The sequence below is a fragment of the Chamaea fasciata genome, unplaced genomic scaffold (assembly GCF_029207755.1).
Source record: "Chamaea fasciata isolate MVZ Bird 193981 ecotype frontalis unplaced genomic scaffold, bChaFas1.0.hap1 SCAF_6, whole genome shotgun sequence".
Classification (NCBI taxonomy): domain Eukaryota; kingdom Metazoa; phylum Chordata; class Aves; order Passeriformes; family Sylviidae; genus Chamaea; species Chamaea fasciata.
In genome coordinates, this window is record NW_027094091.1 from 43,571,944 (window position 1) to 43,690,072 (window position 118,129).

General features: G+C 39.1%; 1 protein-coding gene across 4 annotated transcripts; it reads right to left on the reverse strand.

The window, feature by feature from the left end:
- Positions 1–9,915: 9,915 nt before the first annotated feature.
- FHIP1A (FHF complex subunit HOOK interacting protein 1A) lies at positions 9,916–91,431 on the reverse strand. 4 transcript variants are annotated; one of them, XM_066186148.1, is made up of 13 exons: positions 91,093–91,431; positions 76,661–76,777; positions 44,342–44,572; positions 42,317–42,943; positions 37,472–37,630; positions 35,242–35,328; positions 24,808–24,975; positions 22,555–22,634; positions 20,925–21,112; positions 19,380–20,420; positions 15,698–15,876; positions 15,272–15,410; positions 9,916–11,170 (listed from the first exon to the last, which is right to left on the reverse strand). In XM_066186148.1, exons 3-13 carry the CDS (start codon positions 44,441–44,443, stop codon positions 10,920–10,922), a joined length of 3,021 nt encoding a protein of 1,006 aa, XP_066042245.1. In that variant the 5' UTR covers positions 44,444–44,572; positions 76,661–76,777; positions 91,093–91,431; the 3' UTR covers positions 9,916–10,919. The 4 variants fall into 4 exon arrangements, with proteins under 4 accessions (XP_066042245.1, XP_066042246.1, XP_066042248.1 ...); XM_066186149.1 differs by lacking the exon at positions 91,093–91,431 and adding an exon at positions 90,746–90,782; XM_066186151.1 differs by lacking the exon at positions 76,661–76,777.
- Between the last annotated feature and the right edge of the window lie 26,698 nt (positions 91,432–118,129).

Genomic DNA, 118,129 nt, shown 5'->3' on the forward strand with positions numbered 1-118,129 from the left:
GGGTGCTTTGTGCTGGTAGTTTTTATTCTGGGTTTTTTACATCTTTTGTTTTTCAGTTTCTGGCTTTCAGTACTCACTGAAATGCAGGGACCTGGAATAAACTTCCCCATCCCAACCAACTTTAGCTGATTGAGCCATTAACAGGAAATGCAACAAGGAGCCTGTCACATTTTCACGTAGTAGTGAGATAAATCCCATTTAGTACCAGATGCTTGAAGTATTTAAATCCCTCCTGGAGCCTAAGCCATACTTTTTAAAGATCACACCTACCTCAGGCCTCATAGCTATTTCTTCAGAATTGTTCTTTAGGATGTGCCTGCAGGGCAGACATTGTCACAGGAGTGCAGCAGGTGTGGCCTGGGACTTCGGTCACCTTCGGCAAATGTTCTTGCAGCACTAGTTCAAAGTAGGCTGATGGCAGCTCCTCCTCCTGAATGGCAGCACTGATGTTGTCTTGAGGAGGACATTACTGTACAAACTGGCTAAGGTTCAAGTGCAAACTCCTTCATTAGAACGAAAAAAACCCTTTTGTTTTCAATATATTTAATGAGTAAAATGTATACCCAGTATTCACAAAGAAGTACCTTTACAATTCAAACATTATACAACTTACAAAAAGCAGTTTCCTGATTGGAGTGAAAAACTATGACCCTTCAAAAACCAATCAACCAAATGAAAAGCCTAAACCTCCAAAAACTCCCCAGATCACACCATGCCCAGGATTTTCTTGTAATTTGACCTTCACACTAAGACTTCTACTATCACTTTTCACATCATGACCAAAAACTACCAATTTTACTTAAGAGTGGTATGAGTTTTCAGCTAAGTGTTCGGTCAATAAAGGTTTAGATTATACAACAAACTCCTGAAATTCTGTTTAACTCTTGCCATGGCAGCAAGAAACAAGAAGGCACAAGGGTTTATCCATGAAATCTTGAATTTTAGAGATCCTCCCTCAGTTTAGAAAAACACAGTTGTTTCCCAGAGGTGGTCCTCCAAGGTTAGTTAGTGCTTGTGGCACAGCTGAATGCTGCTGTGCTGAGTTCCCCACTGCTGTAGTTGGTGCCTTTTAAAAAGAGAAAACAACAATTTATTTGGAAGAGTAATAGTTAAGGTGATTTAAAGGAAGTACCTCAACTAAAGTAGCAAGGCTACTGCTGATAATTCTCTCTATGGGCTACTTTTAGACATGGATTTGATGGGTGGACCACTCAGGGGATAAGGAATTGGCTGGCTGGTTGCACTCAAAGAGCTGAAGTCAGTATCTTGATGTCCTGGTGGAGGCCAGTGATGAGTGGGGTTGTCCAGGGGTCATCACTGGGCCTGGCCCTGTTTCATGCCTTTGCTGGTGACACGGACAGTGGGACCGAGTGCTCCCTCATCCATCGACAAGTTCTCTGATGACAACAAGCTGTGTGGCATGGTTGACACACTGCAGGACAGGGATACCATCAAGAAGGGTCTGGACAGGCTTGAGAAGGGGCTGCGCGAACAAGTGGGGCTTGGGGGTGCTGGGGGATGACAAACTTGTCAAGACCTGGCAATGCACACTCACAGCCCAGAAGCCCAAATGTGTCCTGGGCTGTATCCAAAGCCCTGTGGGCAGCAGGGCCAAGGAGGGGATTCTGCCCCTCTGCTCTGCTCTGGTGAAACCCCACCTGCAGTGCTGCATCAGCTCTGGGGTCCCAGCACAGGAGGGACAGGGACCTGTTGGAGCAAGTCCAGAGGAGACCACGAAGATGATCAGAGGGCTGGAACATCTCACCTGTGAAGACAGGCTGGGACAGTTGTGGTTGTTCATCCTGGGGAAGAGAAGGCTCTCGAGAGACCTTATAGCACCTTCCAGTACCTCAAGGGGGCTAACAAGAGAGCTGGAGAACAACAAGGGCATGTAGTGGTAGGATGAGGGGGCATGGCTTTAAGATGAGAGGGGGCAGGTTTAGACTGGATATTAGGAAAAAAGTCTCAACTGTGAAGCACTGGAACAGGCTGCCCATAAAAGCTGTATATGTCTTACCACTAGAAGTGTTCAAGGCCAGGTTGGATGGGGCTTTGGGCAACCTGCCCTAGTGGAAGATGTCCCTGCCTATGGTGGGGGAGGTGGGTTAGAACTAGACAAAGGTCCCTTCCAACCCAAACCATTCCGTGATTTACGGTCTCAATCTGTTCTCACCTCCACCTGCCAGACATAATGGATAACAAAGTTTAAAACAGGATAACTGTAACATTCTTCCCTTCCAGGGAAGGGAAAGAACAGCCTATAGTCTAAAAACTTTGCTCTATAATATGAAAGTCACTCCTGAAATTTTTTAAGAATTCTTTTGCAGACACACGCAAAATGTAAATTTCTTCTTAATAGGATAAAAAAAAAAAAAAAAAAAAGTGGTCTGAGTCAACTGAGATCAAGATAATGAAGCTTTTTAACAGTTGTGGAGATATCAGCTACCAACTTCTAAGCAGTGGTAGGTGGTAGTGCTCAGACCTAGCGATGGGAAGGCTCAGTAGGGCTAGCTCACATTGCTCCCACTATCCCAGCCTACATTAAGGGGCTCATCAGTCACCTCACACCCTTTTGACTGAACCAATACAGCCAAAACATGGGATCCTTTTTGCCTGCCACGGGCCTGATACAGCAGCCTAAAGACAACCACCACCTTCCCATTCCCCTATATGGAGCTCAAGGCAAATTCTAAGTACTCAACAAGTGGAGTGCTGTACTGAGCAAAACAAACAGCTTTGGTTTATATCTGCTTAGCAGTAGTTGATGAGCACATAAAAAAAGCAGAAGCAACCTCAAGGAGTTTAGTGTCTGCTATTTTAAAGACAAATAAAATAACCCTACAGGACATGTGGGTCTGCAGGGTAGAAGGCAGAGCCTGACTCTGAAGTGCTGGATGTAGAACATCCTGCAGACAAGGAGGCTGTTCAAATTAGGTTGTATCGAGGCTGGAACTCCAGAATAAAGATTGAGGCTTTGACCCCAACTTGGAAGTCTCATTTAGCTACTCCAGTGCTCTTTGATCTAATGATTGCAGATGCCATCTGTGCAACAGCATCAGGCAGGGTGAATTAAGGACAGTTTCATGCAGATTTTCAGCAGTTACTATCCACGAACAGAGGACCAAGGAAAATGCTCACAAATTAAAAGCTGACACCAGACACTGTCACAACCATCTCATCTACTCATTGCTGGAAGTCTTTTAGGAGGTCAAGCCTGAGGGTGGAGAGCTGATACTTACCATCCCATATAGCTGAAGTATCCTGTATCTGAGGCTGCAGAAGAGGAGAAGAAAGTTGTTTAAAAAGATGCTGGCAATGCTCTGAATAGTGAAGAAAGAATTTCTAGCACTCAGCCTCGGCTGCAGAGTTTAATTTTAACTGTGTTAAAAATAGAAGCACACGATAGGAACCTTAACTAAAAAATTACAGCAGAGTACTCAGCTGTGATTTCAGTGCGGCCCCTTTCCACCCTGCTTTGCGGTGTGGTGTTGAGGTTCTGGGGTGCTCTTGTCTCTTCTGAGCACCCTTTACCTACACTTACACAACCACTGACCTCAGCAGCACCTTCCCAGGATTTATGGCCTTGTGTGCAGGCTTAACCTGGAGAGTGATTTATCACATATGAAGAAAAACAAATTGGGTTTCCAGTCAGCTCTGTTCTCAAACTGCATGAGGGAGAAGGAGGAATGGCATGCTCCTGGTTGGTTTGCCCTCACTGCCAGCATCTTCTTAAAATGCTATTTACACATACTCATACACACACATTGGATTCTGAATCAGGCAGTGGCCACTTAAAAACAAGTTACAGCAGATAGGAGGTCTACACTCATCAACCCAAATGCTCAGAAGCTTCCCTGCACTGGGTTGGCTTCAAGTGCATGTTGTCCCCTGTCCCCTCAGAAGCTGCAAACGTGCTGGTAATACACAGACAGAGAAGATTCTATTGCTAAACAGTGTGAGGAATGCAGTAAAATACAAAATCCCAAGTTGTCATGACCTGTAATGTGTTGCACATTGTGATGGCAAATTTAGACTTCACCTTCAAGACTCCCTGGGCCACTCCTCATCAGAAACTAGGGATGGCTGCAGAGGAAACACAGAACTGCTGGGAACCACTTCTCTCCCGACTGTACTCTAGCCCACATCCCACATTAGGCTAGACAGCCTGAATTTTACCTGCAATAAAGCAAACTGCAGAAATGTTCAGGTGCCACCATGAGGGAACAAAGCTGCAGAAAGAAGGTAGTCTAGTGAGCAACGCAGCTGTGCATGCTCCCAGTGGAAATGAGCCTTCCCTCTAGGACCATCCTAGTCCCAGATCCTTAAGACCTCCTGTAGGGTGTACAGCATTTCACAGCTGTCTGCAGCATTTGCTGACCAGCTGCAGAAATAAGTGATGAGGGATCCTGACTTTTTGTTTCATCCCTTTATCTGGGTGGGGGGTCCAATTCATGACCCTGTGAACAATTCCCATCTTGCCTGCTGGCTTTGCCTGAGAAAAAGACTGGTGACAGCTGTGCCAGATCCCACATTATCCCACCTCATACATAGACAGCAAAGTAACCCATGCAACATTCCCTGCCTTGCCATTGCAGACACTGGAAAAAGGCCTCCATGTGAGTCCAGGACCTGGAGCTGCAGAGCTGTACTGCCATGATCCTTACAACAGCCAACAGCTTCACTGTAGGGAATGCCCCCTCCACACACAGCCTTTTGTGTAAGCACAAGGCAAAAGTTCTCCCAATGTATGCTTGCATCAGCCACAGCTGTAATTGCCTAACCCACTAAGCAGACATAACCATCATTAAGTTGTATTTTAGCTGCTCAAGAGACCACACTTTCAGGCTGGTCTTAGAAGCTGCTAGATTTTTTCACACTGAAGCTCAGAAACCAATGTTACGACCCCGGAGATTTACAAAAGACACTGATCGGTGTTTCTAAACACCAGGCTGTGCTTGGACACCAAGAGACATGAGTTGTTGGCTCAAGCTGCAGCAAGGAATACTGAGACTCAGAGCCACTCCCTCTCCTTTGAGGATGAGCTGGCATTTTGTCTGAGCTTTGGCCAAACTGACACAGCAGCACTGAGCTGGACACAGTTTAGTTGTCTCAGATTTGACTCGTCCATGTTATTTTTTTTTGGTCTAAATCCAAGCTAGTTATTTTTAAAGTAGACTGCAATAAAACACAGCTGCTGTGGAATTGACTTCATCAGAGACATAGGTTTGCAGGTATTTAGTCCATGATACGTAATTGTATGCAGACAGTCTGCTGAAGTGCCAAAGTTGAGAAATGCAGCCTTTGCACAAAAGTTCCATCAGGGCTTTTAGCCCAGAGACTTCAGTCTTAATTTAATCCAGCTGCCACACAAGAACCATTATAATCAATGAACAAAAAGAAGATTTGTACAGTCAGCAACAAAATGCCACTTTAAGCACCTACATATATAAGAATGCAAGTAATGCTCCTTTTCATAAATAAGAGGCTTCCAACAGAGCATGTAACAAATGAGGTACATTGATGCTGGGCCACAACATGTTTAGAAAAGCTGGGGGCCACTAAAAAATAAAGTGCATTTAGTCAGAGCAGGGCTTTGACCACCAACAAAGTCACAGAAATAGTGCTGCATTCTGTGGCTGTCTGCGGTCAGACAGTTGGCACCACCATCATCTTACCCAAGCACCTATTTATGCAAGTCTGATGCCACCTTCACAAGGAGCAATTTTTACCCTCCTTTGCACATTTCTGTCCCAAAACATCACACAGCACTGCTATCTACTTGTACAGGTACTGTAGGACATGGTCATGTTCATTTTTCAAGTCTGAGCTTTTTCTTTCTTGTCCCTGATAAATCAGAGCAACACAAACGTAAATTCTGCATTTCAGACAGGGGGAAGTGCCCCCTGCTAATCTGTGGCATTTTACCTTTGGTTTGCTCATTAACGTAAGTAGGCCAAGTGCCATGTATCCTCCATTTCTGCTGATAATGCTCAGAGTGCAAGGAGGAACATACTCTAATTACCTAAATCAGATCTGGACACAGCAGTATTGCTACTGTACAATGCCAGAGCTATCTGAGTTAGAAGAAAAGAAAGAGGAAAATCCCACTATTCTACTCATAAACACAGATGCAATTTAAATGTTACAAACTTAATGGGAGCTGTCATAAGAACTGTAGGCATGACATAGGAATTTCAGTAAATACAGCAGAGTAAATTGCTTATTAAATCAAGCCATCCTCAAACAGGAGCTGTGGCTACAAATTCAAATGATACAATGACATAATTTAACTGCAACAAATCACACTGCTCTCATCTTTTTCTTTCCAACCCTGAGATTTTAGAGCATTTTAGGGGAGCTAAAAAACCTTCCTGAAGCACAAAACCTTTTGAGAGGCTTAAGTAGAGTGCACAAAAGGGTAGTGAGTGTGTACACGCTGTGCTGGATGGTGAACTTCTCTTGGTAAATAGAACTTAACCTCTTGAACTTAAACCCTTGGACTCTGCACGATGCTGCAAGTTTGTTTGCAAATGTTTTTCTCTGAAGGACTGAACAGACCACTTGGGCTTTTTGCATGGGCCAAAGAGCGGTGTTGCTGGAAGGAATGCTGCTCAGGCTTCCTGTCTATCCAGTCCAGCTCCCATTCCGAAGCATGGCCCCTTGCTGATATCCAAGGTCCACCTCAATCACGCTTTGTTTTCTCCCATCCTAGGAAATTTACCAATCTTATAAAAATACCAAATCACACCTGAAAGGCAAGTGCTCTGTACCACAGCATGACACCACTGAATTCAGACTTTTTGAAAAGTGACAAACCCCGAAGAAAGAGGAAACAAGTAATTTATGAACTGGATGCTTGGAACCATGTACCTGGGCCTGCTGGTGGGAGGGACAGTCCATGCTTGATACTGGAATTTTCTCATCTCATAACAGAACTGAAAACAGAAGTTCTCATTTCCGTTCTTCCAAACCAGGGTCAGAAGTTACCAGGACAAAAAGGATGATGCATTTTTCACACCCAGAACTGCAACACTAACAGCTTGATCTCATTCGAAATATCATAATATTCTTTAGGGCACACATGAAAAGGATCTAATTTAAGAAAAGTGCCTAGAATACAATAATAAAGGCAGTAAGCACAGGCAGCAACACCTGAACGGCACCTGACTGTACATGCCCAAAGATCAGCGCAAGCATGAATGAAACTGCTGTGTGCTTTAGTCCAATTAATAGAAACCATGTGTACGTTTACTTAGACTAACCCAGAAAGCATCCAAAAATGGCCAAAGGTAAAAGAGAATGACTACAAATTCTTGAAGACAGAGTGCTCACTTTATAGGTAGCTTGGAAAAACAAAATAAACAAAAATCAAACCAAAAACACACACATACAAAAGAAAGCAGGTTGAAAATGCTGGAAAGTTTCCTTGCTATAGCAGAACAGCTTAAAAACACACTCCAATGCTACATAATTGGAAATGTGGCATTCACAGTTTGAAACATCTAGTAGGAGACTGGAAATTCACTTTGGTATCACTGAACCACCACCTGCAGTCTTTGGAATAGATCTGCCAAGGCACTTCATTTGGGACTGATGCTGAGCCAATGTACCAAAGAGGGACTGCTCCAGTCACACACCCACCTGAGTGTGGGGAAAACCAGATCATTAAGTACTTCCTTGTTCTTGGAAAGAGCAGCATAAGGCTGTTGCCCTCCAGGGACCTACAGGCAGGACCACAGCTTGGACCAGAGGCACAGGGTTTTTTGGGGAAAGGATGTATCATTGGTGAGAGACAGGATAACACATTAGCTAACTGTAGGGGAGAAGCTTATTAGAGAAGCATTTGGCTGAAGAGCTTATGCACACAGATGTGATTCATCTGAAAAGATCAACATCTTCAAGCTAAATCACAGGTTCTGCATTTTGAAGGCAGGAAGAGGCAATTCCCACCAATAGTTTTTTGTGCTGGCTGCCAGACATTATACTCCTATTAAATCTGAGACACAGCTGCAAGTCTGATCCCACTCAGAAACCAAGCAATGCAAAGGCACATGTATGATCTGCATTTTTACATTCTAAGCCAGGGTCACTGCACTCATCCACCTCTTACTTTTGGGGAGCTGACAGACATTTCCCTTTTGTGAGGGGACACTGTGCACAAACACAGCTCTGACCTTTCAGCAAGAAGCCTTCCACGCAACTCCAGATTTCAAAGGTTGACTTTGTCCTACTGGATGTAGAACATAAGCTCTACTAAAACTTATGGGGAAAATTGTCTCCTTCCTCAAATTTACAGATGCTTTTATGAGCAGTCCACATTTTAAAATCCTCATGTAGGATTTTATATCCTACAGACCTGCTGGGATGAAACTGCAGTGATTTTGTACATTTATTGAAAACACCAGTTAGAATTAACCATCTCAAAATAAACCCCTTCTACCCAGCAAATAAGGACTCTTAGTTTAGAATACAAACAAAGGAAGGGAGTGTTCAGGTAGTAATTTACTGCCTTGAGTGCTGGTCTGCAGAGTTCTTTATTTTTAAAAAAGTGAAATAATCTTTCTAATTTCTTTTTTTTAAAGTCCTTGGAAAAAAAAAAAGGATTAGATTGTTTCTGCATTTTAGCACTTGTTTCTGAACCACTAAAAGTCAGCTGATCAAACTTTCCTTTTGTTCATACGCAGTTCAAGCACTGACCCTACAACCATAATATTAAAACATTTCCAACACACACAGGCCAGGCCTGTGAGTACAGCATGAAAGGCAGCAGAAATGGGGGGTGGGAAAAGGACCCATAGTGCCCTAGGACAAGTTTAAAAAGAAATTTAAAAATAAACCAATCAATCTCATTACCCATTTACAACAACAATGCAGGGGTGGAGGGAACTGAAAAAGAAAAAACTCTCTTCAACCTGGATAACTAATACTTAAGGGAAAACCCCACAGCTTTGGCTCCAGCTTCCAAAAAAGCTGGTGAGCTGAAAGAGGGTCAGTAGGTGATTTACAGAATGGTGATGCAGCAGCACCCGAAAAACTAAACAAGTCACAAATGAAAGCAAACCAGGGAGAGTCAGCTAGGAAGCAAAAGAACCCACAGCCATCATGGAAGTGAAGACTGTGCAGCAAACAACGAAAGATGGATCCAGAGACGTTCTGGAGGTGATTTTGTTGGAGGTAGACTTTAGGATTTTTTTTCTTGGACTAGCCTACAGCAGGCTGTCACAATGAATGCAAACACTTTAATCTATACCTTGTAGATTAAAGGCAGAATAGTTCAGAACTATCTAAAGGATTAAGGAGCTTAAACTGCACTGCACATTCCAGAGGAATTTGACTTGCAATTAATTAGATGGTTCTGGAGTGTCTTTGGGTTTTGTTTTTAAACTGTTTTTTTCCTTGAAATCTCTGAGAAAGTGTGTTTCAAAATCAGGATGTGATTAACTGAAATTCCACGTTATGGAATTATAATGAGTAGGAGAACTAATGTATGCAAGTGTTATTTCTGATTTCTGTTTCTTCACATTTTTTGGAATCACTGTTAGTTTGTATCCTGGACAAAAGGGTTTATGGCTTTTTTGAACTAAGCCCCTTTTTATGTAGCCAACTACAACACACTGGAAGCACAATTATGCAGCTAAGATAAGACAAAATGTAGTGGTGATGCACCAATTCATCATGTTTGGGTTCTTCTAATGAAGCCCATTACTCACAGAAGAGAATTTTCTCAAGCAGTTAGTCACCAGCAGACAGCTTTCCCCATTACTCCTTCCTTTTCTGCAGCTGGTGAATAGCCTGGTCCTCCCCTCACCATCCCAGAAGTGCAATATTAGGAAAAGTCAACACCTAAATTAAAAGTAAACAAACAGTACTTAACTTTCCCTTAAACAAAAGAAATTAACAATAAAACAATACACCTTTCATGAGCAAGCAAACCTTTTTCATTTAATAAAAAAGACAAAAAAAGACAAAAACAGCCTGCTGTCCATTTAACACTACAGAAAAATACTATCTCTCCTTAGCTTATTAAAACAAGCATACAAATAAACTAGACACTACTAACAGCTTGCATAGAAACATTTTGTTTTGTACGTTGTGCAAATCTTCCTAAATAAGGCATACTCGCGGACTTAGGTAGCAATGCAAGAGTTATCAAGGAATGCCGAAAACCACAAGGAAAATTCCAGGCAGTCTGCAATCCACATCCACTTACACACTTCACTGGACTTCAAAGCCCAACAGCTGAGAGCTGCAGATCTGTCTGCAACATAAGGCAATATGGTATGTGTAGGGCCCAGCACCTGCTTCCAGCTACTCATGGGTTTTCTACACATAAGATCACTTGAATTCAGAAAACCTGAGCCAGTAGTTAAAAAGGGGGTTTTGGATGTGGATTGGTAAGAACCTGGCTTCAGGGAGAAGCAAGGGAAGAGGCAAAGAGGAAAATGACATCAAGAAGCACAGCCCTACACATAAAGGGGTTTTGTGCAGATTTTGCATGTCTTTTTATACTGTGAACTTTTCCCACAGGGCAATGTTTTTTTCAAGCAAACTTGTCTCCTAACAAGTTATCCAGAAGAGTATTTCTGGAACAGAAAAAGCTAGCATGTCTCTTAGCCAGCCAACAAGTGTCCATTGCAGAAATTCAACAGGAATTAGTGACACTGAAGAAAGGTGGCTCTGTAAAGAGGAAGGGATGAAGAAGAAGCTGCAGCAAGAGCAGTATCAGAAATCTCAAATAACTTATGTAGCACAGAGGGAAATTATAAGGCCTAAGTGGAATAATATTTTGCCTCCTTCTTCCCCCTCCAAATCAAGTATTTTCAGGAAATATTGAAGTACAACCTTCTTTTGAAAGCAGCTTTGCATTAAAAATCTGTTTAAACTCCAAAAGCTTTTTTAAAATACATTTTAAAACCCCGCTAATAATAATCTTCAAAATCCCCCAGTATTTTGTAACATAAAATGGAATGTTCCTGGGCTAGAGCCGCCAGCTCCTTCAGGAACTCTGGGAAGAGGGCAGCTGCAAGTACGGCGTTCCTCACGTGCACAGGAAGGCTGGGATGAGCCAGGCCTTTCTTTGCTTTCTGTCCCAGGAAAGGCTGCAGGACAGCCGGGTAAGCTTCGGGAAGATTCCTTCCTTTCCCTGTGTTGCTGCTGTGCTGGACATTACCTAAAGACAGGAGGAGAGGGAGAGGAAACAAAAAGGAATCTCTATATTAGGCACACAGAGTATTTGTATAGTGTCCAAACCCAGTTTATAAGGATTGTGTTCAGAGCTGTAATTTGCAGTACCCAGATCGTGCAGGGAGATACCCAACTAATCCAGCATTTTTAAGTTCTACGTGGCCTGGTTCTATTGCATTTTTTATTACAGATCTTTCCCCAGGTTGTATATCATTCAGTTCCAGCTCTGATGAGAGAAATATGTGGGCAGAAGAGGAGTCAAGGGAAAGAGTAATATGGATTTACCTTCTGAAACAGCAGATAATATCTACCAGTCTAGAGCCAGCATGGTTGTCTCCATTTCAACAATACTGTGCTCTATCCCTCCCCCAGATCAAACTGTTGTTTTGATTTTACTTCTCTTTCTCTATCCTCTCCCTGTGAATCACTATGTCAATGGGTTCAAGGCCAAGCTATCACATCACCACATGAGTCTGAAGCAAGTTAGAAACTAAGGGGGAAAAAAAATTAAAATTAGATTTTTCTGCAGCTATAGGCCCCACTAACTACACTTACTTCCCTGTAAAGCAACTAACCATTATAAAGAGAGCAAGTGCAAGCCACTGTGTGTTCTGCTATATGATCTCTGCTGCCAGAGTTCAGAGGAGCAGAGCTCAAGTATCAGAATGCATGGAAATACAGTGGCACCAGCACTTAAATTTCAATCAACTGTTCCTTGTTTCAACCTGACGCAGAACTGCCCTTTAATTAGATGATAATTAATTTAGTGAAACTAAAATGGTGACAAAATCTAATGCTGATGGAAATACTCTACAAAGAAAAATTAACCTGTAGAACTCACTGCTACAAGATAGAAGTCACTGCTACAAGGCATCATTGAGGCCAACAGCAGAGACAGATAAAATCCTGTCTAACTTACAAGTGGGATGTTCTCCTGAGATGTATAAGTAAATCATTAAAAAGAAATAGAAAGGCTGTTATCTTAACTCACATACTACAGACAAGCCCAACACTGCATTGCTGCCTTCAGAAGGGGTTTCCCTTACAGTGAATACAATTAATGTTAAAGTAGCAGTCTCAAGGGATGCCAGCCTTGCTCTGAAACCTCTCCAAGTAGCGAACAGGGGGAGCTGTAGATGAAGGCCTCACTCGATGCTGCACAGCACTCCCTCTGTTCAACAGCTCTGCACTTTTGTTCCTCTCCTGTACTTCACCCAAGGCACTGTGGAATTATTCTACACTTCCAAACACTTGAAAAAAAAATTTCATCTCAATCATTTAACAGATTCGTACTTTTCCTGAGTTTAAAACACCTTTCCAACTCCAGACTTATCAATCATTCATGTTGTTATTCTACAAATTTCTACCTTCTAGAGAAAGAGTACAGGAATTTCTATTCTGTGGGAAAATCTGACTGTGGGAGGAAAAACAACTTAAATTATAGATTACAATGAAAAGATAAAGTTTTAAGCTTCCCCTGAAGATTTTCTTCAGATTTTGTAATGTCAAAATGTTTCATAATTAATATTTTGAGTTTTTTAAATAGTTTAGGCAATATAACCAGAATGCTAGTATACTGTCAAAGCTCTGCTTTTGTTTATACTCTTCCTTCTAAAAAGAATCAAAATTGATACATTTCTAAAAATAATTTCGGTTTAGATTCAACTGCTTGTTTGGAAGAAACCCCAAAAATACCAGAAAAGCACACAAAGCTGATCTAGGAACTAGGGATTTGGATTTTTTGTTCTTTGATCAGGATTGTTCACTTCTTTCTAGGATCAGGATGCAATCTAAGTCATACAATTGAAAACTGAGCAAATGAGTATTCTGAAGATTGTTACCAACAGACTGAAAGAGAGGCAGCTTGCACATGGAACTGCATCGTGACAGCTCTAGATGTGTAACCAGAGCCCAAGCTGCTGTGGAAGAAACCACACACTGCTGCAAGCAAAAAAGAACAACTTGTACCATTTCTGTTCAGACACCTTCAGAGACCAACCCTGCAAAGAGAGAGAAAATGCTCCATAATGTTTTGGTTCTACATTTGTCTTCCCCACTAACTCTGGCTTCAGGTTTTCATATGTGAATTCTGTAGGAGGCTGGCTATGTTCAGACCTGCAGAGAACACTGAGGTTTATCCACCACTTTTGTTCAGGGGAAAAATCCCTCAGAGAGCAACCAATATGTCTGACAGTCAGAGGTGGTGCTTAAGCTAATGCAAAGAAGTCCATGGGGAGTTCCTAATTTGTTGTTTGGTGAGATTTTGGTTGGGTTTTTTTGAGGGGGGGGCGGGGGACGGGGGAGTTTGGCTGGGGAATTTTTTTTTGTTGTTTTTTTTTTTAGTTTAGTGCTATTGCAGCAGTTCTTACCTTGCACTTCTTAACCAATATAAAGAAGTACTGGTTGGTGGGCTACTGAGCCAACTCTCCCCCAGGACTAGAGTTTGATGACTTGCATCACTAGTCCTGTAGGGAACCAAGTCTGCAGTTATCCAGACATTTACTTACTCTCCACTTGAAGAGAAGCCTTCTTCGCAGGAGTTGCCACTATACAGAAGAAAGTGCACTAACAGGGTGACTAAGCAGCCTTGTTTCAAATTCCTAAATAATGACCAGCATGAGTCAACCTGGCAAATTCTGAAGCCCACAGAAGAAAACTGATGTAAAGCAGGAAGTATAAATAAATGTAATTGGGAATGCATTATGTAAAATTTCTTATTGCCAGCACCTGAGGAAAAAAAGGACTCTGAATGTTGCTTCCTAATCTCATCTCCCATATGCTAGCTACAATGCCATCTAATTGTAAGGCTTTCTATTCTATGGCACCAAAATGCAGAGCCTAAAATGCTACTGACATGTACAGCACACAGCTTTTTTACAGCAGGCACCTTTCACAGGCCAAATCTTCAGGAAGCAGCCTTAGCAAGATCCTAATTTTACAGACTAGATGTACTGCAAACCTTAGAAACACATACTATGCTGACTAGAAACTAGGAATATTATCCTCCAGAACCTTGAAAAATGAAAACACAAATAAAATGGCACATAAGAAGTCCTGATTTCCACACCTCTGGAAATTCAAGAAAAGCATCAACATCTTCACAGAAGTGTGGGCAGAGTGGGTGATTATTAATGACTCCCAAAGAAGAGTAAGCACACATCTGTAAATGCAGCCTCACCTGAACCCTTTTGCAGAGTCAGCTCTTCATAATTCACCAATTTTGACACATTCCCATCATGCAGCAAGTTGGCTTTTAAGAGAAGCCTGCATCCAACATTGCCCACTCAGCAGCAAGCTGAGAACAAGCATGTCCTCAGGGCAGGGATTCAGCTCTACCCATTGCCTGCCTGTGTCTGGAAGGTTCTTATTTGGCAGCTAAGACTTCATTTTGTATATTTCTACTAGCTTGCCCCACAGTGGCACAAATAAGTACAGATAACTGTAAAGACAGGTGCAGCGTGCACTGTGCTTGAGAGGCAGCAGATGTTACAGAGTCCCCTGCAAAACTGACTTGGTGGGATGATGCCTGTCTAACTCCCCACTGCTTTCAGACACACACCTTTTGTTTTTTGTTTGTTTTGCTTTGTTTGTCACGCAAGAAAGGTACCAGCCAGAAAACTTTCAATATCTTATCTCCTTCAGTGGTAGCCCAAACCATGATACCAAGCCTTATTCAATTGTTGCAGAATCCAATTTATCCTGGACTTCTGTCCTCTCTAACATTTATCAAAAAAGAACCAATGACTAGCTGAAGGTCAGGCTAAAAATAAAATGAAATCATGCACATATGCCACCTCACCTCATGCTCTGAAAGTGAGTTTGTTTACTGACAGCAAGCCAAGAACTGATTTTGTTACTTCTTTAAACAGATGTTTTATATACTAAGTAAAAACTTCTTAACAGCAAAGAATGTCCAAATAGACCCATACACTGTGGTCTGCTGAGCATCATCACTTTAAAGTCGGAAGGATACAGCTGGCTAATGAAATTCAGAACACACCATACCTTTTAATAATGTGAAGAAAAGGACAGGGGTAACTGGCAACTCATTCCACCCAGCCCTCCTCTGAGCATGGTTATCATTTACCTTTGGTGAGCAATTCTTCTGCTGCATCAGACATGTCCACACGAAAAAGCAAGTACTGTTGGGCCTCCAGGAGAAGACCTGGGAAGTCTTTTTCAATGGAAGCAAAATGTTCAATCTTATTTTTCACAGATGCCAGCACCTGTCAAAACAACACTAACAATTACTTATTTCTCCTTTGCTGCCAGTGCAGCCACAGACTAAATATTCAGGCTTTCTCTACCTGCATTAAAATAGAGTTCTGACAAAAGCTATGGTCATACAGAGTTTCCAGTTCTTTGCACAAATGTAATTAAAACATGGAAATGAAATAAGAAGCTCCAGACAGGTAGGAAAGCTACATGTGAAACTGAAAGGAGCTAATGTAAGGTTTAAGGAGACACTAAAGACACTGCTCCAGTAGGCATGGCTAACACCTGTGGTAAATACCTGATAGAGGGAGCGCACACTAGGCTGAAACACCATGTTGGTGTTGAGCAGAAAGGAGCGAAGAAGCGGCTGTGGGTAACTTGCCAGCTGAGTAATAATCCCAATAAGCAGCAAATTTACATGCAAGGAATTCTCCAGCATGTTCTCCAGCTTTGACAACACTACGCTGATGAATGGTCCTGCAAGAAAGTAAGAAGGAATCAATACTTTGGTTTTCACAGAAGAAAAACCCTAAGATCCAGGAAAAAGGCGTTTAAAGGGAATTTTGACCATCATAACCAACCAAATTAGCCCTCCCACATACTAATTAAAGACATCAGGGAGAAAACCCAAACTGTAGTTGAACAGACAAAGCAGATTTAACAGAGGTATTGAAAGCTTTTGTGGTTAGCAGCACACTTGCTACCTAGCCAATCAGTTTACATTAATGGCATATTTAACATGTGTGACTATTCCACTTGCATGCGCCAATAAGGATTTAGCCTAGGACATTACAGTCTATCACTCTATTCCCCTTGCATATATTGGAAGGATACTACTAGTTTTAATGCAAATAGAATCTGCTGTTGTTACTCTTCCTGTGCCTTAATTTCTACATAAAGACTAGGAAAAATGAATTATTGCTAGCTTTCTTGTTCTATCAAAAAACTGGTGTTCTAAAGAAAATATGAAAATGCTATTCTAAACATAAAAATCAAGCTGTGATAGTTTCCATCACAAGAAAAGGCATCTTCACCAGTCAGTCACACAAAGCAGAGAAGACATTAAAAATCGATTTATAAGCATAATTGCTGGTATACATAGGTGTTATCATATAAATGTCACCAATAAGTAATAGCTTTAGTTTGTGTATTCATGCTGAAGGACAGCCACTGAAATACAGAAGCATTTACCATGAAGTACATAAACCCTTAGTGCTCAAGCTTAAGAAACCTTTGCAAGGCTGAAAATTACTTCATCCAAATACTACCCTCTTAGACCACACAGCAGGGAGATGCTTGAGGCAGCGGGTACAAGGGACCTACTCACAACTAAAGTCTTAGAAAAGTCCTTTGTCTCACCCACAGTTCCACCACACTATTCCAGTTGCATAAGAGCTACGAAAGCCATGCAGAAGAATCCATGGATGACGAGCACTGCTATCTTTGAATATCCCACCCTCAAACCTGGCAAAAGACGCATGCCATGGGCTTTTTTAGGGTCAAGCAGGTGGCCATATTGCAACACCATTCCAGCTCTCCTCAGCTTGCACATGGCTGCCATCCAAGCTGGCTGGGCACACTGCATCCTGGTTCAATCTGCAGAGGCTAAGGCACTTCTGGGCCAGTGCAACAGGAAGGATCAAATGAGGAGTGCCCCTGCTGACATTCCATTTAACAGAGCTCCACTAAAGGCTGGAATCTGTCATGCTTTACAGCAACAGTGAGCACAAAGCAAGTACTCCTTCCAGACCTCTCAGGGCTAATGCTGGCACAGCTCTGCTGGCAAGAGGAAAGGTGGGAGGGCCAGTGTTGACAAGGTTTACGTGGCTGTTGCCTTTCAACCTTTCAACCACCATGATAGCCACCAGAGCCTGCGGAGTATCCAGTGGAGCAGCCCCAAACACTTCTGCTGAGATACAGCTTCTTCTGTCCCAACATAACCTATCCTGTTCATGGTGACATTTTCACAGAGCTCCTGAGGGGAGCCCTACTGTATCAAAAGGGATGGCAGAAGGAGCTTAAGATGTGTCACTGTTTCTCTTCTCTAGGTAACACTTCAAAGCTGAGTAGGTAAAGCTGAAGCTAGGTACATGTAACAACTGCTGCTTGCCAATGCAAGAGAGGTTACCGAACACGCTTTTAAAAAAAAAAAAAAAAAAAAAAAAGTGATAGCATGACTTTTACCCCCACAAATTTATTGAAATGAGAATCAGAGGACGTAAGCCACGTTTAAAGCCTTGCAAGAAACAGGGCAACTAGATGAGAAGTCAAAAAATTATTCCTTTCATGGCCATGAAGTCAAGCACTGATATATGGAGAGGGAGGGAGCAAAGTATAAATTCCTGCTCCTGAACACCACAAGTGAAAATAGGGATGAGAGTGTTTAATGCTTTTACAGTGAATATACGACACTGAGAGGGCATTTTTTTCACAGATCCATAGGTCTGAAGGGAGCATCTTTGCATTGCTGACAGTTACTGGCTGTAGGAAACTTCTGTCAGAGAGAAAAGCAACCTAAAAACTTCATCAAACGCATCTACAAACATAATACAGCATTGCAAATTAGATACAGAATCACAGAAGAGTTTGGGTTGGAAGGGACCTCAAAGACCATCTAGCTCCAAGCTTCCTGCCCTGGGCAGGAACACCTTCCACTAGAGCAGGTTGCTATCTTTGAAAGGCCCTGCAATTTTAACATTCCCAAGGTGTTGTTGCAAGTACCTCCTTACATGCAATCACCAAGATCTCCATTACAGCAAGGTAAGGGGTCTAAGAGTAAAACACACTGTAGAAGGGTAGCAAACATCTAGGCTTATTGTGTTCAGCTTTTTATCTTAATTTTCCTCAGTTTTGAGGTTTTTGTGGGCTTGGGCGAGGAATGGGTTTTTGAAAATGAACAAATGGAGAGAAGTATGAAGAATGAGAGACAGAGAGAACATTTTTTAGCTACATGTGACAGCAGATAATGGGAAACAGGGATTTGGATACAAGGAAATTGCCACCACAGCAAAAATAGCATGTGAGTTGAAAAACAGACTGGATTTTTCAATTAAGAAATAGTGCCAAGCATTCTGGCCAGAGCTGACCAGAAAGGGCTGCTTTTCAATGAACACACATTTTCCTCCTCCAAATGAATGAGAAGCCATCTTATAGAGGTTTTGTGTTGGGTGAGGAAACCTAGTACATGATTATTTTTTATTATTTGCAATACTCTGGTATCTAGGAGACCTAATTAAAGACCAGGAGCCTGCAGTGCAAGGAGCTGCACAAATACAGATCAAAAGCCCACTCTGACCTCCAGTAGTAATGTCATTCCTGAATAGCTTGGACAGTCAGCAGAGAGCAATCTTAAATTGCTGCCTGGCACTAGAGAGAAAAGCATGCCAACAGTGAGGGCAGACCTGACACCAGAGAACAGGATGCCAGGGCAAAGCAGGGCGACACCTCACGTACAGACATGGCACTAGTGCTGACACCTTCTGCTACAATGTGGAATAGCAGAGAGAGGAAAAAATGGCACCGCGATGTTGCGTCCATCCCATCAGAGATGAAAGTTGCCAGAAAAACAAATTATTTACCTGGGGTCTGTATTTTAAAACAGCTACTCTGAACACCTTTCAACTGAAAAAGCTTCCTCTGGACTGGCAGAGCTCTCACATACAAACAACATAACCCCTGCTCAATGTTTTAAACAATTACCAAAAAAAAAAAAAAAAAAAAAAAAAAAAAAAAAAAAAAGCCCTGAAACACTGCTATTTGCTTTTACCACACTGATGACTCTGCTGTATTTTCACACTGAATTCACTCTCCTTTTCACTCTCCTTGGAGTGGTTTCAGCTATTTAGGCTATTACCCTGTTTAGCGCCAGGACTCTTCCTTGCTCTTTTGCTTGTATTGTGTGCCACACAGTGTGATCTCATTTGGCCACCTTTAATCACCATGCCTTCCTATGTTTGTTATGTATGTAATTAACAGGACACCTGTAAATGGAGCACTCTGGCTCCTTGGAGAGTGCTTGGGAGAGACATCCTCCTTTGGTCCAAAGGGAGATGGCATGCTCTCTGCAGAAGGGGTATCTGCTGAGAAATTCTCAAAGTCCTCCTCTTCCTCTGCTGGAGATACAGGATCAGGAGCATCCAACTTCTGCTCCTCCAAGCTTGCACTGTTTGGATCCAGTTCCTTAATAATTCTGTCATACTGTGCAATGAAATCCTCACCATCTGTGCTCAGCAGTTTTACACTTAAGTTACAATCTGCCTCCTGAGAAGAAATCTTTAACTCTAAGTCTGGCTGTGGATCAATCTCAGTCATTTTCTGGTTTATTTGTTCTCTCGTTACACCTTTAGTTGAGCTTGAATTTCTCTTACTGTGCTCATCCAAGTCCATTTCCAGCTGGGTCTTTGCAAGAGACCCATTGACTACGGTCTGGCTCTGCACCTTGTGCTCTCTGGCTACATTTAAAGGTTTCTCCTTGGAGCTGTCATCATCTTGAGTATCCTTCTGGGCACATAACCTGTAAACCATAACATCATCCTGAAAGTCTGACTCCTCTATGTAAGAGCCTTTGATGAGCATAATGGCATTTTTTTTCATTTCTTGAATGTGTTTTGGTGGCTCGGCAGGTGGCTGCATTTCTGCGCTTCCCAGATCATCAAATGGTTGTGGTGAGCTCACATTAGAACCAGGAGAAATCCCTGTGTCATAGCTGTCATCCCATTCTAGCTCCAGCTGCATCTTCTCACTGAATGGGGTTGCTTGAGCAGAGCTACATGAACTAGGTGTCCTTTGCTGGAGCCGAAACATGGGGTGTTCCACATCTGTACCATTGTCCTCTGCAAGCGTCTGGATAAAGGTGTCTGGATCAGGATTTACTCCATCATACAAGGCAGACCAAACCTTACAATCTTTCATGCACTGGATGATGGCTTCTTGAGCTTCCCCCAGGTACTGCAAGTAGCTGATGTCCACAGCTCTTCCATATTCCACAATGCAAGCAGATTCAGAAGAGTGTCTACCAGGATCTGGAAATAAAGAAGACAACTTGTATCAAGAGTAGTATATCAAATTTTCTCCAGCAAGGCATCCACTAAGACAATGCAGGGAGAGTCATTAACCCTAACCATCCAATAAGGCAGGAAGACCAATGCATAACAATTGAGATTTGCTCATAAATGCACAATTGCAATTTTTCCTATCGCAAAGACAGAGCTGTAACTCAAGATTTCTATGAGAGCAGCCTGCATTCAAACCTTAATGCAGCAACAACTCTGAAGCAGCCAGTGTAGCTGCCATTTATCAGCACACTATTGTCATGAATGCATATTCAAGCTGGATAGCTGTTAAAATAAAGTTTCAATAGACTTGGACATATGGAAGGAATTGAACAAACTTTCTAGTCCAGGCTTGCCCAGTTTATTGTTGCCCACCACATTTCCTTCCCATTCTATACTTTCCCAATTCCTCCCATAAGGTGCTACCAAATCAAACTCAATTAATGATTTCATCTTCCCCTGAGCACCAATTACCTTTAGTTTGTGCTGTTTTTGTCCAGAGAATATAGTCTTTTCCTTGGCTTTCAAGGGTCAAAGTGATGCCAGTGGAGCAGCAGAGAGGTGTCAGGGCCAGCAGTTTTGCAGCAGATACAGAGTAACAGTCTCTCTCTTTCACAGCTCTCCGCTGGCTCAGCATCATGTGGTTGCACGGGATCAGATACCTGAAACAGCAGTGCCCAGCATCACATCATCCTTCCATGTTAGAGAAAGCAACAACACACAGAATTCCCTTCCCACCTTCCTGCCTTCTCAAATTAAAAGAAACAACAACATTAGTATTTACAGTGATCCAGTTTCTGAACCTCTCAAGAGCATGAAACCATGACTCTTTATATTGTGATGCTTGGTTTGATGAGGAGCTGTCAAGATGAGTAGAGATAGGAGACAGTTGCATCAGAACAGGGAATCCTTTGCAGGTCAGATTTGTTGTAAGAAAGTATAGAGGGAGTGTAGGACAGGCAGATGTCAAAGGCCAGCAGAATGGTTTGGTCTGACTACGAATGCATTCTGTCTCAGAATCCTCAATTTATTTGTCCTCCTGGGAAATCCAGAGAGAGGTAGTTTGCCAGGCAAGCAGTCAGAAAAAAAAAAAAAAAAAAAAAAAGAGGAGAGAAGGGCCATCCAAGTGTTTTACCGCAGTAGATCAAGACTGAGCTCTTAGGCAGAGGAGAGAAGAAGCTAGAGGAAGCTAAGGAACAGAAAAAGCACAGTCTCAAGTAGAACTTCTTGAGGGCACTTTTGTCTTACTTTTTAAAAGCACTTTTGTAAGAGCCTCAGTGTTAACTGCACCAATGATCTGCTATTTAAAATGCAAATAAATTCTAAAGGATTCCCTAAATAAACAAAAAGATCAGCCACAGCAGTCTAATGCCTGAGTGGTGATGTACTTGTGTTCATAGAGGCCCTAGCAGTATTTCCAGGCACCGCTGCCAGATCTATAGGGAATTTCACCTTAATGCCTGTGTGTGGAGGGACAGACAATATCTGTAATATTCATGTGAACTGCAATGCTAAAACCCCAAGTCAGTTACACCAATGTTTCCAAATAAATAACCAGTTCTCATCTAATAAACACACCCTAACTGTAAGTACTTTGAAGCAATGTATAGAATCACAAATTAAAAAGCAAAAATTATCACTGCATTTAGTACATCACTTAATCCACCTACAATAGTGCAGGAACCTGAAGTAATCTCACTGAGTGAGGAATCAAAGAGGTGGAAAACAACAAGGGTGGAAGCTGCAAAGAGTATATAGGTCTGTATCACAGTGCATAATACACTAGAGAAAACAGGCAGGAGGGAAGAATTATGCATTTAGAAGCAGGGAATAAGGACTATGGAGGTGATAAATATATTCTTAGCTTCTCTCACTTTTACAGAAATAAATCACAAGAAAAATCTCTTGCTCTGAAGATCTCAGGATGTAAATCAAACTTTGTCAGGTCTGGTAGACTTTTGTTGGGACCATAAATATTCTTATCTCTGTAGTTACTTGGATTTCTGCTCTTCTGGAGAACTCCCACCCAGCTCTGCATCCACAGAGAGAGACCATATGTCCCAGAGTTAGGATGAAGAATGGGAAAAAAGAGTTTGGGCTTTACCTTAAAACTAGCTGTAACATCACATCTTCACAATGCAACCCAATGAGTGTTCTGAACAATGCCAAGGAGACCACACAGAGCTGGAAAATGATAAACATTGTCAGCTTTTGATCTGGAAATTGTATCTTTCCAGTCTTCCCTGCATACTACATCACAAAACAGCTCTGCCAGAACATAATGATTTATAAGACACTCTTAGAATGCTATTTCATTTAGTCAGCACCCCATGAGATGATTTTTTTCAATTTGTCGAGAGATATACATGTAATATGCTACATTTTAACAAAATACAATCCTGAACAGAATTTCCCTTCAAATAAGCTACTTAAAAAGCAGTCTTCAATATCATTCAAATTTATTAATTTAAGTTGACATAGCATGAACTGAACCCTGTAACTTCCAATACAGTGTTTTAGTTTTTACCTCTGACACAGAATTTGAATCAACTAAAAGTCCTTTCTGAAAGTTATAAATCACTTCAGGTTTCTGTTGCTTTAGTTATAAGAAACTATTAGTGTTCTGCACATAAGAAGCTGAATGGTTGAAAAGCTTCACTCACAACAAGCCTTTGGAAGATGTCAGATTCTTGCTTGAAAGGTGTGTTTTAACGGGGGGAGGGACATAGGAGAAAACCAGGAAATCTCCTTTCCTCTGTGAAACTTACAGGGAGTCAAGTATAAACTTTCTTCATTACATGAAACTTCAAAAACACCTGCTGCTGCCTCAAATTATCCTGTATTTAAGAAATTCCAGTTTACAGGGAAATAGTAATCACTAGTCTTTGCAACCATTTGCAAATCTAGAATCTTCTGAATAACTAAATTCAAGTCTATTTTTGTACTGTGTAAAAAGATAAGATTTAAAATACACTCAAGAAACAAAGAGGATAGTACTTCTACAAGTCCTTTCAGGCACCTGTCTCTAAATAAGTTTATCTCTGTGAATTAATAATCAGTATTTTCATCAATAGTAATGTACACAGCTTTTGTGCTATGTTTGCACTTGGCTGAGCTATACTGCAGAAAACTCCTTTAGCATCACAGAACCACTTTGGCTGAGATCCTGAGTTGCTCAGGACTGCAGAATTCTCTACAATTTCCATCTCGTTTGCCTATGGAAGAGTAATTAATGATTAGCAGAGACAACAGCATTTGCATTTTTGTTGACAGAACTGTTTCAGTTTCCAGAGTTAATCCATCTTAGATATGCAACAACAGCAGCATATATCGATATTTGCATGCACTTACATTTCAAAACAATTTTTAGATTAAGCTACTGTCCCTAATACACAAATTTAATGCACATGCTGGTGTTCAGGCTTCTCTGAAACATTACTGCACATTCTGAGCATTCACTTGCACTAAAACAGTATTCTTGATTTCATCCATGAAGCTCTGCATCACTCAAGAGTCAGCCAAGGCTGCCAGTCAAGCAAGGCTCACTCAAGCAGTCCAGTGCAACAAGTAGTCATTTTCTCATCTAGAATATCCAACTGCTGGCAAAGGTAACCCACCCTCTCTGGCAGGCAGTTCTCCAGTCACCACGCTGCCCTGTGCCTAGGCTGAGAAGGGACTCAGCACAAACCTGAGATAAACCCTACTGCACAAGGGAGTGAATGCAAAGAGAAGGAAGCAGCAGCCTCACCACTTGTACAAGAAAGCTTTTAAGTTCAAGTTCTTTTAGTCAAATAAAGCAGGCAACATCATAGTTAAGTAAACATGCTACAGTAATACAGACTACAGATTCCTGAGAAATACATCAGCAAGATCGCAGTTAACAACTGGGATCCATTCGGAGACATCCTTAGAGGGCTCCTGTTGTTTCCCCATTCCAAAATGCTTGCTGCTTGGCAAAACTCCAAAGATCAAAAATGGTCCTAACCACAATTATATTTATAAGTCCCAGGGCGAGTTATCTATGATAGCACTAATCCAGCACTGTTCAGAATAAAAATGCTTCCAAGTTTACCTTTAATCTTCCAACAGGATTCAGACTTCCAGAAGCTCTCACTACCTCTATCCCATCTCCTACATATGTGAAACCAACTCACAGGTTTATTAGCTTTGTATAGTGGTTGCTAAATGACAAAACACACACACACGAAATTGAGAGGGTGGAGAGATCACATCATTGGGTGGAGGGGAGAAAATTCCTAGTTAAACAAGCACCCAACCATAATATATGAAATCTCCCACTTCAATGTTGAACCTACATCCATGCTGAGTACCTGAACTTCCTTTCTGCGGCTCTTACCCGGAATGGTGTGTTGATTCTGCTGGTAAGTGTATCCAGGATATGAACATTCTCATGTCGGTGCAGCAAAATAAAGCGGAGGAAGATCTTGAGGAGGGCTGGCTCTGAAACGCTGCGCAAGAAGAGATCCAGGTATGCAGTCGTAGTCATCACTTCCTCCACAGTCACCTGTAAGCAGAACTAATGTAAATACTGCAAATACAAACATACTGCACACACAAAATATCCACCCATCCATCCCCTGCAACAGTATATCTAGCATCCATAACTATGCCACAAAAACACTGAGTCTTCACTCTTAAACTTGCCTCACAAGCATTTTGAACACATGTTCTACCTGTCTTGCATCCCCAGGAAAAAGCATCCTCCCTCAAACTGACACCCCAGATCTCACTCATAGTGAAAACCAAAGGACCAACTCATGCTAGAAGATCCCCTTTCTGCCCATGTCATCTCCCCTGCATCACATTTCTGTTGTCCCTCAGAAGCAATTTCAGATGTTGTGAATGCCTGCATCTTACCACTTCATTAAAAGTAAATGTCGAAGCAGAATCAAAGCACGGTACAAAGTCATGGTTGTGAAGCTTTAAAGACAAAATTCCCATAGATGTCCAGAATTTTGTCATGATTTTCCTTCTTTTCTTTCTGCCACAGCACAATTTCTCATTTTACTCAATGTCTAAAAGAAGTATATATTCACAAATATTCACACATAAAGCCCAACCCAAAATCTTCACTGCTGACTATTAGTAGATCAAAATAGAATTCATGATCCATGTGACATTTGCATACCATAACCCACACTGCTCTGCTCACTGCAATCCCTTGGAGATTATCTATTCACAGAACACACTGGCAAAGCACAGAAAATTCCAAAGCCCACCTCTGCACCATGTACTGCTCTTGCAAAGTCATCATTTTTTAAATAGTTACCCAGGAATCTAATAAGCTTAAGTGCACAAGGATAAACCCTTAAATACGAGAATCTGTCTATATGAAAGAAAGTATTAAACATCTATTGTTTACCAAACTTGGCTGGATAAATGAAAATACTGATTTTATTAAAAAAAAAATCAAAGCTGTCACTTAAGACCTAAGAGGATTTAGAAAATACTCAGAAGGGCAACATTTACGTAACATGCTGTAAATATTAAAATCCCTGTTCCATTATGCTGCATGTTAGCCATGTACACAGTAATGTCATGATGCAAACATTCTCTTTAAAGCATTCAAGATCACAAGCTGCTTCTGGGTGGTTACACAGAACATAGGAATGGGGTACACAGCCTGCAGACCTTACAGAGAGAGAAGCTCTATAGCTAAGGTCATTGAATCACTCTCAGTCTAAATCTTTATTCTAATACTCAGCTACACCATCATTAATACAGTGCGATACTAACTCGTTTTGGCATTAGAAACAAAGCACCAGGGAAGTAGCAACAGTCAAAATTTTCAGCAGGAAATACAAGCAGCCCAGCTCCAATCAGAAACTTTTTTCTTGGAACAGGTTTGGGGACTTGTGATGTAAAAAGGAATAGCTTTCTGGTGAAAGTTGGTGTCTGTTGTCCTAAGAACTGTCTTTTCTTGCCCTTCTTTTTTTTTCTTTTTTTTTATAGCAGTGAGTGGTAAAAAGCAAAGCCCAAGAAATCCATCATGTGACATCATTATGACACCATACAGTTCATGGACAAGTTTAAACTCTCTGCCAAGGAAAGGTCAGACAGAAGTAATACATTGTTACACTTCCACATCACTTCTTCATCCTTTATAGGGAAAAGGAAGCAGGTTCTTGGCTGCCATTTTCACCAATGTTTGTTGACAGATGATACATGTATCAAATACTGCAGCCATACAAGAAAGCAAGAAAAGTCAGCAGATTCACAAGGGCACTGACCTTTTTCTAAAACCCACACTCTTTGGACAACTCATCCTACAATTTCTATCAGTGAGAGAAACCCACATGCTTCTCAAAGTGCGTATCATGAACGAAACAAAGAGCAGCAGCAGCAGAAAGAGCAGAAAGCCAGCTGGAGAGCAGCTTAGAAATGTTATATTCTGAGAGTGTGTACTGTGCTCCTGACAGCTTGGGCACTAGACAAAACATGAAATAATGTTTAATAGCCAACATTTCACTGATACCAGTAAGCAGAGCTAGAAGAACCAACCAACGATTAATGAAGCTCTAATAGTTCACAAAGGAGGTACCTGTAATCTTGTTAAGTCCTAATTTTTTGAAAGAGGGGATCTTGTGAAGGGTATCACATTACACTTAACTTTTATTTCTTCTTGGGGAAAAAAAGTTAGTGAATCTGATTAACCATTTTCCAAGAAAGAGACAAGATGACTAAGTTTTGTCAATATTTAAATGGATTTGTCAGAATCTTCTTCAATTTTCAGTGAAAACACACTGCCTTATCCACAACACTCCTTCAAATTTCTTCAATAAATGAAGCTAGGGTCTATTTTGCAGGATCACTGTGTAACACTCAAAGCAGGCACGTTAAAGTTGCACAAGTAATTTTTATGCTATCATGTTCTAGAAGTTCTAGTGCACTCTCAGTGTGCCTTTGTGTGCATTTTGTCCCTACAAACCAGCAGGGAGACCAACCTTCTGCTTCCTTGCCAGGGCAAATCAAACGAAAATATTGCTGTTGAGCACTTAAATGCAAGCTGGGTGTGCAGCTTAGGAAGAAGATGGATAACCTGGCAAGCAGATGTCTGTGCTTTTACAATTACTGCATCTTATTTTGCCACCTTGCATTCTGTGTTTGCTTCTCCCTTTTAGCATATGTGACGGTGAGTGTAACTTCTGAAGATTCAAGGCACCTAGAGAAGTATTCAAGAAAGCCAATTTTAACTCCACAAGGCTAATTTTCCTTTTACTCTATGGGATACATTAGTCTGCTCTGACTGAGCCTCTGGAGAACTGACTTTTTGCAATTAACTAGAGAAGGACTCTGGAGAAATCAGTTAGATGAGGCTAAACCCAGCCCTGGCAAAAATCCTTTAAACTCTGCACACCTTTTCTACAGACTGCATCATACATAAAAGATGCAGTGTTGAAAGTGAGACTAGTTCAATTTGTGCAGTTATTATTGAAGATCTCTGTTTTCTACGTTACCAAAGCCATGCTATTAAGCTCCATTCAGACTACCTGCTGGCTGTCTCTTCTTAAACAAATGTCTCGTGTGACAGATTTGGGGAAAGAGGGAAATAATTTCTAACAAATTCAAATCAGTACTCAGATAAACAACAAAAGAACAAACCTTCCCAGAGAATTAAAATGGTGCTGCCCATGTCAAGTATGTCTACTACAATCAAATCCTGAGGCAGTTCTACAAACACTGTTATTGTAAACATTGATTACAGTATCATTTCTCCAAGTAAGCTTTTAGCTACTAGCCCTCAGAATTGATCATCTTTGAAAAGATGATGAACAGCAAGCCAAAACGTACAAAAATCTGATATTTAATTTGAAAATTCTTCACCTTTGATAATTCAAATGTCAAGACAAATACCATAACAAACGGAGACATAAAATTGAGACCTGATAGTTTTCTAGAAAAACCGTTTAAGTAATCAAATCTCAAGTTTGTTTTTGATAAAATTTTTGATTAAATTTTGATTAAATTTCAAGCTATGTTCTGATAATACCTTTTTGATAAAGGTATTTCAGCAATACTAAAATCTACCAGTTCCTCAACAGCAAAAATAGAAACCCACCAGTAGCATCCCTTGCATTAGATCCTTTCTGTTAATGGCAGAGACCAAGGATATCTCTGCTCTTAAAATAAAACTACAGGATTAAAAATAAAAACAACAAAAAAATTCATGTCCATTCCATTAACCAGACCACTACTCTACCATTTTTATTCTGATTTCCCACAAACATAACAATTAAAAGTTGTTGGACTTTTTTTTTTTTTCCAATATACATATAAAGTGTTCAACTAAAAATACCATTAAAAAGCCTCATCCACATGTTTTTCTATATAAAATCAGCTGTTACAGAGCTTTTTTTGAGATGTAAACTGCAACTAAAAAGACCAGCTTTAAGTCTTCATGGCCAGACAGATATTTGACTGGAGATTATTGAAAAGAGAAGGCCACTTTTAGCCATGTAATACCCCTCTATAATTATGTAATAATTTTCAGCAAATCTTTTCTCACCTCCTCTGATGACTGATTAGATGGTGAGGCAGAACACTGTAAAGAGATCCAGCTTTTACAAGTTATTCTGCCAAGTAATAGCAAAGAGCTAGAAATTACTGTCATTGCAAGTTCAGTTTAATTTATTGCACTCACTGTGTTAGACCAATCACATGGATTCTTTACTACTGGCCATTTTCCCTTGGGAATCACCCAATATATTTTCTAATTTACAGCTTCATGCCCACTTACAGGAATATACCTACATGATTCCTCCTTTCCATCACATATCCCTTCTTACAAGGACCTCATATTGCCCATGAAAAGACAAATGTTCTTATTTGAACTTATCCTCCAGATCCATCCACAAGCAGTTTTAACCTGAAGTAGTTCACCTCACTGATAAAAAACATCCAACCATTTCCAGTCTATTCTATTAATTTTCAACTTCTTGCTCCCTCCTTGTACAGGCAGAAGGGTTCATGCTGCAGAGTGAACTGGATCAGGAAATTGATTCAGATTAGGACTATCCAGAAGTAGAGTTTTAACCTCCATCAGTTTCAAGTATGAACAGCTGTCCTGGCAAAAGAGAGGGACAAGCAGGATCAGGAACAGGGGACGTCTGCCCACTGGGGGAACCAGAAAACCCAAACTGTTTCAGCTTCCTTCAGCTTACGGTTATAAACTGCTTCAGTTTCTGCCATGTTAAAATTCAACTGAACTGCATGTCTGAAGCAAGAAGTGAGAGACACCTTTACATATATATCCACACCATAGCTGGTAAAATTAAGTTTTGTAGCTGTTAATGGGCTTCTGCAAAGCACAAGGCTATTCAAAGTTTCCCAGTGACACTTGCTTTACACGTTTTTACAGCAGCTGTCCGAATGCTTTTCAGTAAGGTGAAGGATGGTATTATTCCTAAATGGGAACTGACAGTCTTGTAGGATATTTATAAAGACGCTCCTTCTAATCTGTGGAGTATAATTTACAGGTCATTTCCCCCTAGCTGAGCTGTGTAATCAGCAAGCAAGTATTATTGAATTATCACAGTAGCACACCGTGTCAGAGGCTTTTTTGGATGGGTTAGTGTGCGGCAGACTTGAGGTCCATTTGACAGAGCTTATTTGACAGGACCGTGCCAGCACCTCTGCAGAGCAATTCTGTTCACTTGGCCAACAGCAATGCTTTACACTAAAAAGCTGGTACAATTTTCCATTATTCAGACTAAACCAAGCCTATTCAGATTAAAACAAGCCTTTCAAGTATAAAAATAATTAGATCATAGTTAGCAATTAAATGCCATGTAGTAGAGGAGTAAATGCTGACATTATAAATTTGCTTTTATCGTATAATTTGTCAGATTTTAGTGCTTTCTTCAATAAATTGAAGTATCACAAATTACGTAAACATTCAAAATGGTCTGAATAGCTGCCTTTGTCAACCAAATTCTCTGAATGGCAAACTAAAATGAAATCACATGCGTTTACAGTAAAAGGGTGTACATAACCAATCTGAATTGTATCAAAGGAAACAAAATATAAATGCCAAAGTGTGGCTCCTAATTATCTAGTACATGGTTTAGACTGCAAAATATATGCATATTCAAGACCTTCTGAAAAGGATTTCACTTATATTTCTACAGAAGTGCTGTAACTACCAAAAAGAATAAAGAAAATAAGCACAGCCTACTAACAAATATATAGAGACCAAAACTAAGGCGGTAAGAGCCTCTAACAGAATCAGTAAAAATTATTTCAATAGGGTTATTCTGGATTCACCCTGGGATTTCAATGAGTTTCAACTGAGGAGAAAACTAGTTTTATTTGATTACTTAGACCCTGGTATAATCTGGCCCCAGAAGACCTCGTATTTTATTGATAGAGCTCGATGTTAGTTTTGAAAGTGCAGCAGGAAATAGCCAGTGAAATATCTCACAGAATCCAATGGTATGGCTCTGTACCATTCTCTGTACAGAATAATACCTTCTCAAGAGGTTTGGGGTTTTTTTCCTACGTATCAAAATATAGGGAAGAACATACATGATTTCAAGTTGTAACTGACATGCCATCAAAAGTTACCAGTCTTAAATTAAGAAGAGTTTCTGTCAGATAGTACTAATTTTTCTAAATCACAGACAATTATACCAGAAAGAATAAAAGACAGTTTGGACAAAAATTAAAATAATGGAAAAAAACTACCAAATTAACATTTTCTTTAGCTTTGTGTCTTTACAGACAAACCATTTTACTCCTCTGTTTTCAAATGAATTTGTGACCTTGCACAAAAACATGCCCTCTCCCCTGTTCCACAAACAGTTTCATTGAATCCCTTTCTTTGATGTCTGACACAGCAACTCCTGTGTCAGAAGTAAGGGAGGTAACACTTCAGTAAAAAGAACAATAACATCCAGATAACAAAAGGTCAAGGCAGGGCTCTCCAGCACAGCCAGTTAATGCACATCTCCAGCTACATAATACAAATCTGGGCTCTGACTACCCATTCAGCAATGTGCAGCTTTGGAGATAGGAACATGCTTGTCAATCGCTCATTACACGTGTAGGTGGGATAACCCACACAAACTGACAAGACTAGGACAGACAAGGTATAAATTAGGCTACAAGAACATGCTATATTTAGGATACTTATCTTTGAGAAATGAAGTTAGGGAGTCATAAGCTTGAGAATGTTTGGGTTATTTAGGCACATCACAGTTAATCTGCTCCAAAAATAACCTTCACAGAGCTCACTGTGAAAAACAGGTTATTTCAAGCTAGTAAGCTAGCTTGCCCAATCAATTTGAAACTTCCTTAACTGGAAAAAAACCATAACTAGAGAACTCTGTTTTTGAACTCCATACCAGCTTCCTGAGATAAAACCAGAAAAATCACACCAAGAAAAATAAATTGGTCTCCCCACCCCCTGACTTTTCATAGAAATACATCTCCATCCTCAACAGTCTTGTATGGTTTCATTCACACAGTGAACTGTGTACATAGTAAGTATTTGTAGGGAGACAATCTGCAAAAATTTTGAAAAGACAGATCTTACTACATGGTAAAATAAATGTTACAAACATTTCACAATCACACATAAGCATATCTTAAAGTTTTGAACCACATATTGAAACTCTTAACAATTTTAAATGAAATTCTATTTACTGAAATTTTTATGCTCCTTTTACCAAAAGTCTCATTTGATAGTCAGATGTCTGAAGTTGGAAGAAATTAAGGAAATCAAGGAAAGGAGGTAAGAGGTCTTTGTGGATGAATTAAGAGCTCCTAAAAAGTCTGAAACATGAAGAGACAGAAGCACGGAAAGGTGACCCAAGAGGAATATGGAAAGAGTGCCTTAGGAGGCAGAGAAAGGATTAGGAAAGCCAAAGCCCAGCTGGAGTTGAAGAAGAGCTTCAACAGCAAAAGAAAGATCATGAAAAATGCATGCTCACTGCTGAATGGGGATGGGGACCTGGTGACATGAGACATTAAAGACATCACAGTACTCAGTCACAGAATCACAGCAGAGCTAGGGTTGAAAGGATCCTCTGGAGATACCTAGTCCAATCCCATTCTTGACTGGAATTGTCTTTGCCAAAACAATTAATGCTAGTCTGTGTCTTGATGCAGAGCAGTTTTTTTCCTCAGAACATACTTCTTGTAGAAAAACTAGAAAATAGCACAGAAAGATCAGGTTTATAGTAGTCTGCCTGCCCAAGCCATTCAAAAGCAGAGCCAGAAGCTCATCTCCCTTCCAATTTTTACATTAAGATTGAACCATGAGTGCCAGATTGGATGTGGGTTGTTAAGACCAGTATGCCACATGACTTCCATCCTTCCTATCACCAAGAATTATCAGAAGCAGCTGTTCCACACCAGATAAATTCTAGAAATAGGACTTACAGAAACACCTCTGGAAGATGTACCAGTAAATATCATCATCTCTTCTTACTACCCTTTAACCTTGCTCTGATCTGTCTTCCTAATCAGGTATTTATACCATGCTCCATTTCATGCTGTATTTGAACTTAAGCCAGAATGAATCAGAAAAATCCAAACTGAATGACTGAATTAAAACTAAAATCTTCAGCCACAAGTAGACCTTATGACACCAAACCAACTTCAGTGAGTAGAAAAGAAAAAATCAAGATCCATTTGGTAGAACTTCTGTTTTAAAAACTGTCACAATACATCTGGCCTCTCATTTTGGCCCCTTCCAATTTTTTATTAACCTCAAGGTTAATTACAACATCAAACCCCCAAACGGGAGATATAGTTTTCAAAGCCCACTCTTCCCCTTAGCATTAATGTTCTCAATGGTAACTAGAAATTATTTTAATGTATGAAAGAGCTGCTGCAGCATAATTATCATAGTGCATAGAGATATGTCCCAAAAGCAAAAAGGCAAAATATTTATTTTCTGTTATTAACATGGAACACAAAACAGAAAGACTGAAGAGGGCACATGTTCCTCAACATACTTAATTGCTTTTGCTATAGAGTTTTGGTCTCACAGATGTGAGAACCTTGTATCAGATCCACTAGATGGTGCAATCCATCTTCTCCATTAAAATCATTTGAAGTTTATACACGAGAAGTTAAAAATTAACAAGGAAGAAGTCAATTTTAATACTAATCAAGGAAAGGTTCATTATTGGAAGAAGAAGGCACCAAGCAGAATATCAGGATTCCAGAAAGATCTAGGCTTTGAAAGTTACCTGTGTTAGCAGCCAACATCCCCATTTTCAAGAGAAATATGAGTTAACCCATTTTCAGAGTATATAAACATAATTTTCATCAAAGGAAAAAAGGAATCACAACAGCCATCTTTAAATTATTTAACATTAACAGGGAAGTAATCAACCCAATAGGAGGTCAGGATATTTACTGACTAATAAGAATGATATTCAAAACAATCTAAGATTAGTCTCAAATACTTCAGAGATAAAATAGCACTCACTAAGACTAGAATCCACTCTGTATCTCCCTCATTATCCATAACCTTGACCTAAAACTGGTTAGGCTTTTCACTTCTAATTCCCAGTCTTGGCAAGGGATTAAGTCCAGATACAGAAATAGAAAAAATGACTGCCAGGTGAGGTGAACTACCTCAGGACAGACTACAGCCTTGATCTGGATCACAGCCAAATTTTACTTCAGCCCACACCAAATTCCTAAGTGTTTGAGGTCTGCCAAATCATTGAAAAAGACTCTACATTGCTTATGAATTTCTTGGTGATTGTTTACCATGAAGAATTGTGTTTGCTACCGAAACAAGCTGTGAACAAGAAAGCAGGCTATGGTGTTTCTCTGTCCTTCAGAAAATGGAACAGCTGCAATGCTTTGTGCTTGTTAAGCTTTGTGACAATTAGGAGACCTTACAAAAGTAATTTTTTAGTTTGCTTCTGGAAGTTTTTTGTGGATTTTTACTCTCAGCTGTTCCCACATTTTCTCCTCAAAAGAGGTGTTCTTTAACACGGCAATGAAGAGTGTTAATTCATAAAATCACAGAACCATATGATGTCCTGGGTTGGAAGGGACCTTAAAGAGCATCCAGTTCCAGCTCCCTAGCCAATGGCAGGGACACATTCCACTACACCAGGCTGCTAAGAGTCCCACCCAATCTGGCCTTGAACACTTTCAGGGAGGGGGAATTGACATAATTGACGTATTCTGCAACAGTTGGAAATGTAGCTTTTCGCAGCCTAACCAAAATAAATACATAATTCACTAACATTGGTGACATATTTTGCAAAGGATAAACCCTAAAATACAAAGACAAATGGATTTTTTTTTTCTTAAAAGTAACATAAATTGCACTCTAAGATGTTAGAAAACTGATACTATACTTTAGGAAAATAACTCTACCCAATATAATAAGGAACTACAAAACAATGGCAACTTTGCAAAGACTAACATAATATTTCTTGAGTAAACATTTTCCTTGTGGCCATCTTCCTTTAGAAAAATATTCATTTAGAAAAAGAAAAAGCTCATGGAAACAGGTCTGACACGATGAAATGTCTAAAATGTCACTGCTTTTTTAATGATATGTGAGTCTAAAACAACACAAACATTTTGGTTCTTCATTACACTTAAGAATTTTAAAGATTTTCAGAAATACCTATACGTTGCTTAAGAAAGTATATAGAATGAAAAGATGGAAAGTTAGTCTAGAAAGGGATGGAATTGCACGAAAGGCACTCCTGACACTACAATTGATAGTATCTTTACACAGAGATCTTCCATAATACTTTCACTCTTTTGTGCCATCCTTGCAGACGTCACTGACCTTGTGGAGCGCAGGAGCCATTACTGGCACCAAAAATCCATTGTAAATGTAATTCACAAGCTGGGTGCGTATCAAGGGATGTGCCACCTAAGAGGGGAGAGAAAGACACAGAATAGTTCCAGTGAGATTTAAAAGACAGGTCACAGAATGCTATTACTCACTACCAAAACCCTTTCCCATTTAATAAGACATTCATTCATCCTTCTCACCAGCATCTGATATGATTTGGGTTCTTCACAACTATTTTTTCTACAAAGAAGTACACACACCATCTTTAATTACACTAAGTCTGCCAAACTTAGAGACATGGCTTTGCAATCTTCCTGCATGCTGACAAAGATGAATGGATGGACAGAAAAGTGTATATAGCCATCTATCAAAGCAAGATCTGAAACTCTAAATTCAGCTCCTGCAACTTAGTTGGGGTCACTTGAAGGTGGATTTGCCATTGTTAACTTGTCCTTCTATAATAAAGAAAAGCAGAACAGCTGCTTTCCTATAGTCCAAGAGTAGGTAAACCAAAGCACTCTCTATCTATGGGGTAAGAATACACTGTTCACATGCCCTTTTCCCAGCCACTGTAAAACAAACAGAAATTACAACAAAACCTGCATAATTCATTCAATGGGATGGTTAAGAGCTTTAAAAAAACAAGCAAACAAACAACCGCCCCAAAATACTATTAGAACTCAAAAATTTACTTTTATAATTAAACGTTAATTTTGTCTTTGCAACAAAAACACATCAATTCATGTATATAAAGCAAATAGAATTCCATTCAGAAGCTTTCAATGCCAATATATTATGTTTGAAGTTCACAGAGACTGGAGTGTCACAGCCTATATGTGGCATCCAATAGATTCTCCAACCTGCAATTCTTACCAGACTTCCTTTAACTTGTAAATCATAGTGTGGTAAAAGGAAGAAAAAGAGTGGCCCTTCCTATGCTGTGGCCCAGGGAAAAAGTAGTAAATGGCAAGAGGTCTTAGCTACACTGCTCCTTTTTAATCTCTGGCCAAAGTTTTTGGGTGAACGCAGACCAGTCCATGTGCAAAGCAAAAATTCCTACAGTAATTGAGCTTTCAAGTCAGCTGAAGACTATACAGACACAATCAAGCAGCACTCAAAAATTGCTCTTTCTGCTTGTCAGTTGATATCTTTAACCATTCTGCATCTATTTGAACTGTGTTTTTAAAATAATTCATTCTTTAATATTTCTGCAGTGCCCTTTATATAATCTTTTTACAATAAAGGTATCAATTATGATCACCTGCAAACATAGATCTGTAGAATAACTCTGATTAGACACCAAAATTAATATTGTCTCCTCTTCATGTTTAAACATGCATGCTAAAATCTTACGTAGTGCATTTGAACAATGACAGCTACTATTATTTTTGCTTGTTCAAGGCTTTAATAGTCAATCAGTTCCTTTACTGTACTTTGCATGCATTCCACTGAAACATACCTTTTATTTAACAGTAAATGTGACTGAATTTTCAATCCTAACCAGCACATTTCTTCAAATAACACAAATCCACAGTTTGTGTAGAATTTATATCCTGTTTTAATGAAATAGCGGATTTGGGTTCTATTGAGTATTCAAGCCTTAAAAACAATATATAAAGACAAGAGTTTCATTTTACATTCAAATTGGGAAAAAATAGTAAGGGATCAAAGCTCTGAAAAAGAACCCTGGAAGAACAGAACAGATTCAAAACAGGCCAATCTAAAATGAATTCCTACGTCAAGGAGGAGACCTAAATAATTCTGCTTGGAAAGCTTTCTTTATGTTGTACACACCAACAGGCAAAACAGACTATTTTCACTATTTTCTTTTGTACACCGTTATGAAAGCTTAAACAAATACAGATATAAACCCTACATTTTCTCACACGTAAAGGCATTCCATTTACTTCTAGGATCAACAGTGGTATTAAAATGCAATATTCATTTGTTTTATCTTTTAAAAGAAAATGCTCCCAATTACATAATGTAATATCAATCTTTCGTTTGAAATATTTAGCACGTGAAAACCACAAATATACTAGTTCATCCTTATAACCAGGACAAACAGCACAAGGCGTTCATTTTACAAGCAGCTTGTTTTAGTCTAACTTTAACAGTTCATGCCAATAACAAAAAGAAATAAACTCTATCATTTACAAACTTTGGCAGGAAATACAACTTACGACTACTTCTAAAGAACAGGTTAACTCCATTCAGTTACCTGTATCACAGCATTGCAAAATTCAAGGGAATTCATGAACTGTACAAGGGCTGGTGACAAAAGCCAGTCATCTTTCATCAGACAGTGCCATTCTTCTCCTTTTTCTTCCAGCTTTGTAGGCAAAGATGAGTAGAGGCCACTTAGTCCCGTTGCTAGCACCTGAATTTCAGAAACAGAAGAAGAAATAAGTTAACTTTCCAACTGTCCATCTGCTTGAATGGCAGTACCACGAATGGTTTCTTCTATTGGTTTTAGTAATATAAGGGAGTGTTAAGATTAGTATAATTTCCATTCAAAAAAGTCCTGTGACAGAGAGACAAATATTTTAAAGAACCTTCCATATAATCTGCTTCTTTCAAGAGCTGGTGTTTAGGAGAAAGTGATGGAGCAAATCAGGTTGTCTTTTTTTTTTTTTTTTAATCCAAAGTTATAATTTCTTTTAAAATTTTTCTAAATTTATTTTGTGCTTTCCTTCAGTCCCTTTTAGAAACAGCCATCATTGCCATTATCTACAGCTTGTCTTTTGCTGGTGATTCAAATGTCACTGCTCAAACATGTATGAAGTCATTTCACTCAGAAACATCATTTCTGAAACATCAGAGACGGAGTGGGAAAGTGCCCCATCAACAAAAATGAAGTTCAGCCTCACTTAGACCACAGTTTGATTGCCAGACATTTAAACTCAGCTGAATCCACCTTAAAAAAAGTACAATTAACTATTCATAATTTCCATTTTTCCTTACTTATTTATTTGAAGGTGGGAAGTGAAAAAAAAAAGCCTGAAATCATTTATTATTTAAACAATGTTTCCAGTAATATTAAGCCATACAGATGATTTAGGTAGAATGTATCACCAAAGAACAAAAGAGCATTTTTAGTTACAATTTAGAAAGCATATTTCCAAAAAGGTTTTTAAATTCTGCTGAATATATCTAGAGTATAGTATTCTCAGATGCAGTTTTTAATTATTAAAGTTATTTGAAGCCAGAAGCCTTCTAAATATTACTTAGGACTCTTATCCTTCTGAGATGATTTCATACAACTTCACAATAATTTCTTAAGATGATTCTCATTTTAATGGGAACATTATAACTCGGCCCGATGGAAATCTTCTTTATTTTCATTCAACAGACTCTTGGAAGAATATTTTCTCTTATAAATGGCTATTTGGACTCCAGAGGGCTAGACTGTCAAAGCTCACATGAAACACAGCTCTTATCTACTAGAAAGCACTGGAAAACAAACAGTTGAAAATGTCCAGATCAAAGATCAAGGGTTCACAGAAGGTGATCAGGTTTTGATCATACACAAGCACAAGCAATTGTAACTATAATCCATAGTCAGACCAAGGCTGTCTTTCTGAATACTTTTTTATTCCTAATTCATGTAATTCTGAAGATGGATTTATTCTGGCATAGGTAAGTGAGCCAAATACTAAAGGGAAGGGGAGAATACTGTGGAAATTGACTGCTTTAGTACAGTGACATATACACAGTTTTATATACGCAGATAAAGAAAAAAGCTGGACATACCTTAAAAAATTGAGAAACTAAAGCTACTGAGGAAAGCTTCATGTGTACAATCCCATTCTTCTACAACCAGAATCTCTTTGAGTTTTTTCCTTTCTCACAGTAGAAGAGCTCAGAAAAAAAAGCTCTTTTAGAACTACCTATACAAAACCCACACAAACACTCCCACAAACTCAGGCTTCTGACGATGAGAGAATTTGACATTTGTTTGTCTTGTGAACTTTTAATTAATGCACACTTGATCTTCCACTGTCTGCTTAAAATTTAATTCCTATTCATAAACACAAATGCACTCTCTCAGTATGCAATCTGATTCTCAGAGCTGTGTCCCATCCACGTTTCTCCTTCATATGGGTATTAGCCCTTAAGCACAAGAAGCTGACCTTGAACAAAACATACGACTCTCCACTAAAAGGAGCAGTGAACTCACAATCAGTCAATGTCTTGAATTCTTTAGTTTGTCAGACTTACTGAAGTAAGAAGTGACAGATGCAGCTGCTAAAATCTGTAAAGTTTAGGAAGCTCTTATTTTTTGCTATGAAGTACAACACAAATGGAATTACGTTTCTTAAGAATTGAGACAGAGCAGCCAGAGGAAGGAATTTCATCTCTTTAGATAAAAAATACTTTTAAATGTTCATGAAGTATATGGTATAAATAGGGTTACCATCTGAAATTACCAACAGAGCAGAGTTCTAATCAGTAATGAAACATTAATGAAAAAAATAATCTGAAAGGGAAGGAAATGAATGCATTCACATCCTAAAAAAGCAAGATAGGTTTTATTTTTTGTTTTACACAAAGCAGTGTCCTTTTAAACTTCTAGCATTTGTCATGTCAGCCCTACATGCTCATCTACTTTTACACGCATCTCCAGCAGTTTCTTTCTCACCATTGAGTCATGAGTCTCTCTACAAACCAGTATCTTTGATTTATTTACTTTGACTCACAGAAGACACAGACTACATGATTTGCAATCCCAGCCACATCATGTGACTGTAACGTGTTGTTCATGCATAATCAATTGCTATCTGGACAATTACTTCCTTTCAATAATTCTCTCTCCTCCCACATCCATAGTCTTTCTATCTCTATGCAGCCACAACTTCTCAAGGGCACTGCAGAGCCATCCCTCCTCCTGCTTTAACAGTTGTTTTCCTCAGCTGCAAGGCATTTACGAAGTTTTGTGAGGGACTTTGAGATGTTATCTTGCTCAAAATTCTTTAGAAACATTTTTTCTTATTATTATAATGCTGAACAGATAATATCTTCAACCATACCCAGAAAACTTCCATGTCAAAACATGATAAAAACTATTTGGTGTAAAATCAGAAAACTTTACAGAATAGTTTGCCCACATAATAAAAACATTTGTTAGTGATGTATCCCACTGAAAACTGTCTCCTTCCTGAAAGGTTTTCCACCTACAGCTTTGAATACTACGACTCTACGGACAATCCAGTTTTTAAAAAGCTGCTAACCAAAGTTATGTCAAAAAAGAGTATCAAGAAAACCTTCAGGTTCACATTGACACAGATCTAACACTGATCTGGGTACGTGAGGCAGCAGAGATTTATGGCCAGACCCCACCCCAGGGTATGCTCATATTATGCAATAAGGCATAGTAAAGAAAACCCTACATGCCAACTCATCCCCAGAAACAGAGATAACATCAACACAGTGCTACCCAAAATATCTCTGCTATCAACACAGGACTGCATTAACCATTTTGCAGAGTACCTGAGGTAACATTTGCACTGATTTCAGTGATACACAGCAATGTCATTGACACCTACAAAATCCTTCATCAGAATAAAATCTGTTTTACAGCTCATCACAACTCAAATTCAAAAAGGATATTGTGCTAGTAAGCTAAATATATGGCATTACATTAAAGTCTCATTATAGACTTAGGCCAACCTCATTACTGTTCAGGAAAGTCTGATTTTAGCACATTTTGACAAGAAGCCTTCCTAATTGGAATGATTGTCGATCATAGCTCCCTGCTGTTGCAAGCTGGCTTTTATCTTCAGTGTAATAAGGCTGGTTATTATTTTTTTTAACTAATTGTAAAATGCAATTATGGAAGTTATAGCATGGGTCCAATAATGGTATCTGTCTTGGGGACAGTTTGAGAATCAATATCAAATTCTTTGGCACTATCTATTAAACAAGGTCAACTGGAGTCTCAAATTGATGCAGCATTTACAACTGACAAAAGAAACCATTTAGAAGTTTTGTTGTTCAATTTTTAGGTCTCCCCTACCCTGCAAATGTGGCTCTGCCCTACCACTCAAAGCAATCTCAGAATAAATGGACACCTAAGGCTGGAGCAGCTGTCAAGCAGTGGCAGGGGTTCTAGTGCAGTGCTCTCTCTTCTACAGTTCTCTGTTTTAGTAGCCATGTAAGACTCTCCTCCACTTCATTCTTCCAGGATTTATTAAATTCAAATGCAAGTCATGCAGAATATAAAAGAATCCGTCCAGAAACTGACCCACAAGAGCAACTTCGGTACAGAATACTTGGGTTTGAACACACCCACTGCAGATCTCAGATTGTGATAAGGCATGAAGAAGCAGATGTTGTTATTCCAGTCTGCTGTAGCTTTAAAACTGCAGTAGCACAGCTTTGTTAGTTAAATCAGATTACTTAACAGCAAGGTAAGTAAAGGTTTTCTATTCATGCAACAAGATCAATTTGCCAGGTGTAACTGCAACAGTGCTACCAAGTTTTGTAACAGATAACAAGGTAGCAAGACGGTGGTTAGCCTGAGACAGCCATAGAAACATCCAATTTTGTGGCAAGGAGCAAATCTCCCTTTTATCTTGCAAGAATTATAACATTTCTGTAACCTTCTCACTATTCTCACTCTTCTTTTTTTAACTGTTGAACTGATGTCAGCATGAGAAGCACAGCCAGCTTAAGCTTGTGCTGCCACCTGAAACAACCACCTCAAGACACCTCACTCCCCTTTCTCACTCCCTTCAGCCCCAGAACCTCAACGGTGCCTCGCAGTGAGACAGATTTCCCTCCCACTACATTCTGCTATATCTTCCCTCAGTTTTCTAATCCAATTCACTGTGTGACTGCAAGAACACTTGTGCTGCCCTAAAAGCACAAGACAATGGTAAAGAAACAAGAAGCAAGACTGCATTTGGCATTGGGGATGGTTTAAACAGCATTACCATTTGTGAAATAGGTGTTAGCAGAAACAAATGTGTTACAACACTTCTTTACCAAAAATGACAGAAAAAGAGGAAGGAATGCAGGAAAGACAGTTTAGTGCTGAAGACCATGTAAAACAAGAACAACTTACTGGGCAAAAATAGGTGTTTTCTGCTATGTGGTTTGCAACAAGGTTGTTTTCTGCAGACAGTGACATTATGAAAAGCAGTGCATCCCGGGCCTGTTGGCCTACTGTTCCTTCTCGATGGATGAAGGGGATCAGCAGGGAAAAAATGAGGAAATTGGCAGCTCCTTGGTCCTCACTAGTGTGGAAAAACAGTTCTAAAATGGAGGGATCTTTGGCTATTATAGAGCAGAGCTGGTTCAAGAGGACAACCAACTCTGTTTCCACTGTTGGAGTGGTTGTTCCTGAGCAGGAACTCAGCAACATCATCAAAGGCTTCAAAATGGGCTTGTGGTGCAGCAAAGGCTGATGAGACTGGGTTACGAGCATTTCGTACATTTTGAGTTGCTCAATTTTTGTCTCATCGGTGAACTCTCGCCGTAGGCTCCAAAGGAAAAGCTTCTCCATGATGTTTTCTGAGACCACAAACTCCAGAATAGGCCCCATCGAGGCATCTTTTGCTTGCTCCTCAATTAATAAGAAAAGCATGTGCTCCACATAATTCTGGACAGTGCTGGCCTCATCAGGTGAGATTGCCCCATACTTTGCCTGAGTATTTTTCAAAGGATCATGCTTCTCTAAGATTTTCAGAACCTAAAGAGAAACAAAGATACATCAATTTTAATGCACTGGAATGCGTCATAAAAAGCATGCACCTATCACTACAAGGAAAAAAAACTACCACAATTCTTTAACACAAAAAGCATTAAGTCTTTTTATTTCTTTTTCAAATTTAGGAAGTTTGACAGACAAAATCTGAAAGTTTCACATGTTACAAGTACAAGGCAAAAATATAGTGCTGTTTCTCACCTTTTTTAATAAGCACCTAAATTTGTCATTTATCCCATTCCTGGAAACCAGGGGTTCTCTCAAATAGGAATAAACCAGGTTTCCTTAGTGTTCAGAAATTGAATTTCCATGATGTTTGAAACAGGTTTGTCACAGAGGACTGAAATGAAATGGCGTGTTCTCCAGCCAGAGTAACCGCGCTCAGGAATATCAATATCATGGGATGATTTGCAGTAGTAGGAGTAGTAGCAACCCACAGTGCTGTTCTTTGCTTGACACCTTTTATATGATATCAAATGGTCACTGATGCCCACATACTCTTGCAGCTTTCAATATAGTAATAATAGTCATACCAACACTTCTAACCCTGCATTACATTCTGTTGTGCATGCAAACAATAAAGCTCACTGTTTGCAAAAAAACCTCCATTGTCTTTAGCCTTTTTGTGGAGGATAATAGCCACAAAACCATAAAGGAACAGTGGCTCCCCTAACATGACACATCACTAGTTAGGGGAGAAAAAGGTGACTCTTGAACAATGGCTCCTGACTCTGGAAACATCTCAGAAACCACCACCATTTGTCTGGCTGGTTTCTTGGGGGAGCCAAAGAACAAGATCAGCAGCACAGAAATCAATTTTATCTAAATTGTTAGGTTATTCATATTACAGCAAACAAGACCTTATATTATGGTGCTCACAGCAAAACATCTTTGCTTAAAAGCAATTACAATCCTGATGACAGGCAAACAATTTTTAGAATATGCTGAAATGTATAACCTACGTCTATCCATAATAAACAAGAGAGCATACAGCTTGGCACTGTGCATCTGATTTACTTTACAAAGGATAGGCCAGACTCACCCAGCACAAGGAAAAGAAGCGCAGAAGTCTCCAACAGAGTGCAAGTCACAATGAATCAATAGGAAAGCCAGAAAGAAGATCTAGGCCTTCAATAAGATATTACCATGTCCTACCACTTCCCATTTAGATGCAAATCCAGAGTTCCAAGTGTGATTAGTAAAGGCTAACCATACCTTGAAAGGTCAATTACCTTTGCATTTTAAAAGCAGTTCAGTGACATCTACTACACTCTGCATGAAAGACATTTGTTCCTGAGCAATTCAGGGTTATCCCAAAAGAAAGAATGAAGCAAATTTGTATTAATGCAGCTTACTTCAGTCAATAAAACTAATTAACATTACCTGTGCCCAGTGTGTTCTAAACACTATCATGCATGTTTCTGGGTCAACACCCTGCAGGCTGGGAGCCTGCCTATTTCTGCTGATACTTGTTCCAGAGGACATTATAAAATTTCCACAGGTCGAGCCAACTAGGTCATGCTGAATTTCTTTTCTAAATCCTCCAGTGAGCTAGAGATGTTCAAGCATCATGATGAGATTGATACTGTCCTGAGCTTTGGTACCCACAGAAATCTGTTAAAAAGAAAACAAAACCAAAAAGGAACACACATATACCAGTGCACGTCAAATTATAGTGTCAAACAGAAAAGAACATACTTAAAGAGAACACAAACTTTTCTTCTTTTAATTCAGTTTGAGGATAGAATTTTTTTAGCATTTTATATGGGATCATCTTAGACTTTTGCTCATGATAATAGCTTATAATGCTCAAACTTTTGAGATCAGTGATTGAAATAAGGTGCTACTGAAATAAACAAGCCCAACAGAAGCTTATGCAATAAACATTTTATGCATATCAGTGCATTTTTAGTTTCTCACTATGACACTTTTGCCATCTGACCATGTCTCTTCAGAGTTCCTTAGTAACTGATGTTGCATAGACTGAACAGGTTAAAAAAAAAAGTAGAGGTTACTTCTCTATTTTTTAAAAATATTTTCCAGTCATAGATATAATTACAAATTCTTAGAAGTGTGCTGCCAGAAACCATATCATAAACAGTTGAAAACATCTGTAGAGCACCATATTCACATAGAAGGGCACCTGTATCAATATCAAAGTAAACAAAATCAAACAACATAAAAGACAAAACCTTCATGGTATCCAAAGCCAAATAAATGGAGATGTCATATTACAGGACTGTGAGAATAGGATCAAACATTGAAACATTCCTTTCATCCATTATTTAATATCCTAGATATCTGAGTATCAAACTAGTTGCACATCTGCAGGGGAAAGTCAAAATGAAACAAAGACTGACACCTTGCAGATATTTGAGGGGCTTAAGAGAACATATTACTCCGTCATGCACCAATATCTAAGTCACACAGCTTCCCTCCTCCCCAGTTTTTTCTTTTTAAAAAGTTTACATTTTTATTCTCCTTTTTGCAAACCAACTAGGCATTTAATTTATTTCAGTTTGGGATCACAGCGAAAAAATCCCAACCAAACGCTCCCAACAACAAACAGAATTTTTTTGTAGCATAAGCTGCCAAATCCCATACAGCAATTCTTTGCCAGTATAGAAGGGATTTCTGTGTGCATATCTTAAAAGATGAAAATCTTTTCTCTGCAGTGGACATCTCTGCTCCCTGTATGTGTCCTCTGTTTATATTCTTTAAACTGCTAGCACAGGAAAACATCCAGCCTGTCTCAAAAGTAGCAGTGACTTTTGCCATTTTAAGAGTCCAAAAATATACAGGGTACAACTGCTAAGGTTTCTGAGGCAAGCAAGGAGGTTATGCACTCCCCTGTGTGTATATATACACACACATATATTCATATGTTCAAGATTCAATTGTATGGTCAGATTCCCCCCCACATCCTAACCCAGCCTCTTTCAGCATTTACAATGCATTTCCTAGGCACTTGCTAAGCACTCTCACACAATACAAGTAACACAACCTAGCCCATCCTTTTTGCAGATAACGTATTCCATGTGTGGAGAAGCAAACATAACCTGCATAAATCCTGCACACTTTATCTGTTTGGGTGACACCACTTCCAGAATGAAGGTGGCACTCCACACAAACTACTCTCCAGATTATAAACCACCTGGAACTGGATGCAGCAGAGAGGATTGTGCACAACCAGTATGAACTAGCTCATGTGCTCATTTACTTGAAGGCACCTGCCAGTACACTGCTACTTCTTAAACAGTCCTGTGAAAATGAACTGTACATACTATTTCCACATTACTGATGTTCCTGCAGAGGAAAAACAAAACACAAAAATAATCAGAGAGCGAAGGAGCAAGCAGATTTGAGAACCCAACTTGAGAGACCCAGGACCTGGGTGGTTTTATCATTACTTTCTTAAGTAGATACCATTATACCTTAAATGCACAACTTCTGGCAATGTGTTTGCAACTCTGAGCACTCAACACTTCTACCAAGAAACACTGGAAAAACATGATGCATCCTTACACACCATTTAGAAAAAGCCTGCTCTAAATACTTTGCCTAATACCATAGCTAATAATCCAAGGAATATTTAACTGATGTTTACTTCAGATCACCTGCCCACTTCTTGCTGGTTCCTCTTTGCCAGCATTCTCCTGCAAACAGAAACTTTTTCCATGTCAGCAGAAGTCCAGCAGACTCCTCCAGGCAAAAGTGTCCTTCACTTTACAACTCTAATTCACCCTTTTAGCAGATCTCTTCTGTGCATGAAGCAAGCAGCTTTGGAAAAACTAATATGATCATGTAATTAAAGATGGTATCATAAGGTGTGGTAAGAGAACTTAATTAACAAAGCCGAGGCAAGCTCTTTTCTGGAATTTATGAGTTCCCTCACTTGACAACTTAGAGGTTGTTTCAATGTAGCCTTTGCATGTTGTTTAAGAATTTACCAAAAAGAAACTGATATTGCACATCTACCTAACACATGACAAATTGCGTTAGCAGCATAGAACCAGAAACTTCAGATCAGTCTCCAGTACTTAAGATAATAAACAACAGTAAGGAAGACTATGGCTTGTTGGGAAAGGTGAGACAGGAAAAGCCTACAGATATGATTGCCTGACAAGAAATACTGAAAATATAAAGCCTGTGAGTGAAATAGAAATGAAAGCTAGCTTTGAGATGTAGGCATGGCAGGCAGGAAGACAGCGATTAGCTGGTGATGGGTTGGGTGATAGCAAACAAAGGGGCTCGAGGGAGTAGCCCCCCAAGGTAACAGGGAAAAGGTAGATAAGAAAAAGTAGTCTTTAGAGTTTAGAATACAGAATGATGATCTCATAGGCTGTAGCAAAGTTTGTAGGTTTTGTATCTCACGCCCAGTTGGTCACTGTAAAGTAGAATATTCAACACAAAAGGAGATAGAATGTATTACAACGAGGTCCTTGCTCTCTTTTAGCTCTTATCCTTCTCTCTTGCTTTTACCTCTTATCCTTCTCTCTTGCATATCCTGCTCTTACCTTTCCTTTCTTACCTCACCTCGCTCACCTCCCTCACCCCTGCCACCACTCTTACCCTGCTCTCACCCCTTGCTCTTACCTCTTGTCTCTCTCTCTCTCACTCTCCTTGGGGAGAGGCTGGCGGCTGAAGGCAAGGCCCTTTTATCCACGACCCTTGCAATAAAACCACGTGTTTCTATAAGTGTCTCTGGTTTGCAGAGTTCCCTCTCCCTGCCGTCCACGGATGCTCCTACAATGGCTTTCTTCACAAATTCTGATCAAAATCACTGATGTAAGACTCTCCAGATGCAGGCAAAGCTCAAGGATGCTACCACACACATGTAACCCAAGCCTATTTAACCCATTACCCTCTCTTCTAATCTGTTTTAATTCTCTGTCCTCCCTGGCCTTTGCAATTTTCTGTCTTCTCCGTCTTTTTTCTTCATGCATCTTTCCTATCCCAGCCTCAGATGCTACTCCACAAACATCGAGACAGGATCCTTTCCCTCACTGCCAGACAGACCCTACCCTATCTTGTAGCTCTCTAAACAGACTGCTTTGAGATAGTTCCATATTGGTGCTTCCAGATTCCTGAAATATTGCCTGCTTCTCTGCAGCTATGAAAAGACCTCAAGTGAACAGAAATGGTACCTATCTTGACACTTATTCAAAATCCACCAAGATGCCAAGAGGTCCAGTGACAGAGCCACTGTTACATTTGTGTGTCCAGTAGGAAAGCTCACTTTCCGTAACAGCTTTTTTAGCTATCAGTGTTTGTGTAAGAATTTATAACCATCACTATGGCACTGAATATTCAAGTCCTGCCCCTGCTAACAGCTTACTGCCTAGGCAAATGACTGCTACAGCCTCACTTGGAGAATTGATGTTTTTCCTACACAAGGATATTCTAAGTCCAGCCTCCACACAAAAAGAATAGATACAGCCCTGGTGAAAGAAGCCTTCAAGACAAGCAAGTGTCCCCTCATCTCCAGCATAACAACCCCATAGGTCTTATTTCTCCAAGATACTTAAGAGCTTCTTGCTATTTTCAAGTCCCAGTTGAACACACTCAAATGACAACACAGAAAATTCTCAGATACACAAGTCACCAAAAACTGCCAGCATTTTGGTTCAAATTGCATCTTTGTCAGCTGAGTCTAGGTCAGAATCGCAAAGGTTTTCAGAGTTGCCAACTCTAGAAAGGTCTATGCTATCAATCACAGAAACCTTTTAGGAAGGAGCCCTCAAGCTGATGTTTCATGCATCCTGCCTGGTCTACTTATTGTATTTCTTATTACAGTCACAAACACCACCCCATTGCTTGGAAAAGATCTTTGGAAATATGTGACCAACAAACTGTAAAATAGCAAATTCATCTCCAGCATTTACGTTCTATAACTAAAACCTGCATCTAGCAATATACTGCACATACACGCAATCCCAACATTAAAACCTCTTTAATAAGAAATAATCACCAAAAATCATTTGTTCTGTGGTGACAAACAATAACATCTGCAATGTTTCACTCTGAATGTTTCTTCCTACTTCACGAAAGTCATCATGAATGGACTATACAGAGCATCAAATGAAGAAAAAAATAGCAAATTTAAATAACTAGTGGAAAACAACTTGTCTGCAGCAAACACTGTTGACAAGGGCTTAGTTCACTTGCCTCTCGCCCAGCTACTGGATCATAAATCTGAGAGCAGTTGATGAACACAGACATTATCCTCACAGCCTCCCAACTACAGTTTTTTAATCATCTCTAATCTAAAATTAACAAGACAGAATTGCAGACTGCAATGTGCAATAATATTTCTAAGTTCAAAGCAATTCCCCTAAGGAAGCAAATATTTCCAGTTTCAAAAACGTCTTGGGATGCTGGGATTTCCTTAATAATACAAAACACTAATAGATTGTGTAGGCTTCAAAGACTTCAAACTCTGTGATAGTGTTTCAAAAAGCTTTTGACAACTTAAATGGTCACAGAATGTATCCTAAAAACAGCATTCCTATTTTAAAAAGGTAATTGAATTGGAAGAGAGACTACCTTGTAAGATACATTTCAATCTACCAGCATGCTGTAGTTATAGCAGTAGCAGACAGACTACATTCATTGTAAGCAGATTTTGTTACTGGGTTAGGTTTACTTGATTATATTGCAAGACCAAACGTGCAACACTAAATGTAACACCACATGATTCCCTGTGAATTGAATCTCACTCCAATTAAACAAGACAAATAACCTGACCATAATGAGTCCAAAGGTGAGGAAGTAAATTAATTTATAAAATACCAATTCATGGAGGAATAAGTAGAAGTGATCTCAGGGGCCACGAAGAACAAAACTAACCATTTATTTTAATCAGTTCATGATTAAAATTTTACAATAATTTAGCCTTTTTTTCTGCTAAATCCTGATCAAGTTATTACTCCACCATTTGATAACCCTGAGAAGTGTGAATATACCTCTCATGCAGTCCATTCAAAATTCTACTTCCAAAAGCCACGGCTCAGTTTAATACTTTGACTCTGCCATACAGAACCTTCTTAGCAGGGAAATCTTTCATATCTTATCTATCAGTTGTTTAACCCTATCAAAAGGTCAAGCCCACTTACATATGCCTTCTAGAGCTATTTCAGAATGCTTTAGTACAACTTGGCCTATTTCCAGTTGAAGAAAAGCAGCAGTCCACAAGACGCAATCACTGGGCCCATGGGAGAGTATCTGCGTTCAGTTTTCCTTCAGAAGCCTGGAAGCCATCAGCTCTTTTCACAGAACTGATTACAGGGCTTAACACCTCAATCAAAAGAAGTACTTATTTTACTGTAAAGTACACTAGGAAGAACTAGCCTAGCAGAGAATCCCTTGTAAAGTCTTCTCACAGTGGAATGTCTTCTCAAAAATTACACTTTTGCATTAAAAAACAAAACAAACCAGCATAAAAGTCTGTAGGATGAGGTTTCCCAGGCAATGCATAACAAAGACAAAAGATATGCAGCCTAACACAGCAGCACAATAAAAAAGGCATAAAACATGCTGCAAGGCTGTGCAATTTATCAAGGTTGGCTTCTGCTGGGACATTAAGATGCCATGCTCAACAATTCACAAACACAAGTAAACCTTGGTTATCAGATGCTTCACACTTTTGCTCTCTACAGGCCAAAGCTTTCTGCCCTGTCAGTTCAGGTAAACAAGAGGCAACAGAGAAGCCTTGATGGCAGTGAAAGAAACAGCACATATAAAAACTTTTTCATGGATCAGTGTAGCATAAAGGGGCTTGAAATTAGACCACTTCAAAGAAGCAGAGGGAAATTATACGGTCTTGCTCACAGCTATGCAATCACACCTCTGCAGTATCTGATAAGTGGATAAGGGAAGGTAGGAGAAAATGAGTGGCAATTTTTAGCATGTGTCAACTTAGTTTCAACTTAAAAGGGACCTTGTTCAGGATTTGTTTACTTTTGACTGAAAAGAAAGCCTTCTGCATGAATTTGTCAGAATTTCATTAGACTATGATCAGGGAGAGGGTTTAAATCTTATTAATAATAATGTTTCAAAGGAATACATGAATCCATTCAAAGAAAAGGATTCATAGTGCTTGTGCCAAAGTTTTGCTGCAAAACCAAAGCCTATGAAGAACAGTCACATCCCCACCCTTAATGATCGTATACAATCACCACAAGAGTGCAGAAGGATTACAGTCCACCGGAGAGCAGTAGGTCTGCCGTAGGCAACTGCAAAACAATGGCTAAAAGTCACTGCATCAAGAATTCCCATTTCCACTAAGTTCTACTCACCTTCAGAAGCTCTACTAGTAAGAAAGCTGAAGCAGATTACTAGCAGAATCATTTAAACTATGTGAACAATTATCTTCCTTCTTCATTTGTCCTTTCATATGTCAGTGCTGCAGTCCCAATTTCTCCTGTCCTTTGTCTACCTCAAGCAAGCATTTCACATTTAGGCAGCTTTATTCAATCCAGCTTTTCTACCCAGTATTTGCAAAGATGCCAAGCTTTCCAAATGTAGGTGGGACAAGATATGTTTTACACTGATAAAGCTATCTGCTTAAAAGCCTAACAGAGAACAAGTCACCACAAATTGTAAAGCAATGTAGTTAACCAAAGTATCAATCTGTTCTCATCAAGCAATTTAATCCAACCTGCTAACATGAAAGTAAGAATGTCTTGTGCCTTGTCCCCACAGACTGCCTAACGATCTCTCTCATGAGAGAAACTATACACAGTATGTTTTATAATGAGACAAAAAAATCTTCCTGTCCCATCTACAGTCAGTCTGCTTAGTTAAAAACCACAATTCATCTTTTATCAAATGTCTGGGGAGCTACACTACTCACATATTTATTGTAGATTCACATTAGCTCAATTGGGCTACCACTAAGCTCTTCATGTGATCTGTATAAGCCTATGGTATTATATGTTAGGAGGTCCAGGTTCCGGCATTAAATAACTCCATGGTTCTCCACACACATGAACAGGCAATTCCCCCAGCAAGCAAGCAGCAGTGACACACCAAAGCCCAGCTGACAGCCCCAGCCCAGCAGTGCTACACTGGCACAAAAAGGCTAGCAACAGGATCAGCTCCTGCTGGCAGCCTATGCACTGGGACACAGGCTAAGCCATATCCCAGGCCCTCAGAGATTCCTGCTGCATGGGTCAGCCAAAATAAAAGAACACAGATGCCAGTTAGGCAGTATGGTCCAAAATGCACTGATGGATTAGGCTAAAATTACATATAAAGTACCCAGGAAGGTAAACAGCTAACCAGCAAAGATGGTTCATCAAAGGTCATACTACCAAAGTAGAGCAATGACACTGGAATTAAAAACAGGAATTAAGCAACACAGAATACTTGACAGAGACCTTGACCTGCTCAGGAAAGGCCCAATTTACCTGTTACACCACAGGTATGTTCATCCACCACACTCATTTGCACATAGGCAATTTCACTGGAACTTGAGAGCATACAATTACTGAAGCTATGTTTGCAAAGTCCCAGGAAGAATGAACTACATATTCATATCCCTAGGTCATAATTCTGAAGCTAGAGAAAGAAAAAAAAAAAAAAGGTTATTATTTTAATGGTACAACTTGATTCTTTTTATGAGCGATAAGGAATATAATAAGCCTGTTTCTCTGTTGCATTTTATGTCCTCATATTTAGCCTACTACAGAAAGGCAACAATTCAGTAACAATTAGTGTTTCAAAACACAGATTACATTGGCTAAAAATGTAATAAAGAATAGCAGCTAGGGTTCTTAAAATCCAAGACAGACACCTCTCTATTCCCAACAGCATTCTGGCACAGTATGACTGAGGTGTCCAGTCTGCTACTAGACAAAAGAATATTAAAAATGAACTTTAAAAAAAGGCCTTAAAAATAGCAGTTCAGAAAAGCTCTCTTCTACCTACACACTAAAGAATGCAGATGTCATTGTACTGAAATCAGCTCAAAGGCTTTAGCTTCGCTGGTTCATTCTCACACCACCAACAAAACTGACGACCCCAGAAAAGGGGGGTTTTGCTTCCACAGAAAAACAAATCATAAAAATGTCCAAGGCCCACACAGACAAAAGCATTTGGTGGTGTACTGTGTGAGACACACATTACAGGCAAAACAAACCTCAGTTTAAAACTTTGTACTGCAAACGTTTCCACACCAAGTTTCAAAGAGAAACAAAACAACCCCAGAGGGCAAAGCACAGGCTCCTGAGTGAAAGAATCTACTTTCCATTACTTCACAAATAGTCAATTACAAATACCCCATGCCATGTCTAGGTTAGTAATTTTTTGCCATACTTGAAGTGAATTATTGCTAAAATTTATTGCCAAAGTCCTCATCTTTACTAAGAATCTGTACAGGGTTTATTTCAAAATTCATCACTGTCCAGGAGTGGGAGGGAGCAACACATCAGAAAGCAAACATTTGACAAAACCTACTTGATGTTATTATTGTGCTAGTGGAAGAAAGAAATCAAAGTGACCCATGCACTCTGTGCACCAGTTTTGCTTTCCAAGATAATTCTGACACCTGTGTGACACACAAACCCGGCTCCAACATGCACGTAATTTAGAGAAACCACATACTACCCGAAGTTGTGATGCTGACGTGATGGAACATTTTTGTTGTTTAGATTGTTTTGTGAGAAAGGCAAAACAGTTTCTGTAGATAAAAGTATAAAATAAATTCATAGAAATTATTAAGTTGCCTTTCTAGAAAGCCTTCCTGACAGGAAGATGAATGAGACCAGCAAAGCAGCAGAAGACTCTATACTCTGAAGATATAAAACCATTTTTAGAACACTAGCATACAGAACAGGAAATACTACCTTCCCAAGAGAAAGATGGTCTAGATAAATGCTATCAATATACCTGCAATTATCATATGTAGATTACAGAAAACAAGATTAAGCTATATATTTTATGGCTACAGCAATAATATGTAAGACAATTTTTCAAGTGATTTGTACAACATGTCAAATTACTCATTATAATAAGCATAGGAAGTCCAAGAATAATGTTCTCAAGTGTATGAAGTGACATTAAAGAAGATGTGTGCGCTTTCAGCACTAATCACGGTAAAATGCAAATACACATAAATTCTAAACATTCTGTGTTTCGTTGTAGAGAAGCCACAAACTTTTCTTTTTTAAATTTCCACACTCTGAGTTGATTCTGCAGACTCTAAATATAGTTCAAACACAAGAATCAGCAGGAAAACACCATTAAGACTACCCTGATTATTTGACCAATAAACAAAGAAACCAAACAGCAATCCTCCAAAGAGGATTGTTGCCAAGTATGCACTGAGAAAAGAACTTCCACTCTGCAGCTGGAACTGCTCTCTTGTTCACATGCACATGGTACTTCCCTGTATGTTTCTCTTTCAAACTAAAATCACCAGAAAAGGACAGAATATTCCATAAAATCAAAACTGTTATGTATAGAATGGTTACTGCATAGTTGTTAACATAATATTTAATCTATAAACACACTTATTTCTCCTCCCAAAACTTCATTTCCAATACAAAGTTCTCTTTTTCCTGGAAAAAAAAATCAGTTTATAACTCCATCTATATTTAAGCAGCTGTAACACAGTAAAACCCTTCTATACCTCTCAATATGTTCATTATAGTACATGGTCCATAATAATTGATGAGACAACTTGAATCTGCCATTTATCTTCTGAAAACAGTTACTAAAACTACTCATTTTAGAGATAATTACCACCCAAAGCTACTTACCCACCAAGTCAACATTATTTCCTACACTCTGAAACAACAGCATATTAGTGACATGATGAACTAATGAAAAAAGAGAATGTGCAAAAGCATCTTGCTACACAGCTTCAGGACAACTCTTTCAGTGCACTGCAGGATGGCAAAAGCCCATCACAAATTACTCCTCAAACTTGTCTACTTAATGAGCTACTAAAATCTGAAAGGTTATTTTCTTATCTCGCCCTATGTACACGTATTGCCACATATTAAGTAGGCTTTGTGGCAAAATGTTATATTTAGTGGATTGATACCAATAATCATAAATGTGTTTTTGTTGGCTTTCTTTCCTTCTTTAAAAGAATTAAAAGAGAGAAACAACAGAACTCTGTGAACCAGCATTGCTTGCATCAGACATTTCCAATTTAGCTTGGAGAAAGCTCCAGAAACTAGTGAACTTCCTTTGTCCTAAATTATGTTCAAGTTTGACAAGGAGAAAGCCCCTTGCAAAATTCTTTTTATGATTTGAAATTGTCAAATTTTGGCAAAACCACTGAATGAACATTAGTGTTTAAGATGAAACAGAAATCATATCTCACTGTACACTGAGGAACAAAGGGGTGGAAGAATAAAAGAGGGGGGAAAATGACAAAATGAACATTTCCTTACAAAATCCTATCCCACCTCTCCAACTCTCCATTCCCAAGGCACGAAGCCCCAGGTATTCATGCCATAGGAAACATTGCTCTCCCTCTCCCTTTCTATTCCAACTCAGAGCAGACAAGCAGAAGTTGAAGATTCATGTTATATTAATTCCTATAATGAAGTCAAGAACCTCAATAAAATAACATATCTCTGAGCACAGTTCCATGGAAAAACAACCTTGGCCCCTGCAGTGACACTCTTACTTAAAAGTATTAGTACAGATTTGCATGTTGGGTGGACTTTGGCAGACTATAGCTTTCTATATGTAGGTTAAGTGTTTTGCTTTTAATACATATGGTAACAAACAAAAAAATCCAAAATTGAGTGTTGGCACTTTCATGATGTTTACTGCATAAAAAGCCAGATCAAAGAAAAATCTACATGTTATTTATATTTCTATTTCTATTTGGTTACATTGCATTTTATACAGGTGGTAGATGTTTTTCCCTTGAAGCTTCTCCAGCTCTCCCAGGAATAAAATAATTTGTGTCATGTACACAGTGTTAAGTTTTCCATTATGCAGAGTGCAAATTAATTCTGCATCTCTGATCTCCTAACATAAGGCTACTCTACTATGAAAATATTTTACACTCTTACACCACCTAGTCTTCTGTAACTGAAAATTGAATATCATTACAGCATCTCCCATTCCTGTGAATGCCTTTCCCTGGATAATGAAACATATGACTGCACTGGTCAAAAATGAAACATATATAGTCTGTACAACACCTGACTCAGACATGTTGCCAGCATGGAAAAGAAAGAAACTGATAAACAATCAGAGAAACAATTTATTAAAAAAATAAAAAACGGATGTAATCTGACACTTTGATAACAATTCTGTATAATTTTTTTTTTCAATCTTGCCTTTGAACCTTTGAGAAAACATGAACAAAAATACAGGTGTCTTTCTACTCTAGGAAGGAATGCAGATAAACTAGCAACTGTCACACCCTGGAGAGTAAAAGAAGGCAAATAACCTAACAAATTGCAAATGAAAACTATTCATCTTATAAAAGGAGTGCTCTGAAAAACACAGAACCTCGCAAATGTATCTACTAAAAGGTGAAGCAAGTATCAGATTCAAGTAAAAATTAAATCTAATTAATATTTAAGCTTTTTAACACTTGAAATGACCAATACTGAAAGCCTAGTAAATAAGAGAGCTGGATGTCAGCCCTGGCAGGAATGCCTCTCAGCATCGACAACCGAAAGTCAAACCACAGCCTCTCCCATCTAGTTCTGTAACACCTATGGAGGCTTCCAGCAGCGTGGGAAAGCACAGGTTCCACCCCTCACCAGGTTGTTCATTCCTGCCTGCACAGTTCTGACAGTGGGGAGTGTCTGTGTATGTCTTGGGGAGCTCTACAGCTTCTCACCTCCACTTACACGTCTGTCCTTCCCTGTAAGGCTGCCAGAGCTGCAGAAGCTACAGTATCCCACAGTCAGATCTGACACACCAGCCCTCAGAGAGCTCCCAAGCTGGAGACAGAAGCAGTTCACAGAGGCACAAGAAAGTCAGTCTGTATGCACAGACCTTGAACAGCTGCCAGCTGTAACCTCAGCACATTTGGAAGTGAGACCTCTGACTTCATTCCTCAGGACATGGTTCTTGACACTGAATTAAAAAATTTATGATTATTTTTCCAGCTTCTGAATTGTAGAAAGCATATGTCAAATCAATTTTTTGTTTTGATGCATCAGTTATGAAAGTACTTCAGAATGTGCAAAACTGTTACATCATTCACCAACTATCCCTCTGCTAAAACAAAATTCACAGTATTTCTACTGTCACCACGTACACTGCCATCTCTGTTCTGTTATATCGTCACCTCGCCCCACAGACAACATCACACTTGCACAGTAATTCATGTCACAGCCACTGCAGTAAAGCCCTTTCCTGATGTTTCAGAACTGTCAGGCAGCTCAGACATCCCTGAGGTTTTCAAACAGACTTTTACTCTGAAACACATTATCCTCAGTCCTGAGAGTCACAGAATGTCTCAGGAAGCCCTTCAGTGACTTTATGAAGCATTTGCATACAACCAAGTGTCTGTGCTGAAAAAACTAACTAAAAATAAATGGTGTTACTAGTAAGTCAGCACAAAACCAAATGTATATGACTAATGACAAATTAATGAAGGATAGCAGAAAAACCTGCCCTCGTGAGACCACACCTGGCACACCGCACCCAGGTCTGCAGTCCTCAGCACAAGAAAGATGTGGACCTGTTAGGGCAGGTCCAGAGGAGGGCCATAAAGATGACCTGAAGGCTGGAGCACCTCTCCTACAAAGAGAGGCTTAGAGTGCTGGGGTTGTTCAGCACAGAGAAGGCTCCAGGGAGACTTCACTAAAGCTCTCCAGTACCTTAAGGGGGCTTACAAAAAGGAGGTAGAGCAATTTTTTACATGGACAGACATGTAGAGGACAAGGGGAAATGTTTTTGAACTACAAGAGGAGGACTTTAGATTAGGCTTTCTTTAGGAAGAAATTCTTTACTCAGAGGGTAGTGAGACAGCGAAACAGGTTGCCCAAAGAACTTGAAGAAGCCCAATCCCTGAAGCATTCAAGGCCAAGTTAGATGGGGCACTGAGCAACCTTGTTTAGTGAAAGATGTCCCTAGCCATGGTGGCAGGACTGAAACTGGATAATCTTTCAGGTTCCTTCCAAACCAAGCCATTCTATGATCCTACGAAAGCCTCTTCAGGAGTGCCAATACCAAAGGCGTATACAGCCGCAACTATGGATACCACAACAACCAGCCTAATTGGAAAGAATCAGTCCTCAAAGTTGCCAACACTTGAAAATGAAAACCACTGGATTCCATGTGGACAGATGGGGTTATGACAATGCCCCTCCAGCCTCTAACTCAGTAGGACTGGGAGAATCCATGATTTTCTCTAAACAGGAAAAAAACCTGAGTTTTCTCTGTGACAATACATCTACCTACCATCTGACCATCTCCAAGATCAACACAGAAAATACAACACAGGACTGTGAAGGATGACTACTAGCATAGTCCATTTACCCCCAAAAGTAGCCAACAGGCTATGTCCCTCTGAGCAGTAGTTGCTGCTACTAAAATACACTGCTCTAGCATCCCTCAGCACACTACCAAGAGGTTTAAATATCAGTTTAACACACTATGGTAAGAAAAGAGATTCCCCCTTGCACCTCTAGCAACCATTTAAACAGATTCTGCCATGACAGACCATATGTACCTGAAATACTGCTTTAATGTTGCTACAGAAAGAGATGCAAATATTAAAAAATTCAATCTGAGAATGCTAGTATAATTTTTTCAAAACAAAAGACCACATGGAAGCAAACCCGAACCAAATCAGCTTACAAGTGGAATGACTGAGTTTTGTTGCTTCAGACACCAGAATCAACCCTGCTCACTCCCAGTCAGTGAATCTTACCAACATTTATTGAGAAACCTTCAAAGCTTGAAAGTTTCTAGAAGAATTGAACAAGTTTCTTTAGACTCACATTGCTATATGAGCAGCTTGCTGGGGAAAAGCATCAAAACTGGATTTGCTAGAACAATTACTTCAAATGTGTTCAATTTCCTCTCACTTGCTCTGAATGACACGCAGGGCACACACAACAATCACGAGCTGCAGTGGTAACTGCTTGCATACAAGAGCTCAAGCCACGAGACTATTTTCTCCTCCAATTCTCATCCCTTTTACATGGGCCTGAGGCAAATCACTCAGCTCAGTTTCTTCCTTAATACAAGCGCCACAGCCACTAAAAATCAGGAGAGCTCTGATTATTACTGAAGCAGAAAGTCAACATTATTCAGTTGACTGACTGGCTGTTTACCTGTCCCAAAAACTCTCAGAATCCCTATGCACCACACTCTTAGACTTCTAGACTACACACTTAGACTTACAGCCCATCACAAACTCCTACTTGTCAAAACACTTCAAAATCCAGGGCCTACGAGAAATGAATTCTCATCTTACCTTCATTTCTATATTTTGGCATTATGCAGAAGAGATAAGACACAATCAAGGCCCCCTAAATGAAAAAAAAATAGACACATGAAGTGTTTCAGAACACCAGTGGGAGAATTTCATGCAATGTCTGGCTATTATTAGACTGCTATTTTGCTTAGCAGATCAGAGGGTACAATCAGCAGATGATGCAGCCATGATTGGCGAAGCACAGCCTTATTAAAGACTAATGAGATAAATGAGTTAAAATTTACATTTTTGCTCCACTGATAAGGTTCATTGGCACACTTAACTCCAACACCATGGTTTGAATATTAAACCCACTTATTAATGTCTAGTAAAGCTAATTATAATGCTGAGTGGCATTAAACTATAATAACCAAGCAGGATGTTAGAATCACATCCTTTAGTATTACTGTTGCTCTGAAGTTAAGTGTTCTGCACCTGGAAATCAACACCTGTTGAGGTCATGCTGTGAGAAAGCACAAGCCTTCTGTGCCTTTTTCCTGATCCTTCTGAGAACCCAAAGCCATGTTCTCCAAACAATAAAACATCAACATAAACATTGCTCATTACTGTGATTTCAACAGAGTCTGTCTTAGTGCAGTAACAGCAAGGATTAAGTTACATATACTTTTTTATCTACAGTATATTAAATTACACTTGGCATATACTCTCTAATCCTTAACAGAAAAAGAAAGCACCGAGATACTAACAGAATTAACAACAAAAGCCATACTACTTGGTTTTTTCTCCCCTTTTTCACCATCTCCAGCCAAAACTACAAATATAACTATAAAAACACCTCCATTTACTGGAAACAATACTGGAAATACACTTTAGACCTTACTATGTATTTTTATGCCACATCCATGTATGCACTTAAATGGACAACAATTATTTTTTAGGATCACATAAGAGGACAAGGGCCATAATATTATTTCCATTTTAATCTCCACAATGTATTTGTCCTGTGACAGCAATGGAAATAAAATGCGAAGGGATAATTAAGTGCCAGCTATCCATGGATAGTACCCAGTGTGAGGACTCACACATGCCAGTCCAAAAACAATCTACACTCAGCATAAGCTTTAGATACACAATTACTCTGGGATCTCCCCATCCCAACACAAGAGTAGTGTCAGCTCTCCTTCCTCTAGGAGAGTCATATACAGGACTGCACAACAGCCATCATTACCTTTTCAAAGTAGAAAATAAATAATGACAACAAAAAGCATAAAAAACCTACAGATAAAATCTCCACTTTTTATTTGTAAGGTAACACTCAAAACCAGACATTCATTACACAAGTAAAAAAGGCACTACAGAACAATTAGATTTTTTTCTCCTGTGGGGAAAAGTGAAAAGGCACTTGCACTGTGACAGTAAAAGAAACTAGCTGAGCAAATCATGTGTGAAACATTAAATGCAACTGCTTTTTTGAACACACTTTTGTTCCTTTCAATTTATCACCCAATTTGAACATTTAGCTTGTAACACAAGCCATTCCACTTTCTTCAGCCCAGCTTTAAAATACAGGCATGCCATATTTCAGCAGTAGGAGCAAACAAATGCTGTGGAGGTCAGAAGGAAAAGATTTGGTATATGGCTTTCTGTGGTGCATTCTACTGCATCCCTGCTTGCAGGAAGCTGTGAGTACTGTGCAACATCCCCAAGCCTGTGCTGCAGCTGGGCAAAAAAACAAAAACAAAAAAAACCCCACAGTCTACTTCAGTAGTAGATTCTAGATGCCTCAAGCTCACCAAGCCACCTGAGCCTCCATTAGAGCCATTTAGTATAAACTACGCCAAGGGAATACACACCCTGTCCCCTCTGCCATGCTCTTCATGTGAGTCCTTTGGCACACATCAGGTCCTAGAGCCAAACCTAGAAAAGAGTATTTAGGGCTCAAAGTAACCCTCACAGAAATGTGTCCTGAAAATGGATACTTGTGACTTGGAAAAGCCAGAACCATCAAGTCTCTTTCCCTAAGGGAAAACCCTGCCAGCCTGATTCCACAGGAGCAGGTTCTATACAGCTTCTTCCCACAGAATAGAAAGTGTCTCTGCACTCTTTTTCCTCCAATACACTGTGCTGGATGTGGCTTTTCCTAAGCCATTTTATGAGTATAGTTTGTTTACTAAAAGCATAATCAGAGAAGGTCCCCCAATTACTATTTCAACCATGCTAACACTGGGTAGGCATTCTGAGTCTAAATGTTTTAATACTTCTCTGCATCTATAATCAACAGATACACCTAAAGCATACTATATTTTTAAAGACGAGACAGCCAACAGCATAGTATTCCCACAGGCAGGCTTGTCAGAAAAAGATATGTGGTAAATAATTAATTTTCCTAGGTTAACTTGACTTCCAGACTAGCATTTGGAAGCATCAGTGCCATGGAAAGGCAACTAACAACTCTAGTTTGTATTCTTGTCCAGTAAGGAGCTTTGCCTTACGTGCAAGCACTGACAGCAAAACTTTTATCATCTCAGAGACAGAAAAAAGTAAAAACACTTTTACAAGTTCAGCAAAATCTCTTCTGTGAAATTCAAAGAAACCAGAAGTCTTTGCTTGGCTACTACTGTTTTTTACATTATTTCCTTCTTTGACAGATAATGGGCCAAACACAGATAGATGCTGAGCACTGATGTCTGACTGCAGCACACAGAAACCTCCAGTATAATCCACCCTACAAATAATTAAAGATATCATTCACTGCTTACCATGCTTTCTTTTTCTGCATAACAGATGTTAGGCAGGAAAGGTGGAGACAACTCTAAACACAGGGAAAGGACAGCACATTCCTGACAAATCTTTTTAAAATTGATCTTAAGCTTAGCAGTTTAACACATCGAGGTTTCAGAAAGTTCATTAAATGTTACAAATACTACCAGTGTATATTCAGTATTCACGGCTTGAAGTGACTGAGGTTCTACCCAGACTATCAACTGTGATCTAATTCTTTTTGCACTTCTATTTGTTGCCTCAAAGGTGTTACCAGATCACAACAAAGAACAGTTCATACAATCAGGAATAAGTTGTCAGTAAAGAGAAGATTTTGCAGAAGGTAGTTCATTTTCCCTGGAAATGGTTCATTAAAATGGACTTTAAAAATCTAAAAAACTATTTAAGAAACAAACTTCATTAACATATTGTTTCTGCATTAATTTTCAGACAAATTGGGTGTTTCTTAAGTAATACCTGCTGGTATCCACAGAAGGAATGGAAAAGCCTCATAGGTTCAGTTTCTTCTTCGAGTCAGCAAACTCAGTCTAATACCCTCAAAATTTTTCGTCCAAGTTTGACTGTGTGATCAGGAGCAAAGTTGGTGGACCTCAAGATCTTATTTCCTATCATTTTAGTCAGCTGAATTTTTGGAGGATCAGAATACAGTTATAGATTTCTTTATAACAGAGCTGCATTACAACCATGGTAAAGAAATGGGAGAAATGTTCTGCTCTGTTCATTATAATCAATAGATTACGCAGCTCGGTCACAAAGCAGAAGAAATTATGAAAAAGAAAGTAATCTTTAAACTATTAATATTGCCAGAACAACTTTTCTTTCAGATATGCAGACCCCCACCTCCCAGACACAGCTAATAATGTCAGAAGCTCTGAGATTCATAGGGTCAGAATGACTAATATTTACATTAAGCAAATGTATTGCCATAGTAACATAGACACCACAGAGCTATCTACCTGCCACAGCTCTCTAAATTATTTAGCATGCCAATACTACAGTGACACTGTGTAAATGATCACATTCATTAAGAGCAGAGTATGTGCTGAAAAACTGAATGTTAGACAGCCATATTTATTGCTAAGAAAGAAACAACAGCACCAGTATTCACAAAAAAAAAAAAAAAAAAAGGCAGAGAGGTATAGAGAAAGGCTCCAGCCTGAAGCAGAACAACACACCTTGAAAATCTTCATCTAAAAAACATGCTCACATCTGCATCCCTGTGCAAAGCAGCACAAACAATAATCTCACAGGACATAAGGCACCTTATGTCAATAAGATGACCAGAACAAACTGAGATTTGAGTTATGCCCCAAGCCACATTTTTGGGATAGTCAGTAACTTGTTTAATATGCATGTTGCATTGTCCTGCACTGTGGGGTTGCAAGAGCTAGTGCACAGAAAACAGAAACAACTATAACACATCCTCAGATCATGGTTGTTCTTCAACAGTGGACAGATTTATGGTGAGGAGAGAGGTGCAATACTTTGGATGATGGTATGCCACTTCCTCAAGCAGTAGATGATGGCAGGGATCTGAGTGGTTTGTGGAAGCCTCTATTCTCATCCTGAGTTAAAGCTTTTGGAAACCTCAAGCTCTTCCTGCACTATAGATATTTTCCCCTCATCACATGCAATGGCAGAATCAGTGACGGAGACAACAAAGGACAGCTCAGGTCAACTCTTGGAACCAGATGGATTTCTTCTAATTTTTATCAGCTATAGCCCCTTCTTTTGTTGGACACTAATAATGGTTTTTTTCACATTTCTCTCTGAACTCAAAACAACAAAGAAACCACCTAAGAAGCATAGCACAAAGATCCAGGCACAAAATTAACCCAGCCCAGCTCTAACCAACTTCTATTCTCTCTGATTTTTTTAGATCTTCATAGACTCAATTTACAGTATGTCAATGCAAGAGAAAGCTTTAAATAATTTCTTCTACTACATTTTTATGACAGTAAGTCAGGCATACATTTATCTCTTACTATTCATTAGCACTGAAACGCCATAAAGTCCTACTTAAAGGCATTTTCATGGCACTAGCAATAATCAAAACAAATCTCAAACCAATAGATTACTGTAACAGAGACTCATGCAGAATTTGATCTTCACAGACAGAATTTTCAAAATAACGTAGTGTTTGGAACATGCTCTTCTCCAGAGAGAACACTGCTTAAATAAGAAGAGTCTGCTTTTCTTAAGCAAGTTACTTTAATTAAGAATTGTTCAAGAACTGATTTCATCCTCCACAGCATGTCTGGAAAGTACAGAGAATAGGACCTGGCTTTGAATGCAGTTTTAGAAAGCAACCTCATGGAACCCAATAGCGAGACCAGTGAGGGCACCTCAAATATTGGTGCTGGAGAGCACAAGTGTGATGAAGAACACCAAAAGGTTTACTGCTCACAGAGGGCAGGTCATCTGCCAAAAGTATTTAGGTTGTGAACCTCTGTTTGGAGTCTTCCCTCTGTATCTCACTTGAGATTGTGAATTTAACAGAAGAATGCTGGTTTCAGAGAAGTGTCTGTGAAAGATGAATATTGCTCTTAGGACTGTCAAAATATAAAGGATCATATAAGAAGCAACTGACTAGCAGACTAATTAGCAGTAAGGAATAGAATTATGCAAAGCCTCCAGATTCCAGGCAGAGCTATCAATTACATTTACATGTTACAAATCACCTTGCTGATGAAGTGCAAGCTGGAAACAGGAAGTCACCTTCAAGTATTCAGCACCTTAAAGCACATTCGTAATGGAGCCAGGGGGGATATCTGCTTAGTTGTTGAAATAATTTAAAATGTGCACTAATACTTGAAATGATTCTATGACAATTGAGCATTCAGCTAAAGTGGCTGAGATAAGCCTTGACAATTCTAGATAAGAAACACTAAGCAATTAATAGAGGTATCCAAACACTAACCTTTAAATCCACTTAGGCTGAATTTTTTCTTGCAACTTGAATCTTTCAAGCTTATAACTGAGAACACTAGGAAAGTCAATCCTCCTACCTAAACCACAATTAATTCTAAACACAAACCCCGTGTTTTGTTTTCAAGCCAAAAGTGAGTAGATGAACCCAAAAAGCAACGGAACACAGAAAGAGTGGCTGGATTTCTTTAGGTTTGGCTCAGCATCACTATAACTGAATCCAAACTGTTTTCTACAGAACAATTCAAGTAGTAGCAACACAAAGCACTTAGCTCCACAGGAGTCCTTCATGTATGAGATGTGATACCATTCACAAACTAGGTCCATGTTTCTGCATGTTGCTAGATTATGACCCCTCACCAACAGGGCAGCACAAAAAGCAGAAAAGGCCTTGGCTGTAAGTCCTGCTCAACAATAACGAAAACATCACTGTTACACAGAGTGTCCAGCACAAATCCAAAACACAACCTCCTACTCGTCACTGAGTAGAAAACTAACTCTACCTGAGCCCAAACCAGCACAGCACAAAAATCCTAGATCTGCAGAACACTTTGTCAAAGAACCAAGTAACTTCATACAAATCAGAGTTAAGAGCTGATACCAAGGTTTTGTTTGTTTCTGAGGTGTTGCAGTATCTGGGTAAATATGGCTTGTAAGAACATCCCATGTGTTAAAATGACTTTTCAAAATCCACAGGAAACAACCACAGAAAAGACTCTCTATAGCTGGGGACTGAGACCTGTTTTTATTTTTACTAGAAACCCCAAAAAATTACTTCCACATTCTCCTCTCCTTCTTAGCCAGGATGGGAATGGAAACCTTTGTCCGGGTTAGCTCAGCCAGTGGCCTCTCTCACCCTGTCAGCTGCTTTTATACACAGCAGGGAGACTGAAGAGGTAGAGCATAGCTTAGTATTACTCCCTCAAGCTCAGGACTTTACAAGGAATACAGTCTTTTCCCACTCTGCATACCACAATAACTCAAACTCCCTAGTGCAATGAACTTTGCCCCTTTCGCCTTCCCTCCAGCCTCCCCAATGAAGAAGTATCACTGCTGTGTCCTCTGACAGAAACTTCCCATCCAGACTTCGCAAACAGGATCAATGCAGAAAACAAAATCAAATTTATTTTTTTTTCCCCCAGGCAAAAAGTGATGGCAAGAAGGAAAGAAAACCAAAAATGGAACCCCAAAGATAGATTTATATGACTTACAGTGATTAAAACACTAATCAGCCTCCTCTGTACTGTACAGCAGTGTTCAAAACCCTACCACCACCCTGCACACACAGAGTAATAGACACCCACGCCAATGCACATTGCTGCCAGGAGCTGAGCTGCTGCGTACTTAATACACAGGCAGATTTACTGAACAGGTATATCTAAATTCATGCTCAAAGAAAGAAGCATATAAAGACCTCCCTATCTACAACCTGAACATAAAAACTGCAGTTTGAGATGCAGACATCTTTCTATTAAAAAAACCCCTGAACAATTACATATGCATTAAATAAACCTTACACCATAAATGTCCTTGATTCTTTGTGCCAAAACATTGAAAAAGAAATCCCCCACAGAATAAAAAGCAAATAAACAAACAAAACCCCCAGACATGGGACCACTATTAAAATGCCAAGCACAGTAGGTTGTTAATTTTTCACTTGAAGTAACTGCATAACTTGGTTGGGGAATTATTCAGTTTTAAAAACTCTGTAGCCATTTCATTTCACCTTTCACTTTCTATTATCCACAAGTCAAAATCATGTATGCAGTTTAATGAAAAGGGCATAAGTCCTTGAATACCAGATACAGGTAGGATGACTGTGAGTGATTCTCACCGAAGTTAATAAGCAAGAAACCAAAATAAAAAATTGAAATATACAGAGATACTAGTATAAGCATAGTAAGTCAGTGGTATTTTTATCAAAATGAGAAACTAATTTCTTTCTGTAAACCCAAGATACACTTTCAATCTTTTTGTCATCTATACATGCTATGCATCATGAAGATAAATGGTAATAAGTGAATGGAAATAGAATGGTGATAGATGCAAAATAGTTGACACTAAGGAGTACAAGCAACTTAAAGGGTACATTGAATATAAACATAAGCCTGTGAGCAAGAAAGTAATTACCTGTATTCCATAGACAAACACAGCACAGCCCTGGGGACAGATTACTTTTCTGGGAGCACCATTGTGCTAATACTGTGCAGGAGTCAGGGTCTCAGAGTCAGGAAAGGATGCAGAGTCAACTTGTGGCAACTAAAATATTTAACCACAACAGACCTGCATTTACTTGATGAACATCAGCGGGAATCCCACTTGCAGGGATCAGTTGTTCCAGCCACTCCCCTATAGAAAATTTAAAGACAATTATTCTACATCATGAGATGCTTACTGCTTTTGTATGCTACAACATCAAATTTTATTAAGAGACTCAACTAAAATGATATACCACACAGGTTTAAAAACTAAGATGTAAAAAAATACCACTCAACACCAATTTTCTAATTTGTCAGGAGAAGGGGAATGAGATCCATGTCCTCCAGAAGTATCCAGCACTAAGCTTGTCTCAATTAGATTCAAAGCCCATATTGTTTCACAACACTTAAGAAATTCTGCGGAAGCTAATAGTGATATGGCAAAGGAAACATGCTGACAGAGCATATCGTCATTATTAGTAACATGCCAGGCAATACAAAAAGAACAACACATACTTTAAAAATTGCACCTACATGACCTCCCCACTTTGCATTTTAGAAGATACAGATGTAAGATTCACTGCCCTATAATGGTTCAGATGTTTCTCTGGAGTACATATTTGTAAGATAATCACACAAACACTAAAAAAATTTCCATAGTAATAGAAAAAAACAAAGCATTCATAAAAAAGAATAAGTAATTCTATTCCTGATTTGTTGGTTTTGGTTTGCTTTTGCTTTTTGTTTGTTTGAGGTGGTTTTTTACTGTTTAGTTGAGGGTTTTTTTGTTTTGTCCCCCCCTCCACACTCAGGAAGTGTTTCAGGAAAAGCCACAAGTTCTGAACAGGGTCACTCATGATACCGATTCAGCTGCTGCCTTGCCTTTCAAAAGTGCCAGACCAATTTTACCTCATTTCTTTTAGGAAAGCAATGCAATGGGACAGTAACTTCATCTCCCAAATTAACTATTGTTGGATACCCAGCTCTAGGCAACTGGCCTACTCTGTGCAAGTACTTTATTCTTACCCTGCTAACTGTATGTATTTCTCAAAATGCAGCATATTACTCACTTTGACTGTAGTTGCTTCCCACATGTCCATTTATCTTAGTTTGTCTCGCTGGATTTCTTCAACTGCATCTCATAAAATAGCTTGAATTTTTCTTTCCAGCTGCATGCTAGGCTGACTTTCAGTGAAATGAAGGTAGATTTACACCAATGAAAGGAAAACAGAATGCTGTTGCGTTCATGGTCTTGAACTTTAAGAGGCAACAAAGCTTTCTAGGCTATGAATTTTAATACTCGGAGATTAGCAATTCATCTTAGTTTCAGTTGTATCCTTCTAGGGCAAAACAGTTACCTAGAGAATCCCCGATAGGTATTTTACTAAAAGCATTGTTCAAAAAGCTGTGGTGAAGCAGCTGAACAGTTCATGGCTCACACAAGAGAGGTCCTATCCCATGTCCCACATCCCTGGCACACTCACACTGCAGCCCCTGCTCAGTTCACAAACAAGCCAGTTCAGCAACAGCTCCAAGAGTAAGACAGAAGGGAGTAAGCCCACATCACTGCAAACTGAGAACAGAACCTGGGGAGGCTAAGGAGCTTCCACCCTGGACAGAGAATCCACCACCTCTGCTGCTCTCAGAATTATTCCGATTTTTATTACCATAACTGCATATTTAGAGTCACCAAGTCAGACTCTGAAGACTTAGAGACAGTAATTAATGCCGTGTTAGTTCTTCTGCAATAACATTAGAATAATTCAAACTTGCTAGCAGCAAACATGTTCAACATGTCACCAGAACCACCAGACTCCAGGTCTCATCTAATTCTGAACTGACCAATGGAAGAGCAATATTGTCTGCCCTAGTAGCCACAGTACCTCTAGGAAGGGACACAAACCGATAAAGGAGATGTAAGGAAACATTATATCAAACACTTGCAGAACTGGACAAGAATCAATAAGATATACTGAATATTACCACTAAGGAAAACACTCCCAGAGATTAATCTTTTTTGGAGAATAAATCAATAGAAGATCCTGATTTTTCTAGAGTAAACTTTTCACATCCTTTCCTCTGGAATTTAAAGTGTTCTGGTTTCTCAAAGATTGCTTTCCTGTTTTATTTCCCCAAAATTAAACCTTCAACTCCGCATTGAGCCAATTCCAAGCTAAACATGACCCTTAGAGGTCAGCAGATCTCCTGGCATTTCATCCACCCCAGTAGCTAAAAGTAGGACTGTGCCTGTCCCTACCAGGCCAAAAAGAAAAATAATCATGGAGAAAGCAACTCCCTATCTATTCTATCCCCCCCCCCAAAGTTCCTTGGCACAGAGGGAAACAATTCCAAAACGTATCTACTATGGCACCAGTCAGTAGACTAGCTCCCACCTTAAAATGCACTTTGGTGTACAGCTGACACAGTTTTGAAAAGGAAAACAGACAGAAAATGTTGCAGCCTTAAAATAAGAGGAGGAGCAGGAAAATAAGTGTTCCTCTAAGGCATAATACTTTTCTGACTTGCTCCTGGAATGATGCCTAGCGTTACTTCCTTAAACCCAGCAAAATGACGTTTCTGCCTTGCCATTCATAAATAGCAAAAATTTATGCTGAAGTTTCTAAGAGGTTTTCAGAAGAAAAATACTTCAACTTCTTTGGCTTTTAGAAGATTTTCCCTGTGTTGTGACCTCCACCAGGACTTGGAACTGAAAATATTTCCTTAGTTATCAAATCCCCCTCATCTGTTATTTTAATCTATAATCCTTCATAAATTGATGAGGCTCCATCTTTTTAATACTCTGTTACATTCACTGAAGATACTATGCCATTTCCAAAGCAGTGAACTTTCAGTCCACACTTTTTGCCCAGTATCACATTGCAGCCTACTTACTCACTAGAACCACCTATAGAATGAGATTATAGTCAGAGTGTTTTAGGAGTCTGCTTTCTAAATTGGAAGGTAAGTAATTAGATCTTTAATGACTGTACTGCAACTTAAATATTAAAGTTACTGAACTCACACGTAAAAACTCGACTATAAAAGCCACTAAAAGATTCACCTTTTCAGTTCCAAATGGTTGCTCAAGAGTGCACCTGAACAATTACATCATGAGGCTGAAATGAAGGTCTCTCTCTCCAGCACTTCCTACAACAGTAATACTTCGCTGCTGGTGTGTAGAAAGAATACTTTGCATAAGTCACTTGAGAATCCACAATATTTTACAGATCAGCTACGTAATTTCAACACACAGAGAGAACAAACTCTCAACTCAATCAAAGCTCATTAGGAGGTAAAAACAATCAGCAAAACTGATTAAATATCAGCATCCTGAGATAGGGTTGAGGGGTAGGGTTTTTTTAAATTATGTTGTTACATGCCGTAAGTAGGTAGCCATTAAGTGTGAACAACAGCTATAAAGTGAAAAAAAAAGCTGTTGAACAAAATCAATATTAAGTGGTACTCAGACCAAAGTTAGTTTCTAGTATCCTTTTTTATATCTGAAGCATCACAAACTGCTTCAGAAAGCACTCGGATTTTAATTGATATAATGATTAAACTGACTAACACCATCAGCTCTTCACTGAAACAAAATATTGATGTTGGTAAAGTAAATCCCAGAGTAGTGCCAATCAAGTCAACAAGTTACAGGAATTTTATCTAGAAGAACACTTTTGGTCAAAGTTTCAATATCATTTCAGGTTAGCCTCCTTCTGTGGTAGCATAGTTACCAAAGACTTCCTCTTAGCAAAAGATTCGAGCAAAGACATTCACATAAAGTCACACACTGACTGTGCCACACCTAGAATACAGTGAGAGACTTTCCCTTCCTCTTGAACATTATGTTCCTACTAGCAGAGAGGCAAAGACCCCATGTGTTTCATAAAGCAGTTTCTGTGCAAGCTGCAAAAAATCAAATCTTCAAATGAGACTAGTAGTCAGCTGCACACCTTTGCAATACATGAAACAGACTACAACAGAACAGCCTGTGTGTAAAATGCACTGAAGCACTTCACTGGAAGAAAGAGGAAGCTTTCAAGTTGAATGGACATAAAAAGAATACTACAATAAATCACACTGCAAACTACATGCTAGTTTCAATAAGCAATGTCCTTCAGGAACGCATTATATTTAAAAAATCACTTCCACTTTGCTGGTTAAGATAAGCTACAGTTTATTTTAGTTAACAGAACCACAAAGTAGGACGAAACCAGTATTCTGCTTAGCTTGTATTTTGCAAACTTTCCATGCACATGGCAATGGAATCAATTACTTTACTCTCACCCAATTTCTTCACTTTAAATCTCAAACACTGCCAGAAAATCTCATTAATCTAATCTGGACAGCAAAAAGGTTTATCCAATTTTCCTTTTCAATAATATTATACTTATAGGGTACAAATCCTTGTTTTAAAAGACATACAACAGAAATACTCAATGTGCACTTCACAACATTGAACTTAATATGAAACAAAGGCCACAAACACTCCAAAAAGCCCAACTGCACACTTGCAGTAGGTGACAGATCAGTTTTTCATTAATCCAATTCTATTTGAAGCAAACCAGAGTTTTAAAAAATTCTGGTGAATCCAGAAAGTTGAATGACAAAATACTTTTGTAGGTCTGAAATACACAATACGCAGAGTCCTTAACAAATTAAAATTAGTGTGTGATACATGATTTAGAACTTGGATCTTGCATTCTCCTCCCACTGGATAGGTCTTCTTCTCATCTCTGTTTCTGCACAAGTAATAATTTGGCACAAATTATGGAACTCATTGTTACAGGCCATAAGAGCTACCAAAAGCACTGATGATTTTTAAAACAATTTTGAAAGAAAAAGACAAAACACACTGAATTTATAGAATGGAAAGACTAGTAAATAAGACCATGGGTTGCACACGGCCAGGGACCCTGCCACACACCTGGACCATGCACATGGTCTCCTGCCCCCTTCTCTCCCATCAATTCCTACTCCGAGGACAGCTCAGCTTCAAACCCCCCGGTGATCCCCATTGCTCCATATACAACAAATACACCAAACATCTCCATAGCTTGACTCATGAACAAGCAGCTTGTCTGACAACACTTACAGAGAGGTTTCTAGGATATGTCTCTGTTCAACCCAACAGATTCCAGCACTGCAAAACCAAATCAAAATCTAATGAACATTTAGCCTTCCAATTCAATCCATTCCAGCAGGTCTATATATTAACACTATATATTACTCTTCTTCTTTTTCATTTATTCCAAGTTTATATTTTGAAACAATAATGCATACTTTAAAACAATGTAACTAATCCACGCTAGCTTTACCTGAAAACCCTCTTTGTCTTAAAAAATACTGGGATCTAAAGAACGTACAGGAAAACATGTGCCAACTGAGAATTTGATCCTTCAAAACTTTGTTCTGCAGTCTTATTTGTTATTGATCTTTTTCCTTCTAAGATAGCTGTCACCACAATGGTGGGCTTTTCCTCCAAATTAAATGTAAAACCACTATGTTGATAATAATCCATTTTATTATGAAAAACAAGATCACTTTTTTCCTGGTTTGCTTTTTGTGGTTTCTTTATGTCTGTCATGAAATCTCTGAATTTCTAACATCACATTAACCAAATCTGCTTTATTCAGTCTGGTTACATATTCCTCTAGGTTTTACAGGGCTGCTGCCAAGGATGATTTACAGTGATTTAGTACTAAGGTGTAGCCAATTCTGGAACAATACCTACTTACTATGTTTATTTCCATGAGACCAAAGCTAAGAAAACCAGTTGTCACTATGATCAGAAAACCAGTCCTGCCTTCCCATTTCCTCATGCCAGTGGCCTCTATCCACCATTACCCACTGCTAACTTCCCTGCACTGTGCTTAGTTCTTCAGGGCAAAATACATATTTATCTAATTAAACTCAAGACACAAGCAACGACAAGTAAATCAAGATGGTTGGACAAAACATTCTTTATGACATACCCTGGAATTTTACAAGGAATAGCTCACATTGTGCGATACATACACAAACATACACGTTTTTTCCTTGTTTATCTTGAGCTGAGAAAGAAAAAACACCTTATACATTATGAAAGCCATATATACATCTTTATATTCTGTGAATTGCCAGGTGGATGCGTCCTCTACAGACCTCTCCCTCAGCATCACAGGGAGAGCAGATTTGTATGCTAGTGTATAGCGATGAAAGATTAGAAATCAGAACCATTTGAATTATTTATAGAACATCACTGATTCCTCACGAAGGCCATGTGAAGTAGCCTGCAACTGGTCCAAGGAATCCTAGGAAAGAGTAAAATCAAGTAATAGCTATTTGCTATTAATATTAACATTTTGTGAAATTCAAGGCAGTTTAAAAATTACCTACATCAGTAAAATGGGATCTTTCCCTAGAATATTAATTTCAGATAACTGTCAGTAACCAAGTTTTTACTGGCTTGCATTTAAGATCAAACTCACTGCTGAATGTAAAAGACATTTTCCTCCTCACAAGTCTGAGTCTTCACTATTTTTACAATAAGAACAAACTCAAAACTCTACAAACTGACACCAGGAGAAAAAAAAGCAACAAAAAACCACAAACAAATAACCCCCACATCACAACGCAGAAAGAATACAGCTGAAAGGAAGAGTGATCCTAATGTACTGCATATACACTAATGGAATCTTTTCCACTTTGTGTCTTTTGTCCTTCTGAAATTCCAACTTGAATCTATTCAAGTCTTACTTAGAAAAGTTTAATTGAAAACAAAAATATATGGAAACATATTTGCTCCAGATGCATTAATATTTTCCAATAAAAACCACTAGGATTTAATACCAGTATGGACTAGAACTGGTAACCACAGACACTTAACAACCTTAGACTAGATACTGAAGCTCTTGTATTAAGGAATTAGGGGTTTTTTCATTACTGCTGTTAGCGAAACCAACGGGAATTCAAACATATTAGTAAAATTGACGAGTTACACAAACATAGAACAGGAAGAAATGAGAACTAGAGAAAGACTCCACATCATTGTGTTGGTTCATGTCACTTCCTGCCATCAGTGACTGTATTGCCTTTCCATTAGCATAACTAGATTTTAAGTCAGGGAAAGAAGAAACAGTCAACTGAAAGCTTTACACTGCTAGAAATAAAGTTATAGATTAAGACCAGACTCCAGTTTAAATTAACAATTGCTGTTCTTTAGTTTTCTCACTGGAGAAGGAAATAGACTTGTCCTTATTGTGCAAGGTTATTATTCTAATGCTACAAACCAACTGAAGAACTCTTACCTACAGCAACTGATTCACAAATATCATTTTGGCAACCAAAGCTGCTTCCATACAGCCACAGAATCATGGATTAGCTGTAGGTCAGTACATGTAAAAGCTTATACTCAATAAATTTTGGATAAGGTGCCATTAGTCTTGGGAACACGCAGTCCTTCCAGACATCCTGCTAGGTGAGCTTTTAGACAAGGCTTGATATTCCAAAACATTCTAATGATCTAGGTTTAATAAAACAGGTTTGCAACACTGTTAGAGTTGCCAATTCATCCAGAGAGTGGAAACAGTAACATACTGAATATTTGGCAAGCATCAGACTACAACCCTTCAGTTTCCTAAACACACTTTGATATGATACTTTGGGACCTTTTGTAAGCTACTACAGAGAAACCAGACGCCTCCCTAATCCTTATAGAGCAGCGCAGGTTAGGATGAGATCAAGAACAAAATCCTTGCCTCCCACTTGACAAAACAGTCTCCCATCAGCATCAAGAATTGCAACAAACTGCATCAAAAAAGAGGTGGAAGCACTACAGGGGAGGATAAGACCAGACACATGCTACATGAAAGGCTGCTGAGAGATGGAGCTCATTTCCATAAAGCAAGTGTTTGGTGGTTCAAACAAAAAAAAAAAAAAAAAAAAAAAAAAAAAACCAACCCACAAAAAAAACCACAACCAAACAAGGCACAAGAGTTTACCAGAATGTTAATATTTAATTATAATCGACCAGCTATTTTTATTTTTTCTAATCAATTTGAAAGAACACCTGGGTATATAAAAACCAGGAACAAACTAGTGGTCATTATGAAGTATCATTTCATATATCTTTCCCTTTCTGATGTTGACTGCTTGGTATAAATGCTCCACCTGATACAACAAACACAGCTCGGGGAACCAAACACACTGTCAGGTTTTCTGTGAATTCAAACTTGTCTGTACTAATCTCAGTCTCATTTCACACCCACACATCAGGCTCTCTCCCTAACTAGCTTGGGCTTCTCTTCTGTACACAGCTTCCTTATGACAATCTCGCAATTAACACCCACATCTCCTCCCCAAATGATGCCAACTCTTCTATGAAACATTCAGGCTATGAAAACCACACCCCCCTTTCATGCTCTCTCATCAGCCCGTTTTGCAAACTGAGAATAAGCATCTCTTGGGGAGGTGACTCATAAGTGTTCAGCCCTTTTCACATTGTAAAACAGCTTATCTAACAAAACAAAGCACATGTACAATGTTGCATCAAGAAACAAATTATATTCATGCTTGTAGATGAGGGTGGGGAAAAGACTTATCTGAATTTTCATCTGTTAGCTAACTAGTTTCACTGCAGAGTTAAGATAAAGTAAGGTGATCCAATGATAAGCCAAAGTCTAGGACCTCTGCCCCTTATTCAGCTTTTGTTGTAAAAGATTTTCTATAGTTTCTGTGCTCAAGTTTTAAGCTCAGCTAGAGAATACTAGTGTTTCCTCCTTCAACCCTTTTTGTATCCTACATTGTACCTGTTAAGAGTCAGGAGATAAAAAGAAAACGTACATTCTTCAGATGACAAGCATTTCAATTATTTCATATTCCATAAGCCAAATAATGTGGAGAGATTCTGAAACAAAAATTAAAAAAAGAGGAGTCTTGCCAACTCAAGAAAATCCCAGAGTACAGGCTGTTGGATTCTCAATGTGACACTGGTAACCTACCTCTGACTTACAGGGTATGTAGGTCACAATAATCTGAAACCTTAGCACCATTTATTGTTCTCCAGAAGTTACCTGACACTAAAAGGCAGCTAAAGTACCTCTGATAACTGCTGTATATTCTTTTCACATGTAAGCAATCACTGTGATTGCCACGGGAATATTGCACAATAGTTACACTGCACAGGTGTGACCACAAACAAACTGAAACACAAAACATTGACAGGATGCTCCAGAGCCCACGGTGTCTGAATGCAGCTGAGTGCTACTGAAGACCCCATCAGGCATCTGATACAAGACTGGAGTCTCAAGCCTACCTTTCATAGGATAGGTTTCCACACCACAAAATCTGATTGTGACAGCCAGCACTCCAGACAGAAAGCACATGGATCAGCAAACAGACTTCTGCTCTGAACTACCTACTACACACACACAGACACACACTTACCTTACGTGCAATTAAAGCAATGCCAACAGGTCAGCAAGGAAAAATTGGCTCTGGCAGCTCTTCCATTCGGTTAAGAACCTAAAGTTTCTTCAGCTTTCAGCAGCATTCAGCATTCCACTACAGACAAGGAAAGGCAGAGTAAGTAGAAAAGTAAAAATTATCATTCTCTATTAACAGAAATCTGGAAGTTTAAAAACTGAAAAGGAAAAAACCTCCATCTTAAAGAGAACAAGATAATAAACTCTCAAATAGGCAGGAGTAGCAGTAACAGAGCACTTAGCACAAGACACGTCCACACAGACAAGGTCAGAGCTTCCAGGCCTTTCACCAATACCTTAGTGAGAAGCCTTGAAAACACAAAGGGCATCATCAGCTGAGAGCCCACACCACAGCAGAAGCAATCCATATTTGCCTTCCTTGCTGCCTTCTGTTCACTGCTGCAACTCAGAAACATTCGCATCCATGCTACAACCCAAAAACTATCATGCATAACACACTGAGTAAGTCTGAAGCAATCAAGAAACTGGAAACTGTTCTGGCTAAAAAGAAACCACTGGGGAAAAAAAATAAAACACAGAAGCAGAAAAAAGTGGCATTACACTGAATACTAAAGCTGGCTAGGCTGCCAAAAACTGATTACAAAACTCACTTTTCAGACAAGAAATGCATCATAAAAGCATCTTGTTAAACAAGCTAAACACATGCAAGGGAGAAACCCACACCTTTCTGTCAACACTGAAGTAATTCTTATTAAATTTATATTTGACATGTAACAAGGCTGCACACATACACAAAAATTCAAGTATGAAAAGGGTGTCTATTCATTTATACAGTGCTTAGCATTCAAAATTGATTTTACAGACATCCTGCTAACCTGTCTGACAGAAATTCCTCCAGACTACACAAATTAATTCAAAATAAGGAGACTGTCATTTTTCTGTGTCTTATAAGCAGAGAGGTAAAACTCTGAAAGTCTTCAGTATGCTAAAAGGAATCCTGCAAAAGTTTTAAAAGTATATACATCAAGGCAAAAATATTTTTTTTATAAACATAATTTTTGACCAAGAGCTCATAGTTTAAAACAGGTTCTTAAACAGCTTCCCCATCAGGGGAGCAGGAACATAACAGCCAAAAATTAAAGGGCTTATGGGAAGGCACTGTTTTTATTTTGCAAATTTAACATGGTTTCAGTACATGCTGGACTAGGTGACCCCAGAGATCCCTTCCTATTTCATGTTCCTGAATCTCAGGGATGATTATATCAGGTTCCTCCACAGATGCTTCATAAAGGACTTCTAGCAACATTTTCTCCCTCAATTACAACAAAGAAGTAGTCCTAAAAATTAGCCAGTTTCCAAGTGAAATGGTAACAGGGTCAATCTCTATCCTCCAGATCATCTCTAGAACGTTTCCTGTAGTAAAATACTACTCACAAAATTCTACCTCACTAAAACATGCCATTTTTAATATATTTTCTTATTACTCAAAAAAAAAAAAAAATTGCAAGTGAGGGCCCTAAGGGAAGGAGATTTCTCCATAATTTGTAATTAATACTAATTTCTTTCCTGTCTGCTTCATTCATCCATCACATCTGGTCATAAAAATAAGGTTCCAAGTTTAATTTGTTAAATATATTCTCTCTAGTTTTTGTTCTGCTGTATCATTTATCTGGGTAAATTTTCAAGTGGAGCCTATAATTATGTTCTTGACCAGACTGTCTTTTAGCTTAAACAATTATTTTCTCCCTTGGATTATCTTCTTTAATTTGCAGCATAGTTTAAAAACTCGTGTCATACACATACAAAACAGGTAGAGTCTAAATTACATCCTCATGTTTGAGATTCGCAAGTTGATCAGCCTGGTATTTTTATCTCCTTTTACTACACATTAAATAATCCATCAGAGAGAACAGAAAAGAAGAACACAGGAAAAAAAATTAAAAGAGAAATTGCCCCTACCCAGAGTCCAAATGAAAGCCCTAAAGGCAACCCACAACTTCTCTAGAAATCATTCTTTCCAGCAGATGTGGGCAAGGAGTATGCAATAAGCATCTGTGGAGAGGCTTCAAGTGAACAGAACTAAGGGGGCACTGGGGGAGGGAAAAACTTCTCAGCACATTTGTTTTAAAGATTCCAGCATGCTTCCATCTAAATACCATTTTTTATTGAGAACTACAAGCCTGAAATTGAAAATTGGTACAAGAGACTGAAACCAGAGCCCATGAAGAACAGTCACATGACGGACAATCCCATTTCTGACATGGTTAGTGCATGTTTTCAAATATATGCTTAATAAAAAATTACACAGTGCTGCCATATTATCCAAACTTATCCAGTATTTCAGCTTCAAAGTCCTGCAAGACTGACTCAATGAATCTTTGTTGCTGCTACCAAGGCAGTAAAGAAAATCACAAAGGTCTGTTCTTTTGTAGGCTACAAAAGTTCTTTTGTAGTCTACAAAAGACTTCACTATGATATCCAGTTAATGTGCAGGTTTTAGAGAGAAGGCATTCAGAACATGGAACGATTTCCTGATCAAGCATATGTTAAATAATCTGAAACCTTAGCACCAAGCTATGGAAAATGTCCAGAACCTAAAGTGCCTTTAGCGTCCCAATTAATTTGGGGGGGGGGGGGGAACCAAAAAACACACCCCCCCCCCAAAAAAAAAAAAAAAAACCCACAAAAAAAACCACCACCACATAAAACCAAACCCACACAGACACCCCTTAGGTTAGAGTGCAAAAGAAGACTCAGTCTAATATATGAAAGAACAAAAATTTGAATAATTTCGCAAGTTCCAATTTTGAATCATCCTTTTTAATATTATTTTTAAAAGCTGTAATGAAATTAAAGCAGAATGGTGATAATTGAATGGAAAGCGTCCTGTAAATATCACCCAGGAGAGTCATATTAATCACACAGTATCACCAGTTCAGTATTGCTTGATAGGAAATAATACACCCTTATCTCCAGAGAGCACTAACACTGGGATCTCTTTGTAGGCACTGACAAACCATTACCGCCAAACACAGTCTTGCCTCATGTAACATTCTTGGAGGAGCAAATATTTAGCTTTTGCATCCAATACACTGCTTTTTAAAAGCAGTCAACACTAGGCACCAAATAAAAAATAATACATGTCTGCATTCTGCATCCTGGATGGTAAGGAGGGGGAACACAGGGAGAGAGAGGAGATAAAAAAGGTTCTGCCTTCTCATTTCTGAAAACTGAGACAGGTGCGGAAAACATGAAATGGTAGAAGAATTGCTTAAAAACTTGAAACCAGATTCAAAAATGTTATCTAAAAGTATTTTATCTAATATTTTCTGTCTCATATGATTGATATGAATTTTATATCTTTTCTGGATCACAGTATTCATATAAATCATATGATTCATAATTATAGGAATATAGTAAAAAATATATACCTCAGCTCACATTGCTCGGACAGCCTGAAATTCTGCCCTAAAATGGGTGTGGTGAGGAATGCATATTAAAAAGCTTTAGAACATAATCAATTCTTAGTAGTACCCTCCATGAATTAGGATGTTCTACTTTGTATCTTGAGATCATCAAAGCTTAACAGATAGCAGTTTTCAATGTTTGCTCAGTCCACAGCAGAACAGACTGTCAAACTTCCTTTTAACAGGCAAGCTACCAGGACATTCTCAGAATGGCAAAACCCTCTTCAAGGATTTATACAGTCTCACTTTCTTTCTCTCTCTCCCTCTTTTTTTTTTTTTTAACACAATTAATTTTGAGGTCAGGGTTATACTGCATTTCATTTGAGAGGAAAGTTGTCCTTAGAGACTGTATCGCATCCCATGCATCTTAACCTACACCACTACCCAAGCTGGGTATTATGAAAGATGCATAACTTAGTGGTTTGGGAAATTCAAATTGCTTTCCTTATCTTTCCCCTTCATGTGAGAGCCCAAGAAAATAATCCTAGAAACCATAGTCCACAGATATATATGAATCAATACAAACACTCCCAGTACCAACAGATGCCATTCAAAAGAGCAGATGGACTTCAAATATTAAGAGGGAAGTACATTCTGGTTTCATATATGCATGAATTAAGATAACAAACACACAGAGGTGATACCTCCTGGGAAATCTCCCTGTGAGTAACAAACCAGAAATCTTCTAAACTGCTAATTTTACATAAAAATGTGCCTATTTGCTTTTGATTTAAAGATCAGTTGACACTGCAGGACTTCCTCAAATCTTTGTTTTCCTTCTGCTATTCACAGTTTTTCCCATTAACATGCAGCTGAAATTAAAACCTTTGTTCAATGTCACTGCTGTTATCCCTATCATTTGGACAAGAAATATCATGCAGTGAAGAGCCCCTTCTGTTTTGGACTGTTACTGGACAAATAATTAAAGAAAAAGAATTAGTGCATTCAAATAATAAACACAGGCTGCAAGGGCAGCACAATGGAGGGTTGTTTACAACATACAGCAGATTACATTAAAGAGTTTTCCAAATTTTCACTCACACAAGCTGATTAAGCCTGCGTGGCAGAGAGCAGACTCACACAGGTCTGGGAGCAGTAAAACCCCGGTGGCTCCGACGCAACACCACACAAATATGACAAAATTGTTTTCAAAGCTAGTCCAGGCATCTTCACACCACATTCCCTTGCACTCCCTGTTCTAGGATTTGCTCCTGCAGAGCCAATGTGGGTATAGCCGTGCCCACAGGCATTTTTTTCTTGTTGTTATCCCTAACAGGAGTTCTAGCTACTTTTCAACAGCCACAGCACTGGGCAGTTACAAGGCTCCCTCACCTACTCCGTGAAGGTGAAGAGGGAAAAAAAACCAACACAGAAAGAGGCATAATGTTTTGATATCTTCTGGATCCTCCTTGTCAGTTGAAATATAACAGTAAAGACACCAAGAAAATGAATTCCCAGTACTGTGCTCTCCCTGGATTTTACACATCATGCTGCACAGTAACCATCTCCTTTTCGCACTCAAAGGACAAAAAAATCACCTCGAAGTCACCTAGTCCTTCCCCCTGTGCCATGGTAATGCACATCACATTTCTGTCACAACTCAGCTGCTTTCATTACCTGTTCTTAAAATCATACACAACTTTGTCTGATAATATATTCCAATGCAACAATGTCTCACCAAGAAGGAAAAAACCAGATCACTGTGAAAAACACATTTCTTTCATACACTTAGACAAATCCTCACTTCCTCATTTCTTCACTGTCTTCTTTACTTCTTCGAAGCTAAAGAACAGCCCCCAGTTCATTCAGACATTCCTCTAGACATCCAACTATTCTTACTGCTCTTCTCCAGACTCCCTCCAACGGGTTCATATTACCTTGTTTTTTCTTTTCAATTATTTTTTAATTAATTCCATCTTCAAAACATTACACTTCATCAATACTGGCTGGAAAGATTACTTCATTTAACTTGTAGAACATAATTCTATCTACACATATGAGATGCAGACACAGGATCCCACAATAAGAACTGGAAAGTCCTTAAGGTTAACTGAAGCAAGCCTCAGGGAGAAGCATTTGGTCCTTCTGGCCTTCTCCAATTACTCCCATCAACCAGGAGGCAGAAATTACTTTAAAGAAGCCTTGCTGTGTTTGAAATAAGGAACTGTGCTACAGGGTTTTGCAATACAAACTTCATTCCCAACCTAAAGAACCAGCTCTATTTAAGAAAACCCAAAACCTTTTAAGAGCAGAATTCAAGTATTTTTGACAGTATCTTAGTATGATATTCTCTAATTTTACAATTCTATAGCAATGTTGACTCCTGTTATTCTTGTTGTCTACTAAAATACATAAATCCTTCATGTATATCTCTAAAATAAACCTCTCACCCCTAAACAAGAACACCATCTCATGAGTCCATTTCTAGGGACAACAGTTTTTTAAATCAGTTTAGCAGTTGCCCACACTCAATTCCTCCAGACATTCTTTAATAAGAATGAAATTTTGAGACTTTCTATCATAGAGTCAAACTACCTGAGATCTACTGCTCCTCTTCTGTTAGTATTCTGGAAGAGAAATTCTATTAGTCTAATGGTTTAATCTAAAAAATAAAATCATATGGGCAACTGTTTATTTCTTTGTCATCCTCCACTGCTTTGGGAGGGTTTTATTACCAAGAAAAATACTAGAACAAAAAAAGATAAACAACTGAGTCTACAGTTGCTCATTTCCACTTGCCCCTCGCCCCTGACACCTGTACAGACACTACAATCCCTCTTCTCAGTAGCACAGTATTACACAAACCCTCCACGAGTTAAGTGACTGCAGCAGCTCAAGGATTACATCAGCCAGCCCTCATCCTTTCAACAGTGTTTTTGTAAACACCTCAAACTTAAACTTACCTAACTGCTCTAAAACTCACTCTTTCCTCACACCAGCTTAGGGTTTTAGCACTTGCCCTGGACACCATATTCAGCCCCAAGTCCCAGTATCTTTATTAGATCTGAGGGGAAGAAACAAACAAAAAAAAGACCTAAGCCTGCTTTGCATTATCTGTTCATAGCTCCACTCGTCAAACAGGAGCAAACCTCCTCTGACTTTCTTTTTACTAACTTTATATTTCTATAATTATTTCCCATTATTCTTTTTGAGTTGGCCATTCTGAATGTTGCATTTTAATTATACGAGTGTGCGCTTTATTTTTACACATCCTTGGCAATCCAGCTGGGAATTCCTTTCCCTCCTTGCGTTTGATGTTGAAGAGCTCACTAGTAGCCAAGCCAGCCTCTCTCTATTTTCTATATAGTCCTCTGTGGAAGGATAGTTTCAATTTCTCCATTAGCATATGCCAAAGATTCCAATATTCCTCCTTCTGAATAAATCATATTTTTATCTCAGAATATTTAAATGTACTTTCAATTACAACTGATTAAATCACATTGTCTCCTGACACCAAGCCCAATGCCAAGTGCTCCTGAAATGCTGCTACTGACTTGATGCCTCTTTTAAACCTGAACTGTTGTTACTTTAATTGTTTGCAAAACAAATGTACACTAGCAAGAGAATATGCCCTGCTGCCAATACAGCAAAATTTTATCTCCCTCACTTGCTTCTACTTTAAAATCAAACAGTAACGTTTCAGCTATTGAGCCTAAGTTGCTACAAACAATACTGGCAAAATACATAATTTGCAAATAAGCATGCACTAAAAATGTAGTCTTTCCTAAACTGCCTTCATTGTTGCTCTCTGAACATTTTATTATTAACAATAAAGGTTCTTGTTAGAAGAAAAAAAAAGTTTGCCAAGTCCAAGGTTTCCAATGGCATCCAACCAAAACAAAGCCTGCCCTACCTCGCTGAAGGAAATTTTCCAAAGGAATCTCAAAACTACTGCGTGTTCCGCTTTAGCAACACCAGCGAGTCAGGAACCCATAAACACTGGGCTGTTGCTGGCAAACATCACCTCTGCAAAAATCATGCCAGCAAAATATGCTGAAAGCAGATGCAACCACTAACAGCCATAAAAACCTCTGTGTTCTCTGGCAGCAAGTTTAGGGAAATATCTTTTACTGCTGTTCACGCTACAGGGACCAAAATATTAAGAACAGAATCATTGCAAAGGCAAGACAGTTTCTACCCTCCATGCTTTTCCTCCATTCAAAATGTACTCTCACTTCACAGGCTTCTCCTAAAAATATGTTTCAAGAAGCTGATACAGAACTTTCTAATTGTTTACCTGAAACCACTCCAAGCAAGAAAGCATAATTAATCTTAATGCAAGTCAGCAATTCAGAAAGGAAATTATCCTGTTGCACCTATTGCTGACTATGTGCTCTTACGTGTTCTCTGCTTCCATGTGCTGAATGGCAAAAGGGCCAATAAAAAGGAAAAAAGAAAAAAATTCCCAATCCATACCAAAGGCATTCCAATGACATTGGGTGATTTGAGAACAGCATTGGAGCCAAAAATAAAGTGGAGCAACACTTTTCTGAAGATCTTTATGGTTTGCAGTAAAATTTTTGGCTACTTAGCATCTGTTGTCACTTTATCTTGGTCAGGCACACACGGCAGAGAAACCAGCACAATTCCAATCCCACTCACAGAGAGGAACAGATCCTTCACTTCCAAAACAAATCCACATCATGCTGTGGTTGAGGCATGCGCTTCTTGCTAAATCCAGCACTGGAAATCAATGAGTTCCTCAAAAGGGGAGGTCAACTTTCAACCTCCATAGGTTTTCTTACAGGAACACGGAATTTATAACACTGAACTAAAACATATTTATGGCACAAGTGAAGTGTAAAAATGCCACAAATGTGCAAAGAGGAAGCAGCGCAGTTCTGTTTACTAAGAGCCACAGGTCCAGTGTAGCAACTTACTGATGTTCCACCTTCAACTTGTAATTATGAAAGGCACACCTCCCTAATCAGGCTTCCTTCTCCCCTTGTGTGTTTAAGGTATACCATGCTTACAGAAGCTCTATTCAATGGAATGCCAGTACAGTGATGAAGCAGAAGGCCAAGTTCTCTCCCTCTCGGTTTGCTGCATTAGGGCAGGAGCCCACCACACCAAAATGAGTTAACACAATTTAATAACTACCCATGCTACTTTTTGAACTTGGCTGCACAACGGCAAGTTTTTAACCACAGCTCTATGACTAGTGTGTAAAAAACCTAAACATCTGAAAATAATTTAGTTATTACAATTATATTAACTGTTAATTGTTAATAAAACTAACTCCAAAGTATAATATTCGCTTCCCTCCTGCTCAGGGGTGTCTGAGGTTTTACAAAAGATTTTGTGAATGCAAGTGGGATTGATTCTTTAGCAGTTCAACTCCTCAACTGTTAGCCAACAGCTAAATTTAAGTTACAATCCAAAGGTTTCCTGGAATATAAAGACTGTCAAGACTTTAAAAGTTTCATTTTTTTCACATGCACTAGGAAATCCTTCCAACTGTGAGCTTGTTCAAGGGCATCATTTGATCAGTTCCACAATTGCTAGAATAGTCTTTCCATATAAAAATTTTCAGAGAATGAAATCCTACCCTCACCAATATACAACACAGGCAACTTGCAAAAATGAGCCAGAATCAGAAGGATAATGGGCATAATTGTCGTTCAGTAATAGTTACTGATGCAAAGAATCTAATCTAGCACGTTTTTATTACCACACAGCTTTCCTGGCTGAAAAGAAAAGGGAAAGGGAAAGGGAAAGGGAAAGGGAAAGGGAAAGGGAAAGGGAAAGGGAAAGGGAAAGGGAAAGGGAAAGGGAAAGGGAAAGGGAAAGGGAAAGGGAAAGGGAAAGGGAAAGGGAAAGGGAAAGGGAAAGGGAAAGGGAAAGGGAAAGGGAAAGGGAAGCAACTTCCTCAAATCCCATTTAAAAATCCTCTTAACACAGAGGTGTTTCTTCTTTCTCCTCTATGCTTTTTCTGCTCTTCCTTAAACAGTTTTTGTCTGATCTTGGTTAAATAGGACTATTCTGATGAAGGTAAGGGAAGTCAAAGCCCTTATACATGGACATGACTCCATCTCAGAGTATATGCTGAAAACAAAGAGGGACAGCACTTGCTATTACTGAGAGATAACACATTAGGAAAAAAAAAGAAAAGAAAAGAAAAGAAAAGAAAAGAAAAGAAAAGAAAAGAAAAGAAAAGAAAAGAAAAGAAAAGAAAAGAAAAGAAAAGAAAAGAAAAGAAAAGAAAAGAAGGACAAAAAAGAAAGACTAGTTCTTCTAAGGCATGCAAATGTTTAAATAAACAAAACTGTGTCTGTCATATGCTTGGAGACTACAGCAGAGGTACAAGGGGAGAAAACATTTGACTGTGCTTCTAAAGCTAAATAGCAAAAAACTACATGATAAGAGCTTGCCTCATACTTTTAGCACTGATCTAGTTATGCTATCTCTGTTCTCACACAAGCAGTAGATAACACCGTGTTCATTATGTTTAGATCAGAATTAACTGTCATGGCCTAACGTTACTGTACACTTAAGCAATTCGGGATTGCAAAAATTGACCTTTTTTTTTAAGGAAAATAAAAAGATAAAGAAGTCACTGATTTCCCAATAACTCACCACCCACGGGAAGCCACCACAGTTTGAAACAGAATAAATTTCAGAGCAATTTTTCCAACTGCTAAGAAAAGGTGCTGCATCTGGTTCCGAGATAATCTAAAGTCCCAACTACATGCTGGGCCTCCTACATGCAGGGAGCTGTGCTTATGTCATGTTTCCAAACTTTCCCCTCCTAATTAAAGGTAGTCCCACTTGACATCACAGGTAACACATTCTTAGATTGTGTCTTCATGTGCCTTGAGCCTGTATCAACACTCTCACCAGCTCTTATCTTACCTGCTCTGTTTCAATTTCACATGGAATTGCCTCACCTGGACATGCCCTTCAGGATCACCTTAGACAAGAATTTTTTGGCCTCATGGTTCAACATGCAAAGAATTCTTATCATACCATCACTGAGTCCTTGACTGAGAGATACCTGTACTAATAGGAAATCTTATGATCAATGCCTGCAACAGAAAGTAAGAGAAGATGCATTCCCAAAGAAGATGCATTCTCAGTGCTCATAATACAAACTTCAGCTGGCGAATGCTTCCTTACCCTGATAGCACTTCTACAGTTAAAGCTGACTCTTTGAAATATACTTCTGTGTGTACACATGAATTACAATGGAGTGACATTATGCCAGAAGCACTTATTGTACACATTCACAAATGCATTCAAAACTGTCCTTTTAATTCACCAGAATCACAGAATTATTAAGGCTGGAAAAGACCTTCAAGACCAGCAATACCAAGCTGTGACTGAATACCACCATGTCAACTAAATCACAGCACCAAGCGCCACATCAAGTCATTTCCTGAACACTCCCAGGGATGATGACTCCACCTCTTCGCTGGGCAGCCTATGCCAATGCTTAACCACCTCTTCAGCAAAAAATATTCTCCCTCAGCCACCCCTCACAGGACTCACCCTTTCAACCCTTCACCAGCTTCACTGTCCTTCTCTAGACATGCTCCAAAACAACAATGTCCTTCTTGTGAGGGGCCCAGAACTGGACCCAGGACTTGAGGCGCAGCCCCAGCAACTTGATCCAGGTCTAACTGACCTGCTACCCATGACACAAAGAAGTCCTAGCTCCATTTATTTCCAAATAAATTAATCAGATCAGGAAATGCACTGTTTCTTGTAAGCTGTTTGCATGAGTTTTTAAAGATACAGACATTCTTACAGAGCAGCCACACCAGCATCTACTTACAAGTCTTTATTTGGCCACTGTACTGGATTGCAAAAAGGACTGAAAAAAATTTCAGAATTTCTAGGTCACTCATACCCCAACTTTCAACCAGTGCAGACCTTTGCAGTCTCTTCTGGAAGCACCCCAAGGTTGTTTGTCTTTACTCAATACTATCAGAGCATTAAAAGTGCAACCATAGCATACCAAAAGCATAGGCACCTGCTGTTGTGTGCTGCATTACCTGAAACACACACAAAAAGCACCATTCTGCCAAGAGCCTTCCTTGATGCCCTCTTTCCTGGTGCTTGATCTGATGCAGATACAGCACATGACTATTTTGTTGTGCTGGCAGCTATTTAGGATAAAACTGCCCTATCCCATTAGGCTGAGAAGAGACCCTAAGTAAGGTAACAATGCCATGTCTGAGTAGAAGAGTCTGAGAGTTTGTCTGGAAACCAAAATACGGTTATAAAATCGTTACCACAAATGATGACTGGAACAAGAGGTCAAAAAAGCCTTGCTCTCAGCAGCACATAACAAACACCACAAACATACCAACTACACTAAATATGCCACGGGGAAGAGAGAGAGAGAGAGAGAGAGAGAGAGAGAGAGAGAACAAATCTGCCTCATCTCTGAAAGAAACTACTGCTCAGAGTAACATCAGATCAGGATGTGGAGAACTGCATCTTTAAAAAATCAAGTATGTTACTCAAACATTATAGAGCTAAACAAGATTCCCATCAGACTAATTAAAATTTGGAGATCTTTTGCAATGAAACCCTCTGCAGGCATCAAAAAGCAGCATCTATCCATAATAAATAAAGACATCCAAGGGAGGAACAGCAGCACTTGTGGATAAATTCTTTGTTTAAAAGAAGTCTTAAAACGATGTATATCAAAGAAATCTTAATAATCCTTCAATGTACAGTTTAACAGAGAAACTGATGCTTCAGATGCTACTGAGAGTCTGTAAATCTGAAGACTTAAGCTTGACAGGCATCAATGCATCATTATAATCTTTTTGCAGAGAAAACATAGCTATAGATTTCTAAAACTCAGTTTCATGCCAGGATCAAATAAAACCATATTAGCAGCAGTTTCTCCAATTTTGGTTCTCCTGGCTTCAGATTCTATGAAGGTTTGTATCCCATTTAGGGGAATAAAACCCCAAAAATAAGAAAAACAACTCAAAGCCAAAACTCTTACAAAGGACAATCCAGGTTTTACCAGCACCACCATATAGTTTAGATACAGTAAAGTTTAAAGAAGAAAAAAGGAAACTATGTACATAAAGCTAAGTTCCTTCCACAGACTTTGTTCACACATTTTTCCTCATCCTAATGAGATTCACTTCTTTTTCAGAGCACATATCGTCAATCACCACGGATCAATAAACAGACTAAAACAGCTGTTAGCAAAAGTCAATTGAAAACATTTGTTTTGATTGAGACAGATAAGAGGAAAAGGCATCTGGATGTTCCATGAGTTTCACCAGTGCTATCCTCACATCAATATCTCACTGGTAAAATCTTGCCCTCTACAATTATTTATAGTTCACCTTATGGATTGTAAGTTTTTCTGTATTTCCCTCCTCCCTTTGGCCTTCCATGTTCATTAAAGCAGAGCCAGAGAGGAAGAAATTAATTACAGCATTAGGTCCTAATTCTTAGATTCGTTTCAGATCAGATGGACTCTTGCACACACATACCCCAGCAGAAGAAAAGCACCACAGATATTGTGAAAATCGTAATTTGACAACTGGTTCAGGCATTACAAATCCTTCCAATCAACATTTTTTCTAAAAGGTTTACTTCTAGAAATTACACTATAAAACCAGCAAAGGGCAGAGACACGGGACTATACTGCTGACCTAACACTACTACCTTATTTGGAGTATGAGAGATCTCTTTGAAGGGACAATTTATTATCACTACCTCTCCTCTCTAAAAATGAAAATGAAATTAAAACCTCATGCTTCCCTAGTAAGATGAGGCCCTAGATCCTTCTTACCGCTATACAGGAGAATAAAAACACTGCTGTACTAAAGGAAAATGCAACTATAAACTCTCATACAGCATCAGTTTCACACTGATCAACAGAAAATACCTAGGCAGAGAGGGCACTGGCAGATTCTGAAGTCTTGTTCAGTTCAATCACAGGTAATAGGGTGGCATACCAAATGACACAATCATTTTTATATGTTTTTTCTTCTTATCATCATTGTATGAGATATGTTAATGCTAATCACAAAACCAATCAAAAAGCCCAGGGAAGAGAAAAATCAGACTGAAACAAAAATCTCCAAATATCATCAAGCATGCTTTAGCCTTTCTCAGTTAAAAGAAACCACATGTCCCAGCCTGGCAAACTCCTTTACTGGCAGGCTGGCCTTAGCACGACGTCGCAGCAGACAGTGGGCACCTGCCTGCACCTATGTATTTGTCCACATGGAACAATTCAGTCACGCCGAGTTGCCACCAACACCCTTGTGCAACAGAAAGGTTCACATGACCTTGCTAACAGTTCCTCAAAGATCGGAGAAAGCAGCACAGCAATCACTTTGTCGGGGCACACTGCCTTCTCCCGTTACCCCGCAGAAGTTGCCGAGACCTCTACTTGCCTTTGGCACCCGAAGCAAATACCAAAACAGCCTTCGGTGATTCGGTGAGTGACGCAAGGAGAAAGAAATAATCAATGTTAATTAACCTGTTAAAGCAGAAGTCCGAACCCAAACTGAGCACACAGGCGCAGGGTCACACGGGTGATAGCCCTGCGCAGGAATGAATACCTGGCACCCCGTTAGGCGTCACACTTGGGAGGAAAAGCCTTCCGGAAAATAAAAGCGCGTATCCCGCGCTCTCACCTCGCCCGCTCGCACAGCCCTGCACGAAGCCTGGGTCCGCTCTTTCCCAGAAGTTTGCGACCGACGCTGCCCACGGGTCGCCGTACAAACCAGCAGCGGGAAAGCCGAGCCAAAAAGATAAAGGGGATTAGGCGGGCATTACTTCCACTGACCTATATACTGCCCTCAGCCCGCGGCGGCCCTGCGGCAGACGGCAGCTGCTCGGCCGGGGGTGACACCGGCCTGACAGCCCGCCCCGCCCGCCGACGAGGCCGAGCGGCGGCGCGACAGCCCCGAAACTCGCTGCGGGGCCCGTCCCCGCCACCGCCGCCCCTCACGGCTCCCGCCCCAGCGGGACAAGCCCCTACCTGGCGCGGGTGGCGGCGGAAAGTTTCTCCCGGGAAGGGCCAGGCGGGCTCCACTCCCTCTCCGCCGAAACCACCGGCTCCGGGAAGGAAGAAAGGAAAGAAGGAGGGAGGGAAGGAGGGAGGGAGGGAGGTGGCCACCCAGGTAAATCGCCGTCCGCGACGGGACAGCGGGAGCGTCGTTAATCCCTCGGACGGGAGCGCCCTCACGCCCGCCCGCCCCGAAGGCTCCGTCCCCTCAGGGCGGGCATCTTGCCCCGCGTCGCCCCCAGCTCCCTCACGGCGGGCGGCCCCAGCTCGGCACCGGCCGCCGAGTTTGTGTCAGTGGGGCCGGGCCGTGAGTCAGAGCGGCGGGGAGGAGCCGCGACCTGCCGAGGGAGGCCCGGCCCAAGGCGGCCCCTGCCAGGCGGGCGTCCGCGGAGAGGAGGTGCGGGGGATGGAGCCCGACTTTAGAAACTATAACCCTCCTATTAAGAAAGCTTCCTGCCATCTCTGCCTGCCTACATGGAAAACCCGCAAGCCAGAAGTACCATTTTAAATCTATCCCGATGTTACAAATGAAAATCAGAGGTAGTTCCCCAGCTGCAAGGTGATCGGTGGGCTGGAGCACCGCTCCTCTGAAGAGAAGCTGAGAGCTGAAGTTGTTCGGCCTGGAGAAGAGAAGGCTCTGGGGAGACCTTGTTGTGGCCTTCCTCATCTCGTGAGGAGAGACTACAGGAGCTGGGCCTCTTTAGGCCACAGAAGAAAAGACTGGAAGAAAATCTCCTTAATTTATACATATAAATATGTCAGACAGATGCCAAGGGGGTGGTGCCAAACTCTTTTCAGTGGTGCACAGCAGCAGGATGAGGAGCAATGGAGACAAACTATAACACAAGTAGTTTCACCTCAGCATGAGGAAGAACTTCTTTGTGTCAAGGGTGGCAGAGCGCTGGAACAGAAGTCATGGAGTCTGTATCTGGAGACCTTCAAAACCCATCTGGAGGAGTTCCTGTGTCATCTGCTGGAGGTGAACCTGTCTCGGCAGGAGAGTTAGACTAGATGATCCCCAGAGGCCCCTTCCAACCCTGTCAATTCTGTGACACTTGGTGTAGACTCACAGAAGAGAGCAAGAGGGACCTTTTCTATAGGCACCTAGTGATAGGACAAGTGGTAATGGTTTTAAACTAAAAGAAGAGAATTTTAGATGACATGTTAGGAAAAATTCCATATTCAGAGGGTGGGTGGCAAGGCACTGCAACGGGTTCCTCTCAGCTCTGGATGTTCCATCTGTGGAAGTGTTCAAGGCTAAGCTGGATGTGGCTTTGATCAACCTGGTCTAGTGGGTGGCATCCTTACCCATGGCAAGAGGATGGAACTGGATAATCTTTAAGGTCTTTTCCAAGCCGAACCTTTCTGTCATACTGTCATACTATATTTTTAATTTTATTTATATTTTTTTAATTTTTAATATTTTTATATTTTTTCAGTCATTCTTATTTTTAAATACCTCACTGTAACTGTGATAGACTGCTGTGGTAAATAGTTAAGCATTGTTAAATATGCCACTATGTTTTTGGTTTGGTTTTTTTGTTTTGGTTTGGTTTTTTGTTTGTTTGTTTTTTAGGCTTCAGATAAATCAATTAAAATGTAAGTGTTCTTATTATGGTTTCACTAAAGACTCAAAATAGAAATAGATGCTGGCCTATTAGGGCAACAGCTCATTTAAAGAAATGTATAGTATAATCCACCAAGTGTAACAATGTTGTCTATGAGCTCAGGAAGCATTCTTTCCAAAGCCCTATGTAATTAAAGGATCATTTACTGGGATTTCTAAATAACTACACTCACACAAACTAACTCACACCTACCTGTGCCAGAGTTAAGTTTTCCCAACCCAGGATAAAACTGTCATCCAAAAATCCACTAAGAAGTAAAACTGATCTAACATAATGGAGGTTCCTCCACTCCTCCACTTAGGAAGACTGGAAGAATCATTGGTTCTTATAGTATATCTTGGCACACATTGAAACTAAATCTAAACTTTAAGCAGCAGGGAGTACTGCCATTTCTAGGGTCTATAATTCCTCCCTCACATGCTGTTGTTTATTGGTTTTGGAACTGCAAGATGAAATAGTAAGGCCATATAATTCTTTATTGAAAATCCTATGACAGAAGTGCTTGGAGCTCAGCAGAGCTAGTAACATATCCCCTCATAGTCTGAATCCAGAATCTATTGCCTAGATGTCTGAGCATGCATGTCTCTCTTTGGAGAGCTGTTTTCCAACATCAGATTTGGTATTTCATTACATAAATTCAGAAAACAGCTTCGAAGTGCTGCTATTGAGCCTGGGTGTGGAGATGGATGGTGTTTGGACAGCAGAGCAGAAGCCAGCTTAGGAATATGGTAGAATTGTCTGGAGGACTTTAGGAGAAACTGAGAGGATATTTCTGTTTGAATTGTTTGGTCTCAAGCACGGGAACCATCAGCACACAGAGTAAAGATGCCCTTTGTGTGAAACCTCTCATCTGCCTCTTACAGATGCTGATAGGATCTATTTTGCTTCTTTCTATTGCTGCTCTAAGCATTTTAAAAGCATTCTATAATTATTTTTGCTGTGATAATTAGGTTGACTCCAAGACAGCCATCCTTTTACATCCCTATCTCTTAATCATTTGATAAGCTGTTCTATCACACAGAGTTAGAAGAGATGGAAGTGTAAAGATGGCTTATCACAAGCTCACACTAATCCTCCTACTCACCCTTTTTGTTTTGAAGGCATTCTTAGCTACTGAGAAATACTTCACCCAGATGTAAGAGTTAGAGGCATAACACGTGAGCCCAAACACAACTGACAGCATAATTACAAGCAGTAAAGGCAACATAGGATTTCGTGACCAGCACTTGCCAGTCTTGAATGTTATGTCATTGATATAATTGTGCAGTACCTCTAGTGAAGTTACTAATGATTATAACTAACTTTGTATTTACAGTAGTTAGAGAACACAACAACATGTATGCTCGTACTTTTGGTCACCAGTTTTACTCTACAGAAAGCTCAGGCTTTCTAAAGAAATTCCAGAAAGTTTCTGTGACCCAGGGCATGCCTGCAGCATCAAAAAGATTTTTAGTGTTGCAGACAAAAAATGACCAAGTGTATCTACATAGACAAGTGTATCTACCAGACAGTTTTTAGAAGAGCTCTCTTACAGTAGATTTCTGTGCCATTTTTCATGTTACATATTTTATCCATCTGTCCATAAAGAAGTGTACTTTATGCAAAGAATTGAATTACACTCTCTAGTTACTAGGCACAGGTGTACTACAAAGAGAAAATCACTAAGGTAGAAATAGTTTCATTTAAAGAAATTCAAGTTACTGTCAACAAACCAGAATGCTCACTGTAAATTAAGTGACGCCTGAACTGCCCCATTTAACACAGATTTTTTTCTTAGATTTGATCTAGTTACCACCTCAGTAAAACAAACCTATCCCACATTTGCTTCTTAGCAAGAGATCTGATTTCCAGGAAAAGTATTAGAAGATAAACATTTCCCGTTTAAGGACGAAGAGAAATACAGGCATTTTCCAAGTCATGTTATGTGCTTTGCTACAGCCATTGTTCCTCATCTTCTCTGAGCAACAGGAAAAAAGAAAGTTTGCTTTAAATCTTCAGAAAGTTACTTCAGAATTTTCACTACACATACCTTAAAACCTTCATACAAAGAAAGGAAAGCACTCTAAATGCCTATGAAAAACCTTTGGTTACTTCTAACTAAAGAATATTTCATCTGAATGGTATAAGTCACATTCATCCCTCAGTGTAAAAAAATGTCCCCAAGCTTTTTCTGAGATACAGTTTTGCAGATATTTTGCTGCAACACACAATTTGCAATGTAGTACCATTCTACAAACATTAGTACTGGAAAGATAAATGTTGCATTTATATGGATAGAATCCAGACACTTGGCTGGACTGGTAACTAATTTAAATGTGTATATAGATTGGAAATGACTACATTACCTTGAAGTGTTTGTACTTTGATGAACAGAAAAAATGTTAAAGATTTTTTAATCTATCTTAATTGGTATGTATTGATTTACCTGTTTCAAGACAACTCTTTAAATAAAGGAAAATTTGTTTTAAAAGTTGTATAACAGGATTTAGTTGAAGGGATTTACCTATGACTATTAAAAGTTAGTGATTTATGAGACAAACCAAAAAAAAGTTCACTGCCCCTTTAATAAAATTATTTTTCCTCTTTAAAACCAGATTTGGTTATCTATGATACATTGTAAGGGCCTGACAGTAATTTTGAGAATACGTTCATTCACTGTGGTCCAAAAGTCAGTCCGCTCACAGTCTGTAATTTGTCATGTGCTGTAAAATGTCACAGGTCAGCACTGCTACCAAAAGAAGTAATCTGGCCTTCCTCCACCCACTCTGTTCCTCCCTACGTTTCCTTCTTCCCTGATCTATACAGCTGTTTAATTAAAATTAACCCCCACTTTTTTGTGCTTAAATTTAACATGGATAAGTTTTTTGATCTGCTTCACCTGCCACCACATAAATTGTTACACTGGCACGAGAGAGGGAGCAGCATGAGGGCAAGAATGAACTGGGGCACCATAAATTAGCCCAGAGAATATATGAAGCTGAAAGTATGATTTAAAAAACTGCTTTTAACAGATAGGCATCTAGAAACAATTGTACTTTATTCTATTGCTTGTGAGTTGTTTTGTTTTGTTTGTTTGTTTGTGGTTTGGGTTTTGTTTGTTTGTGTGTGTATATGTGCTCAAAGCACACCATACAATATTGCCACTCCATTATCTGAGAACTTGCCTATGTCCTCTTTAGGTGCTCATCTTTTCTCTTTGTGCTTTAAGAACACAGAGCTGAACCCTGGACTTGTGCTGTAAATCCTTCAAGCTGTGTCTTTGGGGAGAAGCAAAGCAACTGACAACTCAGGAAAAAATCTTTCCTTCTGGCAGAAACAAGACAAGACTTCCTTCCTTCCTTCCCCACCGGCTGCTAGTTTTGCAGGATAGAAAATTTTTCTGTCTCTTATAGATTTCTTTCAGATTTGCTAAACCATCTTTGCTAGAGAAGATTTATGTCTGAACCACAGCAATTCCCTTACCTTAAGAATACAGCTGGAGGATATTTAACAAAAATATATCCCTAGAGTCTGAGTAGCAGTTGACATATAAAGGCTCTGTCCTCCTTTTCTAATTACAGGTTGTACTCCAAGGCCCAGTGGGAGATTTGTCCAAGAACTACATAACACATTTCTTAGTGAAAATTAGGTTATCAGCATTACTCTGCTGTTATAGTTATGAAAACTGTGATTACAGCAAATATGGTATTTGAGCAAATAGAGCTAAAGCTACTTCTCTATAACTGTGTCACATCATAACCAATAGAGAAAAGCATCCATGTTTTCCATGTTTTTAACTACTCCCTCAAAAGTCATCTCTGAAAGCCTGAATTTAATAATTTAATTGTTTCAGATCTTTTTTAAAGAAAGAATGTTGATGGTTCATCAGCAGGGAAAATTTTAGTAGACCACAACAGCAGTGCTGCGCACTGGGTCAAATACAAGGCCTCTTCCTAGCTAATTACAGTGCAATCTATGAGATTCCCTAGAGATGCACTTGCTTATTAATACCTACAGAGTGTTGTCTGTTTCCATAACATCTCCCTTAGTATTCACCATTATACTGCCCTTCCAAAGTCACTCCTCTCTCTGCTTTCATAAAACCTTCTACTTTGTCCTCCTGATAGACCTTTTGGTAGTCTCTGATCACTGAGCTGCTGACAATGGGGAATAGGTTCCCTGTGATATGGGAAAATCCCAAATCCCACAGTCTGAGTTACACAAAGCCTATCTACCAAATAAGAAATCAGTCATACTAGAATTTTTTAATTTTTTAAAATTTTATTTGATTTATATTTTTTCCTGAGCTAATATAAATTTTAATCTGCTGGAAACTGAGGGAGGGAACACTAAAATGTACAAGCCCCATGCTCTCTGAATACAGTCACTGTGCAGCTGCATGCCTGGGAAGATGCAGAGACTAACCAGCAATGGAAGTTCATACAAGCTGGCATGTCTCTCTTATATTACTTGAAATACAATGAAATATTACTAAGTAGCATTCTTGTGTGAGTATATGAATGCTGATTTTCTATGTGAATAGGCTAATGCTAGACAGGAGATGAACCATTCAGCTGCAAGGCAAAAAAATCTAAAAATCAGAGAGTAGTTGTTCGTAATGTTTTGTTTCTCTTCAAGGACTTTTCTGTTCCTTGCTTTAGTCTGGAATAAAGTGATTCTTCGCCATTTTCAGATACTTTGCCTAGCCACTAGCTATTAGTTTCTATAGAGGAAATAAGAGACAGAAGTAAGACTTGCCAAGGAAGAAAGCTTTGCTTTGCATTTCTTGCATTGGATTTACAGAAAGTATAAGTTTATTTCCTGGAAACTGAAACTAATGTTTTGCATTGCAGCTTAACTTCTCTTCAAAATTTGTGGGTGACTGTTAAGAGTCTGAAGTACTTAATTGATAAAAGTTTTTACTTAATATTTTGAAAAATTGCTTTTAACTTTTTTGCCAATGATTTGATTTATGCCAAATAAATACTCAGTTCAAAAGAAAAGCTGAGCACCTATCTTTGTGTGCAATTAAACACTTCAAACTCTCAGAGTAGACAGCTGGAGAGAGACAAAACCTCCAGAATGACTACCAGCCAAATCATACATGTAAAAGCCCATATTTTAAGGTCCCTCCTTGTTCTGCAAGGCATTCAATAGAGAGTGTTACTGAAATTCTCATAAATTTGCTGAATTAGAGGTCAATGGCTGTTGGAAATCTGGGGCTGACTAAATTATTTGAAATAAAATCCTGTTGGGTTTTTTTCAAAAGCATCTAGCAGGTGAGAAGCACTCATAACCCTTTGCATTTTAAAATCATTGGATAAAATTCAAAGACCAAGCTCCAAGTCTCTTTCTCACCTTTTGAGAATTAGTTCCTAGCTGCCAGCTGGTACAATCATTCTCTTGCTTGCTCTTCCAGGCCTGAGCTCTTTGCAGCATAGTACTCCAGCTCCAAAAGACTCCCTAATCTCACACTTTGCACAAAATGATGGGTAAGAAATATTGATGCAAGGAAGGGGAGTTTTAATTTTTTTGGCTGAGTTAAAATTAGGTTCTGATCTTTTATATTTCATGCAAATGATCTATTAATGTACTACATCTAGAGCCAGCAGCAGCTTCTCGGCAGATACGTTCTGAAGGAAGCTCCCTTCTGTTCTTTCTGAGAGCAGTTTCTAGACTCTGGGTGCTCTGTAAATAAAAAAAAATCTTCATTTGCAACCCGAATTTGTACCCTTAATCTCCAGGGAGTACAGAATTGCAGTTACACTGCTCTGTATGACACAGCCCTTTGGCTGGCCCAGAGCAGCTCCCTGCTCAGTGGCACTTGTACAGCCTGTGTAGGGGCTTGTTGTCCCTACACACTCCGTGAGGGACACGTAGCTCAGGGGTGAATCTCACTCCAGCACCTGGAAATTAGGCACTGCCACTGCTGGTGGAAATCTGCCCATTAACTGTCTTGCTGAAGGCAAAAGAGAGAACCAGAAATACTCAGAATTCAAGGGAATCTGTCTTTAAGCTGCCTTTTTTGGTATTTCTGTTGACTTTTTTTTTCCTTTTGCTGTTTTTCCTTACATTTCTCTCCCCAAAATGATTCCCAAACTATAAAAAATCTGTAGTATTTTACTTGCATTAAGGGAAACTGGCATATTGTTGCCATTTACCAATACAAATGAAAACAATGCACAGTTAGTATCCTAAATAATTTGGATGATACATTAAGATGTTAATAATTTTGAATTTGGACCGTTACAGTTCAAGAAATGTGCCCTAAATGTAGAGCAGGAGTTGTAAACACTTGTCTCTGAGAAATCAGTTTGCATGACCAAGAACTCACATATTTAGAATGTAAGCTGGCAGATACTAGTATCTTGAGATTCTTTATCAAAATAATTATTTAAGTTCAAGCTTGACACCCTTGTTTTAAAAAGCAACAATTTTAGGGACCCTGTCCTTTAAGATGTAGTCACTGGAAATCACAATCCTGATAGATTTCAGTGTTTTTTATTTGTTGGCCCTGGCAGCTGTGTATTAGTAAAATAAATAAATTAAATAAACAGAAACATCTGTTCCAGTCACTAGAGGCTTATTGCTGGAGTTATCTGCATCAGATGGGAGGAGATGCTCTAGTAGAGGAGCTTGGCTTTCCAGTGCTGAGATTAGTGAAATCAGTAGGAGTAAATATGTAGTATTGTGTGACCTGTGGGAAATATCTCACCTGCCAAATGATGATGCTAACTAGTGTTAAAGTTTGAAGTCCTCTATTCTGCATTATTCATACGAGTAGAAATCCCATTATATTTAAAGAGCTACCACAGTCTCAGCCTGTATCTTATTAAAAGGAAAATCTGTGGCATAGTTGAGAACCCAAGCCTGTAATTTTTTTCTTTTAGTTCATTATTATTGGATTCAGGATAGTTTACTCCATGTATATGTAAGAAGAGTATAAATGTGTGAGTGTGTGTGTGTGTACATATATACATATATGACTGTACACATATTTTTTATGTATTAGTTCACTGGATAGTTGTCATACACAGAAATCAAGAAAAGGCCTCAGACTTACAATTCCATGAATATCTCAATAAACCTGAGAGAGCAGACAAAACAGGTATTCCTCTGCAAGTATTCCTGTGCTGGTATTCCTACATGATAAATTAATCAAAGCTCTGGGACAATTTTAAAAAGGATGCAAAATAAATTCTGCATCAGCTGGACATGTGTAACTTGCAAATTTCATAAAAATAACCTGAGAAAGTTGTATATAGCTGTAGGAAAAAAGTGGCAGAATGAATGAGAATGTTTTACTTTTTGATTGTAATCCGGAAAATCAAATGGAAGTTGTTTACTGGGTTTGCAACTGTATCCAGAAATACATTATAGTAATAAATAATTAAATAGGAATGAAAACAGAATTAAAGTTTATAGACTTATTCTGAAGATGATTGGGCCGCTGAAGGGCTATATAGTGCATGGTTATTTCAAATGGCAAAACCAGATTTCTTTGAAACTAGTTCTATACTGAATCCTAAGCACTTCAGAAAATAATTTCTGGCAGTTAATCTGTTCCTGGCTGGAACTCACAAGTGGGCTTCTGTTGGTGGAAATTGTTCTCTTCGGGGAATCACGGCACGATAGAATGGTTTGTGTTGGAAGGGACCTTAAAAGTCTCTGCCATGGGCAGAGCACTAGAGCAGGTTGCTCAAAGCCCCATCCAAAGATCTGGAACACTTCCAGGGAGAGGACAGCCACAGCTGCTCTGGGTGACCTATCCCAGTGCCTCACCACCCTCATGGTAAAGAATTTCTTCCTAATTTCTAATCTAATCTCAATCTACCTTGTCTCAGTTAAAAGCCTTTTCCCCTTGTCCTATAAATGCCCAAATAAAAAGTTCCTCTCCAGCTTTCTTGCAGGCCCTTCCTGAGGTACTGGAAGGCTGCTATAAAGTTTCTGTGGAGCCTTCTCTTCTCCAGATCAAAGAACTCAAACTCTCTCTCAGCCTTTCTTCCTAGGAGTAGTGCTCAAGCCATCTGATCATTTCATGGCACTCCTTTAGACTCACTCCAACAGATCCACCCACATCCCTCTTGTGTTCCTCACCTTGTTCCTCACCTTCTTCTGGTTCAATTGTTACAACCAGAGACTCATAGAAACACAGAATCATTCATGTTGGAAGAGATCTCTGGAAGCCACCTTGGTCAAGACCTTGCTCAGAGCAGGACCAAGGTCACTCAGGGCTTTTTCCAGCCCAGATTCAAAGCTTCAAAAGTTTCTAAGGATGGAGATTCCACAACTCCTCTGGGCCATTGTTCCATTGTTGGACTGTCCTCATGGTAGCAAAGTTGTTTCTGATACCTTGTGGGAATTTCTCTTTCCAACTTACTCCCATTACCTCTTGCCCTATCACTCTGCACTTCCCATAAAAGACAAGGGCATGCTGCCAGCTCACATTCAACTCAATTTCAAACAAATCCACCAATATCACCAAATCCTTTTATGCAGAGCTGCTCTTTACCCCTCTGGCTTCTAGCCTGTCCTATTGCTTGAAGTTATTCCATCCATGAGAGAGGACTTTACATTTGCCCTAGTTAAACTTTATGAGGTCACCATCAGCCCACTCATACAGGATACAGAGGTATTCCTGCTGAATAGCAGCCCTGCTCTCTAGCCATGCCCAAGTTTGGTATCACTTACAAACGTGCTATATGTACAATCCATCCCATCATCTGGGTCTTTATTAAAGATGTTATACAGTATTGACCCTCGTATCCAACCCTACCTGAAGGCCTTGCTAGTAAGTGACAGCCACCTGGATTTTGTACCATTGATCCTATATAGTTTTCTGAGGCCTTTCGATGTTTATTCCCTTAATTTCAGTCAGTAGAGTCTGTGGCACCATTATTATCATAACATAAACATTAGAGTGCTGCCAATGAAGAGATCTGGTTGCAGGTTTAAAGCAACTGAGTAAGCTGCGGGTAGTAGTAGTGTGAAGGGTAGTAACTGAAACCTAGGAGGAGGTCTCAGGATCAAAGGGGAGTAAATAAAATGGAGGACAAGTCTCACTGATTATAATTTATATGGAAAAAAGTACTTCTGGCATTCCTTAGCTCAGAAAGTTTCTGAACACTTTGCTACTGAAGAGAGAGGTTACTCAAGCTGTTTTCATACTTTTCCTGGAAGTATGGACTATTTACTACTGCAGAACATGCAATATCGGGCTGGACAGACCCATCTGTGGCTCACTTTGTGAGCCATTATTGCTTTTTTGACTTTCATCTCTTTTCACATTTAAAACATGAAAGTATCAACAGGCTAAGAGGTAGTGATGTAAAAGTTGGAGAAAAAAAAATTTGCTTTGTTTTGATAACCAGGAGAATATTGAGAAGATTGGAGGTTCCCACTATCTTTTAAATTCTTTAGAAACATCAATTTATTGCAAAAAACTGCTACAGTTCTGAGAAGTATTGTATTTACAAGTTCTCTGGGCTTCAATCATTGAATGTCAGCCAAGTCAGATGGATGTGTGTGGGTAAAAGGGATATGTGGTCATTTGGAGGAACATGAGTTTGCTTGCAAAGACTTCCTCAACTTTGTGTGAGAGTACTCTTTAGTTTTCAATTTGTTTCTTAGGCTGCTAAGTAATCTTCAGTCTTGCTAAAGTCAAAGTTGTTAACTTTAAAGTATAGTGCAGCCAATATTCGGTTACTAATTGGTTGGCATTTATCTCTCCACTTTTCTCAATTTTGTATCACTTCTGTTTTCCAAAGGACGTAGGTGATATGTGTGGACATCACAGATACAAATATCAGGAATTGCAGCATGAAGATATTTACTGTGTAATAACTAAATTTGATAATTGCAGCTATTTGAAGTAAAATTATAAATGGTCCATATAATATAGTTTTGGTTTTAAGGATAATGAGCTGTATAATTTAGTAGCACTGGGAACTAACTTCTTTAGAAGTTGCTGTGGCTAATGCTTTTCTCACACTAATTTCATGCTGTTGAAACTCCACCAGCATTAATGGAGTTAATCCTAATTTTCATTTACATAAATGCAAAGAAAGCTCAGCCTCAGTGATTTTTTACATACTGTTTCAAGGGTGCTTGAAATTGCTAAACACACTTATTTCCACATAAAAATAAAGCTTAATGCAGAGAGATCTAATTGTTCTTATTTCACGCATAAAACTCTATGGCAAACAACAGAACAATGAAATACTGTTCTTTGACATTTTAGATTTGCAATGCTGGGTGAACATTCTGAGGCTTTTTGAGCTGTATTTTTATCAATGAAAAGTCTGTGAAACTCCTTAACTAAAAATTACCTCGTGTTAATGTTAGCTTGTCCACTAGTTTCCACAGATGATGGAACTGCTTAACTGCCTGTATCAAAGGAAAGAAAAAGCATTTGATTTTTAAGACATAAATCAAATACTCAATTTCTTACTCTTTGATCAGCTTTGCTTATACAGGCACGTAATCTGACCCCCTTTGCCATCCAGTTTTCAACCTCTTTCCCCTCCCTCCCCTTAGTATTGATCTTTTATCAAGGCCAGATTTCCCCCTCCCCTTCCCCACTACTCCCCTCTCCAGGGAGGTAGTCATGCCTCCTGCATTTTTCTCTCTAGGGTTTCTAAACCCTGAAATGTTAAACCGATAGGAAACACCCACTTCTTGTAACATCAAGTGCATTTATTATTTTTTTTTGTTGTTGTTGTTACTAGGCTGCCACTCTATGGCCGTGCACATAAATTACAGCTTTAGTCCCACTGGCTTAAGTTGTACTGGAGGAGCTTTTGGGAATGAGTGAGTGAGCATCTGGGCTTCATGTTCTACTACGGGAGTATGAATACCTTAAAAGAGGACAAAGGAAAAATCCACCATATCATGTGTAGGCATCTACCAGACTGATATCTTAAATATGTTACAGAGAATTTTTTCATCATTAATAGTGTGCATACTGTACTGCCCTAACATAGACCCTGCTTGTCCTGGCTTGTCTAAAATAATGCTAATTTGAGTTAGATTTTCGAAGGAAAGCAAAAGGATAATGCTTTCAAAATACTCTGGCCAGGAAATCAAGTAAACATTTAGACTGACTCATGCCTGCTATCCTTCATAAGTATGAAGTTTTGATGATTTTGAATCTGTGCAATAACTAAGTCATAAAAGTGAATCAAGTGTGAATTTATATGTAGCCATACACATTAGTTTATAAATGGGTTAAAGGGGCATTAAACTTTTCTTAAGAAAGTTTTCACTTACACAAGGTTAGAATATGCTGTCCAGTAAGTTATTATATAAGTCACTGTTTTCATATCTGCATCTGAAAATGAAGAGGATTGAAATTGAACAGATCTGCCTTCTGGAGTACTGTGAGGAAGTTGCAGATTTGTCTGCCTGTAAGCACTTTTACTGAGTCCTACCAGTGTCAAGACCTTTCATGGCCAGAAGTCATGCTCAAGAGTGTGGGAGTGGCACTCTATGTGTGTACTATTATTCCTCAGCCTTGGGCAATTTTGCGTGTTTCCATTCAGAAAGTGACGCAAAAGCAAACTTGAGATGTGTTCCTGCCTCCATTTTTAGCACACCCAAGTTAAGAAGAAAACTCCAAGGTTGATGGAGACCTAATTTCTTGGAGATGTTAACTTCTAAAGAACACAGTCCCTGGTTACGACTTGTCAGTGACCATCAATTACTACCTAAAATATTTTAAGGGCTTCAAAATTAAACTGTTTTCTGTATAAATAATACTTACTGTTTGAAAGTGATCTGAAAAACTGAGTCAAAACAAATTCATTCATTCAAGTGAATAAAAGAGGTCTTATTGGCCAGAGAAGCCCAGTAGATGGAAAAGAAGCTCAGAAGCTTTAATATGTGTTTTGCTTTGAATATTCTGTATGAATTCCTAGATTTGCTGGAGGGCAGAGAGGAAGAAGGATTGATAAAATTTAAACAAATAACTTGCTCTTACTAAAATAAAAATATGTTGCACAGTTTTCATTGATTTAAACTAAAACAGGTGCTGACCTTTGGCCATGTTAGTAACATTGTTCCAGACGCTCTCTTCAGCATTTTAATACATTCTGTTAATGTAGGTTAATATTATAAGAAGGGACAAATCTTCTTAGAATAGTATTTTCCAGGATCTTCAGCCATAAGGCAACTTTAGTTTCTAATCAGAGCCAACTGTTAAAAGTGCTAATTAGTTCTGCCAAGAAGGTAATAGGTTTTTATGTCCTAATGATCCAAACTGTTACATATATTAAGAGGCTTTCAATGCCACAGTGATATCCCCACCTTTAGGAATATTACAAGAAAATTTTACTATGAACAGGAGATTAAGAAAGAAGGGAAGATCATAAAAAATATAAATTAGGAGCTCAGAAAGAAGTTGGACAAGAAACATCTTGGCTATAGGAAATAAACCAGTATTAAAGGAAATATAAGATTACCTCATTTTCTAAAGTATTTCTACAGTAGTAGTGCAAGCAAGAGCAACAGTAGTGGTGTGACTTAAAACCATATGCTGAGGTTCCAAGTGACAATATTGAAAGATAATTAAAGCATTTTCAAAGAACGGGAATGCTGACCAAATAGCTAGAGGCTAGAATGCAAAAGAAAGTGAGTTTGCCTGAAGCACGATGCAGGCAGTGCAAGATCTCTCTCTGTAGTTTATTTGTTGCAGCAGAAGCACCAAAGTCCCCAGCTACCATCAGTGCCACATAAAAATCTACAAAGTGCTGCAGTGCTGCAGTCTTTGACACCTAACACATGCAGCTGAAATGCTCAAATCTACCTGCCAGGCTAAAGAGTTAGAATTAGAGCAGTAGACACTGAAAAAATATCAACACATTTTCTGTTGGGTGGCACTGTCAGGCAGATGCACATCAAAATACGTATGCAGAGACACAGAGCTAGCAAAAGCCAGGTTAGCTGTCATTTGCAATAATTAATTTAACTGTTGGTTCATGAAGTTGAATTGAACTGCAAACCAAACCTGGTCCTGTAACAGTCAACACTGGTTTTGAGCTGCTGTAATAAATGGAACTATCTCCTGCACAAGGAGCTCCTAAAAATGTCCATCTTGTACAAAGTGTTGTATTTTTTCCCCTGAAACTTTTGGAAAACTTTGTCACCATTTACGGTAATTTTTCTCCTAAATGGCTGGAAATTCCAGTGCACCATATTCCTGCTATGGCTGCAATAGGGCTGCAACAGGACTCTATAGGAGATTATTTATTCTGATGAATTCCAAATATGAGCTATGGCTATTCTCAGAATGCCACTGTTTCTTTGGTTTTACAATGGCATCACATGACAAACCTGTATTTAATTGCATACTTTTCACCTGTCTGGTTTGGCTCTGCTTCTGAGACCATAGGTGGTCCAAACTTACATGTTTTTTTAAAACAAAATAATATGCCCTCAATATTTTGAAAATGTTAAAGTATCTTAGGGACCTTTTCTTCCCTGTGCATCTAAATTAATGGAAAGGAGAAAAAGGCCTATAAAACCAAAGTAACCTTATTGTCAAGACATGAAAATATAAATAACAGCTTTTGCCTTCATTTCTTTTCTCTTGTTCTGTTTACTAGAAACTAGTCAGTTAAACAGATTCAGTATATTTATCTTATCATAGTGTCCAGGTGATTTAGTTGTATCCAGAATCCTGTTGTGGTAACACAGAAAGTGCCTAGAGGACCCAAAAGTAGATTTCCCAGTCTTCCTAACCTTTGCCACTAAAGATGCTGGGTAGCATAATTGAACTACCAAGGGGTGGAGGCTTAGAGAGGCTGAGTTAATTATCCACTTCTCCTATTCCTGGTGAAATGCTCTTTCACTTTTCTGTATTTCAGTTTCCTCATCCATTGTATTTCCTTCCTTCTGTCTTTTTTGTCATTTATATGTTTGTTTGTTTGCTTTTCGGTGTTGTTGCTTAGGGTTTTGTTGGTCTTTTTTACACAATTGTTTGGATAATAAGCTGTTCAGTGTAGGAACAGTGCATCTAAACTGCCCAATATGAGTTGGAAGCTCTTTGTGTCAGTATAATCACAGTAATAAGTTCTTCAGCTCAGCTACTGTAGCTCACTTTATTTCACTAGACATAGTTCCTCCTCAGTAATACTCTGTTTTTGTGGGGGTGAGCAGATGAAAATGAGCGTGCTGGACACCTGCTACCACCCTTGCAAAACAGTGGAAGTCATGGTCAAATCTAATCAAGAACACAACCCTAAGAGATACTGAAGGTAGTATCCCCTTCAGCTGCCCAGTGCTCTGCTCTCTCTCACCTCAGATCAAGTTTTGCACTGAAATAATCTTCTGTCCTGATTCTCCTGCTTTGGTTAATTATCTGTACTGTTTGTACTATTTCTTTTCATGTTACGGCTATAAGGCTACCATTTCTTTTCCTGTTGGTTTAACTGCAAAAGTCTTATCCTGAATATCCATGGGATCTAGCACAACCTTCAGGCAGTGGTGAATCTCCAATAATGTTATTTATAAAAGATATTTTGGGGACACCGTACACATAGTAGTAAGTTTATTGAAGTGCAAAGAGAAAAAATGGCTCAATACAATCCAACACTTCAGGAACACTTTTTTATATAGCTCTCAGTCACACACAAACATGAAGTTATACTGACTGTCATAAAAGAATTGGATGTGATAAATTCTGTGAGCAGTATATTAAATATAAGGCTAAAAAGGCTAGCCACTTTCACAGTGCCAGCTTCAAGAAACTGGCTTGATTTTTCTTCAGTCTTATATTTAACAAATTGCCACAAAATTATGTGGGTGTTCTTTTCTTTATTATTCTCATTTTACATCCCAATGGATAAATATTCATATCTCAGAATTTCCCACAGCTGGCAAAAACTGGCAGCCCTGTTTGCTAGAAGAGAGGCAAAGGACTGAAATGGAATGGCCCTAATGCCCTACAGCTGTGATCACATCAAATCAGTCTGCAGGTCTGGAAAATATGTAGTTTTCCATTGAATTACTTCAACGTTGTACATGTTTTGTGGATAATGTGAGGATTTACATGCCTGACCCAAAACCAGCTGAAGTTTGTAGAAAGACTGATTGTAACTCTTTGGAGTATGTGTCCCCTTCTGCTGACAGAGATTAAAATAGGTGTACAGAAATACCTGTGCCCGGCTCCTGTGCCTGTTTACAACACAGGGAAAGCATTCCTATTTGTACTGATTTTTTAAGTGAGGAAACCCAATTCTGATGTAGAAAGGAGCCCGACAAATTGAGTAAACAATGCAGCAGGGCTACAGGAGAAATTTGAGCCTGCATATGTAGAAGGAGGAGGACTGAATTTCACAGCCTTAGGGGAGGATAAGCAAGACTGCCTTTAAACCATCTTTGTACTCCTCAGAGCTGATACTGAGATTCTGGCTCTGACAGCTCTGGTTTGCCATGTTCTGCAAGAGGCCTTTGGATAAACAGCCTTTATATCCCTTATACCACCAGCAAGAAGGACTCTTGTCATTGTAGAACGCTCCAGCTATCTTAATGAGCATGAAGTGGGTAGATCTCAGTTGAAGACATTTAAAGTGCAGAAGGATTATTTCAATATGACTGCAATGCCCTAAGGTATTTCAGTGAGGCTCACTCACCTGGAAACACGGTGCTGATACATCTCTGTTGTCACTGTGCCTGCTCATCACTAAATTTGCTCCCAGGAGTAACAGGAGAAATGGAGAAAACATGACACCAGAGGCTGTGATGAAACCTACACAGAGCTTCTTGTGATCAGGGTCTGGTTTATTGTGGACCATGACAGTTCATCAGAAATGTGCAAGAATATTTATTATAGAAAGAACAAATACACAAACACAACTTTTTATTGCAGATAACAAAACAAAACAAAAAAAAAAAAAAAAAAAAAAAAAAAAAAAAAAAAAAAAAAAAAAGAAGTAATGTAACCAGGAGAAAAGTAAGGAATTATTCAAAAATATAGCCGATGACACAAACAGAGAAATAGGATATCAAACGTAAGGCTAGAATTTGTGTGAAGTAACATCTCAGTGTGTCTTTTCATTATTTTAATTTCCTGGATTAACATGTGAGTGATCAGGAGATGCTCAGGCCATTTAGAAGCCACAAATAAACTAAAATGTTCAGCAGTTTGTTCTGATCCTCACTTTCCTACTGCCACACCTTGCTTTCTGTCTCTCCCACTGCCAACTCATTGTTCCTTAAAACTGCTTTTCCTCATTGTGATCATGTCACAGTCCTTCACTGATTATACAAGGCAGTTCTTTTAAATGGTTTCTGATTCTATCATTTTTCCTGAATCCTCATTTCTGATTCTACCATTTCTCCTGATTTGTCACTAGCCTTTAATGAAAGTGATATTTCTGCTAGCTTCAGAATTTCCTGCTTGAAATAAACTTTCAAGTAGCATGTGTGTATTAGCCAGGCTGAGTGAAGACAGAGGAGCTATGACAACTGGGAGGCCTTTTAATGAATATTTTCAATATAAAAGGATTTATTTTACAGGACTCTGGAAACAAGACATTGGACAAATCAAAAATTAAATCCAATAGACATAAGTTTTAAAGGTTTTTATTTTGTTCAGTAGAATCTCTTTGGTTTTCTTTCTTAGGAGTGCTGTGAAGTATTGTTTTTCCTGTTTCTCCTTGGCTCACTGTTTGTATTCTGACATCACTTTGCACAGAAAAAGATTGCCTCTTGCAGAGTTCAGTTACATGTGCTGTTCAAGTGATGCTGACAAAGATGAATGGTAATAAAAATTGTTCATCCTTTGAATGTGATTTGGATTACTCTGCAGAAATTGTATATCAATATTGGATAGAGCTGTAAGGGGGCTATACACAAGAAATAGAGGGTTGTATTTGAACATGATTTGTCATTCCCTTCTTGACACCACTCATTCTATGTGCCTGTTCTTTATTTATAGGCAAGAAGCATGCTGACATTTCAATATTCCTTCAACTCAACAGTTCAGCGTACAGTCACAACAAGAAAAGCAACATGTGTACCCATGAATAGCCAGAGATTCATTTCACTGGATTTCCCAAGAATTGAAAAGTAAGCCACAATGCTAATTTTATGGACTTTTGATAAAGAAAGGTCAAATTTTAGGATTAAAAAACCCCCAAACCCATATGAATAGCATTCATAAGATAATTAAGAGATTGGGAAAATAGCATACAAAATTCCCTTTACATTTTAGTGGTAACTACAGGAGAAAACAGATGCTGTCCTGTCATGTAACATAATGTTTTATTTCATTTAATTCTGGGCTTTAATGGCATTACTAGGGACAGAAGTCAATCTTAGCTTATTTCTATAAATTATGTTTTCATTACTGACAGAAACAGGAATGATTATGTGTACACAAACAGATGCAAAAGACACAAATAAAAGTCATGCTATTGTAATTAGAAGGATGAAAAAAGTGTATTAATTGAATTAGGCTTCAGTTAATTTAATTAACATGCCAGGGTATTGTGATCATGAGCACATTAGAGACATCTTAACAGTGATGATTTTCTATCCCTCATGCCCTCTTCAAATATATATTTTGTCATACATTAGGAAAAGATGAAAATTCATGGTTGTTCCCTGAAAGTCTTTACCAATTAATGATGCAGAATGAATAAAATACTTCTGCTGGTAGAAGACTAGGAATGTTGAAGTATTTCGGAATATCTAAGATGAAGATTACATCTTGCAAAAGCAAGATATTTTCATATTTTAAGCTATCAAGAACCTTTGCACACATGAAAAAATTCACTTCTCAGGGAGAACAGGAAGTGTAATCAGGCCAGTAAATTTTTAGAAGCCTTGAACAAATTCCAAAAAAGACTTAGAATAGAAACATAAAGGCATATAACTTTTCCTGTTTTTAACACACCAGTTGTAATGTTGGCATATGTGAACCTGTATAGCGCTAAGCAGTCGCTTTTTTTTCCAACAAGATATTTTTCATCAAGAAACAAAAATAAAGATCCTACTAGTTTCAGAAATCTCTGGTTCAGCCAACATTCTGTCAATATTTGGCTTCAGTTGCTAACAACTTGCAAGCTGGAGAATTTATAACTAGAATTCAGTTGCCACCATTCACTAATGAGGCTGGAACGTGACCTGTACACCTAACCAGCTGTGAATAAAAAAACAAAACACAAGACTCACTTACAACTGTCAAACTGAGGCATTTTCTTTAGTGCTAATCCAAAGATGGATGAGCCCTGCAGCAGCAGTATATCAACATTCAGCCAGTGTAAGCACCAGAGTGCTTACAAGACCAAACAAGACTCAGTTTACTCCAGAAGTTCTCAATATATTTTTGATTTTTGCTTTGAACATTTCCCATATTTTGCCCAGGGACTGGATGATAAACCCATATTAATCCCCTCAGAAGGTTGTATTTACTGTAATTGTGTGAGATGGGACCAAGATTTTATCTGCATATTTTATATTATCCTGTTGCAATTTTTTGCATTCCTTTCTCAGTTTTAAATCATTGCTTTACCAATAGTAATTGTGTATGCCAGAGCTATCCACAGTAGAAAATTCCATATGTTGCTGCACAGATAAAATACAAGAGAGTAACTCAAACCTACCTTCTTTATATGTAACCCTCCAACCTGAGCAAAAGAGAGGGTGATCTATGTAGATTTCATAGTTGAATTCCAGATCCAAAACTGTGTTTTAATTATATGTTCAGTTCAATCAGAACATCTCACTTGTTTCCTCTCATCTTGAAGGAAGTCTGAAATTGTTTGTCCAAGTACAGATTTGGGGCAGGACCACATCATAGACTTTCAGAATACAAAGGCTTTGTTAGAATCCTGAAAGTTTTGTGGAATAAAGTTGTGTTTGAGAAAGCTGCTTCGGGACTGATAGGTTGCTCCTGGCTCCAGCACAGCTCTGAACACATGACTTCTGTGAAAGCACCCCAGAAACTCCTTCTGACACTCTCTTCCTTATTTTCCAGACCATTGAACTCTTACTGATCGGGAATTGAACACTGTAGAGATCCTTTAAACAACTTCTGGCATTTAGACAGCATTGGGAGAAGGGGAGTTCACAATAGACGTAAAAGATTTTTTTTCTGTGAAGCAGTTCCTGAATTGATAAAGTTATCCTGAGATAAGCATGTAGGGAATTTTGTCAATAAAGACAATTTAATTAGTCAATGGGAAAAACCATAAAGAGTGTAGAAAGCACAGGTGAGTGTCAGAATTCTTTTTGCCCTACTAATTCCTGGATACCACTTCTTGTCCTTAGAAACAAGAAAAACCCACGTAAATTGGAGCGAGGCATTTTTTGGAGAGAGGAATAGTCAATACCTCCTTCCATGGTGTAAAACCCCAAAAAATTCTACCCAGGCTTTTCTATGCCTTTCATGCTTTCCACACTCCTAAAGCTTTCTGTTCAGCTGCCCCTTGACGAATGTGGCCTTTAAGCTAATGAAATTGCAACAAGCAGCTGTAAGATTTGGACTGTATCTTATACAGTATCTTATATGTTTTTCTGTGAGGAAAAAGTGCATTTTCTTTATGAATAATGGAATAAACATTGTGAATAATAAACAGTATGAGTGGCTGTAGCTGAGGAAGACAGAGGTTTGGGACAGGCTAGAGCAGTTACAATATATGCGCATCGGGGAAGAGTAGGAGAGATGTAAAATGCCACAGAAAAGAAGATGTGAGGGATGCCTAAAAAGGTTTGAAAATGATGCCCTAGGGAAAATCCAAGTTGCTTCAGTTTTCAGTTGAGTACTGTTGTATACAGATCTTGGCCAGAAACCAGCTACTGTGAAGTTCTATTTCAAGGTGCAATTTGCTGAGAGAAATTTTCCATCCTTGCCAGGATTTTGCCAACAGCATCTTGCAAAAATGCTGCTTCATCAATCCAGACCTCACTGGGAGCTCCAGGCATTTGGCAGATATTTGGATTTCACTTCACTGGATCACAAAAGGATTAGAAAAGACCTCTGGACATCATCTAGGACAAGGCAGGGTCACCTAGAGCAGGGGACATAGGAACGTGTCCAGGTGGGTTTGGAATGTCTCCAGAGAGGAAGACTCCATGTCCTCCCTGGACAGCTCTGCTGCTCCCAGTGAAAACGTGTTCTTCCTCACGTGGAGATGGAACTTCTTGTGTTTTAGCCATTGCTCCTTGTTCTGTTGCTGGGTACCACTGAAAAGCGTCTGGCGCCATCCACTTCCATGACTAAACCAGGAAATTTGGTTACTCTTCTACTATCACATTATGAACTTTAGCTTTGTATTTTTTTAATCATATGAACCCTTTTCTTTTGAATGATGCAATCCTATGATCATACTTGGTGAGCATGGAGAAAACACTGAACCCGGTGAACGTTTATATGTATATGCAAAGTATTAGGGGATAGAAAAAAACAGCATAAGTCTCCTTTCTTGCTATACTACTAAGAAAAATCAACATTGAAGAATTTAGCAAGAGGTCATTGATACCAAAAACACCAGATTGCTTTGTAGTCGCAATGTATGAATAACATGAAATTGTTTCTGGGAGTCAGAAAAAGGAATATTTCAAGAGCTCTGTTTTTCATCTGTCTAAATAGTATGGATATTTGGGAGTTGTCAGGTCAGAAACTACAGTTGTTTAAATAAGTATTTTTAACTGGAATGAAGAACCCCTAAAAGCCTAGCAAAATAGATTCTTGCAAGCATGTGTGTGAAATACATAAACCCTTTAGTTGATGTCGAGCCTTAAGCCTCTTTAAAGCAACTGTGGAGGCTCTGATTATGAGGATGCTTGTCATCATCTATTCCTCTACTGACATTTGGTGATTAGAGTAAGGGTTGTGGTGTAAAATTGAAAAAGACAGGAGTGACATTATCTTGTAGAATTATTTTTCTTTTCCCTTTAATTGCTACTGAGGTATGCAGGTCCTTCCTTCTTACAAAAGAAATTGAAAAATAAACACTGTTATATCTCACATCATGTTTAGCTGTCTGGCTTAAAATAAGAAGGTGCCATCCACAATTTGTCAGGGGTCCTAGCCAAGTACTCAACCAAAACCATCAAACTGTTTTTTTACTCAACTTTTAATAAAACAGAATTGTTCTAAGAAGTTGTTGAATGTGTGACTGAAACATAATGTCTGGAGCAGATCAAAGTAATTTATTTTTAAAGTTGGAAATTCATAATATTCTATTTGTCATAGCATATTTTGAGTTGTTTTAAAACTTCCGCATTAGAAAAGTGTTTTTCCATTAGTAAACACACATTAATGCATCTAGACTGTTACAACCTCATTAATATTAAACATCTGAGCACTGAATTAGTAATTATCATACAAATATTTAATTGCAAAATTATTCTGTTGCTGCATATTAATGTCACTTTGTGAACACTTCTATTAAATGTGAATTCTGTCAGTGTTCAGCACAAGAAAAACATGAGAGAATGCCTAAGTGCTCACAGGTGGTACTGTGGAGGGGAAAATACCCCAACCCAACCAACTAAACACACAGACCTCCAAATAAAGAAAAACAACCAAAACCAGGAGACTGTAAATTTTTGTATTGAACTGCAAAGATTCTCTACCTGTGTGTCATATATATTTCCAGTGAAAGGCAGTTTAGATGCATTTAATGACAGAGGAACAGAAGACAAAATCAGACCTACTCATACCTTTAGCCTGTCTCAGTAGTGTGAGAAACTCCTACATTTACCTCAATTGACAAATTACTGCAAGAAACCCCTAAATTTACTGCAAACAAATTTATGATCCCGTTTCACCTTTTCAAAAATTTTTTAGGACTCTGTTTGCTCTCTTCCATAAGTTTTTCCCTTGTCAGCTCTTTGCACTGAAGTGCAAGCTGCAGCAGGAAAGCTGGTGGACTCTCCTGGGGCTAGCATTGTATATTCGTAGGTATTAGACTCATGTGTGTCCAATGTGGTAATTCTTACATCATGCCACAGCCAGCTCACTTAGCATAACATCAACTTTGTCCTCGATAACTCTGTGGTTATAGAGCAAATATGAGCACACTTCAGCATTCAAACAATGAATCAAATTGGCTTTGACAGCCTCTCATTCTTAGAAGTATTGACCTCTGAACCAGCTCTTTTCTCTTCCATATTTTTTCACCTTTTTCTACTTATTTTTCTTAGTCTCTCTAATCATGAGGGCAGTAGAAACAAATGTATATATTACCCCACAAATGATAAGAATAATAAAGGAAAATTATATTTTAGAAAAATGTTTGTTAACGGGACGGGAAAGGAAAGGGTGCTTCTAGCCTACAAAATTTGTAAAACAGGAAAAGTAACAAAAATTACTTGTTAAAGTAATATTAAAAACTAAAAATTGTAAGAATCTCTCTCTGAATAGGTTTTCCCCCCTTGACTGCCAATTTTTGGTCTTCTGAAATTGTTTGATTTGCTGCTTTCATGCAAAGAAATCCTTCTCATTTTTTGAGAGCAGTCTCAGAATTCCTAGTTTTGCTTCAAGGTGGTTTTCCAGGGTTTCAGTAAGAAAGGTCCTTATTCATGGAAACCAATACTCTTCTATTTTAATTATCTTCATTCATCACAAAACCACTTACATTTAGACTGTCATCATGCTGATATGCTAGGAGCCACAAGTAGTTGTAAAAGTGCAAGGAGAACTTGCATTTAGCTGGAGACATTTCAGGAAGCCTGCAGGCTTCCTGATATGTCATTCTCCAGCTACACTAGAACTCATTGGATCAGCTGAACACAAATGAAGACCAAACTATCAGATCTTGGCCCTCACTAGTGTCAGCTTCCTACACTGGCTGTATCGCTAACATCATTCGTCTCTTGAACAAGACCCTTGCTATTTTTACTCAGAATAAAAATAATGTTGTCATGTCCAAAGGCTACATTTTCCCCTTTTGAAAATACTCTTTTTCATCCTTTGCATTTTTAAAAAATCTTTGTCTGCATTCTTTTGTGGTCTGAGGCTCTTGTATCTCAGCCAAACACTGATACATTCATTGCAGGCTTCAGCTGCTTTGCAGAGCCTAAATAGACATTGAGGCTACACGGACGACTTCAATTAAACAGTTCTATAGAACTGACATCTTTTTGTTGAAAAACAGCGTCTTTTTGCAGGGCCAAACAAAGTGGCCCTTTGCAATTCCAAAGATGCAAATCAGAGCAAAATACTTATAAAATAATAACCTACAAGGCAACAAATTGTAAGCATTCAGCAGAGAGTACAAAGATCCATTTATCCAGTTATTTCCTTCTTTTTTACTCTACCATTGTGAAATTGCAAGTATGTACATTACAGCAAGGATGCATATGATAAAGTAAAATTTCAGTGAGAAATTTCCAGATTTTAAGAACCAAATTGCAGACTTCTTGAAACAGTAAAGTTCCTCTTCTTGGAGAAGTGTAGCTATGAAAATATACAAAAGCCTTTTATTCCTACGCACATGTATGCAGCAGAGATTCTCTCTGAACTAGAAGAATGCAATTATTTTTCCTTCATCCTGCTTGTAAGACACAAACACATTGTACTTCATGAAATGCCTTAGAGCAACATATGCCACATGCTGATGTGTTCCTCTCAACCACCTTAGACTACAGCAAGTGCTTTCCTTCTTTTCTTTTTTTTTTTTAATTCAACTTCTGCAACTTGCATCTATATGTACTTTTCCTTCCCATTTTGTTTCTTTTTATAATTTCTATTGGTTTATTTGCTGAAAAGTAAAAGAGGAGCTTGGTTCCTTGACTTTCAGAAGAGAATTTCCCACATGGCTTTAATTCCTTCTGCACTTCAAATCATTTGGTCCAATTCATTTTCCCTTCCTCTTTGTTTCCTTCTTCCCTTGGGCCCATCAAGCAAGCAGCAGAAGTCTCTGTGTGTGTGTATGTGTATTCTGATCTGAGCCAAATGATCATGAATTACTCTGTCTGGCCTAGGCTATTATTAGACTTGCCAGCAACTGTGGCTCTTTCGATTATTTCAACAGCTGGTTTTGTTGCTTGTCTAAAGACGCAAAAGCACAGCTCTCTCCTCCCCACAGAAACTGCTTACACAGATAAAGGGCTGTGTCAGGATCTGTTCCAAGACTGCTAAGGTAGATCTGCCACTGCTGCTCAATCTACCTCCTGCAGACTTGTTAAAGCCTACCTCCCTTCCTAGGTACCTCTGTTATTTACACACCTTTATCAGGTATCAAGCCAGTGATGTCTGGCATTTGACAAAAAAACCTGAAGCTGTTTATCACTTGAAAATACCAACATAAACTAGAAGTGAGTCAAAGCTCACAGAGAGAGCATGGCTGAATGCATCTGGCAAGCACTCACTAGGAAAGAATTACTTGCAAGAAATGGAGGCATTTAAAACCTAAAAACCACTTCCAAACTTAAATGCTTGTGGCGTTCCTCAGGGGTCCGTACTGGGACTTGTGCTGTTTAACATCACTGATGTGGACAGTGGCACTGAGTGCACCCAATGAGTTTAGCAATGACACCAAGCTCTATGGTGTGGTTGACAAGCTGGAGGGTAGGTATGCCATCCAGAGGGACCTGGACAGACTTGGGAGGTGGGCCTGGGCAACCCTTCTGAAGTTCAACGAGGCCAAGTGGGAGGTCCCATTCCTGGATTGGGACAATCCCAAGTGCAAGTACAGGATGGGCAGAGAATGGATCAAGACTACTCCTTGGGAGAAGGACTTGGGAGTGTTAGTGGATGAGAAGCCTGACATGTCTCAGCAATGTGTGCTTGCAGCCCAGAAACCCAATCATCTCCTGAGATGCATCAAAAGACAAATGGCCAACAGGTCAAGGAAGGTGATTCTCCCCCACTACCTCACTCTGGTAAGACTCCACCTGGACTGGTGGTCTGATGCAGCTGGCTGGGTGACCCCACCTGATGCCAACTGCATCAGGCTCTTGGGTCCTCAGCACAAGAAAGACATGGACTTGTTAGAGAGAGTCCAGAGGAGGGCCACAACGATAACCCAAAGGCTGAAATACTTCTCCTATGAAGACAGCTGAAAAAGCTGAGGTTGTTCACCCTGACAAAGACCAGACTTTGGGGAGACCTCATTGTGGCCTTCCAGTACTTTAAAGAGGCTTAAAGAAAGGAGGGAGAAGGACTTTTTACATGGGCAGATAGCGACAGGGCAAGGGCAAATGGCTTTAAGCTGAAAGAGGGTGGGTTTCAATTAGATACTAGAAAGAAATTCTTTAATGAGAGGGTGGTGAGGCACCACAACAGGTTGTCCAGAGAGGCTGTGAATGTTCCCTCTCGGGAAGTGTTTGAGGCCAGACTGGATGGGGCTCTGAATTATCTAGTCCAGAGGAGCAAAGATTTCCTTACCCATGGCAGTTGGGCTGGAAGTGGATGATTTTTTAACCTTCCTTCCAACCCAAACTGTTCTTTA

Bases quoted from the DNA above. Each gene is read 5' to 3' on its own strand.
- FHIP1A (XM_066186151.1), bottom strand. From the start codon at position 44,443: ATGTCCTCTGGAACAAGTATCAGCAGAAATAGGCAGGCTCCCAGCCTG. The intron at 20,421-20,924 runs GTAATTGGTGCT...CTTTATTTCCAG, and splicing joins AAAAACAGCACAAACTAAAG to ATCCTGGTAGACACTCTTCT. The intron at 15,877-19,379 runs GTGTCCTGTTAA...ACTTTCTTGCAG, and splicing joins CCAGAGTGCTCCATTTACAG to GACCATTCATCAGCGTAGTG.